The sequence below is a fragment of the Lissotriton vulgaris genome, chromosome 8 (genome assembly GCF_964263255.1).
Source record: "Lissotriton vulgaris chromosome 8, aLisVul1.2, whole genome shotgun sequence".
Classification (NCBI taxonomy): domain Eukaryota; kingdom Metazoa; phylum Chordata; class Amphibia; order Caudata; family Salamandridae; genus Lissotriton; species Lissotriton vulgaris.
Genome location: NC_141696.1, coordinates 1178938581 through 1179082759, shown reverse-complemented (window position 1 = coordinate 1179082759; position 144179 = coordinate 1178938581). Strand labels below are relative to the sequence as shown.

The following is a 144179-nucleotide window of genomic DNA, read 5'->3' as shown; positions in this document are numbered from 1 at the left end:
GGCATAATGTTTTTTTTTTGGGGGGCAGTGCAGTCCTTTTTGTGGGGATGCAATGTGTTTATTGTGTGACATCACATCCCTGAAGTTTAATTGTTCGTGTTTTTTTTTTTTTTAAAAAGGGCATTGAAAGATCTCCCCTGCTGTTTTATGAATTATAATTACTTACTGCGTCACACAGTCCACGACAAGTTACAAACTGGCGGTTAAGCTGGGCGGGCCTTGCTGCACACTGCCATCTCACAAAGTAATCAGACGGTAAACTCAAGCTCAGAGCGGGCCTCAGCTACTTGCCTTTGCAAAGTTAAGCAGCATCATAGTAAAAACACAATTGTGGTATTTCAAATACCAAGAATAAGGATGTTTTAATTTTCCTCTACTGCACTCACTTCACTGTGTGTTTTGTCTGTGTTTGTCCCAAAAAGTAAGTAAGGATCGGGAGTCGGATGGATCTGTAACAATAAGCGCAGTGAAATAGCGTTTCACAACTAGTATGTCACTATGTGTTGTGTGTAAGTCTTGCATCATGTGACCCTGTGATCAGGCCTGTCACAATAAATCACAGGTGAACTTAAACTCAGAGCGGGCCTCCGAGACCTCGCCTTTGTAAAGTCCATCCTTGTACACAATCAAATATCACAGGTCACAAAATTTGTGTTTTCTTCGCATAGTTATACTATTACTACTGGACTGCAGTGCCCCGAGTGTTCTTTCCGTGTGTTGGTCCTGGCCGAACGGCAGAGGTTTAAAATTATTATGTATCGGTATTCTGATTGGGTGTCTCATAGCAACCCGTTTGTGATGTGCTGCCTGTGTACGTGGTGTTGAATTATCTGACCCAGAGGTCAGACCTGCCCCTAAATGAGAAGCCACAGTCACAGGGGAGGCAAGCAATGCAATCATAAGAGCAGTGCATGTAGAGCTACTGCAGCATGGCACTTGTTTAAAAAAATCTGCAATGTTGTGCACACTACCACCTCACAAAGGATATCCATCTTTTTGTTTAACCTTGTACACTACCACTAAACTGCCTTGCAGTGCGCAATGTGTTCTTTCTGTTTTATTCCGGTCGAAAGGCAGCAGAGTGAGATGTTTAAGGATCGGGATTCAGATTGGTGTGCTTAACTACAATAAATAGTATTTAGTAACTAGCGTGTGGTGTTCTACCTGCGTGTAGTGTTGTTGAATTATGCGACTCTCAGCTCAGGCCTGCCCCTGAAAGAAAAGCCATAAGCACAGCAGGCAAGGCAAGCAATAAAGGCAATACTAAGCAGCTCATGGAGCGCTGCCTGTGCACGTATTAAAAAATCAGCAATGTTGTTGATATTGTGGCAATGTATGTAGATTGTCTATGTGATGTGGCATTAAAGGAAAGGTGCCTGGGCTAATTCCTTCACCAAAGTAGTTTAAAGGTCTGTGTTTCAGTCTTAACAAATAAATTAAGTCTGAATAAAACTACCTAAAGCAGACACTTAGGTCCAAATTCAAGCAATAAATACAAACCATTTGTTAGCACATAAATACCTGGCCTGGTAACTGATCAAAGGACATATGGATGGGCTGTAGTCTGCACTGTGTAAACACTGAGAAAGGAAATCCATTATATGAAATGACTCTCTTTATTGGTGTCATCATAACTAAAGTTTGTTATAAAGAGAAGGAAGGCTTCTACCATTCAGTTTAATACATACATAATTACATGTTAACATTTTGCTCGAACCATAATGAACATTTTAATTTTGCAATGCCCATGTGTTTGCTTGTTATTACATAATCATTATTGTAGGAACATTTTCAGCTTTAAGTGCCAACCAGATGCAGTGCAGAGAGTGACAACCCTGTGTCCAGGTAGGATAATGCCAGACGTTGCTTTCTGCATTGTACAATTTGAATTTATAAACTACACTAACCGTTGAACAATTTTAATTCACTAATATATGGAGTATCTTTATGTATTTTAATATTTTAAGTTTCATTTTCACAAGTGCTTTGTAAAAGTTCTTGGTTTCTCAAATTTGCTTGGAAATGCATCCATTTGTCCTCTTTAAAAATTCCTACAGGACGAACCCCCCAAACCCATTTTATGACAGTCTGTCAAGCTCACTCACTTGCCAGTGGCATTGAAGCCAAAGTTCCACGCTTCACCACTTTCAAATGTCACCAGCCGCCACTGCTTGTATGTGTGCTACTTAATGCGGCACACACAAGTTATAAAAATTCATTTTTTTTCAAAATGATTGTTTATGTGCAGGAAGGGCTACCTTCCGGCACATAAAGAATCATAGGCAATTTGCTGTTCCTATGTGTGCTGCACAAGGCAGCAAACATGGAAAATGCAAAAATGGGAAGAAATAAAGCATTTCATCTTGTTTCGCCTGTTTAAGACCAGGTTTTATCTGGTCTTAATTTTGGAGCTGCCTTCTATTTATGCCACCCTTGTAAATAGGGTGCAGCATCAAAATCAATGGGTGTTACAGTGGGCATTCCACCGAAACACCCATTGCCCTCCCCCTCCCCTTTCACGCTAAATACAGCGTGAAAAGGTACCTTCTTTACAAGGCAGCATTAAGCTACATTAAGTGGCTTAACGCTGCCTTGTAAATAAGGCGAGGCCACTATCGCCATCACAACATCACTGAAAGTGATGCTGTAGTGGCGATAGGTGCCTGTAAATATGCCCCGTAGTTTGGTGTGCATGCAAATCCTGCATTGCCAATCCCTGGTGAGTTGCACTAATACTGATAAAACAAGGACAATGGAGGTACCAATGTGTGAGGGGGACTGGCCTCAAGGGTTCTGTGACCTCAGTGACAGAGTCACTGTTGCTCTAAGGCATGGGTAATCACAAACCTTCTCTCGGGGGCCAAATTTACATTGTGGTTTGTGTCCGAGGGCCGCACCGGTGGGGGCGGGGTCAGTGGGGGAGGGGGCGGGGCTAGAGCAACAACAAAAAAACTGTGGCCATGAGGTTGAACACAGGTCCCTTCAGCGGACGCCTTCGTCCACTGAGCCACCAGACCCGGCATACACACATCTCTCTCTCTGTGTCTTCCTCCCTCCATCCCTCTCTCTATCTCTGTCACACTCCCTCTATCTCTCTCTCTCTGTCTCCCTCCCTCCATCTCTCTCCCTGTCTCCATCTGTCTCACCCACTCTGACTCTCTCTCCCTCACTCTGACTGTCTCACTCCCTCTCTCTCTGTCTCCCTCTCTTCTTCCCTCTCTCCTCCCCTCTCCCCAACTACCCTTCCTCCTCTCCCTCCCTCACTCCCCTTCCTCCTCTCACTCCCCTTTCCACTCTCCCTCTCTCCCCTTCCCACTCTCCCTCCCTCACTCCCCTTCCCTCACTCCCTCCGTCACTCCCCTTCCCACTCTCCCTCTCTCCCCTTCCCTCCCTCCCCTTCCCTCTCTCCCTCACTCCCCTTCCCTCTCTTCCTCCCTCACTCCCCTTCCCTCATTTCCGCCTCCCTCCCTCTGCCTCCCTCCCTCACTCCCCTTTCCTTACTCCCTCACTCACTCCCCTTCCCTCACTCCCCTTCCCCCACTCCCCTTCCTCCACTCCCTTACTCCCTCACTTCTGCTTCCCTCCCCCGCCTCCCTCCCTCGGTCGAACTCCGCCCTCTGTCTTTCTCCCTTTCTCTGTCTCCATTTCTCTGTCTCCCTCCCTCTCCCTCTCCCTCTGTCTCTGTCTCCCTCCCTCTACCTCCCTTGACGTAAAGAGTTTCACTAACTTTAGAATGCTCTTGCCCCATGAACTCCTATTCAATAGGACTAATTCTCAGCAGTGGCTAATCTTGATTCATTTCACTATTTGGAAGTAGCATCTCTTACGTGCCCTCACTCCAGACAGAGTGCCACCAGCCTTGTGAACCCTGAGGTGTTCCGAGACCCTTGCCACACTATGATGCATTATATTCTAATGCTAAAATCATTGCAGGTCTCTCCAAAAGCAACAAAGACAAATGCTCTTCTTGGGCATTTCCAAGCAGGATGAAGAAGCGCATGACCCCCACCACCATATCGGAAAGTGCCCTTGACTCGATACTGAAGGAATTAGATGCATTACATTTAAAAAAGTGAAACTGTGGTAAAATGTCACCTTTTGTAGACTGCTAACATGACTGTCTGCCAGGGCTGAGACAGCTTCCCGCTTCCAGCCGCACCCGAACACTTCACACGTCTTTAGAAAGACCATTTGCATGTTAGTGGAGCTTTGTTGATTTCACCTCTTCTAAGGCCCCTGCAGCTCCGCTCTGTGGGCACTGGGTGATTAATTCCAGTGCTAGGCAGAGCGGAGCTTCAGGGGCCTTAGAAAAGGTGAAATTCACAAAGCTCCACTAACATGCAAATGGTCTTTCTAAAGACGTGTGAAGTGCTCGGGTGCGGCTGTGTGTGTGTGAGAGACTCTGCTGCTCTGACTATCGCTGGAATGTATCACCCGGCCCCCACAGAGCAGCAGAGTCTCTCTGAGTGTCGCTGCTGCACCCGGCAGTGTTTGCAGACATTCTCTATAAATGTGGTCTTTAAATACGGGTACGATTTCTGCGAGGTCCGCGGGCCGCCAGGGCAGGCTTGCCGGGCCGCCACCGGCCCGCGGGCCGTACTATGAGTACCCCTGCTCTAAGGTATGCTGCTTCGGCCTGTCCGCAAGACTGGAGGTGAACTTCAGTATGGGTTTTGGTGGACAGGCCTTCAAGGTTAACCCACACTTGCAACCACTAGGTTAACCCTGCTGGTGCTAAGACACCAGGGCTTCTATGGTCTAGCAGGGCCTTCTAAAGTCTAGCACGGGAATCTGCTCCCTCAGGAGTGTGTTCTGGTGGACTGGTTATGAAGGTCGAGCCTGGTTCCTAAATTCTAAAGTTGGCAGCTCTGGCCATGGTGCCATATCCTCTCCCCACTGAAAACCATACTTCCCCACAGAAAAACTCACACTGCCTTCAGCTACAATCCAATTGTGCCCCGCTATAACCACCTGGATGCGGCTCAATTCAAATTACGCACTAGACAAGAGCAATATGCTGCCGGAAAAAGAACGTACCACCATCCTGGAAAAAGCAAATAGATAGCGAATGCAAGAATAAGTAAAGAATGTGAAAAGTAAAGAATATGGTTACCTTTACCCTTTTACACTCATTATTCAGAAATCAATTATTGTTTTGGCCTGGAAGGGACACGTTTCAATGTCCTTTGTTTAGATCATTAAAAAACGTAAGCAGTATGGTTTCAAAAGACCACTTCTCTGAACACAGAGCCACGGTACACATTTTACTAACTAAAATAAGGACAACAGCTGATTAGGATCACATTTAACGTTTTTTACTCCACAGGCCATTAAAAAAGTGTCTGCCAGGATACCACTACCAGACCGCAAATATAGTTCTCGGGCATCCTGTCAATACATGTTTTATTAGCTTTGGTGCCAAAGCATCTACTTTTATTTTCTTTAGAGGGTCTTAAAACGGCTTCCAAATTGCTGATTCATTTGAATAGGTGCACACTAAAGGACTTTGCTAGCCTCTAAACACTAGCGTGCTTTTTGAGATCATTTGTGGTCTACATTTGTCCAGCTAGTCGCAAAGGCCTGGTTAGCTGGACTAGTGAGCATTTTTTGGAAGAACTGCTTGCCCTCGTTGCACTTGAGCACCAGAGCGCTAACCGCTAATCACTTTTTTTTGCAACTTTCACCCTTATCAGTGTTTTTTCTTGAAGACTCTCCGCTCCCTGACTGATTACACTACTTACCTCCCTTTTGCAGAATCCACTCACTAGTACACATTAGGCAAGGCCTATCTGCTTAGGCCATTGTACGGAGAAAGTGCCATGGCCAGCAGAGAGCGTGACAAAAATGTGCACTGGCCTCCAGGAAGAGAAGGCCACTGGCACTGGTAGGGGATACTTTGAGTCACACAAACTGTGCCTGACCAGGGAAGCCCACAGAGGATTCTGGGTTTTCTCTGCAGCAATCAGGAGGCGGGAGACTAGCCTTGACATCGGTGGTCTCCCGCATATATAGGGAAGGATGGAAGGATCCGGATTCAGCGGGCAGACTGTGTTTAGCCAGGAGCAAATTGCGCATCACCATGTAATGGAGCGCTGATCTGATGACGAGGCGTCTATCTCTGTCACTTCCAGCATTTAAAGGCACGCCACTTTGAGGGCCTTATAAGAGGTGTGATAACAGCCTGCAGGGCTAGGAGCTGAATGTTGCAATGCAGCCTCGCACAGTCAGCACTTTCCAGGGCGGCAGTAAAGATCCTTAGGTAGCGTGAACCTTCCCCGTACATGGGCCGGCTGACCAACAGGGGCTCATAAGGGGAGAGCGGAGCCCTCTGGGCACGCGGAGTAGAATCTCAGTGCTCTCACAGCTGGTGCACCCGGGCTCTTGGCCCCAGACACCGTCATCACCGCAGCCTCACTCCTCCAAAAATATGCATCTCTGGGGGTGGCAACAGTGGCTCTCGCTATGAAGCAGCAGCGACACTTGACTAGATCTGGGGGGGGGGGGGGTCTGGGTGGGGACTGATGGACACCTGAGAGCGCTGCAACCCCTGCTGCAATACAGCGCTGCCGTGAGAAGTGCAGTGTTCATGACAGTTTATAGGACATGCGTCCTTTCAAAGGGAAAGCGAAAGGCACACCACCAGGATGACGGGCCCAAAGAGGCTTCTAACACGGAGCAAGCCCGCCAAGGCCCGTCTCACTCCTCCGGCCGCTGATGGCAACAGTCATCAAGGCTCCGCACCGAGTGGCGATAATGGGCACGGATGCTTCCAGGCTTTCCCTGCTGTTCATAAATGGGAGCGGAGCTCGTGGTATGGTGTGGGAACAGGGGCCACAGCGACCGGGGCCTTCAAACAGGAACCGCCTCACCCCACGCCGGAACAGTACCTTCCCTGAGCCAAAAAGCTTCCTCAGAGGATACGGTTGTGATTGGCTGTCTGTGTCACGTGCTTTTCAGTATGTGTTATACACACAATTCACCGTATCCAATTCATTCACATCCTTATCCAGTTCATTCAGCATTCTATGCAACACAATGTGATTCATATTCGATTTCAGTGATGCACATATTAATTTCAAGAACAGTGTTATTTGTTTCACTGTTATTTATATCAATTTCAAGAGTTCTTATATGTAAACCATTCTGTAATGTTAATTGTTTTATTTAGTTTCAAATTAGCTTTTGTGTTATTTCAACTCTATTCAAAACAGTACACTTGCCTACAACAAATGACAGCACCATAACACATGGGACAGCATATATTTTAATAGATTAACATTCCAGCAATATCCTCTTTTCGCAGATCTTTTTCACACATAAGGATGGCACCTCTAAAGCCTAGTGGCATTCATCAAAGCTGAAATAGAACCGAGATAGCATATTCAGATACTATTACATTAGGAGCTTTTGTCCTGGAATCAGTGTGTATACACATTCCCATAATGCCTCCATCCCTCCCCCATTTTACTCCTTGGGGACTCCACATCCTAGCTGCCATCGCTCCAGGAGGCACGCACCTGTATCTGCGGCTAGGGGTAGGAACCTATTTAGCGCTTAAAGCAATCCCCAAACTCCCGCTGCACGGGCAGTGGACGGGTATGTTCTACACCCATCAGAGCCCGGAGGAGGCTTGGACCACACTCTGACATTGTGATCCTGGGGTGAGTGCTCTCTGATATTGTACTGGAGAGCTGAATAGTGTGAATCTGTTAAGATGTTTGGGTATAGCTCTAACCTGGTTGCTATTCTTTGGATACTGCCTCTGGTGATCTTGAGGTTTTGATAACGCCAAATTACAATGGGAAAACGCACACCTCAGGAGGTTGACACAAAAGCACCTTCTCCCTCTAAGAATACCAGCATCGATAAAATGTTGCAGAGGACTATGGGGATAATTTCCACAGAAATATCCCTAACTAAGAGGACATTGTCTCTGGGAATCCAAAATGATGCAAGCTTGGACGGCTCCTTATCATGCAGCCCAACTGGTACAAATAGTACAGTGGACCATTTGGGGTTGGTTAACAACCAAGGAGGCACATCCGGCCCCTAATCCAACAGGGGCATGCCTGAAAGTTACATCTCGACCTTCTTGAGCCACCAAACGACCTAAACAGCAGCACACTTCTCAGTTCCCTCTAAACCTTGCTAGCTCATATGCTAACTCGAACATTATTGACCCTTATAATTCCAGCCTAGAGGGGACCATGCTTACCCCTTCTTTCGCTGTGGACCCCATGGAGTCCTGTTTTGGAAAAATTAAAAAATATCTGCATAAAGAACTTTCCTCATTGACAGTGCGCATCAAAATGGGTCTCAATTGCGTTTGATCCCAACAAAAGCAAGTTGTATGTTCAATACCAGTAGCAGAGAATGGTGCCCAGATTATGATCTCCAACTGCCAACTCAAACTGTTTAAGGACTCTAGCACTAGCCACACAGCCACACAGCCACACAGCCACTTTACCTAGAGATGCTGTAATTAGCCATGGTAAAGGGACTGAAGTTGTGGGTATTTTAGACATATCAAAAGTGTTAGGAGTTATTAAGGCCTCATTGACCTTTAGGGGAGAGGGAGTGGTCTCATGGCTAGACTGCCAACCTTGGAGCTGGGAAACCAAGGTTGGAGCCTCGGGGTTAACTCCACATCCTGTGATTCTGGGCAAATCACTTAATTTCACCATGCCTACCAAAAACATAAAAGTGTCCTGTGTATGTAACTGGTGCTTATGTAAAGCGCTCCAAAACCTTTGGGTCGAGTTTGCGCCCCGGAAGTGCTGCTCCGGAAAGAACGCCAACTAAGCAGGAGGAGGGGTCTGTGTATGACTGTACGAAGCTTTACAGTCATCAATATGAGAAAAATCAAAAAATACAACTCACGCTGCCTGGATACTGAGCTTCACTCGCCGCAAACTGGATACACACCCAAAGTTAGTGCTTCAGAGATGTTTTATTTCCCGTATGCCAAGACGCGTTATGCAGCACACAGCCGCTTGCTCACTCGACAATTTTGTGATGCCCAGAGATTGTTTTTAAAGTGACAGTGCATACTAAAACAGGTTACCACGTGTTCGGCTCAATAATAGAGCTAAAATACATACTTGTCGAACTATGAAGTACTGTAAACGTATAACTGTATAATACATTTCCGCAGTTTGAAACATCTTGTTAAATTATGAGTAATAATCACACTGTAAGTGTAATAGTAAAGTTTACATTTTCATCATATTTTATATACAGTCCCCTGATAAGATGCCTTGCCATTAGATAAATACTCCGATGTAACTCACGTGGACAAAAGATCCATTGTGCAAATAAAGTGCAATACTGTGCAAGTGCAAAATTAATTAAAAAACATTTTTTTGAAAGAAGATTCCTCTGCTTCTACATAACATCATATATATATATATATATATATGTATATATATATATATATATATATATATATATATATATATATGTATATGTGTATATATATATATATATATATATATATATATATATATATATATATATATATATATATATATATATATATATATATATATATATATATATATATATATATATATATATATATATATATATATAGCTAGCTCCTGGGCCTTTGCTGTACAACACATATATATTTAAGATCTATACATATGTGTGTGCCGCCGGGCATCGCCGAATGACACCTTGGGCCCTTTTTCCTGCTGAAACTGCAGCTGTACCTTCACCTACCACCGCCCAACAACCCTACCCACCGCACAACCGACAAATACCGGACCCCATGCCTCAGCTGTATTCTGCTCAGCACACGCTCCCAACACAAAAACGCAGTGGAGATCTGGGACATACTCTACTCTATCGACCACAACATCACCTTCCTCATGGAAACCTGGATGAACTCCACCTCTGCCCCTGATATCACCATCACCATCCCGGATGGCTACAAGATCGTTCACAAGGACAGCATCAACAAACTGAGTGGAGGCATCCCCATTGTACACAAAAGTACCCTCCGCCTCAATACCCACTCGGACGACTACTTAACCAACATGGAGCACCTCCACTTGCAGGTCCAGACCAACCCGAATACCACCCTCTGGAGCACCCTCATCTACAGACCCCCCCCGGGCCCGTCCACGGTTCGGCGACTCCATCATCAACTTCATCGCGCCACACGCTCTGGCCTCCACAGAATACATCCTCCTCAGTGACTTCAACTTTCACCTGGGCAACCTCAATGACAAGAACCCATCATCCCTGCTGGAGAACCTCTCCACTGTCGGACTCAAACAATGGGTCTCTTCCCCCAACCCACTGAGCAGGACACATGCTCAACCCCATCTTCTCCACAAGGAACAACAGCACCTTCAGCCACACCTCTGAGCTCCTTTGGATCGACCACCCCTGCGTCCAAACCCATCATACACCACTGCAGCCAACGCTACCCTTGCAGAAGTTGGAACAAGGTCACTGAAGAACAGCTCACCAATTCCCTCAGCAAAACCCCACCTCCAACATCTGCAGACATTAATACCTCAGCATGCAACCACCATTGATGGATCACTAACTGCGACAACACACTGGCTTCCTTAATAAAAAAAAACAGGCAAGCGACATTCCAAAAAAGCCAACTGGTTTTCTCCCGTCCTTCATGAGTCCAGACGCCACAGTAGATGACTCGAGAAGAGATGGAGGAGCAACAAGACCCCAGAGGACCACTCAACCATCAAAAACCGCTGTCAACGCACACCACCACCTTATTAGAACAAAGAAAGCGGCCCTACAAGAAAGGATCAACACCAACGTACTCAATAGCAAATAACTTTTCGCCAAACCCAGCACAGAGACAGGAGACAACCCACCCTCCCAAGACCTCTGCAACAACCGCAGCACCTTCTTCCACTACAAGATGAAGGAGATATATGACAGCTTCAATACCCAAGACCCTCTCCCCCCCCAGCAACCACCGCACATAATGACACCAGACCCCAGCAGACCCTGCTCAGTTGGACTCTCCTCATTGCTGAAAATACCCTTAAGACCATGAAGAGCGTTCTTTCTGGTGCCTCCCCAGCCCGAACCACATCTTCAACAGAGCCACCACCTCCATTGCTCCAAACTCTGCTGCACCATCAACTGCTCCATCAACTCCACCACGTTCCTGAAAGACTGGAACCACTCAGAGATCAACCCCTTGCTGAGGAAACCCTCTGCCGACCCGTAGGACCTCAAGAACTTCAGACCCATCTCTCTGCTCCATTTCTCAGCCAATGTCATCAAGAAGGCAATCAACGTCCAACTTTCTGAGTTCATTGAAGCGAACCACATCCTGGACCTTTCCCAATACTGCTCCTGAAGCAACCACAGCACGAGGCCGCCCTACTTGCAGTCACAGATGACGTCTTCACCCTCCTTGACCGAGGTGAAACTGCAGCCCTCATCCTCCTGCACTTCTCTGCTTCCTTCAACACCAGCTCCCACCACACCCTATGCACAAGACTCCACAAAGCTGACATCCGCGACAAAGCCCTAGAATGGATCCGTTCCTTCCTCATTGGCCAAACACAGAAAATCAGACTACCACAGTTGCACTCTGAACCCACAGAGACCACAGAGCTCCTCCCAGAGCCCCACTCTCCCTGAGCCCCACTCTCTTCAACATCTACATGGACCCACTCACAGCCTCCATCAGGAAACACATTCAACATCTCCGCCTATGCCAATGACACCCAGCTGATCCTCTCCCTCACCAACAAAAACACTCTACCTGGGACAACTCCTGGTGGCCCACAGACCTTGGATCCCCCCATGTCTACAGACCTTGGATCCCCCCACGCCCACAAACCTTGGATTCCCCCCCCCACACCCACAGACGACGCATGAAACCTCTGCATCATTCTGGACTCTAGATCAACGTAGTCTCATCATCCTGCTTCCACATGCTACATTTGCTCCGAAAGATCTTCAAGTGGATCCCCACCGAGTCCAGAAAGATGGTCACTCACACACTCATCAGCAGCAGACTCAACTATGGCAACACACTCTACACCGGCATCAATCAGAAACTCCTCTGCAGAACATTCAGAATGCCTCTGCCAGACTTACCCTCAATATCCCCCGCCACGGCCACATCACTGGCCACCTGAGACCTCCACTGGCTCCCAGTCAAAGAAAGAATCTGCTTCAAGGTCCTCCTACAAAGTCCTACAAGACTTGGGACCTGCGTACCTCAACCATCGCCTTGCATCACACTCACCCACCAGATTCCTCCGCTCTGCCCAACTGGCCCTGGCCACATTTCCGCAAGATCATGGCCGGAGGACGATCCTTCTACTACCTCACAGCAAAGACCTGGAACACCCTGCATTTCCACCTCAGATAATCATTATCACTGCCTCAATTCAGAAAGGACCTCAAGACTTCGGTCTTCGACTGAACCACAGTGCCTTCTACGGATCAGCAGTCCCCCCTACCAGCGCCTTGAGACCCTTACGGGTGAGTAGTCGCGCTGTACAAGTCACATGATTGATTGAGTGACTCATGTGTCAAGGGTTGCTTTTATTCAATTCAAAGCTGTGATACAGTGCCTGGAATGGTACAACACTTTGGTTATTTTATTTCTTGGCATGGATGGCACTAGCTAATCCTGTGTTTAAAGATTTTGCTGTAAAAATGACAAAAGACTTAGGGCCTGATTACAAATTTGGCAGTCCAATGGACTGCCAAACCCATGTGGCAGTGCGGCTACAGGCAGTCTTACCGACATATTATGAGTTTGATGGTCGGACCGCCGTAGGACCGCTGTTACCACAAGGTTACAAGATCCCTGTCAGTCTTGCAGCGTCTGAGGCCCGCAATATGCTGGTGGTGCCGCTGTGGCACCACCAAGCATATTACGAGATTCCTGACATTTACAGTTTTCATGGCAGTAAGCCCACTATGAAAAGTGTGGTGGTGAGGAAACTAAGGGGGCCCTACGTGGCCCTCTGTTGCCTCTGGGCCAAGAGACACATGCAGGGGGGCACATGGTTTGCTCCCCTGTCTGTATGCACCCCGTGTTCCAGCACGGCATGGACTTCACGGTCCATGCCATGCAGGAAAATGCTGTGGTGGTTGCATGCTGCCTCCTTTCTAAGGCTCACCGCCATGGGCCGGCTAACCTCCGCAGGACTGCCTGACATGTATTTCAATCAGAATATGGCGGGCAGCTAGACTACGGGTTTGGTGGTCTTGGAGTATGGCGCTGGAGTGGCAGCCCACTCCAAGACCGCCAAACTTGCAATGAGGCTCTTAGTCACTTTATAGCTTGGAGTGGATGGAACTGTACAAATCCTATACTTAAAAACTTTGCTATAAAAATTGACATTTGAGGTGAGCAGATTTGGGGGTGTTGTAGAGTGCACCATAGAAAGGAACTGCACTCCATGTAAACTTGGGAACTACCCAGAGTTCCCTACTTCCTCTTTTGCATAATTTAGACATCCTGAAACGATAAAGATATATACATATGTGTGCACGCCCAAGTATACGGATTTATATATGTGTGTGTTTTCTTTTTATTTTGTACATGAAAAACCATTTTTTATTCCTTCCCTCCCTTTACATCTAACCCATTCCTAAACCCTGAAATCACCATTACCTCCCTTTATCTCTACCCACCTCTAAAACCAAAATGTATTCTTACCTCCCTTTACCTCAAACCACCTTTAAACCCTAAAATCATCCTTACCTCCCTTTATCTCTACGCACACATGAAAAATTATGTAATTTACAAAAATACTTACCTGTGTGATAAGTACGGTGTGACAAATGTAGAAATACTTACCTGCATTGCAAATAGATGCATGTAATGGATGCATGATAAAGAATGGTTCCTTGTTTTATATTCTGTTAAATGTATGTTATTAATTGTAGTTGATTCAGTGTAGTCCTCATCATATCATTTCAGGCTATGTAATATTCATTTCAATATGTAAAATTAATTTTAAAGCAAATCAACATAAGTTCATTGCAAGCCATGTTCATTTGGACAGGGGTCATATTCATTTAAACATGGCTTGTGTTAATTTCAATATGTGGTTATTCATTTCAAAGCATGTTACATTCATCTCAAATAGTTTCATATTCATTTTAATAAATGTCATATTCCTTTTGATGTGGACATATTCATTTTAACACGTGCTAAATTCATTTCAAAGTGGTTCATATTAATCTTAACATGTGTCATAGTCCTTTCAATGAATGTCTTATTTATTTCAATGGATGTCAGATTCACCTTAACACTTGTCATAATCATTTTAACATGGCCCACATCCATTTTAACATAGGTCATATTCATTTCAATACATGAAATATCCATTTTGATGTATACCATATTCATTTCAAAGCATAACATATTCATTTTGAGAAGTTTAATTTTATTTTCGCTGTTGGTCATATTCATTTTAAGACATTTTAAATCAATTTCAATGGGGCTCATAGTCATTTTAATGCATGTCCTATTCATCTTCGCATATATCATATTGCTTTCAATGGATGTCTCATTCAAAATAACACATCTTATATTAATTTTAACATGAATTATGTCCATTTCAAAACGTATCATAATCATGTCCATGTGTATCAAATCACTTTCAAAGCAAGCTGTATTCATTTTTATTTTACTCGTATTCATTTTAAAACATGGCAAATTCATTTCCATAGACCTCATATTCATTTCAACTCATTTCATATTCATTTTAACATGTGTTATATTTTTTTCAATCAATGTTATATTATTTCAATAGATGTTATATTGATATTACCACTTGTCATATAAATGTCAAGATGCAACTTATCCATTTTAACATATATCATATTCATTTGAATATGTAGCATAATAATTTCAATGCATGTCATATTAATTTTGACAAAGGTCATGAGAATTTCAGCTTTGTTCATACTCATTTTAAGGCATGTTAAATTCAGTTCAATGGGGCTTATATTCATTTCAATACAAGCCATATTCATTTGAAATCATCTCCTATTCATTTCTGTATATCTCATATTCATTGCAATGTAGGTAATATCCATTTCAACTTAATTTATATTTCTTGCAACATGTGTTACATTCATTTCAGTGTATATTATAATTTCAATATGCCTTATATTCTTTTCAGAATATAATATATTCATTTCAGTAACTTATATTCATTTCAATCTGTCATTTTCATTTTATTGTTTGTCATATTCCTCTTGGCATATGTTAGTCATTTCAAGGAATGTCCCATTCTTTTTGATGCATATTGTATTTGTTTCACTGATTGCTATATTGTTTATAGTGAGGGCCATATTCATTAAAGTATCATTGTTGTATATTTCAGTATGTCTCATATTCAATTCAGAGTGTGTGTTATCCATATTAATCACTAAGTAGTATATTCACTCTGCCAGGTTTCATATTTACCTTGACATATATTATATTTGTTCTGGTGTGTGTCATAATCATTTTGCATCACGGTATGCATTTCAGAAGGTGTCGTTTATGGGGATCTGTAATTTTGACGTGAACGGCTTCCCATATTCACCAGCACCTGGGAATCGGAGGCCAGAAAAAGAAAACAAAACGTGCAAAGGCAGAGTTTGCCTTTGCAGGCAGGTTTGCCGTGACACATTTACCATAAACTAAAATCCTAAGCCTTAGTGTCATTAATACAATGTCACCAAACCCTTGCACTTGAAACGATGAGGGTTTTATAAGCTGTTCTGTGCAGCACCAATTATGACTTTAAAGCAGCACTGGGGCGCTAGACTGAGGGTGATATCTTTAAGTCAGGACAAAGGCCATCCATTGACATCTGCTACGTGATGCGACCTCAGGCTCTCACAGAGACTATTGCCAGGGCCACTGGAATTATGTGACTGAGCCACTACGGGGCGATTTTCACATGATTATAGATTTGCCTCACAGTGGAAACCTTTTTGTAAAACTGGACTAATCAACCCTCAGTTGCTTACTGCTGTGTTTGGATGCTAAAATAGTAGTGAGTTGCAAGTAATGCCCACAGAGTGTTAGCACGTTTAGAAATGATGAACCAATAAACTAATTCTATTAAAAAATGCGCTGCATTGTGTCACATAATTTGCCTTTTACTTGCCACGTAATTTACTCAACCCTGCCACATAATTTGGCTCTCTCCTGCCGCATAATCCCAGTGGCCCAAACTATAGCTCTGGTCTCACAACAGGCATGCCCAGAGGTGTTCCAATATCCCACATTTAGCAACTTGAAGGTCAGAGGATAACTTCATATTAGTTTAGCATCATTTATTGTCTACTTGTCCTTTGGAAAAAACAGTCATTAAAACCTGCCCCTGCGAGAAATCTTGCTGTCTGGGCGTTGGAAGATTTGAATCACCCACCCCTGATTTACCTCGAGTCACCAACAACATTCCCCAAGGCAGCCCCCTAGAAACGCTACCCCTTCCACTTCACACAGCCCTGATTGCAATGCTCATTGTAACCTTGTGTGGTGAGATTAAACAGAATAGTGTTTTTAACTTAGTAGAAAATGTAACAGTTCAAATCCAGACAGACACTTTGCCACCCTTTTTTCTTTTACTTTACACAAATCTTAATAGTTGGAATAGCCACGAATACAAAATGCTGTATTTTACTTTAGTAACAGCACTTAAGGTGCTGCAACATCCCTCCCTCGCTCCCAAATACATGTAAGCTGAATTGGCCATAAATCATTTTTAAAACTCTGCTTTGACACTGCACTGTTTCATTCTATTTTGAAGAACAACACAGCCAGAATGCACTTTGGCCACATGTGCTGTGAGTTCATTAATTTTCTTAAGTGTAAGACACATTTGTGTGTTTTTTAATTCAATTCGTTTTTTTTAAAGACAAATGCCAATATACGGGTTTAGTGAGATTTTTCTTTCATTTTTCATTTGAAAGGTTACAGGTTGATTGTTACAAAATGTATTGATTCATTAAACGTTTTAAGTGGTAAAATGACAGAATGAAAAACTAGTACTGAAATCTAGCAGAGTGTATTTGGCTGTTTCAAGAGTTTTGTGCATGTGTAATGTGTGTAGTGCATTTTGTACAGTTAAGTTTATTAACCTTCAAATGTCGCGTATACATGAAAACAAAACAGGATGGTATCAACATTCAAATGATTTTGGTCCATTGTCTCTTCATCTATGCACCCTGTCAAACATAGACCTCTTTATAGTCTGTTGTCAATTGTATTCTGTGCTGGTTGGGGTTTGACAGCTACATCATTGTGTATTACCTTCATGTTAGGGAGAAAAAGGCCCTGTTGTATGTTGGGAACATTATTTTAAGTGCTAAGGGGTGCCAATTGGGGTAAAATTTGTTCGGATTATTCCCATTTACAATGCACTTGTGAGGGTAAATCCCTTTCTAGAGACTTGTCCCTCCTCCATCTCTCCTTTTACTCCACCCAAGCCTCATCTTACTACTTTGATCTCCCTAATAACCCTTTCTAGATTCTTCCCTCCTCTATCCCTCCCTCCACCCATCCCAAACCTTGTTTTACTACTATGATCTCCTAAATAACACTTTCTAGGTGCTTCCCTTTTCTATTCCTCCATTATACCATTCAATGAAACTAACAGACTCATATGTCCATCGCTCAAATTAGCATACATTATTATAGGACTGAATGATGTGCCAACATCATTACAAGTTATGCATATACCAGGCAGGGGCATATTGTGCCTCTAGCAGAGTAAATATATTCTTTGTGATAGATGCCTTCATAGTGGGCTTGTACCTCTGAGCTCTGTAATGTCATGTATGCTTTGGCTAAAAAATGAACATATATCAGTGGCAAATTCCCCAAATTCTCAAAGCAAAAGAATTGAGAAGTGTCTAAGGAGTGGTACTGTCTTTTAGTAAAAGATTGGTCCGGGGCAGTTTAGTGTCAACCCTGGGGAGGCACAAAATACATCAGAAGATGATAGTCATATCCGCATTACTTTAGAGTCAGGTCTCTAAAGGTCAGAAAAAATTCATTATCTTTGGTTCCAAAAGTCATGACATCCATTTTCTTTTGATGTTTTGCCTTGATTTTATTAAGATATCCTTTCCAAGGAGCTCGAGACCAGCACGTTTAAAGTCAACCATCAAGTTACTAAGGTAGGAATTCAAATCGAGTATTACATGTGTCTTTCAGCCGAGCCAGTTGAGGATGTGGGTGGAGCCAGTGAAGAAAGTGGGTGGAGCCAAGAGAAGTGGGTGTGGCTTCCCACAAAAATGTGAGCACCTGCACTTCATATTTTACAAATTAAGCACTGGTCCCTGCTGACACTAAAGGTCTCGAACACCTCCACTCCCAACCGCACTCTTGCAGGGGGTAGTCTATAAAGCAACTGGACTCAAGACAGGAACCCAGTCCCCAGTCTCATACGATGCAGAACTTCCCATTAATATGTCCAGGATAGGGTTTGATAGCCTCCTCTATGTCCATTGCCACCAGTGCTGCCCCAAAGGCGGACGCCTGGGTCTCATGCATTACATGTGACAGTTGCCACAGATTTTCATGAGAACCTCTCCCCGGTGCAAAACCCCACTGATCTTCCCACACTAAGTGTCCTATAATCTGCCCCAGCTGGAGAGCTAAGACCTAAGACCTTTGCAAGCAATTTTACGTCTACATTTAGCATAGAGAGTGATCTGTATGATCCTGGGTCTATAGGATCTCTGCCCGGCTGAGTATAACCGCTGAGTATAACTGCTTCTCTCATGTGTGGAGGTAGTTCGCCAAGCTTGTGTGCTTCTAAGGTGTCCAGCAGTTCTGAGCACAAGGTGTCAGAGTGGGCCTGATCATACTCAACCGGGAGTCTGTCGGGCCCAGGCATCTCCCCCTCACCACAGCACGGCGCGCCTCCTTTAGTTCCTCCAAAGTTATGGCCTCTCTTAGTCCCACCGACTGCGCCAACGTCAGTCGGGGGAAAGTCACCCGGTCTAGGAACGCTTCCTCTCCCAGACACCGTGCCGGCGCCAGTGCAGTATAGATCCCAGTGATGGGGTCAGATATGGGTTGTGTAATAGCTATCTGACATATAACCAGTGTACCATCTGGAGTTCGTAGCGCAAATATATTTGGTAGAGGGAGTTCTCTCTTACGTAACCACACCAGCATGCATCCCGACTTATCTCCCTCTCTGTGGAGACGTAGCCAGTAATCTTTTCAGATGTGGCAGTCAAGCCTATCTCTGATATTTGCCTCCACTCTGGTTGCCTCCGTCAATGTTGTCTCATCTTTCTCCTGTCCCTACATCTGTCGCAGCATATTAGTAAGCTGTGCTTTCTTTTCTCCCAAAAACAACAAGTGATGGACTGAATGTGGATCAATGTCACACACTCCCCCAGTCAAAAGATCTGGGCCCAAATCCATCGTTTTTTTGCACTCCACACCACCCTGGGTTAGACAATGGCGATATGCAAATCAGCTCTGACCCTGTTGCCCCATGGGAACAGTCCAGTCCGAACTACAAAAGCCATGTCCTTCCCAGAACGGAATCAAGCATCCGAGGACCGGACCGGTTTCGAGGTAACACCTCTCATCAGCCCGGCTAGCTTGACTCCAGTGGTGTGGAGTGCCTGGGACCCACGTCTGGGCATCCCCAGCGCACTTAGGGCGGCAATTGCAAAAACAACAAGTGATGGACTGAATGTGGATCAATGTCACACACTCCCCCAGTCAAAAGATCTGGGCCCAAATCCATCGTTTTTTTTGCACTCCACACCACCCTGGGTTAGACAATGGCGATATGCAAATCAGCTCTGACCCTGTTGCCCCATGGGAACAGTCCAGTCCGAACTACAAAAGCCATGTCCTTCCCAGAACGGAATCAAGCATCCGAGGACCGGACCGGTTTCGAGGTAACACCTCTCATCAGCCCGGCTAGCTTGACTCCAGTTCCCGTTCCGGCTTCCTCTTGATACCGTATGCCTTATCAACACTTGCCCTTCTGATAACTACTTTCAATGTCTCTCATTCTACTCTGCGGGATCCTGCAGTGTGCCAGTTCGTATTGAAAAAACCCTGGAGTGTGTCCTGCATGTCAATGCATATTTCGGGTCTCTTATAGACTCAGTCCTGAACCTTCACAAAGGGATACTGGGTCGTCAACCTCTCACCCTGCAGTCCAGGATTAAAGGGGCACAGTCTGAGAGAAAACGCACCTGATAGGATGCTTTCACAACGTTGAGGACCCCCTAATGAGCAAGAAGAAAACGGTCCAATCTGCTGTGGGTACTAGGGGTAGGAGCATAACCAAATAACTCCTGCTCTGCAGGGTGAAGCTCCTGCCACACATCTACAAACTGAAGCCGACCCATAAGCTCCAGCGGTGTAGCCACCATGCGAGGAGAGTCCACAGAGGTGTAACAGGGGCTAAATTAGGTAAGTACCAACAGCTCTCTTTGTGGTAGCGTGGGCGAGCAGTTAGACTTATTCAGAGGGTGTGTTAAGCATTTATGGTATTCACTCAATCAAGACTAATGGCACATACTCAGAAACAGAATCCAGACTAATTAGGTAAGTATAAAAAAAATGGTATACTTATGTTTTATTTTTAGAACCAAGCAGGACTTGGTATAGGTAAGTAAAATATACTCTCAAACGCAAGACTTTTTCAAGGGACCGCAGTTGTGGTTGGATTTGTAATCGTTACAGGTTTGTATATGCTTTAGAAACAGTTTAAAATTCCTAGAAATTACTTTTGATTACTCTTGGATTCCTGTTTAGTTACTTTTTTTGTTTTAATTCTCTTTATCAAAATTTCCAGTTACACAAAGTACTACATTTAACAGCACTTATAATGTCAGCAGGCAACCTTCTCTCATTGCCCTGTACTACAATCTTATGATTATTCACCACACATGTGCTGCTTTTGTGTCGCAGCTGAGCCAGTCCTTTTGATGTTCCACTGCAGATAGTAGTATTCAATCGCCGGATACATTCTGTGATCACGAGATTAAAACCGAGAGAACACAAAGGAACGTGCCATTACATTCAACCGAGAGGGAGAGAAAGTCAGCGGGGAAGAGTGCAGGAGGGGTAAGTCATTCAAGTTCGACAAGTCAGGGGATCAAGAGTCAGTCTCAATGGCATACATTTCGGGTGTGTCCTGTGATATTCCTAATCTTCTGGGATCTGGGGGTGTAACACCTCGCCTGCTGCGTGTAATCTCATGTACAGCAGCAGCGGGCCTCATACATCTTTCGGTCAGGATTGTGGGGGCATTAGATCCCAGTATGCGGACAACTGTTCCTGGCAAAACGCCGCATACCCAAGCCATGCCTCTTTTTGTGGTGCCCGTGCCCTACCCCATATCATTGCGACTCGTCGCTTAGCGAGGAGCAGCGCAGTAAGTTTCTGCCATCTGCCAAGAGGTCCTTCACGTAACCAAGCAACGCCATCAATGGGGACCTTTCTATGGGGGCGCCCGTAATTTCTTCTATTGCATCTAAGACAGTCGCTCAATAGTGATGAACTTTGGGGCATTCCCATGCCAGATGTTGGAACGTCACGTCAGGCGAGCTACATTGCTGGCAGCATGATTCATTGATATGGCCTACTTTTGGAGCCAGACTGGCGTCCTGTAGAATCTATGAAAAAATTTGAAGTGGGTGAGGCACAATCTGTAGTTTGGGGAGAGGGCGTGCGCTTGCGTGCAGCAAAATGTCCATTGGTCTTGCGTGATTGGGATGCCTCTCATTCTTGATGGACCTGTGGTGTTCGCACTGGTGCTGTGTGTTGCATATCTGTGTTTAAGCGCGTGATTAGCTTGCGCAGGGAGGGTTTTTCAGGAACCGCTCCAAAGTTTGGAATTTGTGGGGTGCAGCTGGAAAGGAGTGGAGTTAGGTGCAGCTGGTAGTATGTCATCTGCTTGAGCGGTGTTAGTCCCTGATTTGATGCAATGCTATGAAGGTGCCCTCCAGGAATACCTCTCGCATTTTAGTGAGCTTCATGGATCGCAGTCTAGCGCAGGGACCAGCCTCCACCAGAAATTACATCGGTGGATGCTTCATCAGAGGAACCATGGGCCCGATTCACAGAATGAACTTACTACTTTTGGCATTCACAGAATGCACTTACTACTTTTGGTATTCACAGAATGAACTTACTCATTTCGGTATTCACAGAAGTTAGGACTACTAACTTTAGGACTCCTAAATGCCTTCTGTGAATACCGAAAGTCTTAAAATTAGGATTTTTCTCAATTTAGTAGTAGTAAAGTTAGGACTCCTAACTTTAGGACTCCTAAATGCCTTCTGTGAATACCGAAAGTCTTAAAATTAGGATTTTTCTCAATTTAGTAGTAGTAAAGTTAGGACTCCTAACTTTACTACTACTAAATTGAGAAAAATCGTAATTTTAAGACTTTCGGTATTCACAGAAGGCATTTAGGCATCCTAAAGTTAGTAGTCCTAACTTTACTACTACTAAATTGAGAAAAATCGTAATTTTAAGACTTTCGGTATTCACAGAAGGCATTTAGGCGTCCTAAAGTTAGTAGTCCTAACTTTACTACTACTAAATTGAGAAAAATCCTAATTTTAAGACTTTCGGTATTCACAGAAGGCATTTAGGAGTCCTAAAGTTAGTAGTCCTAACTTCTGTGAATACCGAAATGAGTAAGTTCATTCTGTGAATACCAAAAGTAGTAAGTGCATTCTGTGAATGCCAAAAGTAGTAAGTTCATTCTGTGAATCAGGCCCCATGGGTGCGTACATTGCTTCTTGTCTTGCCCTCCCACGCTTGTCATGCCAGGCCCTCACTGTGCATCCCACAGTGTCAATCTCGGTCCTAGGTCGGGGTCTTGTTTGGTATAGAGCTGGTGGATGGGGAAGTAGGGACCCTTGGTCGTGCTCGGGCCATGTGCGCCATGAATGGTGTGGGGTATATCTAGTGATGTGCAAATTGTGCCTGGGCACACCAGTAGTATAGGTTGAAGTCAGGTGCCCCTAGTCCGCCCTGCTCAAATGGAAGGGTGAGAATCTCACATGCTATTCTGGGCTGTTTGCCTGCCCATGCTAGGGTGACCATGTTTGAGGGAAGTCGCTTCCTGAAACTGTTAGTGAGAGGGAGCGGATTTTCGCGAAGAGGTAGAGGAGCTTGGGTAAAATGATCAGCTTAGCGATGGCCAGCCATCCGGTCAAGGACAGAGGCAGCATGATCCAACTCTTTGTGTTGCTTCAGCCAGTCCATTTGCCTACCATAGTTGGTGCGCCATATTTCTTCTGGGTTACAGCTGATCCATATGCCCAAGGGTTTCATTGGGTCACACGTCCACTGCAGGGGAAACTCCGAGTGGACCTGTGGGGTGACCTCCGTTAGTGAGAAGATTATTGATTTAGCCCAATTAACTATACCTGAGAGTCCGCCAAATTGGAGGAACTCTCTGATTAGGGGTCAAGATTAGTGGCGGGGTACTTGACATACAGCGTGACGTCATCCGCGTACAGCGAGAACAGTAATACCCGGGGGGTAAACCCCAGTCCTCTGTGAGCATGGTACTGTCGCAGCTGGGCCACCAGTAGCTCCATCGCCACCGCGAATTGCAGAGGCGATAGGGGACACCCCTGACGGGTGCCATGGGAGACCGGGAGTGGGGGCGTTATCACTCCATTGACCCTTATTCGCGCCATGGGGGTTGAGTAGAGAAGGGCAATTAATCTAATGAACTTGGGGCTGAGACCTATGTGTCGGAGTAGGGCAAATAAATATGCCCATTCAAGTGAATCAAATGCCTTAATGGCATCAAGAAAAATTGCAGCTGCTTGCAGTTGTGGGTCCACCTCATGCATCATGGCACAGAGCGTTCTGAGTTTATGAGCCGTGGTCATGCCAGGGACAAAGCCACATTGATCCAGGCGCAACACCATAGGCAGCAGTGGAAAGAGACGCGCCGCGATCAACTTGGCTAGGATCTTATTACCACGTTGATCATTGAAAGTGGCCTATGAGCCGCATCAGGGAGGGTCCTTGTTGGGTTTTAGAATTGTGATAAGAGCTTCTTGGAATGACGAGGGGAGCACTTCCTGTTCTACCGATTCCTCATACATGTTTATTAAATGTGGGGCGAGGAGGCTTGCATATTTTTTATAGAATGCTGCTGATAAGCCATCTAGGCCAGGAATTTTTTCACCAGGGAGGGCCCGGATATTTCTGATAACTTCCTCCTCTGTGAAGGGTTCCTCCAGGTAGGCCATATGGGCCGCCTCCAGCCACACATGCTCCAGTGTATACAAAAATTCTTCCAATTCAGGTGGAGTTGTTTCTAGTTGGGCCCGGTAGAGGGATGCATAGAAGGAGAACATTTCAGCCTGAACAGTTGATTGGCCTACTGCCAACTCATCGTCTGTGGTGCCTAGCTCTGGTATGTAATCGCTGGCCCAGGGCTTGCGAAGTAACCCCGCCAGTGTCCTCCTGGCACGTACTCCCTCCCCATGTTGATGGGCTCTAGTTTCTTTTCCAAGGAAGTGAGTTTCCCTGATGTCTGCTTCCTGAAATTCATATAGTTTGCCGCGGATTGTACCCAACGATTTGCTACTTTTGCTGATAAAGAACTCCTGCTCTAATGCCTGTATTTTCTAATCTTTTTAGGTCCCCCCGCACTGACCAAAGGTCGCCCACCTGTTAGGCGATACATTTGACCCGTATGACGGTTTTAAAAACTTCCCCTAGGGTTGAGGGGGAGTCTACGGGAGTTGAGCGGAAGTATTCGGATATAGCCTGTCTAATGGCTTCACAAAATACTTGGTCTTGGAGCACTCCCGTTGGTAGCCTCTAGGCGAAAGCTCTGGTGGAGTAGTATGGGAGGTCCAGTGTCAACATTACTGGGGAGTGGTCGGAGAGGGTCCGGGGCAGGTGCTGCACCTCCGTGACCCACGTCACTGTATCCCGGGAGAACAACCAATAGTCTATTTGTGACCAAGAAAGTCTGGCAGACCTCACAGATGTACCCCACAACTCTTCGGGGTGTCTTTGACTCCACACGTCTATCAGGTCACCCTCTGAGATTATGGCTTGCAGCTGAGTTGCCGCATGGGGGTGGGGACGGCGGGAGTCACCTGCCCGGTCTTTTTGGGCATCGAGTATTACATTGTAGTCCCCACCCCGCAGATTATAGCACCGGGGCCAAGAGTGTTTGCCACTCTCCAGACCTCCGTAAAGAAATCAGGATCATCAGTATTGGGGCTGTATATTGAGATTCTGATCGGGTATCCTCCTGGCTCGCCTGCTATCATGGCATATTTACCCAACTTATCGGTAATTGTTACGCGCTTGCACCAGTGCAGACCTTTCTAATGAGGATGGCTACGCCACAAGCGTAGTTGGAGTAGCATGCTGTGTGTTTTTCCCCCACCCATCCAATTCGCAGCCGCCCACATGTGCACTCAGGGAGGTGCAATTCCTGCAGGAGGCAGATGTCTGTCTTATGGCGGTCCCGTTGTGTGGCTACTATTCTGGTCTTCTGTGCATCGTTTAGACCGCATCATACACTCCATGTGATACACTTTACCCTGGTCAGGTTACCTTATTTGCCAGAACACCTATATGCGCGCATTGAGGCGACAGTAGAGGGATAAAGTAGGAAGAGAAGGGAAGGGAATGGCACATCAAACAATTGCATTCGAAGAACATCCCCAAAAGGGACCACCCCCCACCCACTCCAGCCCCCCAATCAGGCTGAGCAAGATACCCAATTAACCCCTGTCCCCGACATAAGTGCGTCTTCATGTTTTGCAAGGGGAACATCCCCGGAGAGAGGGACGACTAGGACCCCAACGTGTCCGCCCATAGGGCAGCGCAGCCAGGCACATTTTCGGAGGTAAGTTCCCAGGCTAGTTGTATAACAAATGAGTGAGAACATCAGCTGCCAAAATCACTTATTACTGGGAAAGGATACATGTTAGGAGAAATGCAGTCTCTTGGAGCCCGATCTGCCCATTTTGCAGAATCTTTTCCGGTAATCGCTACTAGTAAGTAAAATATCTTTATTCGATTGTTTACATATAACAATCATAAAAGTACATTTCATAGACATTTAACACACAATAAAATTATAAGAAGAGTGTTACCACATGGATACGAACACAAGCGGGATTACAAAGTTATAGTTAAAAGAGATAAAAATACAATTTGAGTTAAAAAGATATTCCTATCAGTAGCAAAATTAATTAACCTTCCATACTTTTTCTATATTTAAGTGCTAGTTTTAAAAAGCTGCATACAAACATGGTACATTCACTGTTTAGCATTTGAAGGTAGTAAAGTGCTGGTCTGATTTGTGCAAAATACAGCTGTTTTAGTAGAGGTTTTAAAAACAGATTACGAGGAACTATGTAATACGAGCAGAAAAATAAAAAGTGTGCCAGATCTTACGGAGACTTATTGTCGCAGCCGCAAGCTGGCAACACTTGTCCTCTATGTGCCCCACTTGGTACAGCTAACAATAGATGAATCATATCGAATCGAAACCTTGTCAACAAAAAGCGTTCATATCCCGACAAAGGCCAAGCTAGGTAGGGTTCCATATGTAGACACGTTTTTGTGAGAGCGTGCAATCTCACACTGTTTTTCTTATACTCGCTCTCCTCCCTCGCCAAGTACCTGGATGACATAAAGGTGTTCTTCACATAAATTACATCAGTTTTAGTTATTTTCTCAGGGGCTAGAAAAAGGTCCAGCCGACCTAGTTCAAGGAGACATCTTCTAATTTATTTTATCCACGGGATCTTATACCTCCCTTCCCACTCTAGTGCCTCTTGCAAGATATTTCTGGTGAGGGGTATATCTGTGTTTAGCCAGCTATTTAGCCAGCACAACAGGGGATTTACAGCTATCCTATCACTTAGATAGGGCATACCAAGTTCCTCGTGGACAGAGAAGTTTGCCGTACCCCTAGGGAGCCTTAAAACTTGCTTTAAAAAGTTATTTTCAGTGACCTCAAGGGCATCTAAGGGTTCAGATCCCCATATTTCACTCCCATAGCACGCAACAGCAGTGCTTTTGGCTTGGTATAGCTTCAAAACAGCAGCCACCGGGCTGTTACCCATTTTCTTTGCAAAGTCCATTATTGCTGCGTTAGCGCGCACTACCTCACCCTTTTTCTTTTGTATTGCAGGTGCCCATGTTAATTTATGGTCGAAAAGGACACCAAGATACGAAAAAGTCTTGGTTGTCGGTATTTTTTCGCCATTTACAAAGTGGGGGTATATTTTTTTGGGACGTAAACCTGTCATCATTGCAAAGGATTTCGAATTATTGATGCTCAGGCCTCGGGAATTCATAAATGCAAAAAATGAGTCTAACAAGGTTTGAAGACCAATCGCCGTTCTGGAGATTAGGACGGCGTTGTCCGCATATAGCAGGACGGGCACGCCCTTCCTTCCTATATATGGATAGTCTGTACCAGTTTTTAATAAATGCTCCTCCAGTTCATTGATGTAAAGGTTAAAAAGAAACGGGGCTAAAATGCACCCCTGTCTAACACCCCGATTTATCCTAAAATCCCTGGTTACTTTCATATCTTGGGTATAACGGACGTTTGCTCTTGTGTCCGAGTGGAGATCGGCTAGAAAGTTAATAAGGTTTTGCTCCACTCCCATTTTTTGCAGGACCTCCCAAAGCCTGCCTCTACTACGGTCGCCCTTCTTGAATACAGGCACTATGGTCGAGGACCCCCAGGACTTTGGGCAGCCAATTGAGATTCCGGCATTTATTACTGCAGTAAGGACTGGGGCCCATAGATGGATATTTGATTTAAATAAATCGGGAGGAAGGCCGTCAGGACCAGGTGCTTTGTTGCTGGTTAAACCCTCAATCCCCTTTTCTACCTCCCCCGCTGTAAAGCACAACAATTCATCATCAGAAGTTTTAAAAACAAAATCCGCTTGTGGCTCGTCACTTTTAAAAATTGTATAATAATGTGATATCCACTCTTCCTCAGGTATGTTGGTCCCAAGCGTAGGATTGCTAGGGTCATCAAACAGAGGCTTGTTTATGATGTTCCAAAACTTAGAACTGTTACCCAGGATTGCGGGGTCACACAAAGATTCCCAAATGCCTGCTTTCACTTCTTTTTTCCGAACTGCCAAGGCTGTCTTATATTTGGTTCTCAGTGTCTTTATAAGGACAGGATCTCTTGGGATAGCCTTTAGTGCTTTTTTTAGATTTCGTCCGGCCTTAGAGCATGCTTGGTCGAACCATCTTGGTTGGTGTTCATAATGACCCCTCGCAGGTATAGTTAGCAATTGACCAACTCTATCGACCACAACGGAAAAGGCGATTAAGGTCGCTTCAGGCAAGGTGGTGGGAGAGACACAAAGGCCTAGTTCTTAACCACAGCTGATATTAATTGAGCTGTACAAAGTGTCACTGTTAACCTTTGACCATTTCAGACGTCGATTTCCGTTTATTGGTTTTAGAGAGCCGCAATCATTCCGGGGCTTCCGGTGTTCAAAGATGCCTCCTCCAATTTGAATAGAGATAGGGTTATGGTCACTGAAGATACTTGTTTGGATTTCAAAATCAGTGACTAAATCGACAAGATCTCTAGAAAGAAGAATGTGATCTATGTAAGAACCGTTTCCAGAGCCTTTGTACGTGGGGACATCAAAGATGTGAGAATCCTCCGACATGGACATTGCAACAGTTAAGTTCCTGTCATCAGTTAGGTTGTTGACGTGGGTGCCACGCATCGAATGGTCAAAATGGAAACCAGACCTGTTGTTACATCCTAAGAGGCCAATAGGTGTCATTACAGGATTGCCACATGGATGCGCATTGAAGTCTCCAGCAATGAGGGTGCTTCGAGGCAGACTTGCTGCTTTAACTTTTAGGAAGTTGTGTAGATGGAGGATGTTACACTCCCTGTTTGGAAGTACAGCATTATAAAAATGAATGAGGGTGAGTGCCCTTTTACCACTCCTAAGCACCAGGGCTTGGATATGTCTGTTATTGGATTCTCTGTTTGAAATCTGGCAGATAAGTGCGAGGTTGATGTAAATTGCCAAACCCCCCTTTGATCTTCCACTGTTCGACGGGGCTGCTGGTTGGAAAAAACTTTGGAAGCCCTCAATATGTACATTTACGTCTTCCAGCCATGTTTCTTGAAAACACAGAATGGTGTAGTTTTTTATATATGCCACCCATGTTGGGTCCTTTACCTTGGCGGCCAGACCAGCTACATTCCAGGATAAAAGTTTTATAATGCGTGGTAATGTATGGCCTAGACCTGCTACCTGGGCCTTGTTTGTGGGTGGAGATATCACTTGATCCCCTCGAACAGTCATTGTATCAGCTTGCGTTTCATTGATGGTGAGTAAAGGGTTTGCGTCACTGGGGACTGTGCAATAGACTTGAATGGAAGAATGTGAGGGACTGAGCCCATTTAGAGTCAGCATGCTCTCTAATTGGTTTACTGGTGGAACTACCTTAGATGTTTCACCTGACTCTTGGATAGAGATGTGTGTACACTCTAATGTGGTGCTCACTATTTTATGGGAAAATACTTCCCTATTTGGGGACTCAGGAGGGGTAGAAGGGGGGGACAGGAGTACGATTTGTCAATCAATCTCATCCAGATAGTCTGGAGCATAGAGAGCGTCAAATCTGTTTGAAATAGGAACCCCGTATTGCATATTTAGATGATGTGGGTATGAGTAGTACTGCTGTTGTGGGCGAGATAAGAACTCCCTTCTCTCTTGTTGTCTTATGGGATAGTTATTTAGCCTGCTCGGCCGTAGGGGTTCCTGCCTATAGTTTGTGAAGTCCATTAAGGTGGACGGGCCATAAGGCCATGAGGTTTCCCTGGGTTGGTAATGAGCCGTTGGCTCAAGCAACCCCCCCTGACCATAGGTTGACTGTAATTGTGTTATATTTTGGCTAGGGTTATTAGAAGGGTAAAAATAACTCACGTCCATAGTGCGAATCAGGCTATTTGTCACACCGCTTTTCCAACTGCTAATAAAACTAGCTGCACGACTGTCACCAAAGGTTACCACGATACAATCACCCTCAGTCGATTAAAATCTGGTTCCCACCCAGTCTACCCTTCTCACATGGGAGATGTGACCATTTATATGTTGGGGAATCGGTCTATGGGTTCTCAGCCAATGGCTCATCTTATTTTTTAATTCCACTTGAGATTCTGTCCTCTCACCCGCTAATTTGGGTACACCAATCATAACGATGGTATATAGACTGGATTCAGGTGGAAGATTTATGTGAAGTGGTCTTTTAGCTACCATCGGTTTTAACATTTTATCTCCTGTTTGGTTTGTAGGTATACTCAGGTTTGATGTTTTAATTTGACTCGATGGTTCTATGTGGGTTGGTGCTAGTTTGACCGGGGAGCTCTCGGCGGCCCATTCACATTCCTCAATTTCAATGTCGGGTAAAATTTGGGCATTACTAAAGGTTGCAGCCGCTATGTGAGGTGGATTGACTTTTACGTCTAAGTTTATTACAGGTTTGGTGGGAGAGTTTTTTTCCTGGCGAGTTGGCAAATTTTGTTTGTTGGCAGTATTATGTGTGGCTTTCTTTGCCCATGCATTTTTGTTGCTAGTTGAAACAAGGGAACTACTAGCTGATACAAAAGTGGAAGTTGATTTAGGTGCGTTCAATATTTTGAGCAAGGTGGAAGATGCATCATTTTGGGCCCTTTCAAATTTCCCTAATGCCTTCTCGATGTTAATAACTCTCTCACTAATAGGCAACAAGAGAGACTTGACTAGGGTTTCTAGTTCACCCAGAAGTAATTTATTATTTATCAATGTGTGATCTGTCTGATCTGTGTGGTGTATAGACGTGTTTGTAAGGGCTGTCTGCTTTTTACTCAAAAGCGGACCTGGATCTTGACTGGTTGTAGATGGACATGAGTTTACTATTTTGGGGGCAGGATTAGCCAGTCTAAAAGTAGACCAAATGTCCTTAGCTGAGTAATGTTGTTTGGCCTTAAGGCGAGACATTTTTTTGACTAAAGATGTTTTTTTACTTCGTGTTCCACGACACCTAGTTGTATTTTTTATCACTTAACTTATTCCAGGGGCAGATTTTGTTGTTATAGATGTTAAACCTCCCGCAGGTGAGGCCCCTGGTTCTAGATGGGCTATGGGCGACAGACATGTGTTGGTACCGTTTTCACTAAGCAGCATAAGACTGTTGTCCCTGCTGTTGCCTATGGAGGGTATAGACAGGGCTATTGGTGTGTTATCTCTGGTTTGGGGACTAGGAAGCCCCGTAAACGACAACATTAAAATGGACTCTTGAGAATTCATTGTATTGTCCTTAGTGTTGACGTTTTCAGTAGTATGTAAAGAGAGGTCCGGGAAACACAGGTCTGGAGTTAATGAAAGGCGTCTTTCTGTGTCCTGGATGGCATCTGCCACTACACTGATCGTTTTCTGTAGCATTAGATCGATAGCAGTTATTGTGGGAAGAGGGGTATTGGAGACACTTTTTATTCTTGTTTCAGATCTCGTGGCCACAGGGGTCTTTCTAGTTTTAGACATCTTAACTTGATTTTCTTAAGTCTGACAATAATAAGTTACCCCTTGTTAGAAACGGGATCCTGGCTGGCCAAGACTCGCGTCGAGGTCAGTCAGGGATCACCATTCCTAAGGTCAGAGCAAGGGAGTTACACGCCAAGATAACCCCTACTCGCCCTCTAGGTAACGTGGCGCGAGCAGCAAGGCTAAACTTGGAGGCGATATGAGTTAAGTATTTGCGCACGCACCCCAGCAACAACACCCAAGGCCCACCACAAAGGAAACTCCACACAAGGTTATATATAAAAATAGCCTTTGTATTCCAATAAACATACATTAGATAAAACACACACTTTACATTGTGCCAGAGGCACGGGCAGAATTTACAAGGGATATTTACAAGACAGGGCCACCTGGACCACTGTCAGGAATCAGCACTTTTAGAACATAGAATACAATACTTGTAGGCCTAGAACTTAATCAGGTAAGTACTCCCTACGCAATCCTAACCACCCTAGGAACAGGTCACGTAGGGAACCAGGACCTCACTAGCACCACCTGCACTAGCAAGAACAACCAACTAAATATCAACATACATTTAGGGGTATAGACCTGGGGACAAAACACATGATGTATCAACAACACATTCAGCGGTGTAAGGAACACATGACGCATCAACATACGTTCAGCGGTGTAAGGAACAAGGCACATGATGCATCAACAACACATTCAGAGGTGCAGAACACAGGGTGCGCAAAACATACTACACATTGTACATTTCCTAGCACCCAAAAGCAATAGGACATAGATCATAACAGCATCTAAACCTCAGTTAGCGCATAAATCACCTTTAGCGCAGAACTCACAAAGTCCAGGTTGCGCCACTTGCGCCAGAACCTAAACGTAGCAGCTGCCCACAAAGTGCTGGGCAGCTGAGGGACAGAACAGGGGGCCTAAACGCTGCAGCTGGCACTAAGTGCTGCGCAGCTGGGGAAAGGCCAGGGATGAAGGAGTGCGCCTCACTCCTAAAGTCCATAGAACACATGTCCCTAGGAAGGAAAACCTAAACGGTGCAGCTGCCCACTACTTGCTGGGCAGCTGGAAAACAAATCTGCGACAGGGGCTCTCACTAGCCCCTCAGGAAGCAAAACTGCGCAATAGGTTGGAGCCCTCTGGCTCTGAAAACAAATATGTCCCGGGTTGGAGCCATCTAGGCTCAAGAAACACTACTGCCCAGCGTGGGAGCCCTCAGGCTCTGCAGTAAATACAATGCCCCAACACGTTGGAGCCACGGGGCTCAGCACGGGCTCCTCGGGCCCTTTCACTCGATACTGTGCCCTGGGGAAACGTTGGGGCGGCCCTCTACCATCCGGGGCCGCCCTGAAGGCACCTAAAGGCGGAGCGCACGGACAGAAGAAAACGCTATGCCCCCACCGAGCCCTCTGTCAAGCGGGGCCGCTCAGCGTTGCGAGGGGATCCCTCGCGCACTTTCACCACGTCCCGCCCCCCCCCGGGCAGCTCTACTCACCGGCTGCTCTCCGGAGGCGGCGGGGGACACCATCTTCTTGCAGCAGTCTGCCGGGGCCCTCCCTCGCTCACGGGGGCCTCGGCGGGTGTCAGCAGGGCAGCGGGCGGGGCTCTCTCACCTCATGAGAGCCCCGCTTTCTTGACACAGGGGTCTTCACCCGGTCCCCCATCTCGGGACCGGGACTCAGCCCCAGGCTCAGTCTCCCTGGCGGCGCTGGCCAATCCCAGCGCGGCGGCGGGCGGGACTTCCTCCGGCAACCCGGAAGTCCCGCCCCGCATCAGGCACTGTAGTGCCTGACTTCCTGTTTTGCGGCGCTCGGGCCGCGGCGGTGAATCTCGGGGGCATTTCAGAGGGGTGGCACCCTCGAGATTAAAAATAAACAGCGAGGTGGGCACTCGCTCGCTTTAAGTAAATAACGGGCAAAAGTAAAAATAAAGCGCTCCGAGCGCTAGGGAACAACACAGCGCTTTCAAGCGCTAGGGGCAGAATAAAAGCGCTCCCATGCGCTATAAAGCAAATAAAGCGCTCCTTGCGCTAGGCAACAGTCCCTCTGGCATCCAGGAGCGGGGCAGGGCAAAGAGGCCCCCCGAGTCCAGAGACAAGCACAGCAGAGAAAAGTCCTCCAGGGCATCAGCAAGCCAGGGGCTGGGCAGAGCCCAGGGGAGGCAAGCCTTCCCCTGGGCCCAAGCAGCAGCACGCCCCTGGTAGATCCAAGTCAAAAACAAGAACATCTTCATGGGGTCACAGCCCCTCTTTTATACACCTTTTCCCTTTGTCTTTAGGTGCAGGGTGGGGGGAGAACCAGTCGCAGCTGGTTTTGGAGTACCCTTGATGGCTCAACCACCCCTTTCATTCATCAGGTAGGCTAGGGTCATCAGTCGCACCACAGGGAGCGGAGCCAGCATTGTGTGGGGAAAACCCAGCCCCATTCAGGACACAGGCGCAGCCCCTCCCTCACATCAGCATGCTAATCTCTCCATTCACCACTGGGGCAGACCCACACAGACTTCCTGGAGCCTGGCATCCCAGCCAGCTCCAGCCAATCACACGCCAGCACCTTCACAGCACATACACAGCCATGTCTAGAAGTGGCGCTTCCGTACAAGACACATACACGCTGCACATACCATTGCGCAGCATTCACTCTCACGAGTTCGCACATACCAAGCTTGACCATGCACACCTCACGCATCAGGAACTACCAGGGACACAGACATTCCCCATGCATTCCTATGGGAGAGCAGGCCAATCTCACACACGCACTCAGGGAGAGCACGCACTTTACACTGCGCCACAGTGTCAAAGTGCGCAAAGACCAGAAATCACTAGGCAAAAAGTTCAGGGGTGAACCTGCCAGAAGGGCCAAGTCCAACACAACCCCCTTCCAGCCAAAACGCAGGGGAGAACAATCACCACCGTGATGGACTTCCCTGCTTGGGGCGATAGAACACGGACGCGGGCCCGCACTGCAGGGACACCCTCCGGTTCTACGCCATGTCCATCCATAAGACAAGCACCTTCTTAAAAAAAAAACAGGCCCAACTAGGCTACCCCACTGGTACTCCTTAGTTGTCCACGGCTAGGACCAGGCCCTAGGCCACCCAGATACCACTGGTCCCTACCAATCCACAGAGTGGGGGGTGGTAACCCCTGGCCTACATAGCCATTCTCCACTCCCTTTCTCAGTGTAGTTCCAAACTACCACTGATTCTTCAACCTAGGGTCCGCACCCTCAGGCTGACCAGAGGTCACGGGCAAGAATGCCCCACCCTACCTCTACTTCTGAAGCACCCTCCAGAACACAACTCTCCCACCAGTTCGGGACCTTTACTCCCTCAGCAGCAGTGACCACGGTCAGACCAGCACAAGATCGGTGTAGTGAGGCGTTGCACTTTGCGGGTTGCCAGATGCGGCGCAGGCAGCGGCTCGCGGACCGCGTCGAGACGGGGACGGCAAGCGGCATAGGCTGCGCGGCCGAAGGCAGACGCGGCTCAGTGCGGTGCCTACAGGACACCAGGCTGGTCATGACAGAGTCACAGCTCCCCTAACTGGTCTACCACCTGGGATTCGAATTCACTCCTCCTTCAGCAGCAAGGCAACCACTGCAGGTCAATCCCCCATGCAGCTTACCCGGTTCCTTCTCTTCAGGCAGGAGTTCCTTCAGGACACTACATACAGTTGCCCTTACGTCCAGATCCGGAAACACCGGCTACTGGCTCCCCAACCGAGGGACGTACCCCTTTGGTCAGATGCCTGGCGCACCAGGACTTCCTTGAGGCTGACACATAACTAATGTGTCGTGTACAAGTCTTCCTGACACTCAGGACAGAAGTGGCATCACCCTGGTCACTCCCTGGCGACACAACCCTTCTGGTTGGCCCCTGACCCACTGGTTACTCCACTGGGGAATCTATCCCCCTCGCACCCCTCCATCTGGACTTCTGCACCCTCCCAACTGGAGCGGTACTGCCAGATAACAGAACTACTAGAGCCCTGCTTACAGGCGCTCCACGTTCTCTCCACGCTGGGAGATCTCCCTACAAGGACGCTCCATACGGACATGCTAGGCTCCCTCACCTGGTGTTCCTAAGAAAAAAAACACCCAGACTACGAAGACCAGGCTTGTGCTCCTCCGAGCCACTTCCACCACACTGGGCTGGAAGACCAGAACCTTTCCTTAGGGTCACTCCCCAACAATTAACACAATAGCACAGGGGCAGGGGAAACTCCCATGAGCTTCAGGCCCACCCATGAAATCCTGTTCACTGATGTTCTACGTTCTTCAAATACTGTGGGAGATCTTCCTCAAATGACCTATTGGTACAGCCTAGGCCCCCGACCTGATGTTCCCTTCAGAAACATTCTAGGCCCTGACACTGGGTTTCGGGCACCTGGAGACATGCAGTCCCACCCACTCCTTCTCCTCTGAGACAGGACGTGAGCCCCTACACCGAGACCTAGCTGGGCTACACTTAACCTCTTCCACCACACTGGGCTGGAAGACACCTCAGCCACTCCTTTTGGAATCACTCCATCCCCTATGCCTCTCTCCTCCCAGAACATTACCAACTCCAAACATCTGTCTCTAAATAGACCACAGAAATCAAAAGCAGGCTCCACTGTCTGCAGACGTTCTTGGGAAAAGTTTAACACACGGAACTTTAAGTATCTGAGCAAAACAAGAGTACACAAGCATTCAGCAAGCTCCCCATCCAGAGAACTCACACACTTGCCCAGTGCAACACACCATTCATCCACACACACCCCTCCCCAGATTGGTAAGGCAGTTTCTACCACCCCTGATTTCTCAACCTGACCACACGTGACACAGGTACCATTACTCCAGGACAGGGACGGGGGACACATGCACTGAACACATTTATGCTGCCACCACTGGATCCCACCCTCATGGTGAATCCAGAAACACACTGCACTTAGGGGGATGATCTACCCTCCCGAGCTAGGGACACCTAACTCAAAGTGCACAAGAAACACATTTCCACAGAAATGACATTTTTAGCAAACTCCATACAATAATCCCCAAAATGTGATTATCTAAAATGCAGAGTTTTGTAGTGTGGCCTGTTGCCACTGTGGTACATCGCAAACACAAATCCTTATCCTCACCGCTGCGTCCAATGTTAGAAACGGGATCCTGGCTGGCCAAGACTCGCGTCGAGGTCAGTCAGGGATCACCATTCCTAAGGTCAGAGCAAGGGAGTTACACGCCAAGATAACCCCTACTCGCCCTCTAGGTAACGTGGCGCGAGCAGCAAGGCTAAACTTGGAGGCGATATGAGTTAAGTATTTGCGCACGCACCCCAGCAACAACACCCAAGGCCCACCACAAAGGAAACTCCACACAAGGTTATATATAAAAATAGCCTTTGTATTCCAATAAACATACATTAGATAAAACACACACTTTACATTGTGCCAGAGGCACGGGCAGAATTTACAAGGGATATTTACAAGACAGGGCCACCTGGACCACTGTCAGGAATCAGCACTTTTAGAACATAGAATACAATACTTGTAGGCCTAGAACTTAATCAGGTAAGTACTCCCTACGCAATCCTAACCACCCTAGGAACAGGTCACGTAGGGAACCAGGACCTCACTAGCACCACCTGCACTAGCAAGAACAACCAACTAAATATCAACATACATTTAGGGGTATAGACCTGGGGACAAAACACATGATGTATCAACAACACATTCAGCGGTGTAAGGAACACATGACGCATCAACATACGTTCAGCGGTGTAAGGAACAAGGCACATGATGCATCAACAACACATTCAGAGGTGCAGAACACAGGGTGCGCAAAACATACTACACATTGTACATTTCCTAGCACCCAAAAGCAATAGGACATAGATCATAACAGCATCTAAACCTCAGTTAGCGCATAAATCACCTTTAGCGCAGAACTCACAAAGTCCAGGTTGCGCCACTTGCGCCAGAACCTAAACGTAGCAGCTGCCCACAAAGTGCTGGGCAGCTGAGGGACAGAACAGGGGGCCTAAACGCTGCAGCTGGCACTAAGTGCTGCGCAGCTGGGGAAAGGCCAGGGATGAAGGAGTGCGCCTCACTCCTAAAGTCCATAGAACACATGTCCCTAGGAAGGAAAACCTAAACGGTGCAGCTGCCCACTACTTGCTGGGCAGCTGGAAAACAAATCTGCGACAGGGGCTCTCACTAGCCCCTCAGGAAGCAAAACTGCGCAATAGGTTGGAGCCCTCTGGCTCTGAAAACAAATATGTCCCGGGTTGGAGCCATCTAGGCTCAAGAAACACTACTGCCCAGCGTGGGAGCCCTCAGGCTCTGCAGTAAATACAATGCCCCAACACATTGGAGCCACGGGGCTCAGCACGGGCTCCTCGGGCCCTTTCACTCGATACTGTGCCCTGGGGAAACGTTGGGGCGGCCCTCTACCATCCGGGGCCGCCCTGAAGGCACCTAAAGGCGGAGCGCACGGACAGAAGAAAACGCTATGCCCCCACCGAGCCCTCTGTCAAGCGGGGCCGCTCAGCGTTGCGAGGGGATCCCTCGCGCACTTTCACCACGTCCCGCCCCCCCCCGGGCAGCTCTACTCACCGGCTGCTCTCCGGAGGCGGCGGGGGACACCATCTTCTTGCAGCAGTCTGCCGGGGCCCTCCCTCGCTCACGGGGGCCTCGGCGGGTGTCAGCAGGGCAGCGGGCGGGGCTCTCTCACCTCATGAGAGCCCCGCTTTCTTGACACAGGGGTCTTCACCCGGTCCCCCATCTCGGGACCGGGACTCAGCCCCAGGCTCAGTCTCCCTGGCGGCGCTGGCCAATCCCAGCGCGGCGGCGGGCGGGACTTCCTCCGGCAACCCGGAAGTCCCGCCCCGCATCAGGCACTGTAGTGCCTGACTTCCTGTTTTGCGGCGCTCGGGCCGCGGCGGTGAATCTCGGGGGCATTTCAGAGGGGTGGCACCCTCGAGATTAAAAATAAACAGCGAGGTGGGCACTCGCTCGCTTTAAGTAAATAACGGGCAAAAGTAAAAATAAAGCGCTCCGAGCGCTAGGGAACAACACAGCGCTTTCAAGCGCTAGGGGCAGAATAAAAGCGCTCCCATGCGCTATAAAGCAAATAAAGCGCTCCTTGCGCTAGGCAACAGTCCCTCTGGCATCCAGGAGCGGGGCAGGGCAAAGAGGCCCCCCGAGTCCAGAGACAAGCACAGCAGAGAAAAGTCCTCCAGGGCATCAGCAAGCCAGGGGCTGGGCAGAGCCCAGGGGAGGCAAGCCTTCCCCTGGGCCCAAGCAGCAGCACGCCCCTGGTAGATCCAAGTCAAAAACAAGAACATCTTCATGGGGTCACAGCCCCTCTTTTATACACCTTTTCCCTTTGTCTTTAGGTGCAGGGTGGGGGGAGAACCAGTCGCAGCTGGTTTTGGAGTACCCTTGATGGCTCAACCACCCCTTTCATTCATCAGGTAGGCTAGGGTCATCAGTCGCACCACAGGGAGCCGAGCCAGCATTGTGTGGGGAAAACCCAGCCCCATTCAGGACACAGGCGCAGCCCCTCCCTCACATCAGCATGCTAATCTCTCCATTCACCACTGGGGCAGACCCACACAGACTTCCTGGAGCCTGGCATCCCAGCCAGCTCCAGCCAATCACACGCCAGCACCTTCACAGCACATACACAGCCATGTCTAGAAGTGGCGCTTCCGTACAAGACACATACACGCTGCACATACCATTGCGCAGCATTCACTCTCACGAGTTCGCACATACCAAGCTTGACCATGCACACCTCACGCATCAGGAACTACCAGGGACACAGACATTCCCCATGCATTCCTATGGGAGAGCAGGCCAATCTCACACACGCACTCAGGGAGAGCACGCACTTTACACTGCGCCACAGTGTCAAAGTGCGCAAAGACCAGAAATCACTAGGCAAAAAGTTCAGGGGTGAACCTGCCAGAAGGGCCAAGTCCAACACCCCTTGAGTAAATACTAGGTTGGTAAAAGTACAAAAGATCACCTTAGTTGGTTTACACGGCACAAAGTATCAAGGGGGTGGCCCGTCCCGTCCTCCTTGGTCCCCTGAGGGCCACAGAGGGCCCGCCCTTTGCCCAGGCTTAGCCCAGCGCAGCCCCGCGCGCTCCCGCGACGCGGGAGGTGAGTGCCGTTTTATAGCGCCTCCTGGCGCGCTCCGCCTCAACGCTACTTCCGGTCGCGGAGGCCGCTGGGATTTGTGGTTTTTCTCTGTGTCTCCCCCACACTGCGGCAGCACTGTTGGAGTGAGGCTGCGGCGGGGGGATGACAGGCAGCAGTGGAGCAGCGTCGTAGGCAGCAGTCCCGGTGTCACAGGAATCCCTCAGGCAAATAAGGCATCCGTTAACAGTGTGCAGGCAGAAAATAGTTATTCAAGCACCCGCTCCTCAGCAGGTGAGTGCCGTTTTATAGCGCCTCCTGGCGCTCTCCGCCTCAACGCGACTTCCGGTCGCGGAGGCCGCTGGGAGTTGTGGTTTTTTTCTGTGTCTCCCCCACACTGCGGCAGCGCTGTTGGAGTGAGGCTGCGGCGGGGGGATGACAGGCAGCAGTGGAGCAGCGTCGTAGGCAGCAGTGCCGGTGTCACAGGAATCCCTCAGGCAAATAAGGCAGCCATTAACAGTGTGCAGGCAGAAAATAGTTATACAAGCACCCGCTCCTCAGCAGGTGAGTGCCGTTTTATAGCGCCTCCTGGCGCTCTCCGCCTCAACGCGACTTCCGGTCGCGGAGGCCGCTGGGAGTTGTGGTTTTTCTCTGTGTCTCCCCCACACTGCGGCAGCGCTGTTGGAGTGAGGCTGCGGCGGGGGGATGACAGGCAGCAGTGGAGCAGCGTCGTAGGCAGCAGTCCCGGTGTCACAGGAATCCCTCAGGCAAATAAGGCATCCGTTAACAGTGTGCAGGCAGAAAATAGTTATAATCGCTACTAGTTCAGCCATACTGTGTATGTGTAATCATTATTGCTGGTGCGATTGTCATCTTCTGTATCTTTCCTGGGCCAGTCAGTCTTCTTGTTAAGACGCAGGTCCTTAACGAAGTGCGCTGCAATCTTCGGGTCCATGAAGTAGGTGGTCCTGCTAGCGTGAAATACTCAAAGTTTTGCCGGGTATGGAATATTTGACTTCTAACTGTTGCAGGGAGCATTTGATAGATAGAAAGTCTCTTCTGGTTGCTTGTACTGCCAAGGTGAAGTCCGGGTAGAAGGAGGTCTCTATCCCGATTGTTCAGGAGGCGTGCAATTATAGGCCTTGACGGTGCACAGAGGAAGGGGGAGAGCCAAGGGAGCGATGGGCGTGCACTACAATGCACACAGGTGAGAGCGACTCGCTGAAGAGGGTTTGCAACATTTCTTCGACATAGTCTTCTACTCGTGACATGGCAGTAGACTCTGGCACCCCTACAATGCGAAGGTTATTTTGGCTCGACCTGGCTTCCAAGTTTTTGTTTTTGTTTCGAATCACCTCAAGGACTTTCTCCATTCTGAGGAGTTTTTTACGAGTGTTCACGCTTTCGTCTTCTAGCACGGAAGTGCGCTGTTCCACATGTTCCAGGCGCTCCACATATTCCGTCACCTTTTCCTTTAGGCGATCCAACCTATCTGATGGAGAGTCAATTTTGTTATCGATGGCTGTGAGGGACTGTTTCAAGTCTCTGAACATCTCCCGTATATCCGGTTCAGGAGAGGTGTCGCCAGTTGAGTCTGCTTTCAAATGGCAGTCCTCCACAGTTGGAGGACCCCCGAGTGGGTCTCCTCTGCTCGAAGACCAGCTTTTGTAGCTTAGTGACCGTTTTCTCCATTTCCTTCCAGGGGTGATGTGCGCATTCCCTAGGTCGTGCGTGTTTCGCAGTGGCGGCGGTGTCCGCAGTTGCGCGTTTCTTGGTGCGCAAGTGGCAACACCCCCGTGCCTGATTACCTTTTGTGCGGCTGATCAACTGTCTATTGGGTGAAATGCGTCTGTTGTAGGTACTTGCTAGGCCTTTCTCGCTTCAGGACATGCGGTCACCGAGCAGCCCCCACTCTGCAGCACCCCAGGTGTGTGATCCTCAACTGTCCCACACATCATGGTGTTGTTACACACATGAGGTGCGTGGGTGACTCCGATTTTCAGGGTTCATCTCTAAGGTACCCTCTGACTGCATTTTGTATTAAATCCAACACTTGCATCCTTGTGGGTTTAATGTGCTGAGAAGTTTGCTACCAAACTTCCCAGGTTTTAGTAAAGCCATTATGGAGCTGTGGAGTTTGCAATAATAAACTCCCAGACTATATAGTCTTTATGGCTTTACGACACTTACAATGTAGAGATACAGGGCTCATGCCACTGTACCCTCACTTTGGGGCTAGTGCACCCTGCTAGAGAGGTGACTTACCTATGTTGTTTCTTCACTTTTCTCTGCACCAAGCCTGCAATGGCAGCTTGTGGGTGTTAAGGCACAGGGCCTCTGAGAGGTGCACAAGAGGTGGTGCAGCCCTTAGAGGACTTCCTTGATCACAGTGCCCTTGGTACCCTTAGTACCTTTTACAAGGGGCTTACCTGTGGCCAGAGATGTGCCAATTTTAGGTACAAAGGTACAGTTTTGTGAAAGAACATGGGCCCTGGAAACTTGATTGGCAGGGACCCATTGCACATCAGGTCAGGTTGCATCAGATGCCAGGCAAAAAGTGGGGCGTGACCATGCAAAAAGGAGCACTTTCCTTAAGGGCTAGACAGGATGTACCAGAGTCAGGCTGTTTCCACCTACCACAGTAGATAGGGTTCTAATAACGACGAGGGCGACAACAGTGTACCGATCTCCAACCGGGGGCTTAATCGTGGAAGGGGCATCCCTTGTAATATACAATGTCCCTCACCCTACTAAGCACCATTCCAGCTTACAGTGGATTGCAAGGTCGCCTTGCACTCCTACCCTCTTTCCTCATCTTCTTTTACCATTCTCCTTTAATGTGAGGGGAGGCAGTTGGTGAACTCCATGGCACTGTGGCTCATGTAATCAATCTCATCAACTGCTGCAGATCAGTCGGGCCCCATCTTGACTCCAAACCTCCACCAGATTGCAAGTGGGTGAAGGTGGACCCCAACACACCGTCCGCATCCAGTTCTTGAATGTCAAGGGGCAGGGGGAAAGTAGGCTGATCCCACTCTTCAGGGAGCAATGTCGGTCACTCTGTCCCCATGCAGGAGGTGCCAATCCAAGACAGCTTGTCTCACAAACTCCAGCAATGTCTCCACGGTGTGCAGGCCTCATCTCTATTCGTGGGCCCCAGAAGCCGCACCTCACTGCCACACCATCCAGCTGTCTCTTTCACCACGCAGGCACCCAGTGGAAGCCAATGGATCTGCAGGGGGTCCGCGGGACACTCAGTAGCTGCACCCTGCATCACCAGGTAGAGGTCTGCCTGCCTCAGCGTCGCCGGGCCAGGTGGGAGGCATAAGGCGTAGAGACCGCAAAACCTTTATTCGCAGCCATTCCCCGGAGCGGCCACAAGCTCCAGAAGCTCAGCACTGGCTACTGAGGAACATCTCCTCCAGCGCCGCACAGTGGACCGGCATCTGCGGCTCCAGGATCAGTTGCTCCAGCAGTAGTGCCCAATGCAGGCCCCCTCAGGCCCACCACGGCACCTGGGCACCAACCCATAGCAACAAGCGGTTGTGGGGGGGATCTCTTCCTCACCAAACCCGCCTTCTCCTCCATGGTCCAGTGTGCCCGAAAGCACTCGGGACAGCACTCCGCCCCTCCATGAGGCCGACAGTGATTGGAGGCGGCTCGCCCATACTCTTCAGCTTCCGCGAGGCATACAGCACTTTGCCACCGCCAGGGGTGACAGCATATACTTGTACCTGTATTTTTGGGGGCATGGGGGTGGTAGGGTAATGTCTGATTAGGTTTTTGGGGCCAGAGAGAGCATTTAGTGCTGCCGCTCTGCCATCTTGTAGGCCAACCCCACCCCATTCACACATATTTAAATGGTAATTAGTGACTGGGAGAAGTTAGCCTGCAGGAACTTCAAGTATAAAAGGTAGCTATCTAAAAGCTACTCTTCCTTAATATTTACTACAAATCCAACTTCACCATAGTATTGGATTTATAATACGTATTAAAATAGATGTTTAATTACTTTTCTAGCCATTCCTGAGATTCAGTATTAATAAAGATTTTAATCTTTACTTTGATTTTCTGTGGGTTAGCCAGACTTCCTAAAGTGAAGTGAAAATAGCTTTTAGGTGCTAGTCACTTTAAGGACATGTTAAAATTACATTCCTACATGTTCTACTTTTAAATACCATGCACCCTTGCTTGTGGACTACAAGACCTTTATAGGGTTCATATTTGATATATCACTTTTTACACAGCTACAGTCAGGCTACAGATGGTAGGCATGAAGCCATGTTTGCCATGCCACAGAAGTGAATGGCACAATAGGTGCTGCAGTCCACAATTGGAATTTAACTTCCAGGGCTGGGTCCACCTTGTACCATATACCAAGGACTTCTAGGTAAATTAAATATACCAATTAGGAATAGTTGGACCTTGTCCTCTCTGCAGTGTCACCCCAAAAAATGTTGTCTACTTACTGCAATTTTTTTCTGAAATTCGGGTTTCTTGGTCTTAGGATTCTGTGGACTTTACCACTGCTAACCAGTACTAAAGTGCTTGTGCTCACTTCGCTATACATGGTTTGATTTATAAATACCTAATTGTCATATTTAATTTACTTTTACGTCCCTTGTAGATTGGTATACCATATGCCCATGGCCTGAAAATTAAATGCAACTAGTGGGCCAGCAGCACTCATTTTGCCACCCACTTCAGTAGCACTTTAAAACATGTCCCAGGCCATGTCGGCTTGGCATTTAAATCACCTTGCCAAGCCTTAAACTCCCCTTTTATTACATACTAGCAGCCCGCCCCGACGTTGTCCGGGGCAGAAGGGGCTGGGGGCCGCACCGCTGCAGGAGACGTGCAGCAGAGCGGCCATCAGCGGGAGCAGCAGAGCGTACATACCAGCTCCCACGCCGCCGCTCCTCCCCGCATGTCAGGTGTGTGTCCCTTGCTCCTTCCTGCACTCCCACCAGCATCGCCGCTCCTCCCCGCGCTGGGCACTCCAATGTTGTGTGTCGGTCCCGCGCCACCGCTCCTCCCCGCATGTCGTGTTTTGTTCCCTTGCTCCTTCCTGCACACCGGTCCGGACAGCGAACGTCGCGTTGACGTGACGTCACACCCACACGCCATTGCGCCTCTCGCAAGCGTTGTGACGACGCCGAACGCCGCGCGCAATCACTGTATCCATACGCCCATACGGACTACTTTTCCCTTAACGTCCCCCCCCCCAATGTATATGGTGTGGTTTTCTATAGCCTATGTCCATCTCCTGGACCTCCCCTTTCCAACGCTGTATTGGGTGTTGCGATTGGTGGTGTTCTTTTCGAGTTTACCTGGCTCAAAGGACACAGTTCTCTCTTTATAATAGCAGTATAGATAAGTCCCCCCACCTAAGGTAGACCCTAGGTAACCTATAGTGCAGGGTGCTATGTAATTAAAAGGGTGGACATGTACTTTTAAGTTTGCATATCCTGGTAGTGAAAAACTCCTAAATTTGTTTTTCAATACTGTGAGGCCTACCCCTCCCATAGGTTAACATTGGAATTTCCTTATTACATTTAATACGCTGTAATTTCTACTTGGAAGCAGGTGGACATGTCATGTTTTGTACATATGATACAATATTGTGATGATAAAAACTCTTCAATGAAAAAGATCAGATTTTTCATTGTAATCTTAAAAATGCCACTTTTAGAAAGTTGACAATTTCCTGCCCTTAGCCCTTTGTGCTTGCAGTCTGTTTTGGGACCACAGCCCCTTGACAAAAAAGTTATTACAGTCATTCTGGATAAAAAAATCAGTTCCATAAACGGATTCAATGATCAAAGTTTTCAATTTTATTGCTACAATTCGAACAAAAATTTGAATGACCCCAGCCGGAATAATTGAAAAAAATAATGATCACTTACACCTGATAAGCCTGTGCTTTGCCTTCACACAAAGAGCCTAACAACCCTGTCTTGTCACAGCTGCAATCTTGGAGACAGGGCAAGGGAGTCAGGAAATTCCATGCACTTCATAGAACCTTTCAAAAGGCTTCTCCCACCTTCCAAAAGAAAGGCACCAGTGTAAAAAAATAGGACCTTCAATCCCACTTTTCAGTTCGCTTCTGGACCTGTGGATACTCTTCCGGGAAGAATGACTGCTGTGCTGCTACATGGACAGCCATTCTGCTGGACTGCTGCTCCAAAGGAATTGCATCCCTGATGTGCTGACCTGCTGCCTGCGTTAGAAGGATTGGACCTGCATCTCTTGAACCCAGAGTGACTCCAAGGGCTATTTGGCTGGCCTCCTGATCGGAAGCCAAAGTGACAACAGGATTCCAACAACCTTGCATCTGCACCTGGACTCTGCCATGCCAACTGGTGCCACCCCAGTCCTGGACGCATGGAAATTGGCTTTAGGTGCTCTGCTAGCCTCTGTGGATCCAGTGGAACCAACACACCTACTCAGCTGTGCGTCGCAAACCAGAGTGAAACCGATACATCGCAGCTGCTGCGTGGATTGGATCCTTCACCACTCACATCTCAGCTCTTTGAAACTGACACGTCGCCCCGCCTGCATGCCGCATCCTCGACGCTGGACTTGGCATCACAAGCCCTATTGAGGAGATCCCCTATGAGGACGCAGGCCCTCGCATCACAGCCTCGCTGTACCTCGGAACTGACTCATCGCTTCTTTGATGCAGATCCTCGCAATGCTCTGCGGTCCAGGGTTTAAGATACTTTGTTCAGCGGGTCTAACTGGGCCCCTCTAGCTAGCCCAGGGTTCATTGCGGTCGGCCACAACCAGATATCCACAACTGATGTTGTATGCCTTTTGGTGCTCTTTTCTCTAAAAAATCCAAAATTCGACATCACTAGTTCTACTAATTGGATTTTGTCGTTTTGGCGTCAATTCATTTATTAGAACTAACTTTATTTTTCTAAGTTGATTTGGGATTTTTCTTGTTTTGTGTTTTCACTGTATTATATATGGTGTTTGGAAAGACAGGTGTTGAAGCCAATGATTTTACCCCTCTCACTTTTCAAATGTGGCAGGGGGCCTTCTTCCCTAAGGCAAGCAAGAAGGGCATGATATGTATTCTCCCCTGCCTGGCACGGCTGGTAATGGAATATATTTGAGATAAACAAGAAGAACTAGCTACTACTACAATGCACGTGTAGTGTCTGCAAAGAAAAAAGAATTGTTTTTTTATGAAGGCCCTCCCCCACCATCCTATTTGGTGGCATGCTTCATCATCGGCCCCACCCGAGGTACTGAGTGTACCTCAGGTGTGCTGCGACGCCTGACTACAGCGGAGCGGGTTTTGGTACGTGAGTGTGGGTGCTGGTGCGTGGAGCTCCTGACCGGACCATAGGTTTAAGGCGGTACCGAAGACATTGCCAATGCGCACAGGTCTCGGACCCCTGGCAGAGACCCTTGGAACTTTGTCTCCCGCAGTTAGGAGTACAAACAGAGAGGAATCGCCTCTCACAATTACAGCACCTTAGCGTGTGCTACACATACAGGGTACTGACAGCACATTAGACCCCTGTACCACCCATCATATAGTGGTATTTCCAATGAAAGAAGAACCAACCTTAACTAAAGAGGCGTGTCGTCACTTCTGTAGTTATTCTGAAAGTTAACTTATGGGTTACTGACCATTTCCATATGTCTTTAGAGAATCATGAACGGGGGAATACTGAAGTTCTTTTCTGAAAAAGGCGGTGACTAGTGAAAACAGGAATCTGCTGTTAGCGTATTTTAAGACAAACTGTCCTTGAAGTGTGGGTTAGTATTGTGAACTTAATGTACGAAACATTATGCTAACTTCGAAAAGCCAAGCAACCTGTATTAAGTACAAAACCGTCCTTCCTAAATTTAATGTGAGTTAGCTGTTGACAAAACCATGCAAATAGCATATGCCTTCGCTTACTTAAGTTCAGGATCTTTGATTATTTACTTTGAAAACACGCATTGGCAATGCCAATAGGTTTCGGTTTTAAATGGCAGAGCTATTGGCTTCAGCAGTGCTTGTTGCCATCAGCATAAAATATAGAAAAATTACTTTCTATACTTTGAAGATGGCTGCCACATTGCATCATGCAACTCGGTGTTGCGTCATCACGTTGGGGACCATCTTGAAAGTATAGAAAACAGTGTTTTCTATACTTTTTAGAAGGCTGCAGCGTTCATCATCACGTTGTGTGATGCAACATATGCCCATCTTGACAATATAAAAACAATGTTTTCTACACTTTTCCGATGACCTCCATATTGCGTCTCAGCTTTCTAATATGCAACATGGTGGGTAACTTGAAAGTATAGAAAAACTTTTCTATACTTTCAGAATGGCGGGTCACTGATACTGCCTTTACCAGCGCTTGGTGACCGCACATATCATTGGTAAAGCAAATAGCTGTGGCCAATATAGTACATGAGAGGGACGGAAGTGGATGGTGACAAGACTGGGGTGCTAAGGGCAGAGTTGAGGGGGGAGTAACAAAGGCTCTGGGGAAGAATATTTAAACGAAAAACGATCCCAAACCGATTTGAAAGGCGGCGGGGAAGCAACATACAAGGGAAAGTGCGGATGGGGAGGAAAGCAACACAAGAGCGAGAGGGGAGTAAAGGCGAAAGTGCCACATGTGGGGCTGAGCAAGAATGCTGGCACGCCCATGGAATATAAAAAGGAAATAATGTTCAAGATTGCAGGCAACATCAGCAGTGGAAGGATGTAACCAATCAGAACAATGTCAGCCAGAAATGTTCCTTGGTGGAACAAACACATATTAATTAGGGAGGAAATCCATCGAAGAGGAAACAACCGGGACTGACAACGATGCTATCCAATCGTGAGCCAGGGCCTTACTGAAAGGGCACTCAATATATATCTATTAGAAAAAAAGGCCTGGCCAATAAACAGGTGAAGCTTTTTGTCGCTGAGACCTAAAAAGTAGTATGTCTCCAAAATGGAAACTTCCCTAGTGTAGTGTAGTTCCTATTTTCCCAATAGGCTCTGCGCATTGGAATAACATAAACAGCAGTGTAGACGTAGGACTGAGGTCATCTAGGTCTCTACTGACTATGTTAAACTTAATTTAGGTTTGCGCCAGCTAGCTCAGAGGTCACTGGAAACTTTCTTGAATGAATAGGGAGGGATTAGCTTCCCTGGCTCAGACCAGAAGGGATTCAGTTTCCGACAACCGCATAAACATGACAACTTTGCTCCCTCAGAATAAGAGGGTATCTCTAGAGTCGTGTGAAAACAATAGACAGCTATTTCACTCAGTCAGTAGTGCATACTTAGTTTCACCAGAGTGCAGAGGAATAGAGAGACGTGCGTTTTCAATAAAAAGGTGTTATTTATTGAGCAGTCTTCTTCCTCATGCAAGAGAAATGAATTGCCACAATTGCAATACTTAAAGTAAAGTAAAGTGCGTACAGTAAAAGTAGTATTATGAAATAATACTGTAAAAGCATTAATATGGTTTCTAAGCCGTATGATACTTTAAAATGGATAAAATATATACATACATAAATACATTGACTAACGTACTCAACTGGTGCTTCTAACTAAGCCTACCCCGGTGTACCTGACCTAAGCCTAACACGTGGGAGGGGATGAGTAAGTAGCAGTTTAAGTTAAGTTGGTTAAGATAGATTTGCCAAGAATCTGCATCAAGAATTCTCTCAAGAGTTTAATCAGCTCCGTACCTTGGTAATAGAATGTGGGAGGTCTGGTATCTCTTTCCTCAGGACTCGATATTCCAGCAACCCGCGAGGGTAGGCTGGAAACACCGGAGCTGGATTTTCTCGGCTGGAGAAAAAGACAGCGTCTCTCAGTGCGTCAAACGGGAGGGGCGGCTTACGTGGGCTTCTCGCTTCAGCTGGGCTCTCGGGGAAGTAGATGGCCTCTCTGCTCCAAACCACCGTGTGTTTGCTTAAGGCAACTGTTGGTATTTTATACCTGGAAGGTGCCGGGTTTGACGTAAGGTTGGACATAAGACGTCACTAAGAACTAACAGCTCTTTCTGGACTTCAGGAGTTCTTGTTCAAATCAAAACAAAAGCAGGGGGGATTTCCCGGGCTGCTGGAGGCTTGGTTTGTTTAAAGAACGCGTTGTGCTTTCTAGGAGTCAATGGGTTTAACCGTGCTGTGCTTTGGACTGCATGGGCTATTACTGAATATGGATCTGATTCTTATGCCTTTATCAGGATATTATTGATTATAACCTCACAAGGGCATAAATCAGGAATATTGAATTAGAGTCCTAGATATAAACACGACACTAGAACCCATAGAAAATATGGAGGTGTCTAGAGGATTTTCTTAGCCTGAATGCGCATCTAGTCCAACCTTTATTTGTGGCAGCTGCACTTTGAGTGGGAATGGGATTATGAATTTCCCACTATTTCATTTCTAATTTAGCAGGTTTTGCCAGCATAACCCATGACCATCCATTTGAATCTCCATTGGCGACACCCATAGTCCCCTAACTTCTCCAACATCATAATTTTGTAAAATACAGTTATAAAGTGGATTTCTGCATCTGAAATTTCAATCTGCATCTATAAATGTCTACAGTTCATGTGTCCCTGAATCAGGATCTAGGCATTTACGCACAGAGGTGACACCATTTGATGACCTATTAGACACACAATGGCACAAAAAAGTGTGAATCAGGCGTAAACTTTTCTTAAATATTTTGAATGAAACCCTCTATAGACCTATGGATCCACTCTTCTACTGTTGTGTTTTTCCAGCATTGGAGCCCGCATGTGGCGTTGGGAGGACGGCCAGCTGCTGTTCAATGTGGACAATATGGCCACTACTATGCTCAGCTAAACAACATCCAGAAGAGGCCATTTGAGCAGCCACAGATTCCTCAGGGGATTCAAAGAGCCGGCGAGTATTATGGGCAGAGAGAACAAGTGCAACCACAGTGGTAAGTGTAATTTGTCATCCATTTATCTTGGGCAGTCAGTGTTCCAGAAAGATCTCTGGGTGCTTAATAGTAGCAAGTTATACCATATCCCTAATCATTTGATAAAACAGTTAGAAGCATAAGTAAAAAGCCCAAGTTAAAAGGTGTTGGCTATCATAAAATGTTGTTTTCATTTGAAAGCGTACCTTTAAATAGTAGAGGTTGAGTTACCCATTACTGCAATGGTGGTAAACTGAGTTAATGCCGAGCCCCCATTCCATAAAATAATTTGGTCAGACCATCAAATGATGTATTTGAGAGGCCTGACATACAATGAAATAGCAGAAAGTAAAATAGATTGTTGGGAATTTTCTGCAGAAATGTAGGTACTTCAGAATTCTTTTTAAATGTAGGCTTCATGTAAAATACTGCAAGCGAGTCAAACTTTTCAAGTGACATTGGAGGCAAGGGCATCTTAAAAGTCCAGTAACGTTGTTCTGTGTTGCTTTTTTCCCTTCACCACATGTGTGAAATACAAAATAAGTTGTGAGCGAGCCATGGAATCAAGCTACTTGAGTGTGAGGAGCATTTATTGTCCAAGAAAGGTTCACAAAAATCCATGTTAAATGGCTTCCATTTATTTTCTCACATTCATATATTTAATATTCCGACATTACAACAAAATCTAGGGATTCCTTTAAAGGTTCTTCTTAACAGATATACTGGCCAAATTCTATTGATTTTTAAATACTCTTGTGACATGACTGAGGTGATCCTTTCTGTCACAGCTACACAGCCTTCAGGACATTCCTTTACCAAACCCTGGTGACAATTGGTGGGGATGTAAATTGGTAATGGCAGCATGAAAACTGCACCCAGTAATTTTTGGGTGGTCCAAAATATCAAGATATAGGCTCAAAGAGGACTTACTTTTGTCTATAGAACTTCTACGAAAGAAAAGATTTTCAACATAAAAATAAACTATATAACTCAAACATCTTGTTTGGTAAACACAAAAACGAGTTTCCAAATCAAATGTAACACAGTAATAGTTGCACATTGAGATTATTAGTGGATCATAAATAGTCTTCATTTTTCTTTTGCTTTTTTTTATTGCATTCAATTGAAAATTATTGCATCAACCCCATATGTTTTGTGTGTATTCAGGCAAGCTCTTGATTGAAGAAAGGTTGTTCTATGTTTCAGCACCAATCTATTCCCCATAACCATGATGCAATTGAGGAAGCTGCTTCTGATCTCCAACATCTAATGATGTCTCATTTCGCGATCATTAGTGTGAGGAAAATCCCAGGACGTCTAGTGTACACTGTGAACAATCGGGATGGATCAGTAATCAAGCAGGAAAAATCAAGAATTTAACAATATCTATATAAAATATATACCTTTAATGAGTATTTGTTTAAAAACAACATATAGTGTGTGACCACGAGGTCAAACCATAAAATAAGAGTAAAAAATGAATCAATTACATACAGTTCTAATAATCAAACAACATAAAATTCATAATCAGTACATGAAAATTATACACAAAGATGCATGTAGTACATCAAATATTAAAAAGAGAGCATAAGAACTCGACGCGCGTTTCGGCAGTGAGACATAGAATAAATCCTGAAAATACATATATAAAAGAAAAATGTCTATTAAAATACAGTCCATATATCAACACATCAAAACAAGACCTTCCTTACTATCACACTAACCCTCCATTTCAATTTGTTCAATCAGTGGCAATGATTGGCAGAAAGATCTCTGTCGATTGTACAGTACCTGACTAACTATAACTGTTCATAGATTGATCCTTCATACCTGGTCTCAACCTATTATCCTAGAGAGACATAGCTGGTAACCTCTTTTTTGACCGCTATACATTAGCTATATTTCAAACGTTTACACTGTATCACCCCATTGGTGGAGGTTATAAATCTGAAGTAGATTGATTCATCATATATTATTATTATTTACAGAATGCAGACACATTGTGTCCACGATAGGAACTAATACGGAACCTCTGTCCAAATTTATTGACTCATACCTACGCCCTCATGTGCCTAAAAATCACCTCTTATATTAGAGATACAGGCTCAATGATATCAAAAATAGAAAATCTACCATTCGATCCCAACAAAAATCTGTTGGTGACGATGGACATAGAGGCGCTGTACAGCAATATTCCGCAGCAGGAAGCAATATCAGCAACCAGTTGGTTCATCGACACCTATAACATCTTATGTCCTAAAGACTTCCTACTCGACTTGTTACAGATTGTCCTCTCAGAGAATATTGTTGAGTTTGGAAACTCCTTATTTCGCCAAGTCAAAGGAGTCAGTATGGGGGCATCTGTGGCTCCCTCCATTGCCAATATCTATATGGCAGCTTTTGAAACTAGATTCATCTACAATGAGGTTGCCCCTTTTTATGAATCTATTTCCCATTTGGTCCAGATATATAGACGACATCTTCTTTATCTGGACCAATGGGAAAGATTTGCTTCTTGAATTTCTTGAGTGGATCAATCTGACAGATGTGAATCTCAAATTCACTGCTCAATATAGTGAAACCCAGGTCGAATTTTTAGATATTATCATTAAGAATCAAAACAATAAACTTATTGTTGATTTGTTCATAAAATCGACAGCGAGAAACACCTTATTGCATTTCAAAAGTTTTCATCCGCGGTGCCAAAGGGAGAGTATTCCCTTCTCCCAATTTCTCCGAGTTAGGAGGAACTGTTCCAATCTATCAGACTTCGATATCCAAGCCCAAACAATGAGACAGAAATTTCTCAACAGGGGGTACCCACACAGATTGATACGAGACTCATATAAACGTGCGAGATTCTACGATCGTGACCACCTCCTAAAAACTAAGACACCCGCAGCCAATGACCAACTGGTATGTATAACAAAACATTCCACTCTTGACAAGACAGTCAGACATATTGTCAATTCAAATTGGCATATCCTCAACTCCAATCCCACCAGTATTAAACTAGAGAAGCCTATCTTTGCCCATAGGAGAAACAAAAACCTTAAGGATCTCATAGTACATTCTCGTTTTACAACTACGAATACCCAATCAGAATTTCTACAGAGATCAATCAATAACAATTTCCCGGTTAGAGGCACTGTCAAATGCTCATCTTGTAAATCCTGCAGTAACATCATTGAAGGTGAGTTTTTTGAACATAATGGCTGTCAGACTTCTGCCCAAGACATGTGGAATTGTAAGACTATGAACTGTATTTATTTCATTTTGTGCCCATGCCAACTTGGCTATGTAGGTGAAACCTCAAGGTCGGTCCAAACCAGGCTCACAGAACATAGGTCGGCTATCCGTACAAACAAACAACTAGCCCCCCTAGTGAAACATTTCAATGAAAATCACCATGCTCCAGATGACTTTAAATGGCGCATTTTAGAGAAAATCAGACTCCCAAACAATAAAGGTGGTGATCTAGTAAGAAAGAAAAGGGAGGTGTTCTGGATTTTCTCCCTGGGAACGTTCAAGAAGGGCCTCAATGCCGAGATTCTCTGGGAGAACGCCATTCTTTAGTATCCGTAAGTAACCGAGTTTGAGTCATCCCTAGATCTTTCAGTTTCGATAGGGTTCGGTGGCAATATTGCCAAGTGAACACGAGCTAACCAAACCTATTGGGAAGGCTATGTCTCTCCGGCAATGGATTTCATTAATACCTATATGTTCTGTACATATCGATCACATGTAATGATTCTTAGAACCTTGAACACTTTGAATATTGGTAATTCGGGGGGGTTTTTCAGAATTATTATAAATATGTATAAGATTTAGAACATTATACTTCATACACCATTCATAGGTGAAGCAGACATGTTCCTTCAACTAATATATAGGCATATGAAAATACCTCCCTTAAATGAGCCCCATTCTTGAATTCTCCATCATCATTTAAGGATAACACATATACTCTACATGATATCTCTCGTGTAGGACACCCCCTATCTTTATTATATAGATACATGTTTGAAATACATGTATATGCATCTATAATACCGCTATTTTTCTTAAAGATGAATAGATCTAAAATATATAAAGAACATTCCAAATAACGTTGTATAGGGCTTTAGAATACCAGGTTCTATATTAATTATATATCCATTTAAAATGGATACGCTATCATCGTGAAAACGATTTTAAAATCTTAAGTAATCAAACAAACCCGAGAGTGTTCAGGCGCCATTTTGGATTGGGACGTGTTAAGTACGACTATTTCCATAGTAGTCCCTCGTTTAGATCTATGAAGATCAGTAACAACGTTGGGATTTTCGCGCCAAGAATTACGTTTAAATTGGACCCTAATTATCCTGCAGCTATCTTCAATTTCCGTGGAGGTCGGGTCACCACAACACGAGCGTCGGAGCAGCACCACCCTGCTGTCCGCCCCCTGTCTATTTTCCTAAGGTAAGAAATCCGTCGCGCTGGGTACTCTAAAATCTCTTCCATTTAGCTAGAATACGGATCCAAATGTAAACGTTACTGACTCCCAACCGTTACTCTTTTTACAGAGACGGCTGATCTATTTTCTGTGTGGAGGTCGGTTCCCCATAAAACGAGCGTCGGAACAGCACCACCCTGCTGCCCGCGTATTGTGTATATATTTAAGGTAAGAACCCAGGGCACTCCGAGATCACTATCACCCTAGTTTCATCACGAACTGAGATGCAAACTTTACTGATCCTCAACCGTGACTCTTTTTACAGAGACGGCTGATCTACTTTGCACGTGGAAATCGGAACCACACAACACGAGTGTCGGAACAGCACCACCCTGCTGTCCGTCTATTGTTTATTTATTAAAGGTAAGAATCTAGGCGTCCCAGGCACTTTAAATATTCTCCTGAAATTATGCCCTAACATGGATTGTGGTTGAAACTGAGATTGACCCGCATTTATGATTCTATCCACAGAAACTACTTTTATCTTTCCTCGAATCTACTAATACCGAGCAAGACTCACCGGATCACAACTCTGGTGCATTGTATAAATATCCAAGGTAAAATAGACGCTTAGTAGTTTTCGATGTTACACAAGTTCCACTAATAGAGAAAGTACTTAATATTTATGCCGACTACAGTAACTATCAAGTTCCTGTAGTAATGTTAATAATAGAGGTTTTTTACACACACTTCTATTTCTTTGCCCTACCAGCATTATTGTGACCATCGCCTGTATAAGTGATCACATCTGCGCTACGTACATAACCTACTCCATCGAAAATATCAAGGTATATATATATAACGCACTCGTACATAACTGTGGAACTGTATTAGGGTCCCATTAATACGCACTATTTACTGTGGATTTAGAAGTAATTATAACTCTGAATGGTTATCGTCTGAGATTCCCCTCTTCCTCATTTTTTTTTAATATTGCTCGCCTCTAATTCTCTACCAGTTATATGACTGTACTTGGAAACTGTATTAAGCCATATCTGGTCTAGACTCCATCTACCCAAGTATCGGTTGCCATGTACTAATGTGGAGATCATGTAATTATATATCCTCAAAAGTCTATATGAATAGTTAGCAACCTATTATGCCATCAACTAAAGGCTGTAGCATTTCAAATATTCCCTTTTTCCTATCCCCTCCTTGTCCCCGATATATCCCATTCTTTGTTATTATAGGACTATCCACATGTCTTGCGCAGTATGTTTGACCCATTCAGTCGCATTCTTTAATAACCTCATCTTAGGTCTGTTCCTGTTTAAGTTATGTCCTCTCTTATATTATCAGGTGTTTTCCTTTGAAATTAATCTTATCCCATCCTAACTACAGAGGTTGTCACCTTCCATCATTGTTACTGCATGGATAGAGCGTCCAATGTTTGTAAGTAATCTCTCATGTACTGTAAACATATTTTCGTGTCTGCATTATGTAAATAATAATAATATATGATGAATCAATCTACTTCAGATTTATAACCTCCACCAATGGGGTGATACAGTGTAAACGTTTGAAATATAGCTAATGTATAGCGGTCAAAAAAGAGGTTACCAGCTATGTCTCTCTAGGATAATAGGTTGAGACCAGGTATGAAGGATCAATCTATGAACAGTTATAGTTAGTCAGGTACTGTACAATCGACAGAGATCTTTCTGCCAATCATTGCCACTGATTGAACAAATTGAAATGGAGGGTTAGTGTGATAGTAAGGAAGGTCTTGTTTTGATGTGTTGATATATGGACTGTATTTTAATAGACATTTTTCTTTTATATATGTATTTTCAGGATTTATTCTATGTCTCCTGAAGAAGGCGGTTCACTGCCGAAACGCGCGTCGAGTTCTTATGCTCTCTTTTTAATATTTGATGTACTACATGCATCTTTGTGTATAATTTTCATGTACTGATTATGAATTTTATGTTGTTTGATTATTAGAACTGTATGTAATTGATTCATTTTTTACTCTTATTTTATGGTTTGACCTCGTGGTCACACACTATATGTTGTTTTTAAACAAATACTCATTAAAGGTATATATTTTATATAGATTTGTTAAATTCTTGATTTTTCCTGCTTGATTACTGATCCATCCCGATTGTTCACAGTGTACACTAGACGTCCTGGGATTTTCCTCACACTAGTTGTTACCCTGCCCTAGGAGTCTATATACTACCCAGGGGGTCCTTGCTGTCTTCACTCATTTCGCGATCATTACACCCACACCTAGTAGGGTCAGCCCTCCCCTTGGGACTCCAACCTCATCCATAATTCCCAACTGAATTATTTTGGGAGAGAAGGCGAATGGGCGCCCCAACACCAGTGATATTGTGATGTGTGCTAGTAATGCGTAATTTCAGGGTATTGCCCTATGCTATGAAGGAAATCACCTTCAACTATAGGGCATCTTGTAAAAGTTTGGGGACTGAGACAAGACCCTCTTAATAACTACTTTGTTAGTAAGGTATGTCTTTTTTTTGTTTTTTTTTGGTCCTCATCTCACCTTTCAAGCCTCTGCGGGTCTTATGAAGCCGCCTTCTCAGTCTGACGCCCCCACGGCTTACCGCACTCGCTTGGGTCATCCGACCTGCCTCTTCTTTTTGTAAGAGGCCCTGGTGTAATCATAAGACCAAGGATGTTTACAGTAATCTTAGAGTCTTACCCCAGCCCATGAGAGGGTGCCATATATTCGTTGCCTTGTCCTTCACTCCATCATACTCTAACCGTGACATGGTGAATGCAGCTTTGAGCCAGTATTCCCTTTGGGGGGGTAGGGGGTCCTTCCACCTCTTGCACACCTCCCTTCTAGCCAGCAATATCAAATACAGTAATAAACCCCTATCTTTCTGAGAGAGGGTCTGGCTAAGGCGTCCATTATCTCCGAAAAACACCAAAGACATGTTGATTTCTATAAGGATTTTGAAAATGTCTCGTATGATATCTCCCTCCTCAGCCCAAAATTTTACAAGTGCTGGACATTCATAGAAAATGTGTATGTCATCTGCAAGAGGTGTCGCACACCTAGGGCATTTAGGGGCGGGGTGTGGGGCGAACTTTGCAATTTTTCCGGGGGTATAGTAAAGTCTATTAATAACGAAGAAATGTGTTTTTTTTAAACAAGCAGGCTTGACATATCTGTACATAATCTTTAGAGATGGTTCATATAGGGAGTCTGTTTGCGGCCCAAGTGGGGTATCTATCCAAACTCCAGAGAAGGGGGGTACCGCTTGGTCTTCAACATCCAGCAAGCTGTTATACCATATAGATATTTCTTTATTGAGTGGACGGTTAGCGCTCAACAGGTCTTCAATATCTCTGTTCCTGCCGGTCTCCCCCTTTTCTGCTTCATACCATGATGTTAACTGCATGTATTTAAATCTTGAGAGTCCTTGCCCGATCTTTACCTTTAGGTACTCCCATGGATGAATCCCCCCGGAATCCAGCAGTTCAGACCAGTTTGTAATACCTGCCCTTCTTATCGGCAACGCCAAACTGTCCTTCAGACAGTCCTGTGTACCTGGTGCATCCCATACTGGGGCATTCTCAGAATGGTACCCAATGCCCCAGCTGCGCCTGAGCCTATACCATAGCTCCAGGGCTGCCCTCAAAACCTTCAACCGCACCCTCTTGAAAAACCTTGGTGACCCAAACTTGTACAAAAAGGCTTTTTTTATTGCATTCAATTGAAAATTATTGCATCAACCCCATATTTTTTGAGTGTATTCAGGCAAGCTCTTGATTGAAAAAAAGTTGTTCTATGTTTCAGCACCAATCTATTCCCCATAACCATGATGCAATTGAGGAAGCTGCTTCTGATCTCCAACATCTAACGATGTCTCATTTCGCGATCATTACACCCACACCTAGTAGGGTCAGCCCTCCCCTTGGGACTCCAACCTCATCCATAATTCCCAACTGAATTATTTTGGGAGAGAAGGCGAATGGCCGCCCCAACACCAGTGATATTGTGATGTGTGCTAGTAATGCGTAATTTCAGGGTATTGCCCTATGCTATGAAGGAAATCACCTTCAACTATAGGGCATCTTGTACAAGTTTGGGGACTGAGACAAGACCCTCTTAATAAGTACTTTGTTAGTAAGGTATGTCCTGTGTAAATATTTGCTTGTACCAGGCTCAGTCTGGCTGATATTACAAACTCTTGGGGTGCATCACAGCATCTCTACAATCAGCCTCATCCACACGCCCAGGTCTTTCTCACATCATGTTCTGTAATCAGGCAGGACAGATGGGGAATTAGAAATGAGAGAGCAATATGCTTTCAAAATGCCACTCCTGTATATAAATGTATCTCAAAAGGGCTGCCTTCTTGTTGCATTAGCATCTGTGATCAATGGGCTTCCAAAGCGTGTCTCAATTGCAAATATGTGAACAATTGTGATGCATGAAGTTCATATTCACCCTCTCATGTGTCGAAGTATTTAGTGTGATCTCCCTCTAATATATCTCTCAAGATATTTCCCAGTCCGGTCCCATGACTTAAACCCTTGCAGTCGTACTGCATGTGTCAAGTATGTTCCATTCCAGAGTCGTGTTTGTTTGGTAAATCTACCCTCATAGCTCATCCATTGGAGACCTTTAAGCTCCATTGAACAGGAATCTTGGTTCTTAGAGGAAGTGACCCTGGAATTTGGCACCCGTGTAAGAGTTTCATCATGTCTGTTTCTTCTAGTAGATCTCGTTCTGCCTGAAGTGCAGGCTCACGTTCGTCACTAAACAACCACTCGTAATTGGTGAGCCCAGTATTGAAGGCGCATTTCTGCCATGCCCAAATCCCTTTCAAACATTGAGTGAGTACATTCATTTAATACAATCCAAGAAGGGTTTATTTGCCCAAAGAAAACCAATTGTGTTTGTACAAAATCTCTTCTGTATCTATTAAGGGTAATTTTGAAAAATATAAGGACCCTGAGATTAGAACCATTTTCTATAGGGCGCCCCTGCTTAGTACAGTAATGGGAAGTGTATTTCAATTCAATGTGTCTGGTTGTGTCTCTTCCCACAGGGGTGATATTTAATGCCCAGCATTGCAGGGGGCCGCATGCAAAGACTCACCACACCATCGGGCAGCCGTGAGGGAAACAGCAGTGATTTTGGCAGATAGGGAGCGCCGGGAGACTCCCTGAACTCTGACCCTGTTGCTTCCACATCATCGGGCAGCCGTGAGGGGAACGGCACTACATCCCCCAGAAGCCTCGGGGGCGGCGGCGCACCTGTGACGGGTGCAGAGCGCCAGGAGGCGCTACTTAACATCTCGCGCCCTCTCGCCCCGCGAGTCGCGCCCGTGGGAACGCCCGGGGCTAAGCCCGGGCAAAGGGCGGGCCGTCTGTGGCCGTCAGGGGCAGGAAGAGGCAGGGCCAGAGACCCTGTGCAAATTATCCGGTGACCCTCATCTCCCCGGTAAAGTGACTGGAAGTGCTTAAGGACTAATTGTAACTGCTGCGCCATTAACATTGGGTGTTGAGTCCATTGGCTTAGTTTGCGAATAGGTTAGCTCTCATTAAAGTATACTTGTATTCATGCCGGGGTCAAAGAAGGACAAGGCTATTGTGGGGGCTGGCTCCATTGACAACTTTTTAGTAAAAATGGTAAATAAGATCAATAATGATAGAAGGGCTTCCCTGGGTAGAAGTAATCTTTCAGATCAGGAGGGTCCTTCCCCCCCCCCGGAGGTTCTTTCAGTGACTGACATTGTCACCGATATCGGACCCGAGGTAGTCAACGCAGTGGAAGCACTGATTCACTGGGCTCCAGATATAGAAGTCCTTGACAAGTCTCTCTCGGATTCGGAGGAGGAGGTGGTACCTGCCCACACACACACTAGACCCGTTAGAACTTGCAGGAAGCAGCAAAGCAAAAGGGGGGGAAGGCACACTTATAAAAGAAGGGTAGATACCCATCTGCCAGACAACCACACCTCCCCTGAGTCAACTGCGACCTTGGAGGGTAAGAACGAGGCAAATATAATCCTGAGCCCAGATCAGTTTGGCTTGTTAATTCGTACCTTAGAAGCCAAATTCGAATCAAAACTAGCGGAATCTCTCCAACCTCTAGTGTGCAAGCTGGATAATGTTACCGCAGAGGTAAAAAGACTAGGAGGATTGTTAGCGAAACAGTTAGCCCACATAGATAAGGTTAACACCCCACCCCCCTCTACTAGAATAGACCCCCCTGAGAGTGGTGGGAAGAAGGTAGCCAAGGTGGATTAAAAAACGCATGCCTCACAACAGTCTACCAGAGTTGACCTAGAATCCCCCGGTCCTTCTGTTCCACCCCCACTCCCACCAGTTAGGTCAGTAGTACACCCAAAGCCAGGGCCTGTTACCAATACGATTGCCGCCCCAAGTAGGAGAAGCAATTTTATGAATCTCCCCCCGGATTGTGCCCCCTATGTAATTGTATTGGCAAACGTCCCGCCTCAAAACTCGCTTTCGGTTGAGTCACCTGAGTAGTCACATGATTCCCTCAAAAATAAAGTTGTATCTTGGTTGAGCTCAAATTGTGGTTTTCCCACAAAATATGCAAAAGAAATTATCACAACGAGGAGGGCAAATTGGATTGGTCCCACACGCAAAACCAGTAGCGGTGATTGCGTGATAGTAAATTTTAAATATCCTCAACATGTGGCCACAGTCCTGCTAAGGGCAGCCTCGATGACTAACGATGACAACAGCATCTGTGTGCGTCCTTTGGGATATTTTTATAATCATCTTACAGGAGCCCCCACCCCTAGCCTAGGATTGAGTCCCTTTACACCGTTTGGGTCTCGCTCCAATTGTCTAAGTCAGGGACTAGGTAGGGAGAACTTCTTTAGATTTGGACCTCACATCGCAACACATAACAGGTTTGACGCACTCTCAGGACTTGAGATGTGCGATTGACGGGGGGCCGGAGAGGGTATGGTTGATGAAGCTATAGTGGACCCTGCCCCTATGGCTCCTGTACCTTCTTCTGCTAACTATGGATATAAACCGGTAATGGGTACCCCTGACAAGGGGGATAAGGTCAGGCTGTTAAGTTGGAATATTGCCGGTCTACGGTCCAAGAGAGGAGACCCCAACTGGATAAACTTTGTAAAGCTATATGACATTGTCACCATGCAGGAGACTTGGGATATGGAATGCGATTTTTGGTTAGATGGCTTTACTTCATTTTTTGTACCTGCTTTGCCCTCTCCAGCTGGAAGGAATAGAGGGGGGCTTTTGATGTTGGTCTCGGTGAATGTAAAGGGTAAAATTATAAAGGTTGATTGCGCCACACATAATTTCCTTGTTATAGAGGTATCCTTGGTTGATGGCAGCAAAATACTCTTCGTAAACTGTTATAACTCACCACATGGCTACCCTGCTAATGAGCATTTAGTGTGGCTAACAGATTTTTTAACTGCCTATAGGGAAAAGCAAACCACTTATTGTCATTTTATTTTGTTGGGTGATTTTAATGTACGTTTGTGTTCAAATTGTGACCTAATCGATCCAGATGGCCCTGACAGTATTCCCCCCCCGCATTTTGAACATAGCCAGAAGGGGGAGGTTCTTACTAGCTAGTAATGATCTGTATGAGGCAGAGTTTTATGATAAAAGTTCACGTGTAGCTACATATACTGGAAGGGACTAAGAATCGATAATTGATTACATTTTTCTATCGTTAGGTCTTCTTAAATATGTGATTTTATATAATGCTTTACCCATGCCATTGAGTGATCACAACCCCGTGGGGATGGAGTTAGCTAATGGTTTCTCTCTACTAAATTCTTCTGTTACTCCACAGGCTGTATTACCAGTTAAAGCTAAAGATCAGGGGAGGAGGATAAAATAGGGACAGGTAGTTCCAGATGATTTTTTCCTTAACATAACGTCAATGGCTGCAGAAGATTTAAATATTTGTGTCAATCCTCTCTCTAAGGGTGAGGAGGTTTTAACTTCCTTTGAAGGTATCTGTCGGTTAGTGGCCATGAATTTAACAGCTAAAGGCCAGGGAGATAAAAATAGACCGGTAATGGGCTGGTTTGATAATAACTGCAGTAAAGCCCATAACCTCCTTAAAAAAGCACTTAACGCTCGTCCGAGGGATAAAGTCTTAGTGGTGCAGCTCAGAAAGGATTATTCCAGGGCAATCCAAGCACGTAAAAATTAATTAAAGTGTGAAGCTTGGGCCGAGCTCATGGACAAGGCTACCTTAAAAAATAGTGCCAAGTTTTGGTCAATTATTAATACCCCATTGTTCTCTCGTGACCAAAATGCGGTGTTGGAACTTAACATCCCTGAGGAAGACTGGCTTAGCCATTTTGAAAAAATCTACGGTAGTAACATGGAGCAGGAATCTTTTGAGGTCCCTGCGTCCGAACTCCCCTTGGCGCCAGTTAGATTTGATACAGTTGAAGTCATTAAAGCAATCGAGAGTACCGCGGGTCGAAAGGCCCCGGGCCCTGATGGGGTTCCCTCTGATATGTTTAAGGCAAACTCTTTGTACTGGGCTGATATTTTAACTAAAGTTTTTAATGCCTCAGCCATTGTGGGATTTCTTAAATCTTGGTCCAGAGCTATTATAATCCCCGTGTTTAAAAAAGGCCAGCGGGGAGACCCAAGATGCTATCATTGTTGGACTCCTCTATTAAAATCTTAGGGAAGGTTGTCCTGGCTAGAATAACATCTTGGGCAAATGGGAATAATATTCTGACAGATGTTCAATACGGCTTTAGAGCGGGGAGGAGCACGGAGGACCAATGCCTCAATCTTCACCTCATAATATCCAAGTACACAAGGGCAAAAAGGGGATCCATATTCCAAGGCTTCATGGACCTATCCACAGCCTTTGATCTAGTTAATAGATCAAGGCTGTGGACTATGCTTTTGAAAATGGGCCTTGATTGCTCATTGGTGCCTTTCCTGGCGGAGTTGCATAAAGATCTGTATGCCGCCATAAGGATGACAACAGAGGGGAAATGCACAGCGAGTTTTAGGTCCTACAGAGGGGTGCGCCAAGGCTGTATTTTGGCCCCCATGTTATTCACGTTATACGTGAATTTATTGGAGGCTAACATAACAGCTGTCACTCAGGATATTCCGTGCATGGGGGGTACGCCAATTCCGGTGCTCCTCTATGCCGATGACGTGGTGCTGATAGCCAGGACCCCGATTGCCCTGCAAAAGCTGCTTGATTCCTTTGGAACTTTTATGTCCAGTCTAGATTTGGTGATTAACAGTGGCAAATCCCATACAATGTCAGTGGGTTGCTCTAAAAGTAAAGATAAAACCTTTTTCTGTGGCAGTGAGGTTATCTCTAGCGTAAAGGTCTTCACCTACTTGGGTGTAGTATTTGATCAAAGGGGTACTTGGATACCACAGCTAACATCCAAAGCGAATGCGGTGAGAAGTTCTTCCTCCGCAGTTTTGGGGTTCGCTAAAAGACTAGGGGGGAAACCCACAGAGGCGATCCTGGCTATTTACAAAGCCAAGACAGTCTCCATTGCAAGATATGGGGCTGCAATTTGGGGGTTTGTAAAACCTGACCGCATCCAAACGGAGGAAAACAAATTCTTGCGGTCATTGCTTGGCCTACCTCAGTCAACAGCGACATACTCCCTACACCTTGAGCTAGGACTGGGATACATCACAGACATGTTAAAACTAGCACCCATCCTGTTATGGATTAAGCTCTGGCTAAATCCGAACCTTAGTCTTAATCATAAGATCATAAAAGATTGTCTCAAACTAGATCACATGAGGGATATTCAGTGGTTGTCCTATGTAGAGACCTTGGCTGTGAAACTAGGACGCCCTGAGATTTTTGCTAGACCAGAATCCCTGTGTAAAGCAGATCTAGTGTGGGTGAAGATTAACTTCACTAGGCTCTGTGTTGCCGAGCGTGAAGCGGATGAGCTAGGTAAACCCTCAGTGAGGGCACATGTAATGGTAACCACATCTCCTGAGTTGGCTCCTTATTTGTCAGTGGTGACAAACTTTTTCCATAGATGGTTACTGACAAAAATTCAGTTTCAATCAAATCCATATGGTTCTTTGGGATGTGAAAGGTTGGTGTAGGCTTGAGGATTCTACTCCATGTAAATGTGATGACCAGTCCGCCCAGGACACTGCGCACTTTTTGTTTTTTTGCCCCTGGTATTCCGAACCCCGGAATCGGTTTGTAAAACCAATGCTGAAAGAGATGAGATTTTCTCAGTATAAGCCCGCATTGCTATTTCTGCAAATGATGGAAACCCCCGTAATTATGTACTGTATCGCCAGTTTTCTGGCTGCATCTGTAAGAATCAGGAGATCAAGATTGGACTCTTAACGCTGAAAGCTAACTATTCTGTATCATGTATTTAAATAATGGATTGTTGGGCTCGAATGGAAATGGAATTGTGTAATTGTCTTTTTATAACGGGTTTTAATTGCCATTATGACTGAAATTGTCTTAATTGACTTTTAAACATGTTTTAAATAGTTTTATAAATATCTAGTATACTTTTATGATTTTAATTAATCGAATAAAGTGGTTTTGACTTGACTTGACTTGACTTGCAGGGGTCCGAAACGAAGTGTATTCCAAGGTATTTGAAGTTAGATGTTCGGACAGCAAATTAAGTACACCACTCATAAGTTGTGTGGTACCTGGGTGGATTTTAAGAAACGCACGCTGAAAACAAAATTGCACAGATGTTTCTAGGAGACATACCAGGCTATCCATATTCACTACTGGAGCAGCGCAATTTTAGTTCCATCCTTACTCGTCACAAAAGCGCAATATATACGTACAGATTGCAGCATATACTCTGTGTCTAACTTTATTGATAATAAGTATTCAAATGTACTACTGAAATGCTTTCCCTGGAGAACACTAGTGATTCTTAAACATGTGTTTGTTGACGTTTGACCTAACCGTGAAGAAGTGTAATTCTTCTACATATTTGCACTTATGTCTCAAGTTATGTTGCATTTATTTAAATGTGCTTTTCCGGTGTAACCATGACTCAATTTCCTAAGTTACATTTTTACTGTTGCACTTATTTTGAAGTAAAACATGCATATATAATCATGTATTCAAAGTTCACATTTAGTGCTTAACTAAACCTACTTGACGAGGCCTACATTTCGAAATGTATTTTTCTGTTTGCCTTTACGTTCTCTACTCTGCCAATGCGGTTTCAAGGCTCTGTTAGTTAGAGAAAAGTGTATTATGTATCAGTGATAGGGGGGTCTGAGAGAGAAAATATTGGCAGAGATGTGGAGAGCTAAATTGGCTTAGGACGCCTCCTATTCATCATGTATCCGGAACGGTGTGATACTCAAGGTCGTTGTGAGTGTCCAGGTTTCATTGAATGGGAAAATCTGGATTTGTTGCCATCACAGGGTAAAGTTCACCACCATTGGTCCCTGGATGGATGGTGTGAGGACCGGGTGGCTGAGTATGCATCTGTGTGTTTTAATTAACATATACACATATATGTTAGTCTTTAGAGCAGATCCTTTGGACCTTGGGAGTTACAGACCTCTCTGCTTGCCCTATGCTTGCGAGTGTATGGCTATATGCTAAACACTGGATTCCCTTTAGAGGATTTCTTCTGAAACCCACACTTTGCTTCCACCTTCCTGCATTTCTAAATTCCCAGCTGAACTTTTCTTATGGACCCTTTTGTGGTTAGATATAAGGCTTAGGCTTCTTCTTTAGAAATATTCATGTTTAGCAGAGTTTATCAGAGGAACACCGAATTGCATTCTTTCTGTATCTGGATTATTCTGACTGCAGTCTTTATTGGCCTTCTGTTGTCAAGCCAGAATCCGTTTTGGCGCTTTAACCCCTTGCGTGCTGATGACAGAATGGTTCCAGCATCAGCATCGGTTGAGCTGTGCTGATGACGGAACCGTTTCGTCATGACTCCGCCCGCGCAAGGCGGAGTCAGCACAGGCGGAAAATACGCCCGCACGCAAGGGGTTAATATGCTTGTTGTAAAGCTCCACGTTCATAATATTTACTCTGCCTATTTACTGGATTGATTATTTGGGTGTAATGAACTCACTTAACCATAGCCAACGATTCCTGCTCCTTATTGTGTGGCCAAATGGGCTACACAAATTTTAAATTGTTTTATTGCATGCTAATCTCTTTGCCTCATGGTCAACCATAACTGGCTATTGCATGGAAATGTGAACCGCGTTCTAATGCACCATCACCTTACTCAGGAATGCTATCTGATTATGGTTTTTGATTATATTCTGCCTCTTACCATTTTAGCTCTTCTTTTCTCATTATGCTGGTTAGATTTCACACCTAGAAATGAGATGGTAAGCTAAAAGAAACTCATTGCCTGGGGCCATATAACTGAATGTTTTAAGCATTTCTGCTATGTGTGTAACAAATAACATTTTAAGGCAAATAATACAGGAGCGTGGGATGGCAAAAAAGGACCTGAAGAAGGAGCTCGGAGCAAGGTCTAGCATTTTGTGGAGCTACCACGGTTAGCTTCATGTTCAGTGAGGACAGCAAGAAATGTCGACTGAATGACCTTCAGGCTGCTTTGGGCAGATTGGCTAGGTATTAGATTATAGATTCTGTGTGATGCACAATTTAGAGCACAGTCTCTAGGTCCTATTCCACTAAATATACTAATGAGAGTTATGTAAACCTCCAACCTCCACCATATCTAATAAACTGCTTAAATAAAGGCACTCAGAATACATATCTTAGGCTCACATTAATGTTAACACCTTATTGAAGGTCAGTCCTGGATGGCATCTTTATAAAGGGACCTGCCAGCTCTGTGACAGTAGGAGTGAAAGCCTACCACACATTTTGTGTTTATGCCGCGTGCCTGGTGCACATACCCTCAGCTCAACTTTTGAAGTCCTCTTGAACAATCTTTTACCCAAGCTATTGTTTAGGGTTATCATGTATTTTGATTATGCAATACAGCTACCAAAAAAGGTAGAGACCTCTTCCACTATATAATGAATGTTTTCTGCCCGAAACCTATCAATGTGAATGACTATGTGTGTGCATTTATTGTGGTTTATTATTTTAAATGTTGCCTTTCTAACACTTATTGTACAATGTTGTCATTTATTTATTCATGTATTATCTGCTAGTAAATAGCTGTGCTATCATACATTTTCACATGAACTTTAAATCGTAAGTGAATTATTATTTTGTAATGATTTGTATTAATAATTCCATAAAAGATTATGGCAAAGTGTGAAGCAAGCTGTTTTCACATTTGTTGCTTTTTTACGTGATATTAGGTATCGAAAATACAGGAAAGTTGATACTAGGTATCATGCTGTGTCAGTTTGTTCAATGTTCTTCCTTACATAAGCATAACTCATAGCACAAAAAAGTATGCACTATTTATTTTAGTTAAAAATAGTAATGGACAAAGAAATCTCTATTAGACATATAAAATGCAGAATATATATTGTATGTTCATTTCCTCTAGTTGTTCACATATTTGCATATCTCTATGTAGCATGTCATGGGGCACAATGTATTTGCTTCATTCTACCACAGTTTATGTACCAGCGCATAGTTTCTTTAATATGGCTTCAGGACTGGAAGTGGTATACATGACTAGTCCCTGCCACAGTTTTAGGCTGACTGGTGTCTTAAATATGTGAAAAGCCAAAGCAGCAGTATATAACTTCATTAGAACGTGGTAAATGGTTGTTTGTGACTGTAACTGGAAGGGTGTATGCTGATTTTGCCTTTAAATGTAGCAACATTTGATAAAATTCCTAAAGTAAACACCAAAACATGACAAAATAACACAATACAGATCAACATTACACAAATAAAACACAACAGAGCACAATATAATAAGACAGTCAAAATAGAATGCAACACAGCATGCAAAGTGAATGACACCAAGGCAGTGCATGAATGTAGTACAAAAACATTACCACCACAATAAATATGCACAAATGTTCTTGTCAAGTAGTACCACATCCCGAAATCTTATTCATAATACATTGGTAAAAAGTGTTTACACCAAGCATTGTTTTATTTACTACCAAGGACATGAGTTAGAGCCTTCCAAAAATGTGTTGTGATCCGGCCCCACGAGTCCTATTCTGAAACAAAACTGAATCCAAAATGTTGGTAGAGATTATTGCAGCCATTGGGTGATGACTGGTGAGGGTGAACTGGACAACGCTGGGTGAAGAAATGTACAAGCCTGGTGGCAATTACAGAGAAATCAGCAAAGTTCTTTTTAGTAGTACTAATTGGAAGGCATGATTCTATAGAGGCTAAACTGTAAATGATATTGATTATATGGCTAATTCTGCAGCCCCAATGCCGGTTGGCTGCCACTTTGAAAAAAAATGGTTTATTACAAACATATTAAAATATTCTCCATACAGGTGTGCAGATTATCTCCAGAGACGGTGGGAAGCGCACCAGTATAAAATGAAAGTTGAAAAGCAGCTGGTAAGTAAACACTGAATGGCAGAGAAATGGTGAGCCCAACATGCTATTCGATTCCAGGGCTTGAAGAGATTAATTATGTAAATTGGTCAGTGTATTGATCTATTGTTTTCAAATTTGTACTCTGCCATTGTGTATTTAACACTTTCTAAGAGCTGCTCCCGTAATAGAAAAGTGGTCCCTCTGGCTATGTATTTTGTGCACACTGAACTATCAAAAATGGTGTTGTTTCCAGCAGAGATGCTTCCTGGACTGTGAGAGTGTTACTCCAGTCGAGTTGGAAAACACTCTCTTTTTGATACTTACACATGTCCAGTTTTATGTTGTGTAAGCCAACCATGATTTTCCTTCCATACAACCACTGACCTACATTCAGGACTAAGCAAGTAAGGGGTGAGTAGAGGTAATGTAGTCATACATATAACCACCCTTTTGATGCTCTTCTGCACCTTAAAAATATCTAGGCTCTTGTCATTCTTCTGTCCACCCAACTGCCTCTCCATTTCCATTTGTTCTAATCAGTTTATTGTCATTTTGGTTATGCATTTCTCATGTCCCCAACTTCCTCTCCATACCCCTATCTACGAGGAAATATTTGCAAGCCTGACCTGTCTTACTGCCACCCACCATGTGCCTCTCTTTGGTTCATTCCCTCCACACTCACCCACAAACAATGATACATACCCACCTATCATACCGTTCCCCTCCTTCTACGTTCTCCTTTTCTCCTTCCTGAAGCAGAGAGTGAATCTGATACAGCAGAACGGTGAGCGCCACTGCACACCACACCAGCTCTACCACAATGACAGAGCAGCTACCCGGCTACCCGGCGTTAGCTCCTTTCCCCTGCTACTCTTGGATCTCTCATTCCCAGCAGCAACAGGGGAAGAGAGAATTGGAGATAGTGCAGCAGCACCCCACCTCACCTCTCCCCTAACCTTTGAAAATCCACAGGATGAATGGTAACCTTACAGCAGGCAGCGAGCATCTGCCTTCCCTCCCGTTCCTTCAGTCTTTGGTGACCTGAGCACACATGAGGATAGATGACAGTACAGCCCCTGCCCCTGGTCCATATCCCCAGAGTGAGTTGACTTCTTAGTCTGTTGTGACTGCAGCAAGCCTTAACCCACTCAGGTCTAAGACGATATGGGGTTAGGGATGGCATCCCTATGACATGATGGCATTTGAGAAGCAACTTGATTGTCAACTGCAGTGATGTCACCTTGATTAAGTCTCAACATTAAGTGAAAACCCAAGATGAAATACCAAAACATTTCTATGCATTTTTGGGCAAGGTGTAGTGAGTTGATATTGTCTTGTATCAAAACGTGCCTTGTACCAGTGACCTTTTATCCCTAATAAAAGATCCTATCGTAAGTCAGAAAGATCTTACCGTCTCGCCAAATGCCTGTTGCAGCCAATTCCCAAATCACAAAGACGGAGTATGAAATGCGCGTCCACAAATTTTTCCTATTCGAACTGCCTTATATAAATAGTTTGAGATCACAGTTGTGTCAATATAAATCATTGAACTACAGCTGCACATGCAAATCTTTGAACAAATGATTGAACAGATATCAACACCGGGCGTGGTGCGGCATCCAAGTCACAAAGAGGCAGTTGTCCCTTTTGGACAGCTTCAATCTTATAAATGGTGGCAGGCGGACTCGGGGGTATATGACAGTGGCGTATCAAACCATTGCATCAATCAATCAATCAATCCATCAATCAATCAGTATTTGTAGAGCATGGATATCACTAGCGAGGGTATCCAGGCACTGACCTGCTGGACTTAGTTGAAGAGCGAGGTCTTGAGTCTCTAACTGAAATCTGACAGCAAGGGTGGGGTGGACAACATACAGGTGGCATTAAGATTAATAAAAAAAAGTCACTTACCTTGCAGACTTGCCACACGACGTCCTTCTTGCTCAGGTGTCTTCGCTCCTGGAAGCTCCGGACCAGGAAACTTTACTCTCCAATCCTTGCACGTCTCTCAGCATGAGAGAAGCATCAGGATTGGAGGGAGCGGCCTCTTGCAGCCCTCCTAAGAACACTGGAGGCCTGCATTTTCTCTAACCTAGCTTTCTATGACAGCTAGGTTAGAGAAGTTTAAAATGCGCATGTCTTTCCTCCACGACGCAAGACGGTTAGACAAAGAGGCATGCACACTTTAAACATAAGTGCAGCGCTCCCTGCTGCCACTTGGCAGCACTGGCCCCGCCCTGTTCTGACACTGGTTTCAGGACGGGTTGCTTCAAAATAAAATGGTAATAAATAAACTTTATTACCATTTTATTTTTGAGCTGCCATGGGGCATTTGTTTTTAGGAGCAAGGGACGCTCCTCTGCTCTCATGGAGGAGCTGCTCCTGATAAATACACAAATTGTGGGCTTTAGGTTGGTGAAAAGTCCCAATGAAAACGGGACTCGCAGGTAAGTGCTTCAGGGTTTATTGAACGAGATACATCAATGTGACCGGCAGAGATAACAACCAGCCAGCTACTGCCAGGACCACCCCCAATATTCTCATTACATCTGAGCAATGGATGGCAGGGTGGCTCACGCGCCCACATTCTAGACACAGAACCCAACACAAAAATAGTGATGTAAGGAGCGTCTAGTCCACAAAAAATCACCAATCAAATATTGAAGTCCGTGTCAGATTTTTTCTTTTTAATTTCTTTTTTCGTCAAAAGTTATTTCTTTACAGTTCGAAGCAAGAAAATTTCAAAATCCAAATTCCAACATAAATGTTCATCAATCCAATGCAATGATTATTTCATCCAGATCAATAGTTTAACACAAAAAGAACAGCCTTAGTTCAAGAACAGCCTACACGTTTTGTCCTCCTTAGGACATCATCAGGGCTGTAAAGTAAAGAACAAAAAAATCACAATCCAGTTCTTAGCATATCAGCAAATAACTATTTATCATTCCATGAGAACAATATTATAATAATAATATTAAACCATTTTTGGATACCCATAATCATCCTGCCCACATAACATTCTATACTGAAATCGTGTAATACATTATCCACCCACTATGTCAACATATCCCCCATGCTCATCCAAATCACATAATATTCAAACAATACACCCTTCGATCCAAAATGAAGATACCTCATCAAACTATACAGCTTATAAATGCTGGTATTGCATCCTTCTTCACTTTGCACAATAATGTATTCTTCACCCTAATCAAGTACAACTAATCCAATTCCAACCCAAGTAATACCTTATCAATATTATCCTTCTGTTTTATTGCTTTTCAAAACCGGAACCCCTATATAGTAAAAGAGCTGCCCTGTTACCAATAACAATTATGCGAACGATGATGTGGTTCAAATAACCTCATATCTATCCTACAGTTATAAACTGGAATTCATCCCTAATCAATATTCCTTTGTTCCAATCATTCCGATCCCATACTTTAGTTCAAGAACAGCCCAAGTCCTAATTCCAATTAGTCAAACACAAATAATCATAATTCTCACAATTTAAATCCTAATTATTCATACTCCTGGCTCCGTGATTAAGTGTCCTGAACTCTTATTCCAACATAAGTCTGCCATAATATAACATAATAAGAAGAACACTCGCATCAGAATACTGTTTCTAAGATAGTAACAGTGTTCACCTGTGAAATATATTCAAACCCCTTTATCTAATTCTCACCTCAGTCTCCAAAATGTCCACTTCCTAAGTTGAAGCGTCGCTGACAGCAGATCCTGATAAATCTGCTGTAAACTCAAACCCGCGCCATTCCTTCTTTTTAAACACTCCAACCACCAATCCCGTTTGCGCGTTTCCATTCCCTATTAACAACACAACTTTTTCCAATGCGGTCCGCTATGGTGCGTTCAATCAGGATTTCTCTTGTCCTGAAATACCAATATTGTCCATTCATACACTCTATTTTTCAAACACCTGGTTCCCATTCTGGTCCTCTACCTTCTTTCAGCTCCTCACTGTTCTTTCCTACCGGAAACACTTCTTTGTCCAATCATAATTCACCACCACATTATTTACAATTCGGGTGAAAACAGGCATCCCATGAGAGCCTTTTCCTAACAATCAGCTTCTTGCCGATCCACATATTAAATACCATCTAACAACTCAAAGCTATACGGTCTCGATCCTTATATAATGATTCAGGAACCTGTGTATATATTATGTTCCTAATGACCCGTTGCTCTTTAAAACTTTTCAATATTACCAACGATCACTGCCAATTATCACGACTCGTTCAGAACCGAATATTGCACTTTTTTTATTAACATAAAGTCCCCACAACCTTCAAACTTAGTCTTTAAAATGGCCCAATTTAAGCTAAACGTATATACATTATTGCTATTAATACAATCTGTAATCTATCTTAGACCCGAATATATGACTACCCTGCCTACATCAGGGAAAAACTGTATCTACATTCCGACTCTCAAAGGTTCCTAGCCCCACCAGTCACACCCTGTCAATTTATGTTATATGTGTGTAAAATATCAATATAATCAATTTCTGGTGATACCACTCATAAACGTATATCACTTCTAAACGGTTCCGATGCTGAGTACTACGTAAACATGTTAATTTCCAATTGAAGCATGTCAATTATTCCCTAATTATTACCCAAAGTGCACCTCTCTTCTCTCCAACATCAACTACAGTCCCCATATGTTATACAATCATCCAACCACTTTACTTGTATGATTTACATTAAATCAAAAAAAATACCCCAGAATACTCATTAGATCATCATAAGGATATCACTCCATTCATAAAGCATCATTACCATATATCCGTCAATATATGTACTAATGATTTCACTATAGAAAATAATGAGGCTCCGTGTCACTGTTCAAACCTTTAGTCACAGTCCTACACCTACTTATCCATCTGGCTTCCTGCTGCCTGATACTCAGTTCCCAATCCCCCTCTCTTTTTCTAGGAATAATCCTTTGGATACCATGGAACATTATGTTATCCTGCATGCTATGTTTTTCTCTAATATGCTGATGTAATGGTTATCTACCATCATGATTGGTAATAGCACGCTTATGTTCTTGTATTCTCAATTTGAACATGCGTTTAGTGCTACCAATGTACACTTTTTTACATTCACATACAATAGCATAAATTACCCCAATACTGTTACAATTGATAAACTCCTTGATAACATATCTTCGATTGGTGTTATATGAAACATCCTTTGTTCTATTAATTCCTAAACCACAAAGGCTACATGTTCCACAGACATAGAATCCATTTGGAGGCTTAGGTAGCCAATTGGAGTCACCTGTTTTTATGGGCTCTATATAGTTCCCGGTAACCATTTCCTTAATTGTCGGACTTCTTTTAAAAATCACCCCTGGTTTGTCACTTATCAAATTCATCAAACCTGGTACACCGTTCAACAATTTCCAATTACCCAAAGCTTTAAAGATGTTATCCTTCTGTGCACAATATTTAGTTACAAATGCCAGTCGTGCTTTGGAGGAGTCTTTACGATTTTGTTCCAGGGTAGATTGTCTCCTAACATTCATTACTCTCTCCCTGGCTTTTATTAAATCTTTGTTCCTATAGCCCCTCTGTTGAAGCCTTAATTGAAATTGATCTAATTCAGTCCTAAAATCATCATCCTTACTGCAGTTCCTGCTTATTCTGATCATTTCCCCAAAGGGGATTCCTCTAATGACTGACACCGGATGGGCACTATCTGCTCTTAGTATGGAATTAGTAGCAGTACTTTTTCTATATAGTTTACTCTTAATCATGTCCCCATCCACGAGCAATTCTACGCCCAAAAAATCTATTCTTTTGGCATTCTGATTCATAATGAAAGCATCATTAAAATCATTAATGTTCACGTAATCAAAATATTCCATCAGTTCAATTTGAGTACCCTTCCATATCATTAAAATGTTGTCAATGAAACAAACCCAAAATAAGATATGATCTGTCCATTTGGATGCTCCTCGGCTCCAGTCATGCTGCCTCTGAAACCAACCCATAAATAGGTTCCATCAGATCGCCTGATCTGATGGAACCATTCATCTTCGTAAAGAAAAAATGTATTAGTTAAAATCAACATACTCATTTCCACTAACATTTTTGAATGGTCCCTAACACTCGCACTATGGCTTCCCAAAAAATGATTCAAAGCCTGTATTCCTTTCTCATTGTCTATGCATGTATACAATCCTACTACATCTAGTGTAACTAGAATCAGCCCTTCCTCCCATTTACCATCTTGCAACTTATTCAAGACGTCCATAGTATCCCTTATGTAGTATGGTAAATTAACTACTAAAGGTTTTAAGAAAGAATCTACAAATTCCGACAAATGTTCCGTTATATAGACTATTGGTCTCCCTGGAGGGTTCGTTCTAGATTTATGCACTTTAGGCAAGATGTAGATCAAAGGATATGTAGGATTGGCCACATTTAGGTACTTGTATTCTGCTTCATCAAGTAAACCTTCTTCATTCCATGTAAATAATTTCTCAGTAATCCGTCTAGACGCCTCTCTTATAGGATTCCCTTGAATCTTCACATAGCATGTAGTATCATCTAATTGCCGTTGTCGGCTTCTCGAATCACTATCCCGTCATCAGATATCAAATCCCTTAATGCCACTCGCTCTTCTCGTGTCAAATTGATATTCCACCCTTTACGTCCTCGATCCTCTAATTTATGAAATTTTTCCAAGGTTTTTTCAACATACAAATCAATTGCAGCACACTGTATACCCTGAGGTGTGAATTTACATTTTGGTCTTAAACCACTTGAACAACTATAATCACTTGAGATATTCAGCATAGTGGCTACATAATCCACTCCCAAACCCTCACCCTCAGTTATTGACATCAGCAAGTGAACATCTTGTAGTTCAAGAATTAGTCATCTCAGAACACCTAAAAATAGATCTCACATTCATTGGTTTTTCCATTGTGGCAAAAAACCTTTTTAATTTCATTTTTGTTGAAAATTTAAACAAATCTATTTCCAAATCTGTATAATTACACACATTTTTTGGGCAAAATGACAATCCTTTTTTCAAAACAAGGAATTCATTGTCTTTCAATACTCTATCCGAAAGATTTATGACCTCCAGAGTCTCAACCCCACCATTGCTCAAATGTATAACACTAATCGGGCTATCTATTTTCTGACCTTGTCCGGACTTCTTTCCCTATTCTGATACTTCCTATGTTTCCGCCCCCTTCTTGTGCTGCAGATCCTTTTTTCCTTCCCCTTTTGAATCTCAAAATTTCCTCGGCAAAAGAAGAGCTTTTGGATGGTATACCTCCTCCTGCTTCCAATGGGGGTGGCTCATCAGTAGATGAGATGCTGGAGCTGCTATAATTAACTGAAATTAGTTCGCCCTGCACCCCAGTTATCACTGTTTGTTTTGGTTTGGCCACCTCATCATATCCTTTGGCAAATGTGAAGACTCTTCTTTGGTTATAATCCCTTTCGTATCGTCTGATTTTACTGAGTTTTTTATCCTTAATCTGTAGTTGATGTCTACTGATAACTTCTTTTAAAATGCCATCATTTTTGTCAGTTAATTCAGTCAAATTAATTTCCTTAATTTCCTTTTCAAATTCCACAATCTGTATTTTAAGTTTCTCGACTTTTCTATCTGCATTTTTAATTAATATATGCATCATAGTGAATGAAGAAGCATATACATTTTCTTCCTGCTCTTTCAGAAGATCCTCATCGAGGTCATCGAAAGTGGAGACAATCAATATCCTGAGTCCTCTTGGTATTCTCTTTAAATCAATGTAATTTTTAAGGGTCACTCCATCCCACCATTTTGATAATTCTAATTTCTTAGGCTTTTTTAATTTAAGAAATGTTTCCTTTAAGCTGCTAGTGGGTGGATCCTTTCTTACACTAGCACTAGTATTTTTACTCTGTTGGAATAGTTCCGCCGCCAATTTCTCCCGGTCATCCTCCATGATTAATCAAAGTATTAAAAACATTCCACTTCTCCCATGCTATACTCTCCTAAAACAATCAATAACTAAACGACGGTGAGGGTAATACTTAGTATGCACTGGTGAGATATTTCTATAATAGTCCAATAAAGTCCTTATTAGTTTGGGCGCTCTACTTCCTATGGCCCACCGTTGAAACATGTACAGAACCCAACACATCTTTCCTTTTATAGTAAACAAGAACAAAAAAATTCAAATTGATAAACAAGAAAATTATATTACCATGCCCAATGTGTTGTCGTCTATTAAGTACGCAGAAGAACATATTGCAAAGAAAGCAAAATTACATTCCCATTGAAATGACACATTGCCTCTTAAATTGCCTCAGACACTGACATAATCTTGAAATGAGAAGGTGCCTTTCTCACTCTCACAGACCTTCCTGAGTTTATATTCTAGACCTGTGAGTTTCCAGAGGCACAATTAAACTGTTCATTCCCTTGACTGCATTTTGCTATTTGCTTGGACAATTTTTCCTTATTCCACCTTTTGCCATCACTTAGCTTCACCACATTTTCCTTGACTACCTCAATCTCCAGTGGCTGGGAGAACTTGGAATGACCCTTCGCCACAATACCTGGTAGTTTTACTCTCACCCAATACCCTTTGTTAGAAAGAGATTGACGTCTTCCTTTTGTAGAATCTGCCTTGGCATACTTTCTCTGAGCCTTCTTTCAGTTCTCCTTGACACGCTCAAGTTTAACATGTAACACTTTGAAATCATTCATCCAATGTCTGACCTTTTTGTTAGCAGCTACCCTATATTCAACAGAACAAAAGGTGAAACATTGGTGGTAGCAAATGGAGTAGTGCGCAATGCCCACAACAAATCCATGAGCTCCTTCTCCCATTTCAAACCAATAGCCACTGAAAATTGAAAGTTTTCCTTGATGATCCTGTTGTAGCATTTTACTAAACCATTACTATGGGGATGATAAAGAGAAGTAGTAATATGCTTTATTCCCCAATGATACATAAATCTTTGAAATTCCTTGTATGTAAATTGCACCCTTGCCCGTGACCAATTCAACTGGGGCACCCTCCCTAAAAAACAAGGATTATAAAAAGGCCAGCACCTCCCTCGTGTTAGCTGATTTCATGAACTGGACCTCTGGCCAACTTGTGCCATTATCCACCAGCACCAACCCATATATACTACGTTCATTCAGAACATACATGGGCCCAATGATATCCAACCCTAACTCAAACCATGGTTTATCTGGAACAGGAATTGCTTCAACCGGACTGGAAAAAGTCACTTTAGTCTTGTCACATGCCACACACTCCCTGACAAAATGCTCTACACTCCGATCCATTCCCGGCCACCAGAACAACTCCCAGATCCTCCTCTTCATGTCTAGGACCCTTGGTAGTAAACAGATTCAACAAAGACTTTTGGTCAATGCGAATGATAAACTCCAAACCCCACAAATAGTTCCTGAAATGACCCATTCCCCACCAGGAGGCGAAAGCTTCTCTCTCGATAACTGGGTATGTCGGCTCCACTTCTGTCGATGCCCTAGATGCGAACGATACAACTACCTCCCAGCCTTCCCTTTTCTGCAACAGCACAGCACCCACACCATGCTGACTGGCATCAGTTCCCACAGTTGATGGTTCCTTGGCAACAAAAGGTTGAAGGGCAATGGCATTCCCAAGTTCACATTTGACATCTTGAAATTCCCTTTCATGCTCTATGGACCAAACAAACTGCTGATTCTTTTTCAACAACCCTCTCATGTACTGTGTTTTCCCACTGCAGTTCGGAATGAACCTTGCATAAAACTCCAACATTCTAAAGAAGGAGCGCAACTTGTTCTGTGGGACGGAAACTCCTTGATAGCCCTAACAAGATCCTCCTTTGGTTCCACACCTCGAGCAGACAACTTGTAACCTAAAATAGGCTACAGCGTCCACAGCAAACCTACATTTCTCTATCTTAAGCGTAACCCCCATCTGTCAAAATGGACAAAACTTCTCATCATGGGACTCAATGTTTTTCCCATACACTAAAATATTATCCTGAAAACACCTCACATCCGGAACCCCCACAAACATCACTTCAATGACCCTCTGAAATACTGCAGAAGCTGATGCCAACCCAAAAGGTATTCTCTTAAACTTGTACGCACCAGAAGAAGAAATAAATGACGTCAGATGGCGGCTCTCCTTGTGCAAGGTGACTTGATGATAAGCGGACTACATGTCCAAAGTCGAAACAATTTTGCCACCCTTAAACGATCTTAACATTTCAGTGATATTGGGCAAGTGACATCTTTGCACCGAAATCCTCTCATTCAGGTCCGTTAAGTCAATACCTTCCTGGCCAAAACCACCTGGGCTAACCATTCGGAGCTTTTTATAGGTTCATTTATACCCTGTTGGCATAAGTATTCAACTTCCTGCTCCAACTCCCTCCTCATCGCAAGAGGTATCTGTCTGGGTTTTTGGACTACTGGCTGGTCCCCATCCTTCAAAATTAAGCGGTGACAGAATCCTTTGATCCTCCCCAATTTTTCACTGAATACTTCAGGAAAAGCTGTTTCCAACTTCCACCCTGAACTGCCCACACAGATTTATATTCTTCCTTAAGCAATATTTGCTCAGGATTTTTTGACCGAGATACATCAATGCGACCGGCAGAGATCAACAACCCAGCAACTGCCAGGTACACCCCCAACATTCTCATTCCACCTGAGCAATGGTTGCCAGGGTGGCTCACGCACCCACATTCTAATTACAAAATCCAACAGTCAGCCCTCTTCAGCCATTGCTCGTATAACGGTATTGCACATTTTGTATCAGCTCAAAGGAGTACTGTGCAGCTATACACATTGAAATAGTGCTTATACATTGTTGAAAAAAGAAGCTTGTCTATCACCTGTCATATTGAGAGGCTCCTTGCTTCAGCAGCCGAAGGACCTTCTGCAAGAGATGCTGCAGAATGGAGTGAGTGGCCTTCTGTTCACACTCCAACTATTGCATGGTTCTGAGTTTGCCAGGCATCTGGTAGCCAACTATCCCACCTGCTGACTTTAGAGACATTTGTATCATTGACAGCAAGTATTGCTTACTTTCTGCTGCTTATCCTTGTCGCTAAAAGTTGTGTTGGAGTTGGAGGGTAGGGGTTTCACATAGTGTGAAGCCCCCTGGTAGGAAGTGAGTTATTTTGTCATGTTAGGCCCACAGGTTACCATCACATCCTATTTGGGATCCATTCTCAACATCCTGTAATTCTGAGCAAATCACTTAATCTCCCTGTGCCTAACAAAAAGGAATGTGTCTTTCTATAACGAAACTGGTGCTCATGTAAAGCGCTCTTATACTTGATGTCTCGGGTCTAGTTCGCGCTATATAAAACTCTAGCTGTAATCAAGCCACAAGCTACATCACACAGAGATACCAGCTTTCCATTCATCATCACATTATCACAACATCCACTCTCCACATTTTACAGCATGCTCCTTTCCAGCAATGCATACACAGACACTTCATGTCAGTACACCATACACTTACCTTACATACAGAACAAACCAAACATGCCATGGGATTACAGACATCTAATAATGATCTGAGGTCCTGCACTCTTTCTGATGACTTCAGAATAACATGAAGTAACAACCTGTGGCACTGTCTCTGTGTGCAACTGGCAGCAATATGGAGAAAAGAGCAGATAAAAAATCATTATTTAAGGAAAATTGGGCAGTGGTGTCTTTCTTGAGTATGTGACATATAGGTATAAAATGGATTTTGTTGCATTAGCAAATGTGTCATTTTTGTTGGTGTGTTCAAATTGAATGTTGCAGTATAACTGAGTGATGGTGCGAATATGGCTATTTACTGGTGATTAGTGAATGATGGTAGAAATCTCAATGTTCTCTAATGAATACTGAGATATGGTGCAAATCTGAACAATTGTTTGGCTTAATGAGTGATGGTGAAAACCTGACCCGCTACTCCATATCTCTGAATGTAAGCCTGAAAAGAGGTCAACATCAATGATTCATGGTCAAAATCTGAACATGCACCCAGAACTACTAAGTGATTGGGCAAAGGAACACATCTAAACATGCAAAGAGAATGTTAGTAATGGTACAAATATGAGTATGTATTAAAGATTATTGAGTGATGGGAAAAATCTAAACAACAATATTAGTCACAGTTCCTTGACATATGGTGGGCATACTTGGCACATTGATACCCACTGCACTGTACTGCTTGCATTAAAGCAACAGGCATAATTCTTAACATATTATAGGCACTCTTGGGACAGCATCATTTTCATAATTCTTTACATATATATATTGTGGATTTTTTTTGCATGACTGTACACAGCCCCTGTGTAAAATTTGCACTGCAATGATATTGATAATTTTCTGTATTTTTATAACACTATAGCTGCTGCTCTTAAAAGCCTCAAACGGTAAGAATGGTTTAATGTGCCTTTTCTCACTCACTAATCCATTCAAGCACTCACAAATTCATCAAGCCAAAATTTAAGTGCATTTACATATTCCACCATCAATGAATTCACTCACCTTATACAGAATGATGCATTCATTCTCTTATTTATCCTTCAATGCATTTCCATATTCATGCAAACGCTGGCTCATTATCAAATTCTCCCACTCACCCACACAATCACATTTGAAATATCCAGGCCTTTTGGCTTCATAGTGGTTATTTACTTTTTCAGTACATTATTACCATGAAATTGCACTCTGGTCATGATAGGTATTAGTGCAAAAATGGGCACAAAACCATGTTGCTGTAACGCTTGCAGTGCAGCTTAGGTCTAAATGATCCCAGTAGTGCCACTGTGTTTCTTCATGGTTTATTTTTTGGGTGATATAAGGAAAGATGACTGAAGAGATAAATGAGCAAGGAAGATAGATGCATCTAAAAATATAAATGTTCTCCTTGCAAATACCATTTCTTACAAACAAATTTCTTTCACATGTACAGGGACTTCGTCCATCCACTGCTGATCATCACAATAACCACTTCCCCCAGCAAGAAATGAAGCAAGAGCAGCCAATGGATCAACAACAGCAACCAATCATGAAGAATGGAGATAAGGAACAGGTGAAATAAACACAAACAGAATTCTGCCTTCATTAATAATACTTCTCGAAATTGTTGTGAAATTCTTGTTATTTTTAAATGTGGGAGAGGACCTCCGTTTCTTTCATGGTCTTATGTTTCTTATAGAAGACCACCAAATAACAATATATCTGTGTGACCGTTTCAAAGTAAAGGTTGTAAATGAAAGTTTCTGAGAGCTTGATCGTAATACCATGAAAAATTGTGATTTGAGGAATTGAATGTCGGTATATCTTTGTCTTCAAGGAACTTTCTCAGCAATCTGGCAGTCATTCGGTATTTTGTGGTGTAGAAAAGTGTTTTAATGATAAAAAAAGGATAGCATGTAGATCTTCATATCATTCTCCAGATCACTTTTCCAGATAACTCCATTTGCATTACCTTTCAAACTGTGTAAATTGATATATATATATATATATATATATATATATATATATATATATATATATATATATATATATATATATATATATATATATATATATATATATATATGTCTCCTAAGAGGTTAATTAGGGATTGATGTAATATTCCTTCCGGGTATGGGTATTCTCCCAATTGCTACTATCAGTCATTATCCAGCATCATTCTGCCATTACTTAGGAAGTTGACTACGGTAGCAGGGAAATGTTCAGAATCGTATTATGCAAAAAAGAGCTTGGGGCCGATATACAAAGCCATTTTGTGGTTGCAAAGTCTCAGATTTCCAAAAATCATAGGGTTTGAGACAGCAAAATAAAAAAGTCTAATTATTATCCACTAAATCTATTTTGCGATTCGGTAATAGGTTCCTGAATCACAAAATGGATTTAGAAACTCATAACGAATGTGACCAATCTTTTTGTAATCTGAAACTTATTTTGTGAACTGACATATGTACTAGTAGGTTCGTATACGAAATAAGGATTTTGATATAGTCACAATCTGACTTACCTAATTAATATTTATTAGGTAGGTCGCAAATTCCAATTGTAACATTCACAAAACTTGGATGTCTGTGACTTTTAATGGTATTCTGATGGCAAACCATTTATACATATGACACTGATTCCCAGTTAGGAAGAAAGGTACTCTCACACCATGCAAATTCAAAACTGCAAATCAGTAATCATCAGCAAACCTGTTTTGGGGATCGGTAAAAGTTTACCTACTCCTGCAACGGGTTTACTACATAAGAAGTACCTCTTTTGCAGATGCAAACACTCCTATTTTGCAAAAATGGTTAGCACACCTGTCACAAAGTCACTGTTTGTGAAAGAAAACATTATAACTTGTGAGAGAGTCCTGTTTGAGTATTGTGATTGGTTGCCAATTTTAATGGGAAGAGCATGATAGAAAAATATGGTGCAGTATAATTACAAGATGGTTGCAAAATACAAATTCAAGGTGTTCCAAATGAGCTTTCAGAACCCTAAAAAATGTTTAGTACTCTTCAGACGGCATAGGACTTAGATTGCACAGGGTGGCTGTAGAGGATAAAGTGCTAACTGGATTGAATTGTAAACCCAATTAATAACTTGGAAGCCTTTCTCAATAGTAGTGCAGGCCAATCAGTGACAAAGAAGCTTATGCCTATTAGGCTTATGCATATTCCCCTGCAAGAGTACAGTCTGAGTTCAGTACCCGAGACCTCAGCCTGCTATTTTTTATTGTGAATATGTCATTACCATGCTTGCCTTTCCAATGAAAATGTAAATAATTCCTAGGTAAGTGTATAAATATATATGCAACATTAATTGTGGGTAAAGGTTACAGTGCCCGGTGCTTAACTCTCAGGACACTAGTACCTACCAGTGTGCTAAGTATAATACATAAAAAACACAATACTGAGATAAGTAACAGTTTCAGACTAAAGAATTTCTTGTGATGAATTCTTTATTCATTCACATCGTTAATTTCTTATGGAGCCAACACATGTTTTGCGCACACTGTGCTTCTTCAGGGTTTATGCGAACACCTTATTCTCTTTGTGTGATTTCCCTATGTGTAGTTTGTTCCCCAAGTTGCTTAATATAAGGTCTTCAATCTCTATATTGTTACTTGTTTTACATGTGCATAGATTAATAATGTATCTTCCTGTGCGTACCCCCAATTCTGTAATTTTATGATTATCTCGACAATGTATGGCGGTAGGGTACATAGCATCACAATTCTTAATTGCCCGTTAATGTTCCATTCATCTGACTTTCAATTTCCCCACTGTAGAGTCTATATACATCCTACCACATATACATGTAATTGCATATTTGCAAACTACAGGTGTTGTAATTTATAAAGGAAGCAATATAATACTGTACTCGCTCATTACTGTCTGTAAATGTTCTTGTTTAGTCTGTTACATACTCACAACAGACGCATCTACTGCATGTGTGTGAGCCTTTAGGAAGCATGTTAAGCTATATGTGTTCCGCTCCCACACCTTTTTTGCTATCTTCATAGAGCGCAGTATCACTCAGACTTAGAAGTGTTCTCAGAGTGGGCGCTTTCCTATATACCACCACCGGTTTTGATGGTAAAATCTCTTTTATATCTGGATCAAGCCTTACTATGTCCCAGTGCTTCTTTAAAGTCTTATCGACTCTCTTATTGCCCTCGCTATATGTTTCTTTCTTAAGTTGTTCTGTACTCGCTATTATGCTTTATTGATGATTTCCAAATCATAGCCTCGTCTCCCGAATCTTTCTGAGGTGCCTCCTGCTACTCCTTAGATTCACTACAATTATGTTTTGCACACACAAATTCCCCAAATGGGATATTATCTATCTCCTTTTTCAAATGTCCTGAATCTGTGTGAAGAATCGGATAAACCGATGTGGACAATCTGAGACAATTGGGGAAAAGAAAAACTACATTTAACAGCAAATGGTGCACATGCTCTTTTACCTTCAGGGAACAAAGTAAAATGATGACCCAGAAGCAGTATCAACACCACTCGCATAAACCATGTCAACAATTTTAACATCTTATGCGCTTTTTGAAAATACAGTATGCATTTATTGTGCTGAGTGATACTTTCTTTGTTGTTATGATAATTGTCACCTGTCTTTACTAAGAATAGACGTAGAATGTAAAATCTTAAAATATCCCAAGATTGTTAACATAATTTTAAAGTTTGCTAAGTGAAAGATATCCTACATGGGAGTACATTGTGTTACACGTCGTGCGGACAAGACAGAGGTGATTACAGTCACAGAGCAGCACGGCACATGACCCCTGTTGGCTGGCCATCACACTTGGTGACATCCCTACTCTGATTCCCAATTTTTAAAAATACCTCTGTGTTAAATTTGACTTGGACCTCATTATGAGGTCTCTGGTCAATTCAGTGACATCACCCCTTTTCTATTATGTTAATAAACTGCAGCGTAATTTGATTTTAATTATTGTAAAAACTGCTTGACCCAAAGTACTGCTGAGCAGCCTCCAAGTGACTCAAAAGTGGCAGCAGAATGACTTCGGGAGACTTTAGGTTCAGCCATGGCATTCCACTGTTACGTCTACTCCCCTTGATGCCTTATGAGGCTCGGATATTCATGAAAGTATTGTGCCCGGCATACAGGTGTCTACGTGATCTGGCTCAGTTGTTTCAAAGTTACATTAGAAAATACTGTTCAGCACATAAATTACGCTTTCCAGACCTTGATCTGCTGGAGCATCATTTTCGTTGACTGTAATTTGGGGGTGTTCTTTTTGGTCCTTGTACTATCACTCAGGAGCACACTGCCTCTTAAATGTGAAAAGAATGTAAGCACTTCTATCGTTTCCCAAAGCAACTTCAAAATTGCTGTTCACTAAATAATAATCAAAGTAGCAGAATACCAGAGCATGTTTGCCTCTCATAGTGTTAAGAACTCCTCTGGGTGTACACGCGCTGTAAAGAAATCTCGATTTGCGATAATAAATTATAACGTGTAGAATGCATCTGTAAATTATGTCTGCTGCACTGTTTTTTGAGAAACAGGAATGTGTATCATTTTTTTACTACATTTTGTTTCATTATCTTACAGGAATACCTGAGAAAATTAAATCAAATTCGCCAGCAGTATCACAACGAAGTGAAAGAAAATAAAATGAAAGCGGGTGCGCCAAAGGTTAGTGTTGATGTGCCCATCCAGGTGAGTTACTTTCTGTTTGATATGTACATGCCACGTTCTTTCAAGTGACCTCATGTTTTGTCAATTGACAGACTTGGGAAATATAGCTGTATCTCACCTTGAATAACATAAAGACAGATAATCTTACTTTTGGTTCTTTTGCTTTACACCTGTGTGGAAGAAGGGGTACACAAACCTGCAATACAAGGTTAAACAAACCCGTACTATGGACAAACACAGCCTGGTACATAATTGCTGGCTGTGTCAATAGTGTGGCTGCAAACTGACACTATTTTAGTTTCAGTATTCTGCATTAAGGTGTCCATGCCTGTTGTGTTATTGTTCACTTGTCTTGCTACATAATTGACAATATCACCAGACTTCTTCTCCTAGATTTTCCTCTTGTGCTATGTTTTTTATTACGTGTACTCTACACATTTTCTTTTTTCCCCCTAAAGTTTTGTGACTTTCAGTCATGAGTTTTGCACATTCACTAACCCTTTGGCAGCTATGAATGCCAAAACTCGCTCTGGGATCTGAGGCATATTGTATACCATGAGTATTTTCCTTCTCTTTAAATAACTTTACCCAATAAACAAGTATAGTAAGTGTTTCCAAGAGTACATGTCAAATAACGTTCAGTTAATTGGTCACTCTGGCGTCGAGTCACAAAAACATTTATGAATATGGGAAGCAGTACTACAGAAATAGTCTTTTAGATACCCTTAGATGCCTTTGTGAATCTACCCTGAGGCATCCAACCCCTATTAGTCAAAGTGCAATTTCTACTTGTGCCAACTGTGTCTGAATATTTAAAATGGATTCCCATTTAGATGTCTGGAGGAATAATTCACAAAGGCATGTATGAGTAGTAAAAGAGGGCTACAGTCATGGGAAAGGGACTGAAAAGTTAAATTCACCGCTAGAAGTCATTTAAAATGTTGGTGATCTTAATTGTATAGTGATATTATTTCCATAGTTTGATATAGTTTGGGTGAAACACACTTCGCTTTTACAGTCTGGGAAAGGAGAGCGTGTCATTGCACTTCCTTAGAACAATACATGAGCAATCTGTACTATCATCTGTCAAATATTCAATCGACAGAGGATGACATGAAACAGATATTTTCTTATATGGCAATGAGAGATAGTTTCAAAGAACTAAAAATGCACCTGCAATGAATTGACAAAAGTGTGGAAGAATATGCTAAAGAATACTGCATGGGTACTCTTTTATGTACTCTTACATCCTAATGTGAATCAGTTCCATTATTTTCAGTGTACATCACAGCATATTCCTGGCGTTCACATCATTTCAACACACATTTATCCATTCTACTGGTCCCTTTCAGCTGCAGGGTTTTGCTCTTCTTGCTTCTATTGTCTTTAATGAATTGTGTAGGGCTGGTGAACCTATTTTTATCTTTCAATATTTAGTTACATTAGAAATTAGGGTAAATAATCTGAAGTAAATTAATCCCTCCAACTGACTGTTCCTTATATATGTCATTTTCTAGGCTGACCTCCACATTATTCACATTCAACACCAATGTTATTGCTAAGTTAAGTTAAATCATCTATTACAACAATACAGTACGTCATCAACATTTAAAAATATAGCCAGATATATTGGGCCCTAACAACAGAAGTAAAGGACAAAAAATATTGGGACTCAAAAGTGCATTGACAATTGAATGACAATATATCATCTAACAATGCACAGTTTTAAAAGTACATTAGCAACACAATCTAAAGAAAGTGATATTCAACCAACCTCAACTGTTATTAAAGGTCTCTCTAGATACCTGACTATCTTTTGTCTTAGTGCTTACTTCAAACACACATTGACAAAGCTGATAGGGCTGCATTGCTTCTCACCTCTTGCTTTTGCCAAATTGAGTGCGAAATGCAAAATCAAGTTACATAATGATAGGTATTCATAGGTAGTGCAGCTGTAATACAGCAGTAGTGTCAACATTGGCCTAATTACTTTAAAATTATCACTCATCACATTTATCATTTACATGGTTGGGTACAATGTGTCCGCCCCCTCCCTGCACCACAGTGCAAATGTGCCCCCTAGCACGTTGTAAGTTGGGGGATTAAGGGCCATATGTATAAAAAAAGAATCTTGCGATTCTCAAATTGCGATTTTTAGCGACTCGCAATTAGAGAATCGCAAAATGCAATGTATGTAGGATTTGCAAAAAATGTTGTGAATCCTACATATTCCTTATTTAAGAATCGCAAATTGAGATTCGCAAATAAAGAATACCTTCCCATTCATTCCTATGGGCTAGGAGACCCATAGGAATGGATGGGAAGACATTTTCAATTTGTGATTACCAATTAGAGAATCCCAAATTGAGAATGCAATGGCAAGGTTGCAAAGGTGCCAAAAGGACACCTTTTTGCACCCCTGAAATATGCATGTGTGCGCAGTTTGCGCACATACATGCCCTAAGAGCATGTATGTGCGACATATGGCAGTTTAAAAAAATCAAAAAAGTGCTTTATTTAAGAAAATCGCAAATGATGGTAATTTGCAATTCCTTAAGGCCAAATAGCAAATTACTGGTGCTTCCAGAATTAAATTTAAATTACATTTAATTCCGTAATTGCATTTGCAAAATAGAGAATCGCTAATTTTGCAATTCTCTATTTTGCAATGGCCTTTTGGGATGAAACATCCCAAAAGGCTTTTTCCAATTCGCAAACGGGCCGATTCTGAGAATCTGCCCATTTGCAAACAGGAAAAAGGCTTGATACATATGGTCCCATAACTATACAAATAGCACCAAGGAATGGTCCCAAAACTGAGTAGTTTTCATCTGAAACACAGTCCAGTCATTTGCTGCCACAAAAGTCCTGGCTGTATAGGTATCCAATGAATAAATGTCCAGGACTAGACCCTTCTGTGCACCGGAAGTAACCAATTTTGCAGGCAAAAACACATTGAGCGCCAATCTATACATCAGTGCTTAATTTGTAAAATATGAAGTGCAGGTGCTCACATTTTTGTGGGAAGCCACACCCACTTCTCTTGGCTCCACCCACTTTCTTCACTGGCTCCACCCACATCCTCAACTGGCTCGGCTGAAAGCCACATGTAATACTCGATTTGAATTCCTACCTTAGTAACTTGATGGTTGACTTTAAACATGCTGGTCTCGAGCTCCTTGGAAAGGATATCTTAATAAAATCAAGGCAAAACATCAAAAGAAAATGGATGTCATGACTTTTGGAACCAAAGATAATGAATTTTTTCTGACCTTTAGAGACCTGACTCTAAAGTAATGCGGATATGACTATCATCTTCTGTTGTATTTTGTGCCTCCCCAGGGTTGACACTAAACTGCCCCGGACCAATCTTTTACTAAAAGACAGTACCACTCCTTAGACACTTCTCAATTCTTTTGCTTTGAGAATTTGGGGAATTCGCCACTGATATATGTTCATTTTTTAGCCAAAGCATACATGACATTACAGAGCTCAGAGGTACAAGCCCACTATGAAGGCATCTATCACAAAGAATATATTTACTCTGCTAGAGGCACAATATGCCCCTGCCTGGTATATGCATAACTTGTAATGATGTTGGCACATCATTCAGTCCTATAATAATGTATGCTAATTTGAGCGATGGACATATGAGTCTGTTAGTTTCATTGAATGGTATAATGGAGGAATAGAAAAGGGAAGCACCTAGAAAGTGTTGTTCAGGAGATCATAGTAGTAAAACAAGGTTTGGGATGGGTGGAGGGAGGGATAGAGGAGGGAAGAATCTAGAAAGGGTTATTAGGGAGATCAAAGTAGTAAGATGAGGCTTGGGTGGAGTAAAAGGAGAGATGGAGGAGGGACAAGTCTCTAGAAAGGGATTTACCCTCACAAGTGCATTGTAAATGGGAATAATCCGAACAAATTTTACCCCAATTGGCACCCCTTAGCACTTAAAATAATGTTCCCAACATACAACAGGGCCTTTTTCTCCCTAACATGAAGGTAATACACAATGATGTAGCTGTCAAACCCCAACCAGCACAGAATACAATTGACAACAGACTATAAAGAGGTCTATGTTTGACAGGGTGCATAGATGAAGAGACAATGGACCAAAATCATTTGAATGTTGATACCATCCTGTTTTGTTTTCATGTATACGCGACATTTGAAGGTTAATAAACTTAACTGTACAAAATGCACTACACACATTACACATGCACAAAACTCTTGAAACAGCCAAATACACTCTGCTAGATTTCAGTACTAGTTTTTCATTCTGTCATTTTACCACTTAAAACGTTTAATGAATCAATACATTTTGTAACAATCAACCTGTAACCTTTCAAATGAAAAATGAAAGAAAAATCTCACTAAACCCGTATATTGGCATTTGTCTTTAAAAAAAACGAATTGAATTAAAAAAACACACAAATGTGTCTTACACTTAAGAAAATTAATGAACTCACAGCACATGTGGCCAAAGTGCATTCTGGCTGTGTTGTTCTTCAAAATAGAATGAAACAGTGCAGTGTCAAAGCAGAGTTTTAAAAATGATTTATGGCCAATTCAGCTTACATGTATTTGGGAGCGAGGGAGGGATGCTGCAGCACCTTAAGTGCTGTTACTAAAGTAAAATACAGCATTTTGTATTCGTGGCTATTCCAACTATTAAGATTTGTGTAAAGTAAAAGAAAAAAGGGTGGCAAAGTGTCTGTCTGGATTTGAACTGTTACATTTTCTACTAAGTTAAAAACACTATTCTGTTTAATCTCACCACACAAGGTTACAATGAGCATTGCAATCAGGGCTGTGTGAAGTGGAAGGGGTAGCGTTTCTAGGGGGCTGCCTTGGGGAATGTTGTTGGTGACTCGAGGTAAATCAGGGGTGGGTGATTCAAATCTTCCAACGCCCAGACAGCAAGATTTCTCGCAGGGGCAGGTTTTAATGACTGTTTTTTCCAAAGGACAAGTAGACAATAAATGATGCTAAACTAATATGAAGTTATCCTCTGACCTTCAAGTTGCTAAATGTGGGATATTGGAACACCTCTGGGCATGCCTGTTGTGAGACCAGAGCTATAGTTCGGGCCACTGAGATTATGCGGCAGGAGAGAGCCAAATTATGTGGCAGGGTTGAGTAAATTACGTGGCAAGTAAAAGGCAAATTATGTGACACAATGCAGCGCATTTTTTAATAGAATTAGTTTATTGGTTCATCATTTTTAAACGTGCTAACACTCTGTGGGCATTACTTGCAACTCACTACTAGTTTAGCATCCAAACACAGCAGTAAGCAACTGAGGGTTGATTAGTCCAGTTTTACAAAAAGGTTTCCACTGTGAGGCAAATCTATAATCATGTGAAAATCGCCCCGTAGTGGCTCAGTCACATAATTCCAGTGGCCCTGGCAATAGTCTCTGTGAGAGCCTGAGGTCGCATCACGTAGCAGACGTCAATGGATGGCCTTTGTCCTGACTTAAAGATATCACCCTCAGTCTAGCGCCCCAGTGCTGCTTTAAAGTCATAATTGGTGCTGCACAGAACAGCTTATAAAACCCTCATCGTTTCAAGTGCAAGGGTTTGGTGACATTGTATTAATGACACTAAGGCTTAGGATTTTAGTTTATGGTAAATGTATCACGGCAAACCTGCCTGCAAAGGCAAACTCTGCCTTTGCACATTTTGTTTTCTTTTTCTGGCCTCCGATTCCCAGGTGCTGGTGAAGAAATAAATCAAAGCGATAGGGGGAGAAAAGTGTGTAGTGCAGGCAGTGGTTTAGGAATTAGGGGCTCATGAAAAGGAAAGTGATGGGGTTGGGCCTGTAGGCTGCATGAGAGTCCCACAGAAAACGTAATGTGCTTAAATGTATACCTGGATGAAACATCATTAATGGCCGAGAATAGCGGTGCAGAGGCACCGGATGAAACAGATGGTAAGCAACTTGAGAATGAAGGGCCTAAGAATTGCATGACAAGAAGAATCAAGGTGCTTCATTCACTGCAAGCCTCGGATGTGAAGGAAGGGGAGAGGAGCGGAGCGACCTCGGTTGAGCACGAGAAGCCCAAGGGTGGAGCAAAAGAAAGGGCAGGAGGATCAGAAGGGTGAAAAATAACTTGGAGGTTTAGCCCGCATGCACAGTGTTTAAGAGGTCAAATTAGAGTTCGTAAAATCCATGTGCACACACTCGGCACTGGGATTTTCGGAGTATTAACTCCATAAAGCTAAGCGTCCAATGTAATACAAGCGGTAAAGGATCACTGCCTGCATCATGCCTCTCTTTTTAAAACAATCGGTACCTGGGGTGAGCAGAGCCATTCGTAACTCATTTCTCCTGGCTGGAGTCTGACTCGACTGCCCGGGCGGGTTCAATGATCATAAACAAGCTCCTCTGCATCCTGGAAGAAATTGTCATGTGTGCGTGGCTGGAGTGATCTCGGGCTGGAATTTCAGTGTCTGTTGAGCAACTCTCTGGACCTTCATTACCCATTAGGGAGCTGCTGAAGGCCTACGTGACAAATAACATGCACGAAGAGTCCAGCCTTCTTCCGCTCCTCAAGGGGCTCTCTATCTTGCTCGAAGGGAGGGGGGAAGGGGCTCTCTAACTTGCTCGAAGGGAGGGGGGGAAGGGGCTCTCTAACTTGCTCGAAGGGAGGGGGAAGATTAACAGCGGAAATAAAGACAGCTCATGGAGAGCCCGTTTTTAGGTTTCGCCTGGGGAACGGAGTGTAAGCTCCACCCCCAGAGAAATCTCTTGTTTTCAGTTAGGGGGACTTGAATACTTCCCTCTGTTCCATTGGCTAGCTCCATAAATGGAGGCTAGCCATTGGAACAGAGATCTGTCCGTCAAGGCCGGACCAGATTCGGGGGCGTTCCCGAGATTTTTTTCATGGGCGTTCCCTCTGTGTAGTCATGCGGCGGTGGGCGGTTTTTTTTTTGTCGTCCGTGTTTGCTTTTGTCATTTCGAGGCCGACCTCAGCCGGAAGAAGTCTTCCTCTGGTAAGTGCTTGCTGCGTGCGTCTCATGTCGTCTATGCCGTTCGCCCCCCCGCCCCAGTTGTTGGAGTTGGCTGCAAGATTCGAGTTCCACAAGGCAATCAGGTAAGGAGTTTGTTTATAAATGCGTTTTCATTTTGTAAGTTTCCGTATTTTGTCCGCCGTTCCCGCCCCTCCCGCTTCCGTGTCTTTCCCGCCCCCCCCTCCCGCTTCCGTGTCTTTCCCGCCCCCCCGCCCCGCTTCCGTGTCTTTCCCGCCTCCCCCCCCCCCCCCTTCTGTGTCTTTCCCGCCAGCCAGCACTGCGCCCGATACGGGCAGCGAGGCTGCACCGATGTGGGCGGGCCAAAATCGCGGTCAGGGGTTTGGCATACAAAGCTCCGTAGGAGATGCTGCCCGGCTTCCACTGTTGCACCACTTTCAGGGTTGGTGATGCTTTTGCAGGGGCTAGCCGGCAGAGGAACAACTGTGGACGGGAGCCTGAGGCGAGCTGGGCGGTTTCCACCGGTGAGCAGTCAACAGCCCAGGCAAGGCGCACTCACACGCTCTCTTGTCTCTCTGATCAATCAGCTCTCTGTCCAGCCACAGGAAGAGGCGTCGGGCTGGGTCGGTCGCTCCCTAGATCATTTCACTGGGATTGAGCTCTGCTCCCAAGACCCCTCTAGTGCGGGATCTCCCATCATGAGTTCCGCTGGGCACGTCTCGGTGTAGTTTCTGTGTCTGTCGCAGGCAACGGTCAGGCCGAACACAGCTCCTGGGCACCGCACCTTGGTTGCTGGGTGCCCACTATCTTTGTCCATCCGTCCAGGTCGATGGATGGATACAAAAAAATATGCTCCGATGTCTGGTGCGCACCACACAGTCCTGCAGTTGTGGGTTCAGAGGCTGTACAAACTGAGAGGGAACGTTTCTTTTGGTAGCGCCAAATCTGCTGTGAATGTGGCAGATGGTGAAGGCGTTGCGCTGCCACACACCACACTTTCACCGGGTCCTGGTGTTTTCTTGTGTGAATTCTGGTTGGGCCGCTCCGACCCTCCATGGCCCATACATGCTTTGCTTTCATATATGAGGCGAGATTTCGACGAGGAGAAACACTGAAAGCACTGTTTCCAAATCTGCAATAGTTCCTGGTAGTTAAACTGCGTTCCAAAGCCAGCACGTTGAAAACGTTAGTTGGTGTGTTGTCGTGTTCCGGGCACTGGTGTCTGCGTTGTTTGTGTCGGTATATTTTACCTTATGTTTTTCATTGTGGTGTGTTATTATGACCATATACATTTTTGGGGTAAGGCCGCTCGTATTTTGGTGTCACTTTGTAAGTTTACGTATTTTGTCCGCCGTTCCCGCCCCCCCCCTGTCCGTGTGCCCATTCCCGCCCCCCTCCCCGTGTGCCCGTTCCCGCCCCCCCTCCCCTTTCACTCTCCGTTGTCTTTCTTGAAAACACAGGTCGGAGCGGTGCACGGGTGTCCCGGAGCTGCGCCTCTCCCATGCCATGGAGTTGGAGGGGCAATGGTGGAAGGGGCAGCTGGCTGCGGACATCCACCAGGCGCTGCGCTACAAGGTGAGTTCATGCATGAGTCAACCAGAGTGCATTGTGTGTTTTAGTATTCATTCTGGGATGACTGTGCTTCAGTGAATGTATTTGCACTTATGAAAGGTTGTGGTAGTATAGGAGATGGTGCATTGTTATGTAATTATACAACTTTTGAGTAGTGCAGCATTTGCACAACTAATGATTTCTTGGCGTTCTTGGCGCTGTAGGATTCTGTGGCCTGGTGCCTCTGTATTCTATTTCCTGGTGCCAGCATGTTTCCTTGCTCTGGGGCAGTGTCAGTGTATTCACTGGCCCAACTCATTACTGGCGCTTTTTGTGAGCCCAAGACTGTGTGCTTATTCCTTGAGCTGGTGTTTATGTATTTCCTGACCTACCCAGCTTGTAACAGGGTCTCGTTGTGTGCCCTTTTCCTCCGTTTTTTGTCTCTCTCTGTCCCCGAAACGGACACCCACGTTCCTGTTGTCAGTGTGTTCTCTGTCATAGTCTAAATCTTTTCCTTATCCTGCCAGTGACCTGGTGACACTATGCAGGGTCCGTTAGGGGAGGGGGGGAAGGGGAGGCCAGTCTGGTCTTGCATCCTCCTACCAACAGCCACTCGAGTGTTGAGCACTGTTTGGATGTCTGCTTCCTTCTGTCCCGTCCCTATTTCATTATTAGTGCATTGCGTGTTATAGAGTTGGTTCTTTTCCATTCTGTTGTGGTGTGTTCCCTGGCCCACAGTTGATGCATGTCTTGCTTGGAAAGGGATATCATGTCCCCTAGTTGAAGTATTGGTGTTCTCTGCTCCATTGTCTTGTTGCTCTAGTGTTTTTGCCTCAAATCAAAATCCTCCGCTTCTATTCAGTATTATCTGTTGTGTTCTCACTGATTTGTCAGGTCCTTGCTCATTCTCTGACGCAAAGTATGTGCCTCCTGTTCTATGATGGGTGTACCCCGGGACCTTTTGCTTTCTGTGTGTCTGTGTATTGCCTGTACAGAAATCCATGTGCTTCTTCTCCCAGTGTAGGCATATCCCCTCTTCTATGTGCCATTGTCCATTTGTTACCTGATCACGTGTAAGTGTATCCCTGTGTCCGGTCCCAATGTTAACTGCATGCCTGTTATCCTAGTCTCCATGTTAGTGTACCCCTGATCCTGGTATCAGTATATCATTGCCCCTCTGTTGCTGTACTGGCAACTCTAAAAAGTGTCAGTGTCCAATGTTAGGTCTCTTGTCACTTTATTAGTATATTATTGCCCCAGTGATGCTTTATTGACAAATCTTGTGTGTGTCTATGTCCAGTGTTGTGTCTCCCTACTCCGGTGTATGCGTTTCCTTGTCCTAATTCAGAATATTTTAGTGTAATTGTATTTCACTTGTTTTCCTCGTTGTAAATTTCCCATCATGAATGATCCCTGTTCTGTTGTCATTGTAGACAATGCCTCAGTGTCTTTACTGTGTTCTCTTTCCTATTGTAAGCATTATTTGTTTGAGTGTTATTGATTGCTTGTCTTTCTCAGTGTATTCCTTCAACCAAATCATGCCTGCCTGCTCCAGCAACATTTCGCTCCACTAATGCTCTTTTACTGTCCCATTATTGGTGTTTGTGGCTATCCTAGTTATTATGAAATATTGCAGCTTTTTCAACTCTTTGACGTGAATAAGGCGTTGTTTATATAGCTATTTGTTTCTGTTGAAACAATGAAGTTTGTGTGTGTCTACCTCCTATCCCAGTGTGCTTTGCACTTTGCCTCATTGTGGCCAAACTGTCTGCCCGGTGTAAATTTCATGGTCACTCTACCACTTACAATTACTGTATCTGATATCCATGTTTGTTCAGAAAAGTGAAGTGTTGATTATGTTTTCCCCTCCTTTAACCACCCAACCCGTTCGCCCCTTGCAGTGTAGCTCGTTCAGCTGTTTGCTGAAGGTGTTACTGCCTGGTTGTGAGTGTCCTGCTTGAGGACATAAGGGCGGTTGAAACATTCAAGCAAAGAAAGTAGTAGGCAAAATCCACCAATTCTCACTGCTGGATCTGTGTGTGCTGGCACTGCAATTTTCCTGCAGCTCTGTAAATAAATAAAAAAAACAGTGGCAGACGGATGCAGTCTTGTGAAATTGTCCCAAGATTAGCATCTGCTAACATCAAATTAACAAAAAGTAGCCAGCCCTACCAGTGCATCAGTCATGCTTGATTGAGGAGAAAGTTGCCAGCTGGCAAGGCAGGGAGCAGAGAAAGACCAGCAAAACAACACAACTCAGGCGGTAGATATATGGAAAAGCGGTACATGAGTGTTGATTCGTCGGGGAAACATGTGTCAAGTGTTAACCGTTATATGTGAATAGGGGTCCAGTAGTCACTGAAGTGACTAGCGACTAGAGCCTCGGGTAGATGTACTCACAAGTCGGTTCACAAACTCTCACTGAAGGGAGTCCATATTGCTGCTGCTGCTCAGGGGTCCTCCCACACCAGTCAAAGTAATGAGGTGTGGAGCTCCTCTGCAATCTTCTCTTGCTTGGTGCCTCTGGTTGAATGAGATTTCCACTTCTGACATGCCAGGGGGCTCAGTGATGTTGCAGCTGTCTGACAGTGTAATTCGTTCTAAAGGCAGGTTACTTACGTGGTGAAGGCACTTTGATATGCCAGCTCTGGGAGTGCAGAAACGGCCTCATTCTGTCAGAAGATCGAAATGCAAAGATAGTCTCTTGAGGAGATCAGTAGAAGGTTTCAGCGAGGTGTGTATAGATGTTTGGGTACAGGTTCTGCATTGTCTTTTGTTTCAGGGTATTGTGATTATGTTCAGGTGTTGGGTGACCTGTAGATGAGTTGTCCCATGGAAAGTGTAACATGCTAGTGAACTGTGTGAGATGAACCGTTGAAGACTAAAAGAACAGTATATTGCTCTGGACTAGGAACTCCTTATAAAATCATGACTTGTGTTCTCCATTACAGTAGAGTGGCAGATCCCAGCTCTGGCCTTATGGAAGAATGGTGATTGTCCAAGTGTACATCTACGACGGGGGATAAGTACAGGGTCTTCTGAAGAGACCACCTCCAGCCGCTCGTCACTCGCAACCAAGAGTGAACCCGGCTTCTGGTATTTCTGAGCTGGTGCCTTTCTCAGCTCTGGGGTGTTTAAGCAGTGCAAGAGTCTGCCCATCGTAGAACAGACTTCATTCAGTCTGGGTGAACTTTGTCTCAGTTTAAACCATTCATCCTGTTCCTTAGGACAGAGGCACCCTGTTAATAACTGGAAGAATCCTTGTCTATTACACCTGGCAGTTCAACAGCAAGGTTCACATATCTTCAGTGTTTTTAGCCTGGTGGTCTGTCAACTGCTAGGAATATGAGAGATTGTTTCATAAAGTTGCAGAGTTTAAATCAATCACTTCTGCGTTCATACCCCTGAAACTGTACTAGTAGGTACTGTGGCGCTTTAAAATACTTTTGCTTTTTTTCAAAGATCTGTGGAGCCTCATCCGCTCCTTGTTTGCTTGTGGCTGGCTTTTACGTCCTCGGCCAAGAAGTGCCTGCCTTTTCTTTTTCTAGCAGCAACGTGTTCACAGAGACTTTTTGCTGCTTGGTATCTCGAGAGAGAGGGAGAGCAGCCACCTCTCCCTTTTCACAGTGAAGGCCTTCTCTTGTCAAATACTGCCATTGCGAGCACCATTTCTCTGTCATAGAATTGTATCACCACCTCTTCAGGTGTTTGCAAAATGCCAAAACCATATAATGTTCACAAGAGCAAACATGCTATTCATCTTTCAAGTAGTTCTGTAAAGTGGCACTACTCACACTACTGGACGTTCACACATGCCCACAATCCTAGTGAGCCACCAGCTTGCAATGGTCCACCTCATAAACGTGCCAGTTATCCCGGAACAACCCCTAGTGCTGTGATATCAGACCATGCCACTCCACGCACCATGCAAATGTCAAATAATAATAATAGTAAAAAAAACTCCATCCGGAGAACTGGTATCCTGTCAGTCTCATTCACCTGTTCTCCGATTCAAAATGGCAAGTTTTTTTTTTTAGGCTGGTAAGATGCACATACCCCATCCCTGCTCCCTTCTATGCGCTTGGCCACCTCCCTTGTGGACTTGGACTCTCCTAAGAACGATCTTGCTTCGTTCTTAGATTCTGATCGACACAAAGCTGCCTGGAACCACTGCCTGCGTGGAACCACTGCTGCTGTATTTTACATGTAAGTGGTGTCTCAGCCAGCATGGGTAATCAAACACTCTGCACTCTTTCTCTTATTAATCTAACTTTGACGGGTTCCAAAAATACACTGATCCATTCATCATCTTTGACAGGTGCCTGGTAAGGCCACATTTAATATAATGGCCCTGAGAGCTCAACATTTCAGGCTCATTTTACTGCAGTTAAAAGGCGGGTGCTCCTTAGCAGTGTAGCTCTTGTCTTGATTTTCGGGTGAAATTTCCTTAATCGGAAATTCAGGAATGTGTTCTTTGATTTAGGAGTGGAAGGGGTTTTCTACTTTCTTCCATTCGCAGTGTTGGCAGTGTTTAACATTACTCACCTGTGATGAGCCTGGAAGAGGTAGTGACCTCACAGACGAGTGCTTTCAGGCCTGTTGTGTTTCACACACTGACTTTTAGAAAGCGAATCAAACTTTTCTTTTGATTTTTAGGTTACTCCTAATGCTGTAGTCATTGTGTCTCTACATAGGTTTGATAATGACATCCTCTCAGCCGAGTAAAAAGATACAGGAAGATATTGAGAGCAATAAATTGAAATACAATATGTACATATAGAGCTACAATTAAAAGGCGGAATCTTGATTCTTATTCAAGGAGACTTTACACTAGGTAAGACCTGGCAAAGTGTGTCCATGTAATATAGCCCTGAGTGTCGAAGGCAAATGCTGAAATGTAAAAATAACAATTTCAGCAATAACTCTAAAACCCTCAGGGCAGTCTCCTAATGGAAGGGTAACACCATAACCGGAAATTATCACAATCCATGCTTTCGGGATTTTCAGGTAAAATATTGCTGCATCAGGAGTGCCTTAAAAACTTAAGTGTGAGGGCTGTGACAGCTGTGAGGGCTGTGACAGCTGTGAGGGATGTGAGAGCTGTGTGGGCTGTGAGAGCTGTGTGGGCTGTGAGAGCTGTGTGGGCTGTGAGAGCTGTGTGGGCTGTGAGAGTTGTGTGGGCTGTGAGAGTTGTGTGGGCTGTGAGAGTTGTGTGGGCTGTGAGAGTTGTGTGGGCTGTGAGAGTTGTGTGGGCCGTGAGTTGTGTGGGCCGTGAGTTGTGTGGGCTGTGAGAGTTGTGTGGGCTGTGAGAGTTGTGTGGGCTGTGAGAGTTGTGTGGGCTGTGAGAGTTGTGTGGGCTGTGAGAGTTGTGTGGGCTGTGAGAGTTGTGTGGGCTGTGAGGGCTGTGTGGGCTGTGTGGGCTGTGAGAGCTGTGTGGGCTGTGAGGGCTGTGTGGGCTGAGAGAGCTGTTGGCAATGCAAATAACAATGCCATTTATTTATAAGTAGAAAAAAAAAGAAATGTCATGAGCAATGCCAATAACTCTAACTTTTCCAAAGGCGAAACCATTGCATTGTAAATGCTTGTTTTTATTAGTGAAAGCATGAAAGTTGAAATACAGCCGCCAGCCAGCCAGGAGTCAGGGCATGCCTTGATGAATGGGTGACAGCGAGAAGCTGAGCAGCACAGACGACGTGGGAAAAGTTAAGCCGTCTCACTCTGTGTCTGTATTTTTGAAAAATTATCTTCACCAACACTGCCTCCTGAAAGACATGTATAGCCCCGGCCCTGACAATAAAGTACCGGTGCTGAGCACCGGAAAGCACCGGCACAAATTAAGCCCTGGTAGTCTTCACATTACTCTGCCGACGCAGCTCAGAGCGTTTCAGTCGTGTTGTTCCTGCCCGCAGTGTTGTGCAGTGCCAGTGCCTCGCCTCGTGGGACCCTCTTCCCAGGGAAATCGGTAAGTAAGGGCTTGTAGTGTAAAGCTAATTATGACCAAGGGCCGTGACAAATCTCACTCCATTTAGTATTGTGCCTTGCTATGGTTGATACTTGTACTATGGGCATGAGTTTATGATATGACACGTAATCAGTTACAATCGTATGAAATAAATGTTTGCATGTACTTATGTCTTATAGCACAACGTTCATGAATTAACCTGTGTGCCACAAATAGGGGAGGTGGTTTACTCTGTTTTTTCTTCTTGGGCAAAGGTGCAGTTTGATCAGTGTTCAACAGGATGCATATATGTCATGTACCTGTCCAGAAGAAGCACTGTTGGAGTGTCTTACGATGAACCATGAACATAAAATCGCCATTATTAAACAACTATTTACTAGACTGCACACCAGCTGCAAGTAATTAGCTTACATGATTTTTTCATAAGCACATTTTAGCAGTTCCATTTACTAATAAATAAAATATCTTGCCTGCAATCAATTGATTTTGGTGACATCACAGAAATGGGACTAGGACCCAGGACTGCAGGTTCCAAGGTCAAAATTAAGACCTTTTGTTTCAATGCTAAAAAAAAGATGTTTCTCAAATTTTGGTCCCCCAAGCCAAATTAATCTCTTACCTATTTTGCAACTTCCCTAACCCTCACTAGAAAAAAGGTGCCTTTCAACATTTACAAAATTGATTTTTGTGATGAAGAAGCTAAAATTTAAACACTTTCACAAAACGATCTTCTTGCTCGCACGTGGCAGGTTTAAAGTATGAACTGATGTATTGTGGACTGTAAGTATATTTCTAACTTTCGTCTCTGCAAAGAAACTTACATGAAGAGATATGATATACTCTTTCCTATTGTCTGCTACGTCTGCTTTCGTCTTCCTCATTGTATCGTTTCTCACTTAACAAGTTTTTATCAAACAAATGTTATCTTTTTATTTTGTTAGAAATATGATTATAATACCTTGATTGCATCCCAATTAAATTAAGGAAGACAACAGGAAGTACTCCCGAGGTTGGGCTTACATCTCCCCCACCCGGCTACCAGTGAAAAAATGGTGGGGAGCCACGGCCAACTGCCAATTAGGTCAAGGGAGCCACGGGTCAAAAAAGTTTGGGAACCACTGGTATAGATGGATCAATGGGCACCACGTGCACTGAGTGACTCAGTGCATTAATAGAGGGCCCGATAGGTGTAAGGATGGATGGATGGTAGAGGGGCGAGTGAGTGAACGGGTAAATGAAGGAGTGAGTGCAACGACGATAATGTGGTGGGGAATGGAAGGCTCCGGTAGCTGTCATTCCTTAAATGGGTTACAGGGCTCTGGTGGGAGTGCCGTGCCAGCACTTGTTAAATGATTCCATGCCCCGTGACAGTCTGTTTCAAATCATGCCCTGTCATTTAACAAAGCAGTGCATTCTGGGAGATATTCCCATTGAACTGGACAAACACACAGAAATAAAACAAGAGATCCCAGAAAAGCCCAGGACTGGAGAAGTTATTTCTGGTCACATAGAGTCACACTTATTCTTCCTGCCCCTGCTCTGCTGTGTCCATTAAGGCAGCCGGAAATGACACACAGCTTGCTCTGGCTCTAATTTGTCATGGCTTGCCTTGTGAGAGAGGCCGGGAATGGCCTGGCATCTTAATCCTCCAAAAAACCAGGTAACAAGTGCCAAACTGTTCCTCGCAATATACTCTATGGGTTAAAGGGTGTCTTCAGTCTTTGCATATAGCCTAGAACTGCCAGATGATCAGCAGGATTGTTGTACGGCAGGTGGGAGATTGGCATCTCACTCCTACCTATATAGCCTTCTAGCCAGGCTCGACTGGCGCTGAGCATTGATGAAACCAATGAGACAGCATCCGAGCTGCATGTTACCTGGATGAGGTAAGTGTGCAGGAACGAGGTCTGGGGTGGGTGTTGGAAATTTGCTCTCTCTTCAGCGTCACCCGGATTTATTGGCCTTATTACTGAACCCTATTCTTGCTGGCTATGCAACTCTGCGCACTTTACCCCTGCTAACCAGTGGTAACATGCTTGTGCTTCTCTTTTCAACATGGCAACATTCATATACTCCTGATTGGCATTTTTAACATAGCTATAAGTCCCTAGCATATAGTACCCAAAGTGTACCCAGGGCCTGTAAGTTGAATGTCACCAGTGCGCTGCGGCACTCATTGTGTCAACCACTGCAGTGATGGAGTAAAGCATGTTTCCATAGCTACCACTGTAGCCTGGCTGTGCAGTTTTAACCTGACAATTCAACCTTTCAAAATAAACCCCTTTGACAGGCCCAAACCTTCCTTTTAAATATGAATACGTCACCCTTAATGTAGGCCCTTTTGTCCATTGGGCAGGATGCCAGCTGTTTAAAAGCAGGATATGTAGAAGTTTAATATTCTGCATGTTCTTCCAGTGAAAAAACATAAAAGCTATTTTCACTGTAGCGAGGCTGGCTGCTTCCATAGGGAAGTGCTGGATTACATTAAAACACCTTATAATGCTAATTTCAAGTTTGTAACAACTAGCAAAATAATTCAAGGACTCTATTTAATAGTTAAACAAACTACAATTTAATGGTAAAGTCACATTTTTGTCCAACTGTTACCGGAAAGACACGTTGGAAAAGTTACTGTTTACCTGCCTAAGGCCTCGGTGATGCACTTCAAAGGGGCCTCCCTTGTCACAAGGAGATGTATCTCGCGCCTGGGCCTGCCACTCCACTTGTCCTTCTAGTTGCAAGGGGGCACCAACCCCAGAGGGAAGAGGCGCTCCCCCAGACCTGGTTTAGAGGCTGTGAGCATCCCCTTTGAGATTAGAATGTGAAATTCTGCTTGAATGTCACATCCTGCTTGACAGGTCTGCTGGAGTTTTACATATAACATTTGGGGTGCACTTCAAAGGAGGACAAGAGAATGATAAAACACTTTATGTGTACCCACTGTCTGGATGCCAAAAGCTCAGCTTTGATTTTATCAGAATTTTGTCTCTGCGTTTGTTGGGGGTGCAGGGGCTGTTCAGAACTGGATTGTAATGATAGATGTGTGAGGGCACAAGGATTACCCTAGTATACTCCACACTTAACCCCAGCCCACAGAATCCAGGTTTAGTGTGGCTGAAGACTTTACCCATTTTGAAAATGTTCACATTTGTAGGGTTAGCTCTGGGAACCTGTCTCCTATTGTTTAGGGCACCCTCAGGGGTCATTCCCGCCCTCTAGGTCATGCCAGTAATACATGTGGCATCGATTGGCACACACTTCAGGACAGTCCCAGACGAGGGGAAGATCAAAAGAGAACTAAATCTGCTGTCTGAGAAGAGCGTAGAAGACTGGAACCTTCCCTTCCTCTAGTACCCTCATTAGCGAAGTGGACACGAAGAGTCAAAATGCTGACCTCTTGTTCAATCTACAGGGACACAACAAGCTCCAAGTGGCTTATCTTCAACTGACCAGCTGATCAGTAGCAACTAGACCTGGGCTTGACTCCACCTGCCACCCTATGAGTCTCTAAGTCAGTGGTTCCCAAACTTTTTAGAACCACAACACACTTTTTTGAACAACAAACTTTCGTGACTCACCTACCTTTAGTGGACTTCAGACAGACTGATTTTTTTTAATGTGCCTAAAGCATTGTTTAGTACCACATTATCATTTACAGATGGCACATTTTCCCATTGAAATGGCCTCTAACTTTGCACAGACATACTGTTTAGTGATAAAACTTTATAGCGCACAAGTGCTAATGTGTGGAATGTGTACTGTGGTTGTCTTGTTTGTCTATACTTTTATGATCCACAGCAATCAAAACAAAGTTCTATGATGATAATGTGTGTGGAAATCTGGTTTCTGGTATTATTTATCATTTGTGCATCGCAATGTCTTGATTTGTTTTGATCCTATTAAAATCGTAGTTTCCAGCACACTGCAGAATTACAAAGTAATGTGCTTAATTATGGCTTTTCCTAACAGCTGAATGTATACAGTCCATTTACAGGTATTTATGTTTTGGTGTGTGGTGCAAAAAAAAAACAATATCACACTTTGCTGTGCTCCAGCAAGATTGACACATAATTCTCTTTAAAAACTCCTCCGACTTTTCAGTCAGAGAAAGAAAAATACACACGAATTCCATGTTAAAAGAATCAGCAGCAATTTGTCGGAATACATAGCCTGAGATTTGATCTTTGTGTTTGAAGCACAGCAAATGCGACATGATAAACACAGCATTTAAAGGCATCTTTATTTATTGCATGGACTTTCCCAACCCACCAAAAATCGGTAGGTCCCGAGCCACAGTTTGGGAAATGGTGCTCTAAGTGTCTCCCTTGGGGTCCTGGTGGGCTTTAGAAGTGTTCTCCTGTGGTGGATTGGGACTAAAGTCAGAAGATAAAATGTTTGACCAGGACAAACTTTGTTAGTGTGTCTGACCCGCACTCAATCGTGGTCAGTGTCAAATTGCACCTAGGACCCGTTCTACTGTGACCATTAACTATTATTGTCACTTTGGGCTCAGTCGCGGCAGGCAAGACTCGGGAGTGGTGGGGCAGGAGGGTTGCGTGCATGGGGGGGTTAATTTAAAATTGAAAACTTACCTTCACCGGCAGCCTACATGGAGAAAATGGAGTGCACATGGCTGGTTTGGTCGGCCCAAAGGGCTGACCAAACAGTCAGCGCCACAATAGTGGGTAAGCCACTCCTCCCCTCCCCTAAAGCAGGCCCGCCCACCCGCCAGCCCCCAACCAAACACTCTGCTTTCTCGCAGAGTGAGAAGCAGAAACCTAAAATCCCAACTAAGATCCTCCAATCTAGCCCTCGCCGAAGTTCCACGCATCCACAGATCCACCATGGGAGGAAGATCCTTCTCCTACTTGGCGGCCAAGACCTGGAATTCTCTCCCCACTCACCTCCGCCTTACACAGAACCACATTTCCTTCAGAAAGGAACTTAAAACCTGGCTATTCGATAAATAATGCACCCCCTCCCCCAAGCGCCTTGAGACCCTCTGGGTGAGTAGTGCGCTATACAAATTCCTGAACTTGAACTTGAACTTGAACTTCTCGCACTGTGAGAAAGCAGTGGGATGACGCTCCTCCGCCCACATGGAAGTGCCACCCCTGTTGGGAGTTCTTGGTTCAATTCTTACTTAAAACTTTGAAAATTGATATCTCCTGTTTTCCTTATTGGATGTTTGCCATTTTGTTTATTAAATTGTACTCTGTTTTTCTAATTTGTTTTGGAATTTTGTATTGTTTTGCATTTTGACTTTGATACTGTGTAATATTGCATAAATACTTACACATTGCCCCTTAGTTAAGCCTGTTTGCTTTGTGCTATAGTTACCAGGCGATTGAGCTGGGGTTTAATTAGTGACTTTAGTGGTTCACCCTGACAAGGATTCTCATTATTACTTGAAATGGGTACTCACCTCCCTCAACTAATAATTCAATTTCTTGCAGTGGTGATAATGTAGTTGACAAGTTAAAACGAAATAGATCCAGCTTGGGTGTTGGGTTGTGAGATATTTTCAAAAGCACAGAGTACATATTTGGAAAGTGGATGCCAGCAGAAAGAGTAGGTGTAATCCTCATTGAGGGGTGAATGGGTGGATACCAGCAGCCTCAAGGCAGGTTTGACACTGCAGATTAGTGACCAGTTGCCCTTGTTTCAGTGAAGTAAGGGAGGTCAGAGATGCAGGAGGGACATTATTAGCATCGGGTTCACTTCAATGCAGGGTATAGTGACAGGCTCACCCATGGAGGGGGCAAGTGGAAAGTGAGAGGGTGGAAGTGACAGTGAACCATTGTGGAGGAGCGATACACCCAGATAATTGTCAGTCAGGGAGTTAAATGGTCATCTGTGATGGTAAGGATCAGCTTGAGTGCTCTGAAGTCATTGTTAAGAGGCAACGAGGGACAAAACAGTGGCTGCAATTACTGCCCGGGGTAACGTTAAGGCTTATGGTCCCTTGTTTTGGAGGGGATTAGCGGTGATAACCGGTTGCACTGACTCGAAACAAGCAAGAGCTGGATCCACAGCATGGACAGCCCAGGGACAGGCAGCAGCACAGGGGGGGTTCAAGCGAAGTCATTTACAGGTGGATTTTTACAGCAAGGCTGAAGGGAGGTAGTAACCCCTTTGCTCTGTGCACCTTTGATAAACGTTTTATCTCAATATCTGGAGGGCAGTGAGAAATGAGAGCAGACCTGGAGCGACCAACAACAGGTGACACTCCAGATCACCACCAGGTGACATGTACCGCTCCGTTTAGGGGTCACCCCAAATTAGATATCAAACCCCACGGAGACAGATGGGCACTTCCTACCCCATCCTTTGGGCTCTGCTCATAGGAATGCCAAGGAAGTTAGAAGTAAGACAGGCTTCCAAGAAAGTGCATTGCAGGTTATGGATGAGGAACCATAACCCAGATTCCACCCCCACACACACAACATTTAGAATAACTGCTGACTCCTGCAACAATCCCTCTCCCTCGTCTCTAACAGAGGGGGTCTTATCTAGACTTCATTCTACAGCGGCTCTGTGGGGCTGGTGAGGGCCCCTCTCAAACTGAGAACCCTATGTTGGCAATAGACACACTTTGATGGACACAAAACTATTATTCTAAGCATCATAAGTGCTCTTGTAAGTTGCATTTGGAGCCCAATTATTCCCCAAACTGGCGAGCTCATAAGATTGTTCTGCAAGTAAAGTTTTACTTCTTAGATGCTTTAATATTAATCTGTGCAGACGTATAACGTTCTCTTTAAGAAGGGTAGTTTAGAACTGGAGGCATGTGGCAATATGCACATAAAAAAGAAATTATTCTGCAGAGTCTGAACAAGCAAAACTCATGGTAAATAAACATTATGTTAAAGTCTACTACATATGTTAATCTATAACACCGCCAGAATACACCACACCAGGATGTGCAGTTTTCATTGCATAAATATAGTTTTGCATAGTTTGCAATTACTGGTTTGCAAGGTGTTTGCAGATTTTCCTGATTGCCTTTCTTCTGCCTTGAACATAACATCAGCTGGTACCAAGAACTCGTAGGCATCTTGTTTGCTAGTGCATAACTTGCTCAGCTTATTCCTCGAGTACTCTGAAACATTGTCACATGAGTAACTTGCAGTCATTTTTAGGTCTCGCTGAGCCAGCACATGCGCTGCTCTGCGAGAAATTTAGTAAACAGGCTTTTAAAAGTGCTACCATAGGCTTTTCCTGGCCTAAATCTTGTGTGCACATGTGTGTGCACACGTGCAGCAGCCATGTGGGTTTCTGTCAAGCCTCATTAAGCCTTCCAGACTTCCAGCACGTGAATCCCCTCCCCTACCCCCTCCCTTCTTCCACTCCCTCCTCGTCAGTTTCATTTTCCTTTTCACTTTCAGGGGTGGCCGCATCACTTTTGCTTGTTTTTTAAATTTCCTTTAGTTGCTCCACCACTCGCGGACTTAGGCTTGTTTTCTAAATTCTCTGGCCGAGAGCAAACCCGAGGACAAAGCCGAGCCCCATGGCTGCTGATTGAGCAGGAAAGGCTGGCTCGCGCCGACCGGTTCAAGGCATTTATTCCCACAAGGACAGCAATTCACTGTGAAATATATACTGCCATCAGCACTGTCCCACTTAGCCGCCCCCCACGCAAAGCTGGACAAATGTTCTCACCTTCATTTTTCCGACAGAGGAACGCTATCAGGGTAGACATAGGATTTCAGCTTTTTCCTGTCTGCAGCTACCATTGCTCCCAGCATGCCAATGCGCACAGCTGTCAACCGACCCTACATAGGCCTCGAATGGAACACACTGCCAGTCATTTATGCAACTCCCAAAGCGCGCGGGCAATTGTATGACTGCATATTTAAGAAGAAAGGGCTTGGCGCTCACCTCTTTCTACACCTGTAGTATGCTGTATTTCCATACAGTCGAACCTACGGTAAAAAATGAATATAATTACAGGGAAATATAATGGTAAACGGAATTTTGTGGTGAGGTCTGTGTAATTATGTATCGCTCCTTGGTTTTGGGGCACTGCTGCTTCATTCGTTTATTTCTCATTCCGAGCCCAAGCTCAATCATTCTCTCTTTTAGGGCATGCTTTCTAAAGAATAGCAGCTAACCAAAAATTTCCCCCAAAAAACCGAATGGTATCTGCAGGACGGAGAATACAAAAGGACACTCTGCATTATATAAGCATTCTTATTCTTTTTTGTTCAACAAATATGTCTAGTGGAACGAAACACGATGAATTGAAATCGTTGACATAATGAGGATTTTCAATGAAGAAACTTAGAATGAAGAATTGTAGTTCCTTTTATTTAGTTTTGTGATGATGTATAAAGACTGCATGGCACCAACTGATGCCTTCAAGCCACTAGGACACTTCAGCTCAGATGCCCCATCTGAGAGAAGCGTTAGGGAGTCCTCTTTCTCCAGATGAAGTAGAATACTTTTTAATTGAGTAACTGGGCTGGAATTTTCTCCATTCAATTTGAGCAAAACCTTTACACTTTTAGGTACTTCTACGTACACAAAATGCTAGGATCAGTATTACATTCCACAGCCATTAATAGATCATCAGGTTACAACATAAGTATCAATACCACCTCAACTACCTTCCAAAAATTGATTCTGTATCACTGCATTTCAATCATTTACAGTTGTTCAATATTTGCCTATTCCCTCTATAAACAATTAAAAGTCAAAACAAAATGGAGCCTCCGAAACGACAATCGGGTACAACTTTATTGTCGTCTTTTATTTTGCCTTCCAAGCAACATTATAATATTGGAGTTCCTTAAAATATACATTATCCGGGGAGGTGGCCAAACAAAGAGAACTGAAGACACACCGAAGGGCTGCTCTCAGGGACCTAACTTCCACCACAATGCTTTCAAAGAGAAAATTAAGTTATGAAAAACAGCAAACCAATGGTAACATAAACAAGCATTGGCATAGCCAATAGGTCTCGCATTTGGGACCTTATAAGTATTTAGTAATGCAGCACAATATCCTTGGTGCAACAACATTAACTGTTGCATGGCTAAACACGTATAAGGTCCCAAAGGCGAGACCTAGTGGCTATGTTATGGAAAGGCACATGCTGCTTGGCCCTTTCTCATGAGCACCCTTCAACATATTCGCACCAGTAACTTGCATGGATTTTGTGCACAAGTGCATAATTTGCTTAGAAGTTCACAACCACTGCACATTTTTCATAGTTTTTGTGGAAAATATTTGAATTTCACATGAAAAAAAAGAAAACTATTCTTATAGTCCCAGTCAGCACATATATCACTGGTGGATTGGGGTGAGCCGGTGGGGAGAATATGTCCAGAGAAGGTGCCAAGATCTCTTACATGGACTGTTTGTTGGTAGTGTGGCACTAGTTTGCAGTTTCTCTTATGCTTTCTGTTGGCGTTTAGATTTGGGGTGGAAGATTTTTGCAAAAGAGTAACATTCCAAGTTGTGTGGCTTATGGAGCAGAATTCCTAATTTAGCATTCTTCAGAGCCGCCATCTTGGGTTCTAAGTGTCTGTCCTTCTTTCAAGTATTTTAGCGGACAACAAATTGCTAAGCAGAAACGCAGGTGGTCCTACAATATATGCTAATGAATACACTAGAACCCACAGTGATGCAGCTAGCCATGATGTGAATCAGGGGCACAACTAGACCTGAACTTGGGGGTGGGTGGAGGGGGGGGGGCTACTAGTACTAAAAATGATGGTGGAGCCATTTGTCACACTGGGAACCATTCAGGTTTGGAAGGCCAATAGTTCAGGGTTTAATGTGGCAATGCATGGAAAAGGCATGTGTGCATGCCTGTTCTATCATGCTGTAAGCACATTAAAGCCAGATCGTTTATCTTCAATGCATTCCCCTGACACACCGACCACTGTTGGAGCGCAGAGTGTGAACACCAGACCTGCAAGCATCAGATTTCTGCAAGATGGTTGCTAGCAAGCAGGTCCTATGCATGTCTGAGGAAGCAGCTTAGCAAGAATGCCATAGGCCTGGTGCAAGCAGAAGAAATGGCCACTTTTAATGCTGCTGTGGTAGTAAATACAGCAATTGTCAGGGTTCAACGGGCCCGCCGGGCTCTGAGCTCCGGTGCCACTGCACCTGCTGCACCAATGATAGCAACGCCCCCTGTCCGATGCACAGAAAAGAAAAGTGTCTTATCTGATTAAAAGAAGCATGAATTGCATAATGATAAAATGCTTCTAAGGAACAAGAAGATGAGTGTGGGAGGAATCTCCCAATGTGCCCACAAATGTGCTCCCACATTCACTGAAAAGCAGACTTGAGGTGTGAAGAATAAACTGGAATAAAGAAAATTGTAGGGAGCTTCCATCTGGCTGTCACAACATGAGAGGGGCCCACAAACAGCTCAACAGGAAGGAGTATACACAGAGAATAATAAGCGAATTATCTCTTCACATAGTATAAGCATGCATGTGTTGGTATTTCTATAGCATGAACCTAGCCCAAGAGCAACAGAACGTTGCACATTATGGGAAGTGATGGAAAATTATGCTAGACTGTATTCATCAAGTGGTAGCTTAAATCTTTTTGTTGCACACACTTACAGCAATATCTCCCACATTTACATTTTATGGAACACATTTTTTTTATTGAGTTAATTGGTAGGTGTCTCGACATTTGTACACAGCCATTTGCCTACAGCCACAGGGGCCGGCGGCTAACAAATGAGGCATTAAGTGAGAATAGAACACTATTGCATTAATGCCGACATCCCAGAGGCTGGTAGCGCTCAGAGTTAAGTCCAGCAATTAGATAAAGCCTACTCTGTCAAGGACCTCATAAGTCCAGAAACGAGCACCCACCTAGAAAGAGAACAACAAATAAATAAAGAAAACCACCCACCCAATCGCCTCCCATGAAGAAGGAAAACAAAGGGGAACCCGTACCAAGATATTAGGGGTCGCAGGGCGACCCATGCCCCCCACCATGCCCACCCTCCAGTCCTCCCTCTCACGTACACAGGGCGTCACCTACTCCGCAGTTGATGGTATTAGACGTAACACTTGCAGGAATTTGGGGCAAGTGACCTCACGGAGGTCCTTCGACAGCAACGTTATGAAAGGAGCCCAAAGCTCTGCGTATTTCTCACTCTTCTGATTTTGGACCAGCGAGAGTCGCTCCATGGCAAGGGTCATCCAGAGCCTGTGGAGCCAGGCCATATGATCCGGGACCGTGGGAGTACCCCAGTGGACTAAGATCGCCTGGCGAGCTGCGATTAGTGCCAATGCCATCAGCCTGCCTCGAAATGACCGTAATGGGAAGGTGAGTGGATTCGATAGCCCTAGCAAAGTGTAAGCTGGGAAACGAGGGAATCTCAGTTTCAAATGCCGTGTCAATATCATTAAGTACCTGTTCCCAAAAACGCTCTAGCCTCAGGCAGTGCCAAAGAAGATGTGCGTGAGAGCCTGTCAAGCCACAGCCCCGCCAGCATTTTTCAGTGTGGTTTTTGTCCCATTGGTGGATCCGTGCTGATGTGAGATACCAATAAGATGCTACTTTAAATGTAAATTCAGTCCCTGCAGTGTTGTATGCCGTGTGGCGAGCCCTATAATTAATATTGTCCCACTCTTTGAATTTGAGAGCCCGACCCAGTTCTTCTTCCCACCGGAGTTGGCCGCAAGACGACTACCTGTGTGTGCGCTGAGTGAGGAGAACATAAAGTTCTGCTATGAGGTGCTTATCATCGATCTTGTTCGCTATCCATTTCTCGAAAGGGGTAAGCTTACGAGAGACGTGTGGCAGATAGGCCTTAGTGGTAGCCCAGTGGTGGAGCTGCAAATAATAGAACTCATCAGTGTGGGGAAGATCATAGTCTTGTCGAACCCGATCAAACGGGATGAGGCCCTCAAGATCAAATAAGTGGCCAAAACGCTTACACCCAGCTTTCCTCCATCTCTGAGCAACTGCAGTCTTAACTCCCGGGGGAAAATCTGGGTTGTCTACCATCAGCGTCATCGGGGATGGAAAGGTGGTAAGACCTTTCAAGACTGCCACCTCGTCCCACACCTTCATTGTCGCCGCCGTGACCGGGGAGGAGTATAAGCCCCATGAACGTGACCGGCGGGGAAGCCAGATTTCACGCCAGACATTCATGCCAGCACCTGCCTGGTCCATAAAGGTCCAGTGCTTCTTTGAAAGTGGGTGATTCCACTCCAGCACATAGTGAAGGTGCGCTGCCTGGAGGTATCTGTGAACTAGAGGCAGATTCATCCCTCTGTCCCCTTTGGGGCGCGATAGCTGCACTACCGAAAGGCGCGCTTTCTTTTTACCCCAAATGAATTTATTCATGGCAAGCTGCAAGGTCTGCAGTGCTTTAGGTGGCGGAACTAACAGGAGGGTCTGAACTAGGTATAGTATGCACTGCAGGATCGTCATTTTCACCACGGCGATGCGCCCAAACCAGGATACACTGTGTTTAGTCCACCCGTCCAGCACTTTGTACGTCTGAGCCACTAAGGTTGAGTAGTTCAGCTCTAGCGTACGTGGGAGTGAGTGGGTTAGAAGAATGCCCAAATAGGGCACAGGGTCACTAGACCAGTGTAGGGGAAGAGTCTGCCTGAGGTCTTCCACCTGTATTTGCGGTAAGGACAAGTTGAGGACCTGGGACTTGCTAAGGCTGAGCTTGAAACCGGAAAGCCGACCAAAGGACTCAAGCTTGTCAACCAGCGTGGGGAGGGAGGTAAGAGGTTGTGCGAGGGAGAGGATGGCATCATCTGCATAGAGGCTTATCTTGTGGATGTCACCTCCGAACTTGAGATGCTGGATTCTCAGTTGATTGCGGATTTTCTGCGCAAGGGGCTCCATATAAAGTGCAAATAAGAGGGGCGAGAGGGGGCACCCCTGCCTCGTACCCCAGGCGATCTCAAAGGGGGAGGAAGCCCATTAACTCTAACAAATGCCCGGGGTCACAGTAGATACACTGCACCCATTGAATAAAGCGGGCCCAAACCTGAAGCCCCGCAAGATGTCGAAGAGATATGTCCAACATACTCAATCGAACGCCTTTTGAGTGTCGATGGAAAAAAGCACATCTCCTACCTGGGAGCGGTGAACACTGTCTATGAGATAGAGAATGCATTTGGTGTTAGGAGGGGAGCTAACTCGTGACAGAATGTTTTATTAAACAGGGCAGGATAACCGTCAGGACCCGGAGATTTGTCAAGCTTCAATCGAGAAATGGCTGAGATAACCTCGTCCAGCCATATTGGGTCTCCTAAGGGGTCTGCCAGCGCCTTTGGGAGATGAGTAAAGTTGTTAGAATCCAAATAGTCTTGAGCGTCAGGGGGGTCAGGTGTATCTCCTCTAAAGAGAGAGTGGTAGAAGCACCGGAATTCCTCAACGATCTGGGAGTCCAGGTGGATCTCCCCGCCTGTAGGCTGCTTGAGGGAGGTAAAAGTCCCCGCCACTGCACTGGCACGCAATCACTGTGCCAACATTCTCCCACATCTGCCATTACCTAAGTAAAACGAAGGCGAAGTAGGGCATATTCCGCCCTGTCAAGATCTAAGCGTTTAAGAAGCATCCGCTTCTCTAGTGACCGCCACACCCTCGGGCTCTGGTACCTTTATATATATATTGCCTCCAATTCTGCCACTTCTTTTTCGAGGCCCGAACGGACTTCCTTGCGTCTCCGAGCATCAGTAGATGAATTTGCAATGAATTCCCCACGAATCACTGCTTTGAGGGTTTTCCAAACAACAGACAGGCACTTCTCACCAGTGTCGTTGTGTTGGATGTATTCTAAGATCTCAGCCTGAACCCCATCTACAGTGGCAGGTGAGTGTAAGAGTCCTACGAGCAGCCCCCATCTGGCAGGGATGTGCCCGCCCCTGTCAAGGCGTATAGAAAGAGAGATATGTGCATGGTCGGAGACTGAGTGCATGGCGATAGAGGCATCACTGATTCTGAGGAGAAGCGTCTGCGAGAACAAAAACATATCTATATGTCTTGTGTGCCAACGAGTAGTGGGTGTAATCGCGCATGTCCGCGTGCTAAAGGCGCCAAACATTGTGAAGGCCGCACTCAGCCAGCCATTGCTTACCCTCTGGAGAGATAGCTTCCACGTGCGTGGAGCACTACCCCGTGCGGTCTCAGTCATTGTCTATGACCAAGTTGAAGTCCTGACTCACCACCAATGCAGAGTCAGGGGAGGCCAAGCCTTCGGTAATATGTCAATGGAGAAAAGGCTCCTGCTGTGTATTGGGTGCATAAATGTTAATTAGAGTGAGAAAAGTGGACCCCCACTGAATACGGAGAGCCAGAACCCTGCCCCTGGACTTATAGAAGGTAGTCAGCACCTTACCATCAAATTTAGCCCCCGGAAGGATTGCTACCCCATTCTTTTTTGCTGCGCCAGATGACCAGAATTGGTGAGGGAAGCAAGCAGATGAGTCTCTTGTAGCATGCAGATGTCGCCATATGCCTGTTGGAGTAGGGAAAGAATCGCAGCGCATTTGGTAGGGTGATTCAGGCCCCGAAAATTGAGGCTCACAAGTTTTAGGTCTCTAGTCATAACCAATGGGGTTAGCACACAAGGCACACCCATAGGGTTGAGGAAACAGAGCGCAAATAGGGGCCAGAGAGCATGTGGGCAGACAAGGCAGGGACGCAAGCGCAGGTCCTGTACGAGAAACCCCTTAAAGAAACCCCTACAAGTGTACATAAAAAGGCAACCCAGAATAACTCAACCCCATGAAGGAACAGTAGACATAAGTCCATCTGCAAAGAAAAACCAAAGGGGTTCAGGCCACTGGTGGCAGACCACTGAACAGAGTACCTGGCGAACCAAGAAAAACAGAAGGGCATTCCATTGGGCAAGGAAAGGTAGTCGACCCAGGAGCCCCTCCTACCTCGCTCCATGACATCCATCCCGTATGCTGAACTGGGGTGCTAAAGGGGAACACGGGCGGTCATGGGGTTGCAAAAGGGAGGAGATCACCGCTTCCCAGTCCTTCGCCATCTCCTCCGGGTCTGGTTTCTCAGAGGCCATCGCTTTCCCAACTGTATGCCATTGTGACAGTCTTCGTGCGACCCGGCCTTTGGGGCTCTCCCTCCGCTCTGCATCCACCGTGTTGTCCAGCTCCAGCAGAGCAAGAGTCTCTGCAAGAGAGCGGATCTGTCCCAATTTCTCTTGGTACTCGAATATGATGCGAAAGGGATGGCCTACATGTTGGGAATTCCATTGTCACAGAGGTAGTAGGTGACCACTCGGAATTCTCTTTGTTTGGCAAGATCCTGGAAGAGGGCCGGGGAGTGCCCCTGGGAACTGGATCGGCTGGGCCGCTCGAGCCCTGCGTAGGATCTACTCCTTAAGCTGGATGTCATGCACACAGACAAGCACATCTGGTGGGGAGGCCTTCCCTCCTCTGGGCAGGCCCACGCGATGCGCCCTGTTCATCTGAATTTCTTGCGGGCCGTCGTCTCCTAAGATCTGCCAAAAGAGAGCCAGGACATAGAATCGCGGGTTATCTCCCTCCGCTCACCATGGGATTGCTCGAATGCGGAAATTATTCCGTCATGAGCGATTCTCCAAATCCTCTGCATGGGCTTGGAGGTCCAGATTTTGATCCTGCAGCCGGATTACTTCCTGTTGTAGCTGGTGCAAGTACTCTTTGCGGCGTAGTTCGTGCTCCTTGAGGGCGACCACCCTCTCTCCTACCTCATCCACGTCTCGCCGGACTTCTTTGAGGTCAGCAGAGAGTTGGCCCTTCAAATCCAATATGTCCTCTTTGATGGCAGAGAATAGCTCCATCATGAAGGCCTTCATGGCTGGTCCATCTGCTCCGTCTATTTGCTCCGGGTGCCCCGAGTTCTGGGGTGTTGCGTTCACTGCGTCAGGGCCAGTTGTCTGCTTTGATAGCAAGTCCTTGAGGGTCTTCTCCCTCTTCGCTCGGGCTGACACCATGGTGCTGGGCAGGGCTCATGGGGGAGGCAACAAGGGATCCACTAGGATGTCACTCAGCAGCCCTCCAGGCTCGGAAGGATGAAAGTGTCGGAACTCAAGCCGGAGCATGCTCCGGGGGACCACCTGGCCGACGCTACGTCGCTGTAGGTCTGCGGTACCCGGTCACTCGCCTCAATCAGGCCTTGTGCTGCCGGGGCGATTCTCTTGCTCTACGACTCCCAGTACCCACTTGGCCGGGTGGCGTGTGCAGAAAACCAGGCCTTTCTCTGCCCGGTAGACCAGTGAGGGCCCCAGTGGTGTCGCAGCCGGGAAAGGGGCCTATACAGCGCCCAGTTTCCTCTCCCAGCCCCCCGGCAGTAGAGCAGGTCTCTCCCTATCCTAGCAACAGTCTCTGAGGCTGTGTCCACTGACAGTTGTTGGGGCTTCAAGGGGGGGGGCACGATGATCAGCTAAACTACCCCCACAGTCAGTGCCAGGCGTGTGATATGGCCACTTTGCAATCGGGCCCTCCGCTCTGTGCAGACTTGAAGATGGCCGACGGGCCTTCCCTCAATGAATATGACAAAGTCCCATGCAACACTGACCGGAGATCTGTCACTGCGGCAGTGTGTTTTCGTCCCTCCGGCCTCGCCACTACATCACTTTGTAATTGCTCCATCCCCTGTCCCCAAACAGCTATATGGAGACCGAACCTGAGTAGACCTTCCTAAGGTGACGGTTCGAAAAAGTCTAGCAGCTGTGGCGGTGCTCTTTGCACCGGTTTCTGACCTGACCTGAGGGCCCTGCAGAGGCGAAGGAAGCGGGGGTTGCCGCGCACCTAGATGGAACTGCGATCTGCCCTAGACGGCGCTGATTCGGTGGGCCCCCGAGCCCTTGCATGGCTGGTACGTGGCCTGGGGGGTGTGAGTGGGCCCGTTGCTGAAGGAAAGCTGCCCGACGTGAAGATTTGCGGATCTTTTGGCTAGGCCTCCGTGGACCACCACCACCATCTTGTCTCCTTCCAGGCCGGGATCGTGCTCTGGGGAGCACCTGGTCCGGGACCTGTCCTCGCTCCCCCACTGAGGCCTGGAAACGGGCAGACCGGGCGATTATTTCCCCGACGCAGCAGCTGGCCCCCACCACGACTGTAGACTTGCAGTGAAGCGCAACAGATCTTTAGATCGCCCGCTGTTGGACTTGGCCCTTCTGGCAGGTTCACCCCTGAACTTTTTGCTTTTTACATGTGACCTAGGGATGGTGATTCTTGGTTTCTGTGCACTTTCACTGTGTCCCAGTGGAATGTGCGTGCGCACTCTGAGTGCCTGGAGTAAGGTTGGCCTGCCCTCCCATACGAATGCATGGGGAATGTCTGTGTCACTGGTAGTTCCTGATGCGTGAGGTGTGCAGACTCGAGTTTGGTATGTGCGGACTAGTGTGATTGAATGCTGCGCAATGATGCGTGCAGCGTGTTTGTGTCTAATATAGAAGTGCCACTTCTAGAAGTGTGCCTGTCTGTGCAGTGAATGTGCTGGCTTGTGATTGGCTGGAGCTGGCTGGTGTGCCAGGCTCCATGGGTCTGCCCCGGTGGTGAGTGTTGAGATTAGCATGTGTGATGTGAGGGAGTGGTGCACCTGGGACCTGAATAGGGCTGGACTTTCCCACACACAATGCTGGCTCCACCCCCTGTGGTGCGACTGATGACCCTAGCCTGGCCAGTGAAAGGAAAGGGTGGCTGAGCACATCAACAGTGCTCCAAACCTAGCTGTGACTGGTTTTTCCCCCACCCTGAGACAAAGGAATTCACTATATAAAAAGGGGCTGTGTCCCCTTACAAAATGTTCTTGTTCCTGACTTGAATCTACCAGGGGCGTGCTGCTGCTGGGGCCCAGGGGAAGGCTTGCCTCCATGGGCCCTGCCCAGCTCCTGGATGCCTGGAGGACCCCTCTACTTCCTGAATGCTGGCAGAGGGGGCTTTGCTGATGGTGGGGCCCAGGAGGGACCGCCATGGGGGCTGTCTCCTTTCTGGACTGCCCTGTGTGCTGGCCTCGGCCCTGCTTTGCCTCCCTGACCTCCAGGACCTTTTTCCGTTCTGTTCCCCTTGCCCCAGGACTTGATGCTGCCTGTGGGTGCCCTGGGAGCGCGGGGCTTCTCTCCCCTGTGGCCGTGTGGGAGGGAATCCCGAGCGCAGGGATTCTCCCTGTGGTGGCCCATTCATCGCAGGTGCCCACCCTGCATTATGCTCGTTATGGTATTTTTTTTATATACGGGAGCCCACCCCATTTATGTGTTCCTCAGCGAGTGCCCACCTCGCTTCTATCTCTTAATTGGGTGTCGAGGGTGCCCACCCCTCCTTTTGGCCCCCAAGATTCACCGCCGGCCTGGGAGAAGCACCGGAAGACGATATCTGGCCAGCCGCCTGGTAGTGGGCGGGACCTGGAGGACGTTGTTTCCGCTTCCCCCTGCCTGGAGGAAACCATGGTCTGCTGTTAGCCCGGAGCCTCGCGGGCTCCATTTCCAAATCCCGGCCCCGAGATGGGGGGCCGGGTGAAGCCGGGCAGCTGGTCAGGCGAGGCTCCCATTACCGAGGGAGAGCCCCGCAGCCGCCAGAGAATGACCCCACCGCAAGTGCTGAGCCGAAGAGACGCCGCAGGGAGGAGACGCCGCCTCCCAGCCATCCGGTGAGTGTGGGCGTCCCCGCGGGTCACTCCCCAGTGCTTCTGCTGTTCCTGAGTCCACGAGGGACTCCAACGCCGGGGGCAGTTGTTTCTTTCTGAGTCCCCAGAGGAGGGACTCCACCGAAGGCACCAGCATTTATCTCGAGCCCCCGAGGGGCTCCAGGGGGCAATTATTGTTAGAGCCAGAGAGGCTCTTGGCTGGCGTTTAGTTCTTTTTGAGTCCCCCACGAGGGACTCCCACGATCCCGGGCATTCTGGGTGGTAGAGCGGCCCCGGCAGGCAGCGGGCCGCTCCCCCCACACTGGGCCCAATTCCTCCAGAGTCTACAAGACTCCAACGACGGGCATTGTTGTTTTAGTGCCCACGAGGGCTCAGGGGGCACAGTTGTACGTCCAAACCCCAAGATTCCAAGGGCCACATTTGTTTTCAGAGCCTAGAAGGCTCCCAGTTTGCGCAGTGTGGGTTCCTGAGGGGCTAGCGAGAGCCCCTGTCGCAATTTGCTACAGCTGCCCAGCAAGTATTGGGCAGCTGCACCGTTTAGGGTTCTTTCCTTTCTAGGGACTTGTTCTTGGGCTTAGGAGTGAGACGCACTCCTTCATCCCTACCTTGGCGTTCCCCAGCTGCGCAGCACTTAGTGCCAGCTGCAGCGTTTAGGCCCTGTCCTGTCTTGTCCCTCAGCTGCCCAGCAAGTAGTGGGCAGCTGCAACGTTTAGGTTTTGGCGCAGTGGCACAACCTGGACTTTGATGTAAGTTCTGTGTTAATGTGATTTCTGCGAATTATTCTGTGCTGCACCTCTGAATGCGTTTTAATGCGTCATGTGCCTTGTTCCTTACACCTCTGAATGTGTTGTTTATGCATCATGTGTTCTCCTGTGCTGCACCTCTGAATGTGTTTTGATGCGTCATGTGCCTTGTTCTTACACCACTGAATGTATGTTTATGCATCATGTGTTTTCCTTCCCTACACCTCTGAATGTTGTGATGCATCATGTGTAATCTGTTCATGCTTACCCCTAAATGTATGGTGATACTTAGGTGGTTGTTTTCTCCTAGTACAGGTGATGCTAGTGAGGTCCTGGTTCCCTGCGTAACATTCTCCTAAGGTGGTTAGGGTTGCGTGGGTGGTACTTACCTCTTACCAGTAGTTACTGGTTGTGTGTTCTATTTGCTATTTGGTGCTACAGTGATTTTATATTCTAAGTGCTAATTTTAACAAGTATCCTAGTTCTAAAAGTGCATATTCCTGACAGTGGCCCATGTGGCCCTGTCCTGTACATATCCCCTGTAAATTCTGCCCGTGCCTGTTGGCACATTGTAAAGTGTGTGTTTCTATTTAATGTGTTTTGCAATACAAAGGCTATTTTTACATATACCTTGTGTGGAGTTCCTTTTGTGGGGGGCCTTGGATGTTGTTGCTGGTGGGTGCGTGCGCAAATGCTTTACACATCGCCTCTGAGATAAGCCTGACTGCTCGTGCCAAGCTACCAAGAGGGTGAGCAGGGGTTGTCTTGGCGGGTGACTTCCTTACCCTGACTTAGGAATGATGGTTTCTGCCTGGCTTTGGCGCAAGCCTTAGCCAACCAGAAATCCCATTGTTAACACCCGCCATCTTCGCTCCCCTCCGGCGTTGTCTGAGTACGCAATCCGGGAGCCACTGAGCGGGAGGACCTGCCGGACATGCTGCACAGGGCACACAGGAGAGACCAGCCCCAAGGACTGTCTGTCACATTTACATTTTAGTCAAATTTTGATTAAGTGATTTTCCACAACTATTCTATTCTATTCTGCAGATTTTATATTGTGCACGGCTACTCGGGGGCCTCCCAGTGTTGCAACAGAAACCGTAGATCATCGTGGGCTGCAAAGGAATAATCCCTAAACAGCCAGGCCTTCAAGGCTTTACAGAAGGTCAATTGGTGCTCCACTAGACAGAAGTTCAAGAGGTAATATATTCCACAGTTTGGATGCCAGAAAAGAGGTGGAGCGTCCACCCCAATCAGCTCTACGAATCCGGGGAACCTTCAATAAATGAGGAAGATAGAAGAAGTCTCCCAGGCAGATATTGGGATGCCAATGGTCTTAGCAATAAAGGGCTTTTACTATTAATTCCCCTATGCATAATGCAGTGGCACTTGAACTGAACTTGGCATTACATCGGAAGCCAGTGGAGGTCTTTTAGAGCTTTAGCAGCAGACTGATGTTCGGTATGTTCATTAGAAGCCGGGCAGCAGCATTTTGTACAATCTACAACCTTCTGACAACGTAACTGGGTGAACCAGGATATATGTCATTCCCGTAATCAAGGCCTGATAGGACAAGGGCCTGTATGATCACTCTTCTGGCTGTAGATGAAAGAAGGTTCTTCACCTTCCTCAATAATGTCAAGATGCTATAGCAGCTGGCAGCAACCTTTTTTACTTGATGGTCCATCTTGAGATTGGGGTCCAGTCACATCCCAAAGCTCTTTATTGAGCTTTTTGGAGAAGGCAACTTGCCAGTCTGGTAAGGGGCTTGGGGCATTACTGCAGAAGTTATTACCCAGCAGCATGCCTTCATCTTATCCTCATTGAGTTTATGGAACCAATCTTATTATTAGTATTAAGTGACAATCCTGAGGCAATACACAACTGTGTGCTTACAACCATATTGGCCAGCAGTGTGGGGTCAAAGAGAGAGTTACATTTACACAGCTTCAGTGCCTACAACCCCGGGGCTGGCAGCGATGTCTGGATTGTGTAGAAAACCTAACTTCAATAATGAGAACAAATCTAGAAACAACACAGAACTGAATGAAGAGATAAGCAAAAGTCCCTCCCTCCCACCCCTCAAAGGAAAAGAAAAAAGATCTGCACCTGTCGTGGATTCATTAGCGTTGATACTGCCCTCCATGAGCTCCTAGACTTCTTATAAGGTCTGCCCCACTACATGCGGGACGTCTTCGCCCCTTCTACCTCAGGAATCAAATGCAAAATTTGGAGATATTTGGGGCATGTTACCTTCCTAAACTCCTTCGACAGTAGCTGGATGAATGGGGCCCATAATTCGGCATAGGGTCTCGCCCTTGTGATCTTTAACTAGTGAGAGGCGTTCCATGGCGAGAGTCAGCCAAAGTCTATGCAGCCAGGCCATGTGGTCAGGGACATTCGTGGAGCCCCATTGCGCAAGGATCGTTTGTCGCCCTGCTAGCAATGCCAGTGCCATCTGTCTACCCCTCAGTGAGTGAAGGGAAAATGTCAGCGCGTTTGATAGCCCCAGTAGTGTGTATGCAAGGAAGCGTGGGATCTCAGTATCAAAGGCTTTGCCAATATCATTCAACACCCCCTCCCAGAAGGGCACCAGCCTTGGACAGTGCCAGCGTAAGTGCACTAAGCAGCCGGAAAGGCCACACCCCCTCCAACATTTCTCAGTATGATTTTTGTCCCAGCTATGAATGCTGGCTGGAGTGAGATACCAATAGGATGTGACTTTGTATGATGATTCGGTCCATGCAGTGTTATCGGCTGTGTGGTCTGCCCTGTAATGGATGTTCTCCCAGTCTTTGTCCGAGATGACCCTCCCCAGCTCCTCCTTCTATCGTAGTTGATCCTTTGTACGCCCCCCCCACTTCTGCCCTGTGGCAAGCATAACATACAGTTCTGAGATCATATGCGTTTCATCCTGTTTGCACGTTAGCCACTTCTCAAAAGGGGTAAGCGGCCGAGAGGCTTTCACTAGATAGGTCAGTGAAGTGACCCAATACCTAAGTTGCAGGTAGTGGAAGTCGTCCGACTTGGGCAGACCATAATCCAATTGCAGTTGTTCATAGGAAAGTATGCCCTCTACATCAAACAGCGAAACCACCCTTTAACACCCCACTTTTCTCCATCTCTGAAAGACCTCAGATTTACAGCCTGGTGGGAAGTCTGGGTTGTCCACTATTGGGGGCATCGGCAAGGGGAATGTTGTCAGGCCTCTCCTAAATGGCATGGCATCTCATACCTTTAGAGTCGTCACAGTGACAGGGGAAGAGTAGAAACCCCAGGCCTTTAAATTACGCGGGAGCCACGCCTTCCTCCATATATTTGCTCCAGCTACCGCCTGGTCCATAAAGGTCCAGTGTTTTTCAGAGAGCGGACGATTCCACTCCAGAATATACCGGAGGTGGGAGGCTTGAAGATATCTATGCACCAGTGGGAGATGCACCCCTCCGTCCTGCTTAGGTTGTGTCATTTGGGAAATGGGTAATCGCGCCTTCTTCCCTCCCGAGACAAATCTGTTAATGGCTAGTTGCATAGAGCCTATAGCTTTCGGAGGGGGGTGGCCAGGGGTAGAGTCTGGAAAGCATATAGAATCCACTGTAGCACATCATCTTTACCGCTGCTATACTCCCAAACCAGCCTAGTTTTAGTCTCAACCACCTATCCAGGGCTTCGTCGTTTGTTCCACCAGAGCGGAGTAGTTCATCCCCAGGGTTTTCGCTATCGCTGGAGCCAGGAAGGTGCCCAGGTTAGTTATCGGTTGCTTGACAGATTTTAGGGGGAATCTCTCCCTTAAAATCTCTTCATGTGCCTTGGGGGAGGAAAGGTTAAGAATCTTAGGTTCACTTTAAATCCTGACACTTTCCCAAAGGCCTCCAGCTCGGCCACGAGGATGGGCAGACAGGTGAGTGGAATGGAATTACGTTGTCCGCATTAAGGCTTATCTTATGGACATCACTTCCAAATTGTAGCCCCTGTCTCTGCGGGTGGTCCAGAATCCGTTGGGCGGTATACAGAGACTGGTAGAATTGACCAAAGGTCGCTGCTATCTGAGATCCCAGTGCACCTCCTCGCCTGAGGGCGTCTTAATCGATGGTATAGCCGCCGCCAGAGTTTAAGCTCTAAGCCTCTGAGCAAGCAACATGCCACATTTGTTGCTGCACAGGTAGAATTTATGGTGGAGATGGAGTAGGGCGTACTCAACCCTATTCATATCTAGGGGCTTTAGGAGGAGATGTTTCTTCTCCAGTTCTCTCCATACCCTTGGAGCATCTGTGCGCTTATGTACAGTTTCCTGCAAAAAGTACTGTCGGGTGTAACCAACTATTTCTTATGAATGCAATTCAATTCAAAACAAGTTATTTTCTGCACAAGTTAAATGTTAAAGCGTTTTTAAGGAACACAGCGTAGAAACACAAAAACCACAAAGAAATCAGGGGGCATATTACCAAGCAATAGCGATAATTATTGCTATTGCTTGGTTAGCGGGAAAAATTTACCGCTGAGCTGCGGCGATTTTTACCGCAAATAAACCTTGGTATTACCAAGGTTTAACGCAAATGCGATAAAAATCGCCGCAAAGCATGAATATCGCTGAAAAGTCAGCGATATTCATGCATTACCGAGCTAATGCTCTTAGCCATGTTATCCACCTCCCATTGGATAACATGGCTAAGAACTGCTCAGGGCAGGTGTTAGCTTTTGGAGATATTCGCGCTTAGCGACAGCTAGGTATAGGGAGATAATTTTATCTCCGCTTTCTTGGCTTTTAAAGCCAAAAAAACTGAGATAAACCCCCTTGATAATATGCCCCCAGGTTTTTAAGGAATTGGGATATTTTATATAAATGATGCAATTCATATAAAACATCCCAATTCCTTAAAAACCTGATTTCTTTGTGGTTTTTGTGTTTCTACAGTGTGTTCCCTGAAAACGCTTTAACATTTAACTTGTGCAGAAAATAACTTGTTCTGAATTGAATTGCATTCATAAGAAATAGTTGGTTACAACCGACAGAAACACTGTACTTTTTGCATTACTATACCCATGTTCTGAGGGAGACAGGGTCACCCCATTGTTTACTGAGTATGTATAGTTTCTAGCTCTCCCACCTCTTGTTCAATGTTCTGACGGATCTCCTGATGCTTTCTATTGTCAGCGGAAGAGCCATAAATTCCCCCCTCGTTACTAATTTGAGGACCTCCCATATCGCTGCCTACGAGGTGTCCTCCCTTTCATTATGTTGTATGTATTCTACAATTATTGACCAGATCACCTTCACCATCTCCGGTGACTGCAACAGGCCCTCCCGGCGGCGCCATCTCGTGTATTTGTGGCTGGCCTCAACTGATTGAATGGTGACAGTGATCAGCGCATGGTCCGACAGGGACCGTGGCTCTATATTTGCTTCACGCACCCTATGCAGAAGCGCTGTGGAGGCTAGAAAGTGGTCTAGGCGCGCATAAGATTTGTGTGTAGCTGAGTAGTATGTGTAATCCCATGTTTCTGGGTGGTGGTGGCGCCAGACATCATGCAGCCCATTATCTTTGAACCATTGTTTACCCACTGGGGATAGTGCCCCTATCTGAGCTGACCGCTGGTTGGAACGGACCTTGGCATCATCCATTACTAAGTGAAAGCCACCTCTCACCAGGATCGCTACGTCAGGAGATGCTGGACCTTTTGAGAGGGTCCTCATAATGAAGGGGTATTGGTGCGTGTTTGGCATGTAGATATTAATTAAGGTGAAAGGAGTGGAGCCCCATTAAATTCTACGTGCGAGAACCCTCCCCTTCACCTCATGGGGTAGAGAGAACTTTCCCTTCGAATTTTGCTCTAAACAGGATAGCACTCCATTATTTTTTACTGCCACTCAAGGACCAGTACTGGTGTGGGAATCGGCATGTTCTCATGCGGGCAGTGTCTCTAGCTAATAAGTGGGTTTCTTGTAACATGCAAATGTCATTGTCTGCATTCTCCAGTAGGTAGAGGATGGCAGCGCGTTTCACAGGGTGGTTGAGGCCCCGTACATTGAGGGATACGATCTTTACATCCTTACCCATGTGGTGTATCCGATGTTAAGTGGTATATGGGGGTGTACGCATAGTAGGATGGGCGAAGTGGGGTGGGCCAGGGAGTGTGCGGCGCTACCCTTGCATATCTGGCCTCCCTATGACCGGTGCAGAATACACAAAAAAATAAACCCCATGCAAGAAATCATTATAAACGTTCCCATCAGACTGGGTGGAACAAGAGCAAGCATTCCTAGAGACAAAAGTTTGTCTCGGTAGAACTGGGTAAGGGGGCAAGTGCCCACGACTAAGCTCTAGGGGAAGGTGAGGGCGGTCTCCGACTCCACCACTTAGTTGTGCTCATCGTGCTTCCTGTAAGCATTCAGCTGGGGGACGAATAATACAGGCTAGTGGCCAGCAAGGAAATAACTGCTTCTTGTTCCTTCACTTTAGTCGCTGTGTCCAGTCTGTGGAAGAATGGGTTGCTAACCATCGTCTGCCAGCGAGGTTGAGTGTGCCTCGATCCCTCCAGGGATATACGTTGCATTTCCGTGGACATGGGCTTCGCAATTCCCAGGACATCCCTGGCCTCCTGAAGTGAACGTATCTGTCGCAGCTTACCCTGATAGCGGAATATAATGCGGAAGGGATGACCCCAGGAGTATGTGATTCCTTTCTCTTTTAGGTGCATCGTAATCAGCCGAAATTCACGTCGCTTGAACAGGGTGTCAGTCGGCGGATCTTGGAAAAATGTTGGCGAGTGACCGTGGAACTGCAAGGGGTGAGCGTCTCTCGCCTTCTTAATAATCAGTTCCTTCAGTCGTGTGCACAAACCAGAATATCCGGCGGTGGAGCTTTACCACTTCTCGGCAACCCCAACCAATGGACCCTGTCAATCTGGATGTCAGCTGTGTGGTCGTCGCCCAACACCTGGCGAAAGAGGGCCACAACAAACTCCCTAATGTCCTCTCCCTCTGCACCTGATTTCACACCTCTGATGCACCCATAGTTGCAGCAGCAACAGTTTTGCAGATCTTCCGCATGTCCCTGTTGCTCAATATTCTGCTCTTTAGGCTGGAGGATTTCTTGCTGCTTCATATTCAGTTCCTCATCCCTTCTGTTTTCATGCTCTTCAAGGGTCGCTACATAGTCGCCTATTTCCTCAACATCACGTTTAACTTCTTCCTCATCGAGTTTAAATTTACAACCAGCCATCTAACTGGCTGCTTCCTGGAGACATGGAATCAAAAACAGCTGTCTGGAGTTGGGGTCGAGGGAAATTGACATGACCAACTGGGTGTCATCGGCATTTGAGACCAATGAAAGCCCAAATGAGAGCACGATGTTGGTAAGGAGGAGCATATAATGATTAAAAGGGTGAGGCTCAGGGAGGAGCCCTAAGGAACCCCACAGCTAAGGGGAAGTCTGATGAGTTATAGGACTGATCCAAGACCTGAAAGGTTTGGTTCCCCAGAAAAGAGTTGAGCCATTCTAGTGCCCGGCCCTTGACACCGGCCTTTGAAATTCTCTGAGTGAGAGTTAGATGGTCCACGGTGTCAAAGGCAGCTTGAGATCTAAGAGAATAATGGCTGCAGATCCTCCTTGATCAAGGAGCCGTCTCAGTTCCTGGTCCACCTCCAACAGCGCTGTTTCAGTGTTGTGGGCGGACGCCCATTTGAGTTGGATGAAGCACTTCCTTGGATTCGAGGACAGGGGAGAGATTTTATTAACATGTTTTTCTAAGAATTTGTAGACTCCAGGTAACAAGGAGATAGGCCAATAATTACGGAGACAGAGATGGTGAAAATTCCTTTTTTTTAAAATTGGCCTGACTATTGCATGCTTTCATTGGTGAGCGGCCTGTTCAGAGGAGAGGGAGATGTTGAGTAACTGTCAGCATAGGAGCGACGTATTTAATGAATAATATGGAGAGGGGGCTGGGTCCAAGGGAGAGCCTGATCTTACTTTGTTTAGAAGATCATTTACAAGATTCACTGTGAGACTGTAAAGGCAGTAAACAGACCCTCTCGTTGATCCAGTGTTAGATTACTACCTACAAGGAGCATCAGCCAAGTTAATAGTGTCAGAGAAAGAGGAATATATAGCCATGATTGTTTTCTGAAAGTGACGGGCCAGATTATCACTGTGCTCGACTAAGGCATCCGGAGTGAGACTAATTGTTGGGGGCTGAGTAATGTATTAAAAATCTCTTTAGGAGGGTTAGAGGAGTTTGCAATTTTGGAGAAGAAGAAGAAGGCTTGAGATGCTTTAATTTCTGTGTGTCATATCGTCTGATGGATTTCCTATATTCAGATTTGCAGGACTCATCCTAAGTCTTTCTCCATCTTCTCTCCAAATGTTTGCACTCCTTTTTCAGGGACATCAAGTGGGCATTAAACGAAGGAGATGTATGGGCCAGCTGGATATCTGTTTTGCCATCTGACTGGTAGAACTCTGTCCAGTGATTTAGTAATTTACTCACTAAACTGGTGGGTGGCCAGGGCAACATGTTCCGAGAAGTTGGGTTATGATGTTTACATGACATCTAACCAATTACACAGATTATGTTTGGGACAGGCACGGTCCAGCAGCACAACTGCACTATTTTCAGTCAATGCCAATCTGGTGCTTGTGTAAAGCGCCATGATGCCTTTGAGCCCCAGCCCCCCACCATGAAAGATGCTATTGGCAGAAGAGTCTGGTCGCTGCATTTAAAAGACAAAATGTATTTCTTTACCTTTTTAGAATTTATTTAGTGCTTATTACTCATCATATGGGTAGTAAGCACTATATAAATGCAATTCCAAAGCAAGACAATTTGCTACTCCTACCTTGTTTACTTGAAAGCAGAGGAAGACGGCAGAAATTGCTTTTGAAGTGTTGACGCAGTCCCTTAAATAGAGCGTTAAAGAGCACACATTGCTTCTCTTTAAAACAATAGTGATCAGTAAAGCACACTGCCATACACATTTGAACCCCCACTGTGAGGTTTTTGTCCTGGGTGTTGTGGTTCATCTGTGACCCCTATCGCCTCCTTTAAGGATACTGCAGATGCAAGATAAGCTGAAGGGGTCTGTTGGAGAAAATGTTTGTTCAAACGCTCTCTTCTTCATCTGTAGTTTTCCCGGACTTTCCCTGGGACAGACACCCACACAGCTGCAGGCCTGCAGCCTAGGCTACGGAACACATAGGGTAGGAGGGCTGAAGCCCTTACAGCCCATTGAGCGTTGCTCGCCTGAAAAAAATTATATCTCAGTTATTTCACCAAACACTCGTGCACCACGCCTGGAGTGTATTCTGCAAACCATGTTTGGTTTGGTTTCTGTCACATGCCATGCGCCCCCTAAATGTTACCCGGAGGTCCCGGCACAGCTCATCTGTGTCCCAGTAGCTGCCTGGCTGTTAACATAGTTACATCATGGCAACAGGACCCCACCGCCCCACAACATACCTGCAAACCCGCAAATAACACACAAGACACAAGTGTTATGTTGGGAAAAACTTGCTGCAGGTTTATTACATACAACATTATGTAATCATGATGGGTTATCTAACGGGCGATCCAAGGGCAGGCCGCATTCTCGCCACCTGCCCGCCTGATGAGCCAAGCAGCATCGTGGCGAACCACCTGAGTGCGGCCCCTAATGGTAATTATTTTACTCGCGCCTCTAGTGGGACGGAGCGCAGTTAGGCAAGCCCCCGGTTGCACAGGCCCACAACCACCCGAAGGACTACTGGGGCAACGACACGGGTTCGCGGACCTCCCCTGAGGTCCAGGTCTTAGGCTCTGGCACCCCTATGTGCCTGTGAGGTACAGTGCTGCACCTCTCTGCTTCCAGATCGCCCTGTAACTCCGCGTGCAACCAAAAAAAGGATACATTATAAAGTTCAACCAATTTCCCCCCAGCTGACACTCAGGGTAAGAGGTAGGGAGGGAAAAGAGTGTCCTAGTAGCATCTGGAGGTGTCCGGGGCAGCAAAGAGGCATCTAAAATGGCGAGGGGAACTTAAATACCCCTCGCCCTGCCTACCGCCCCGGGCGCACGTCACTGGCCCAGCCCTCTCCCTGCCGGGACTCCTCCTGCACCCAGAGGAGTGAGTGGCCAAGCAAGACAGAGGGCGCGGGGGGGAGGCCCTCTGTAACTACGGTGCCGCCCTCCTGATGGCCACCGGGTGGCCTCGGGCAGCCGCATAGTTACATCATGGCAACAGGACCCCCCCGCCCCACAACATACCTACAAACCCGCAAATAACACACAAGACACAAGTGTTATGTTGGGAAAAACTTGCTGCAGGTTTATTACATACAACATTATGTAATCATGATGGGTTATCTAACGGGCGATCCAAGGGCAGGCCGCATTCTCGCCACCTGCCCACCTGATGAGCCAAGCAGCACCGTGGCGAACCACCTGAGTGCGGCCCCTAATGGTAATTATTTTACTCGCGCCCCGAGTGGGACGGAGCGCAGTTAGGCAAGCCCCCGGTTGCACAGGCCCACAACCGCCCGAAGGACTACTGGGGTGCCGACACAGATTCCCGGACCTCCCCTGAGGTCCTGGTCTTAGGCTCTGGCACCCCCATGTGCCTGCTGAGGTACAGTGCTGCACCTCTCTGCTTCCAGATCGCCCTGTAACTCCGCCACAGCCCGGCCGGCGGCAACTGCCGCCGCCCGGGCCCCCTACCACCTAACTTCCTATACTATTTGCAGCCTTTGCACTGCAGTGCTTCCTGTAAGTCCAATAGAAACAGGTCCATACTGACTGGAGAAAGCTGGACACCATCAGGTTCAAAGTAACCTTTTATCTTGTCCTGAATCATTTCATGCCTGATGAAACCAATGCCCCTCTGCAAGGTGAATTTACGCATGTCGCCGTTCATTCTCCTCCTCGACTTCTCTATTGCTTCGCCTGACTTAGCGCCCTGCCATATCCTGCGTGGTACCAATTCGGATCACCATACTTCACAACTTCCCATTAATCTGCAAACTTCTCCCAGGTCCACTTTCATTTTTTGCAAAAGAGTTGACCTTCCCAGGTCGGTGATGTCATTGCCCCCCAGGTGGATGACCAGATGATGGGGAGGTGCCCCCCTTGAAGCTAGGGAGTCTTTGAGCCTAGGCAAAAGGCAGTTCCAGCGCATGCCAGGGAAACCCATCCACATGCACTTCGTGTTGGAGAAAACGCGCATCCAGTTCCTTATGGCCGCCCATCGGCCTAACCTTGCGACGGTTGAATGCCCCAAAACCCACACTCTTGAACCTGTTAAAACAAAGGACACAATTTCACCTTTTGTTCTTTATTAACACAAATGGTACAACACAGCAAACACTGCACACGAAAATATCACTTAGACCATCACTGCAAACTTAAAATCGACCTATATCTCATGGACGTATGTAACGCTTATAACAAAGGGATTCCCAGCGCCCAACTTTTTGTATGCTTGCCGCTGGCATGCCAGCGCAGGAAGCCGCAGTGGCCGCCCCTATTCGAAAAGAATGGCTGGAGAACTTCTTTCCCTTATTTACAAAACCTGCTCTGGAGAGACAATCATAATTTTGTCCATCTGGTACCTGGTGAGCGGGCTTAGATCCTCATGCATGAGGAGGTAACCTGCTGCTGTTGGTCGAAGGGCGAGGTAGGCACGGACCGCTGAGACTGGACAACCTATCTGGTCCTCTAATGGAGCCAGCAAAATGACAACCCCTTTCCTAGCCTGATCTATCTTTGACTTCCTGAGCGTGATAGTCAGGTTGGTGTCTACATTGACGTCATCCCTGCCCAGAGCATCCCCTGAAATGTCACTCTTGGATCGTGCAACCAGCTCGCTACTATGAAAAGCTCAGAAGAAAGCTAGGCAGAAAGCTGCCGCAAACAAAGAGGATTCGAAATGAGAGTGTGCCACGGCTTGCAACGCCACCAGCATAGACTGCAGAGTGCGAAAATCAATGGGGGCTCTATTGTCCGGAGTCCTAGGTTCGTCCCTTGCCCACCCCTTTAGGGCTGCCCTGATGATGAAGGACTGGGCTGGATCACTCAAACCCTTCAGCTTGGCATCATTGCTAACAGCGGCTAAGTGGCAACAAATCCAGGAGTGAGATTTGCCCTGCTTCTTTGCCCAGACAGTGAAAGCCTGTACTTTGTCTACAAGGGGTACTCCCGCCAATCCCATGCCTATGACTGCCTCGTTGAAAATCGCCAGGTGCCTCCCATAACGCTTCCTGGTACCTCGCGCCAATGCTCTCTCCCCCATTGCTCTCAATTCTTGCTCCACTCCAAGATGCGCCATAGTGCCGGTGGGAAGGGGGTCATCTCCTTTCTCGCTTGCGGGCAGGCCGCACGGAAACGGTCCCACTGGAAACGAGAAAGAGCATCAGCTGCAACGTTAATGACCCCAGGAATGTGTCACGCCCTAAACTCCATGTTGCAGCGCAGGCTCCTTCTCGCTAACTTCCTCAGCAGGGAGAGGACCAACGGGCAACTGGCCGTCTGCCCATTGATAGCTTGGACAACCGCCATGTTGTTCGACCAAAAGAGGACCTTTCTGTCGGACAAAAGGCCGGGCCAGAGATGCAGAGCAATGACAATAGGGAAGAGCTCCAAAACTGTGATGTTGGCAGTGATGCCTCGCTTGCGCCAGCCCTCCCTGCCTGAAGCATCCGTGAACATACTGAGTTCAGGACTGTCAGCCCAAGGTGCCCTCCAGATGACCGTGCCGTTGAAGTCATCCAGGAACTCCCCCCACATTTTCAAGTCCTGCTTCAAGCCCGCTGACAATTTCACGAAGTGGTGGCGTTTGACTACTTTTGCAGTTGCCCTAGCTAATCGCCTAGCAAAGACCCGGCACGCAGGGATGACACGTGCCACGAAGTTGAGTTTGCCAAGGAGGCTCTGGATGACGCCCAGCGGTGCCTTGTCCCTCCCCAGCAGATCGCGGATGTCCCGTTGCAGGTCCTGCACCTTCCCGGCAGGGAGTCTTGACACCCCATTAACTGTGTCTAGCTCGATGCCCAGAAACATGAGAATCTGTGCCGGGCCCTCGGTCTTGCCTGGAGCCAAAGGTACACCAAGGTGTCTTGCCAGATCCATGAAGCATGAAAGCCCTTTGCTGCATTCCTCAGTACCTTCCCTCCCAATGAATAAGAAATCGCCCAGGTAGTGAGTCACCGCCCTGACCTCATATCTCACCGAGAGTGACCACTGCAAGAAAGAGCTGAATGCCTCGAAGAATGCGCAGGATACAGAACAGCCCATGGGCATGCACTTGTCAAAGAAATACTGGCCTCCCCACTTGAAACCCAGCAGGTGATGGTTCTCAGGGTGAACCGGCAAGAGTCTGAATGCTGCCTCAATGTCGGCCTTCGCCAACCACGCCCCCCTCCCTGCTCTCCTGATGATGTCTATGGCCACATCTAGTGAACAGTAAAATACAGAACATGCCCCCTCATCCAACCAAGAGTTAACAGAGTCCCCCTCCGGGAAGGATAGGTGATGGATGAGCCTGAAACCCCCTGTTCCTTCTTAGGGACCACTCCTAAGGGGGACACCACGAAATCCGGAAGGGGGGGAGGTCAAACGGGCCTGCAACCCTCCCCAAAGCCAGTTCTTTTCGGCTCTTCTCAGACACTACCTCAGGGAGGTCCCTAGCTGATTTCAGATTCTCTGCGTCCCTGCTGACCCTCGGCCCCAAGTAAGGGATTTTGAAACCTTCTAAAAACCCTTCCGACAATGTAGCCCTGTCTTTCGCATTGGGATACATCCTCAGAAGGGGCAGGAGGTTGGGAATAACAATTGGGGAAGGGCCTTTCGAATGGAGGGAACAAACAGTTGTGGTAACCCAAACAGAAGTGACGGCTGACATGTCGAGTTGCAACACAGGGTCATGTGGAGGCGCAGGAGACGGGTCGGTTGGCAATGGAGAATGGGCTGGAAAGGAATTGTCGGGCTGTTACTTTTCTTGTTTCTGCTGGCCCCCAGCTGAATCCCGCTTGTCGCATGACGAGGCAGGATGGGCGCCACTGCACTTGCTGCATGTGTGAGCGAATCTACAAGCCTTGCCCCATGTACAGTTCCCCGCATTAAACAACCTGCAAGTTCCAACGAAGGATCTTTTGCCACCCCTGTTGTAACCACCTCCTCCTCGCCCCCCCGAAAGGACTGTTTGAAATGACCTTTTTTGTCTTGTCTCTGGCCTTTCCCTGCCTCCACTTTCTTATCAACGGAGCTGGCTTTAGCAGTGACTTCCGCCTTACCCTTGCCCATGTACTGCATCCATAGCCTAACCTCCATTTGATCCCAATCCAGTTCGGGACACACTGCCATCTTTTTTCTAAATTCGCAGTCGTACTTTTACCAACCCATGACCCCGCTCGATTCCGCCTCATCAGTGATGACGCTTGCGTATTGAAACAGGCCCTGCGCATGCTCTGGGAAACGCTCTGTGATGACTGCGACTAAGATAGAGAATGCCTGCCTCCAATTCTTGATAGATTTCTCAGGCCAGGCCTGATAGCGTACCTTCTTCTCCTCATCCTTAGCCCCCATCTTCCTAATGTCCACCCCATCGGCCCCGATCATGAGGAGGGAGAAAATATCAATAAATTCCCTACGCCAGATGCCTTCCTTTGCCGCCTGTGGCACCTGCCAAGCTAAAGATCACTTCCCTGAAAGCATGGGAGCCATGGACATTTGTGGTGCTGCTGGCACGCTGGGCGATGATGTGCTTGCCACAGGGGTGGATGCTACAGGTGGCGCGGGAGGCGCTTGTACGGCGGGGGCAGGAGGAGACAATGCTGAAGTGAGGGGCGCTAGCACTTCGCTTTGCTGCTCGGCAGGGGGCGGAGGGGCCGGTAGGACTGCTCGCTGGGGAACCGCGACGTTGCTTCTGCCGGTTCCTACTTGTGAAATTTCGCTTTCCCACACTTGTGTAAAATTTGCCTCTGCTACTGCCACAGGAGCAGGTGCTGGTGCCCCTATCCCGCCCCCCGCAACCATATTTTCGCCGCCTGCCTGTTGCCCAGCTGTCTTTAGTCTTGCTCTAATCTCAGCCATAAAGTCTGTGAGGGTGCTGGTGAGCTTACCCAACTCGTCATGTGTAGCAAAGTTCGTGGGTGGGGCCACCGCTGCCCTGGGGGGGGAAGCGCTGACCACAGTGGGAGGGGACGCCGCTGCATGGACTATCACATTCCTGACTGGCTCGGTAGTGCGGCTTTTGGCACGAGCCGGTTCCGCTGGAAAGTCTTTGCATGTGGGCCTCTTCAATCTCTTGGACCTCGTGGTCGACATGTCCTCTGTTATCTCGGGTTCTGCCGTTGGTGGCGACAAGACAACCCCGGAATCCCCTGGACCGTTATCACTCAACCGCTCACTGGCCCTAGCCACCCCTTTGGCCTTTATCAGGTCCATGAGTGCCTTCATTTGTGCATCCTGAGAAAGTCCTGCTTGAGACTCGTCAACTTGGGACATCTGGGAGAAGAGCGGGGGGGATCCCTGGCTATCCATTCCGTCTCTTCAAGCTCGGATCCTGAAAAAGAAAGGCTCCATGAGCTTGATATAGGGATAACGGTGTGCGGCCTAGAGCAAGGACAACCCTAGCTGGTGATAAAAACCACCGGCCTACCCCCCCATTCAATGAGAATCACCCCAGCCGCTTCCTGTTCCTGCCGCCTTGAGCTAACCCCGTGAGCAATGATACATACCTCTAGAAATGTCTCACTAGAATGCAGTGCAGATGCGTATGCGAATGTTTCGGTACGACAGGTGTCTGAAAGGAAAAGGAATCCATGAATATGACGCTGAGACTTTGTGTGCCAATGTGTAAACAGCCATGGCCTGCTAGATGAACACTATACCACACATCTCACATGGTCGGTAACTGGGCGCCACCTGATGGTCCCATTGCACCTACACCTTAGGCCCAACTTCACCTGCATTACCTGTACTTTTGTTAATTACTGTGTGTCCCTGCACACCCAGCACGTCACCTCCTTCTACACCTGAAACAGAAGAGACCATGAGCACAAGCAACGAAAATTCTATGCTGAAATTACAATGCCTGTACTGAACATACTGTCCCTTTCCGCCCTTTACATTGGCGTGCCGCCCATTCCTTGACTTTGCCCGCAACTACCGATAGTTTCTATACCATGTTGATAACCATAACGTGTGGAAAAGGCATTTTGTCCACATAACTCTGAGCTTCCCTTGATCCCAATTGGCCCCATGCCCCCTATTAAAGCAGTGTATCGAGCACCGCCATAAATACTGTTGTGACCGAAAAAAGGGGGGGGTTGTATGGGGGGGCACCCATCCAAACCCAAGGTGCTCGCATGTCGTGGCAGACAAAGACCACACCATCATGCACCGCAAGCTGATTGTTCGGGTGCCATGGACCAACCACCCAACCCCCAGCAGCGTGTAGACTCCCGCAGGAGCGAGGCCACCCGTGGGGGAAACGATCAACTTGTAACTTGCTCACACCGATGACCCCCGATACCGACCAGCGAGGCGCTCAGAATGGTGAGCGCCCGCCCTACCCCGAACGCCCTAGCGACCCCCAGGGACCCCTCAGCGAACACGGTGAAGTCTGGCACCCCCAACTTCACAGCGGCCTGCTAACTAAGCAGGCCGCCTAGCCTCGCTCAACCTCTACAAAGAGGGAGTAGGCGGAGGGGGGGGTACCGGCCAGCTAGGCCTGCACTTACCGGTGAAAGTTGCAAAAAGAGTGTCCTAGTAGCGTCTGGAGGCGTCCGGGGCGGCAAAGAGGCATCTAAAATGGCGAGGGGAACTTAAATACCCCTCCCCCTGCCTACCGCCCCGGGCGCACGTCACTGGCCCAGCCCTCTCCCTGCCGGGACTCCTCCTACACCCAGAGGAGTGAGTGGCCAAGCAAGATAGAGGGTAGGGGGGGAGGCCCTCTGTAACTACGGTGCCGCCCTCCTGATGGCCACCGGGTGGCCTCGGGCAGCCGCAGATTTGCAGGGCAGGGAGGAGGTGGAGAAAAGGTGGGAATAATAATAATATTTTTTTTAAAAACACCTGCTTGCCACATCGCCCCCCTTGCTTTTTCAGGCACAAACTCCCAGAGTGCACTGCGGCCAATCCTGTTGCTGCTTTCATGCTGCTGAAAGCAGCATCACAATTGGCCTGAATACTGATGTTTTGTGCTTTCAGTTAGACTGGGAGCCTGTGCCTTCTCTCTCCATCCTGGCAACGCACCTGGGGTTGAAGAGAGCTTCAGTGCGCATGCCATGATTACATTAGATTAGAATACTTGTATAGCGCATGGCTGCCCCAGCAATGAGGCGACCGAGCACTGAAGCAGAGTACAGCGTAAGGAAGCAAGGCAGAGAATTAGCAGTGGGAGAAAAGCCAGGTCTTAACCAGCCTTCTGAAGGCCAGGTGATCAGGATTGCTATGGATATGTAGAGGGAGGGAGTTCCATTAAGCGGGAGCCGGCCATTTAAAAGATCAACCACCTGATCTGGTCCTTTGCATTCGTGGAATTCTTGCAAGTAGCAGATCCGCCGAGCACAGCGCTCGTGAAGGTACCTAATGGGCGCATAGATCACTCAGGATTCCTGGGCCGATGCCTGTAAGCATCTCATGTGTGATACAGAGTGCTTTAAAATGAACTCTGAGTAGCAGTGCCCAATACACCCTCTCCAGCCTGTCATCACCCTGGCCCCTCCCCCAAGCCTTGGCTCCACGAGAAAACTTAAACAATGATAAACAAAGGTTCATTATTGTTTTATTATTCATTTTTTCAGCCGCCGGCAGGTGGGGTGACGCTCCTATGCCATTACGTTGGAGCCGCCGCTGCTGTGTCCACCTACCAATGTCCACTGTAGAAGGGACCTATTTGTGATGCATGTGTCTACAGTGCTTGGGGGGTTGATTGCAGTCTCCAGACAGTGGCATGCTCCAGAAACAGCTGTTAATTGAAATAAACACTTCCTTTGAACCCAGGATTTACTCTGTGGCCTCAAGATGACATCATGCCTGGAGAAGAGATGGTGCAAGGATGTCTGTGCGATTAAGCAAATGGTGAGCACACAAAGTTCCACTGTGGAGTGGAAACACGTCTTGTGTAGTTCAGTTCACCAGCAGAGAAGAACATCTGTGAACTTTTCAACTGTATTCACTCTTTTTTTGCACTTTTCAACTGCATTCACTCAATATTCAATCAGGCAATTTCAGCAATCACATCTGCAGGATCTGCCCTGGGCTAGGTTCCTAGATGACTTCCTTTCCTCAACAAGTTTCCTTCATCAAACAACTGAATCAGCTCTTCAAAACTAAGGGGCAACTGTTGATTAATCACAAAGGCCAATCACTCAGTGCTGCTGAGAGTATGACATCATCCTGGGTCCAATTAACAGTCAAGCGAGCAAAATTGATCCATCGTTTTATGTATGAATTTAGCTCTGCCTGATTACTACTGTTTACGTTTTTCTTGGTTTTACTGGTTGCGGAAGAACCCAATTTCTCCGGCAGGTAAAACCATCTGGAAAACTACCTGAGTCTTTGGCTGCAGCAGAGCCAAGTTTTATTGTGCTTTTTTTTAATGGAGTAAGAATACAATGCTTCCGCCAGGTAGAAAAAACCTTCCTTTTACTTCCCTACTCCACCCACTGCACAAGGGCAATTATGCCGCAAGTAAATTACTGTGCAGTAAATCCTCTTCAATAGCATGCAAATCATAATCAGAGCCCCAGAGGTTATACCTTTGGTGACTCGCGGCAAGTGTGTGCCCGTAGAGCCTTGGAATTTCCAGTGCTTAATTTGAGCAGATGGTTTCCGGTGCTCAGCACCAGCACCTAATTGTCAGCACCAGCACCTATGACAGTCTGCCACACAGTTGATCTGTTTTATTAAATTCAGAGATGAGCACAACAACTGTTGTTTATTAATTCAGTATACATTAAGAATGAGCAATACCTGCTGCCAAAGCCATTCTATTAACTTTGGGGGCCTAAAATTGTCAGAATTCTCATACTTGTAGGAGTGTGACTTATTACTTATGCAGCAATGGGCAGTGCAAGAGGAAATGTCCTGCTGAATAGAGGCCTGGCATTTTTTTTACAAATTAAGCACTGGATGGGGTTCTCTAGTTGGCAGAAGTAGGTACCTTTGACCAAATAGGGAGCCCTTCTTCTAGTCAGGGCAACGGGGATACACACTTTAGATAACCCCTGCTCACCCCCTTGGTAGCTTAGCATGAGCAGACAAGCTAATCCCAAAGGCAATGTGTAAAGTATTTGTACCAACACTCTCAGTAACACAGTGAAAACACCACAAATGGACACCAAACCAGTTTAGAAAAATAAAATATCTTTATCTAAACTAAACAAGACCAAAACGACAACAAATCCAACATACAGAAACTCAGTAGAATGTCTTTAAAAAGGGTTGTTGCAAAAATAAACTTGTAGATGATAAATTCGACACTTTAGTTTTAAAGTACCTGGGATGCGTAACACAAAAACAAAAGGGGTGCAGAGAAGGCGATGCGTTGATTCTTGCTGCACGCCGATGCGTCAAGATGGCGCCTCGATGCGTTGTGTTGCGATGATACGGTGCGGTGTGAAACAATAGCGACTTTACTGCAATGCGACAACGTGGATGCGATGAGTGCACGCCAGACGGCTGTGCGGCAAATTTGGTAGTTTTCCGAGCAGCGACAGGCCCTGGGACACGCTTCCCCAATGATGCGACAGCCCTGCGACACGTTTCTCCAGTGATGTGACGACACCCTCTGACGGCGAACAGCGGCAGTGTCAACACACTTCCTCTATGATGCAACAGGTACTGGCGAGGAGGAATGATACCCCTGTTTCTGTTGTTTTTTCCCCTGTTTTTTATTGTTGGTCCAAGTCTGTTTAGGACCCTTGGGGCGATCATCTTTGTCAGACTTCGCCGCCTGCGTTTGCTTTTGCGCTATCTTGGCAAAAGGCTTAACACCTAGACTATTACGGCCAACGGTTTTATAAGCCGCCGTGATAATTCTCGGTAACTGACGGGGTTTCTCTGCATCGGGGACATCACAAAAGCATTCGACACCTGGAAGCTTACTGCATCTCCCTTAACGTTAGCAAGGACAAGTTCAGAAACTACGTCAAACACTCCCACGAGTCTCATTCCCAATTCAACAGCCGCCTCCGGCCCATGCTCATCCTGAACATGCCTAATGACAGAGGGAAGGACAGACATTGACGGGGTGCGGAAGCATCTCTTATAGACTGCCGCAAAAATCATACCCCATGTAGTACAGTCAGTCACTTCAGGCACTTGTCTTTCTGCAAACTAATTGTCAGAATCCTGTGTTTGTCCACAGGAGTAGTATTGGGAAATACTGCCTCCAGTTGGTCAAACTTCTCGGCAAGCAAGAAAGGCATTTCATCCTTATCTTGGGGACGCTTGCCCACAACCGCATTAACCATGACAGGACTAAGCTTCAACCCGTTCAGCCCAACTGGATGCGCCGCAACGCCAGGACCCCTACCTGGAATGTTGCGGGAAATATAATGAACCAAAGCCCTAATAACCGCTACTGCAGAGACATAAAGGGGCCTCTATTCAAGTAAGGGACATTTCCCTGCACGTGGGTGCAGGGTAAATACAGCCAAAACAGGCCAAGAAGAGCCTGGAATGGACAAAGGACCTAACCTAATTGGTGTAAGAGGGTGGGAAAGGGCGCCATCAAACCAAACGCGGTGCTGCCAAGCAGAAATCGGAACCTCCTGTGTCCTATTAGGAGTGTACACCGCAGGCAGGGCAGTGGGAGTGTAAGTATGAAACACATTAGTGTCTGCATTAACCGCAGGACACGTAACCCACGAGTAGAAAAGCTCAAATGGGTGTGCTGCGTCTGCCTCTACTACAAAAACCACTGCCATGCCTTCTAGGTCAACGGTGAAACCCTGCAAATGATCGCGTACAGCCAAACAACTGTACACTGGGATATCAACTGCCATTATGACACAGAAAGAAAAGAGAACAATGCAATGTAATAAAGCACAACTGGGTAGCAATTCAAACAGAAACCGTTTATAATGTATCAAGCTTGAAAAGACCTATTTAATTATAGGTAGGTTTATCCGTCACCACTGTCAACCGGAAACAATAGTGAGGGGGTCATGGACTGATACAAGCACTACTCGAGAGTCTCACTATAAGACCACAACGTTAGGTGTGCCATATCGCAAGGATTCTGCTCCTACACAGAACTGTGCACAGAGACCCAGGACCTCAGTGAAATGTGGTGTACCAAAAACTCACCCTAGTGCCTAGAAAACCCCAACCAGCTAGCATCAGTGTCACATTAGCTCTTCGTCCTATAGCAAAGCAACCAATGATTAGACAACCCAGAACATGCGACCTAGGATAAGCTCAGGAATGGTGGGATGTAAGAACACTCTTTTGTTATACTCTCATACCAGTCCACAACAGGAGTAAAAAAGAGACAAGGGTAAAGTTAAAATATTTACTTTAACGACGTGCTCTAAGGTGCAGTATCTTTGCTAACATAAGCAGACATATTACACAAAAGGCGAAATCATATTACAATGATGGTGAAAACAGGTACAATAGCGCCTAGTGAATCACCCTCCCTAGCTAGGAACTATCTGGCAGATGCATCATTGTCCTCTTTTGCGAGTCCTTAATAGCGAATTTTAAGGAATCGCTATTAAAGACTCGCAAAACGGGATGCATGTAGGAATCGCAATGTTATTAGCGATTCCTACATATTCCTTATTAGCGATTAGCTATTACCGAATCGCTAATGTTTTGCTATTTCAAGGGTGCCAGGGTGTCCAAAGGACACCCTGTTGCACCCCTGAAATCGACCTGCGCACAAATGTTACACACACACATGCCCTAAGGGCATGTGTGTGCGCAACATGTAACTTTGAATAGTGACCAAAAGTGCATTTTTCAAAGTTTTAGCAAATTACCACAAAGTTCAACTTCATGGTAATTTGCTCTCCCTATTAGCGAATTCGCTATTTTTTTGGGTTTCATGCATTGCATTTAAGGAATCTCATTTTGGGATTCCTTAAATGCAAGAGCAATTTAAGGAATCGCTATTTAGAGATTCCTTAAATTGCGATTTCTGCATTTGGGATGATGCATCCCAAATGCAAAAATACCGGGAGCAAACGGACAGATTCTGAGAATCTGCCCGTTTGCTCCCGGTATTTTCTTTGATGCATCTGCCAGTAAGTCTTATAAACTAAAGAAGGTCTCTTAGGCTTGCTTGGGGGACCCCATTACCTCTCAGCTCAGCAAGAGTGTATCACATCAGGATCAGCCAAGGCTCTCTGCATCACTGGAAACCGAAAATCTTCCAAGTGTCTAAAATCATGACTGCAGTGTGATAATAAAGGCGCCAGGATCTCGGCTGGCCTGCAGCTCCCATTTGTTGTGTCTAAGACTGTTAGCCGATCAGTACGAAAAACAGTTTCTATGTTATGATAACCTTGATGGCTTCAGCACTCACTGTGCAGACTAAGGCCACGATGCAAGTCTAGGGATGTTGAAGACAAGCTCTTCTCATGTAAAGCATTTCATGTAGCCTAACTTACAACAACAATTATATATAGTGTTGTGTGCAAAAGCGGCAGAAATATAAAATGGCGTTCAAACTTCTAATAAGCTCATGCTAACATAACTGGGAACACAACTAGGTTCAGGCTTCACTACAAATTTTTTAAAGAACACTTTGAAATTTGAAGTTTTACCTTCTCATAATGATTGTCAATGTTTTAATATGTTTCCCATTAAAGGGTCTGATGGCAACACTATATTATTGATTAATTTTTATAATAACTCATTTGGAAGTGAAATGTTTAAAGTTGTTGCAATAGTGGAGGAATATATGAATAAGATAATAGGGCTAAGCACAAAGGAACCAATGGTTTTTTGGATAGGAGACTTTAACGTACATCATTGTCCTGCTGCATTAACCCCAATGTGTGGCTTTGTAGATGAAGATGGGGAATCAAATATGCATTTTTCTCATAACGCTTATGGGAAATGCATTTTTCTAAAAGATTTGGAGATCATGAACCCACGATCTGAATCAACAGGTCTTCCGCTAAATACCTTTTGCTCCTCTACATGTTGTTCCTCAATTGATGTTATAATAGCCTCAGCTAGACTGGGTGAAAAGCTCAACAACAGGAAAGTTGAATTCCTGGGCTTCAGTGACCATGCAGCTATAACATGGCATGTGAACTGCACGGGTATTTTTGGCTCCACTTTGTCACATATGAAACCCTATATAGCGAAAAAGAATGGGAAGACATTGAAGTGGGGGAATATTGATAAGGCTGTTGTTATTCCTCATGTAGTTTCAAACTCAATGAAAGAAAGAGAAATATGTCTTGACTCAAATCAGGACCCAGGGTCCATCATTAAGGCTTTTGAAACTATTTTGCGAGAAGTAAAAAGGAATCTCCCTTAAAATGGAAATGCAAACCTAAGGGACCCTAGTGGTTCGATCGTGATTGCACTAAAGCACATTTTAACCTACGCCGATTACTTAAGACCGTACCTAAAAATCTCCAATTTGTAAAGCAGGCCCGCTTAACTTACACGGTGGCGAGGAAGAGCAGGTTA

The 144179-nt window shown here is 45.5% G+C and overlaps 1 protein-coding gene across 1 annotated transcript; it reads left to right on the top strand.

Moving 5' to 3' along the window:
- Positions 1-41561: 41561 nt before the first annotated feature.
- On the top strand, positions 41562-112445 carry LOC147698455 (serine/threonine-protein kinase Nek5-like). Its single transcript, XM_086936244.1, has 6 exons — positions 41562-41600; positions 50422-50603; positions 69460-69526; positions 82493-82612; positions 86638-86745; positions 112260-112445. Exons 1-6 carry the CDS (start codon positions 41562-41564, stop codon positions 112443-112445), a joined length of 702 nt encoding a protein of 233 aa, XP_086792370.1.
- The last annotated feature ends 31734 nt before the right edge of the window (positions 112446-144179 follow it).

What these genes read in the sequence shown, in the direction of transcription:
- LOC147698455 (XM_086936244.1), top strand. Translation starts at nt 41,562, where the DNA reads ATGCGGTCACCGAGCAGCCCCCACTCTGCAGCACCCCAG. An exon ending in CCCACTCTGCAGCACCCCAG is followed by an intron (nt 41,601 to 50,421) that starts GTGTGTGATCCT and finishes GTGTTTTTCCAG; the next exon opens with CATTGGAGCCCGCATGTGGC. An exon ending in GAACAAGTGCAACCACAGTG is followed by an intron (nt 50,604 to 69,459) that starts GTAAGTGTAATT and finishes TTCTCCATACAG; the next exon opens with GTGTGCAGATTATCTCCAGA.